This window comes from Ipomoea nil, unplaced genomic scaffold, assembly GCF_001879475.1.
Source record: "Ipomoea nil cultivar Tokyo-kokei standard unplaced genomic scaffold, Asagao_1.1 scaffold2926, whole genome shotgun sequence".
Classification (NCBI taxonomy): Eukaryota; Viridiplantae; Streptophyta; class Magnoliopsida; order Solanales; family Convolvulaceae; genus Ipomoea; species Ipomoea nil.
In genome coordinates this window covers 2,401,413-2,505,729 of record NW_017619354.1, presented here as the reverse complement: position 1 = coordinate 2,505,729, position 104,317 = coordinate 2,401,413, and the positions used below count along the sequence as shown (strand labels likewise).

The following is a 104,317-nucleotide window of genomic DNA, read 5'->3' as shown; positions in this document are numbered from 1 at the left end:
TAACTATGCCAACTTTGATTGGGATGGGGTTCGAACCTAAGACATTTTTTATTGAAATCAATGAGTAAGTTAATGGTGAACTAAAATAAATTAACGGAAAAGATAATATTTAACGGAAAAGTTAACGGATAATCATATTCATTAAGGATAAATTAGGAAATCTTAAGGAAAAATAAAAATCTGATCAATCTAAGCCATTCATTTGATTAAAAAATTTGACCGCCATTTTTTCTATCAATTATAGGCCTAACTCTCTTGGCTTCTTATTAGTATATATATATATATATAAATATATATATATATATATATATATATATATATATATATATACTAGTTTTTTACGCGCATTGCGCGATTGGGATAATGCCCAATATTTTTTTTTTAAATAAATATTTTAAAGTATATCAAGGCAAGATTAACGTGCATTGCGCAATTGGAATAATGCCCAATGTTTTTTTTTAATAAGTACTTTAAAGTATATCAAGGCAAGATTATATTGAAATTGTTCATGCATAGATAATTGAATGTTAAATTTGCATACTTAAATAGGCAATTCTAAGTTTACAAATGTAAGATAATATAGTCAAAATTGATTATAATTGTCAATAAAATAATTGTATAGGTATGTTTGAAACCAAATACGGGACATAAGGGACAACAAATAAAAATTATGGCATAAAATATTAAATATATACTAATATTGAAGAGCTAACTGTTGAATGCCAAACAAGGACATTGCGAGATAGTTTCCCACTTCAATTTGTTGTGTGATTTGAATACCCTTTTTGTCAATAAATCCCCAAGTAGTTAATATGATTGGCTTAATTATATTTTTTATTTTTTATTTTTTATTTTAAAAACAATTTGTTGTATGATTTGAATACACTCTTTGTCAACAATCCCCCAAGTAGTTAATATGATTGGCTTTATTAATTATATATTTTTTTAATTTTTTCATGGTATTAATATTATACTTGGTAAAAATATATATAGCATTATTTTGTATTATAACTTTGATATTGAATTAAAAAATAGTGCACAAAAAAAGATAATAGACAATGTAGTGAATATAATCAATTGATGAATTTGAATGTAAAGAATACTTACATTGGATAAATATAAAGACAATATAATTAATAAAATTATTTCTCTTAATTAACTTATTGATAATGAATAATTTTTTTTTAATAAAGACATAGTAGGGACAATGTAGCGAATATATAATCAATTGATGAATTTGAATGTAAAGAATTTTTATATTGGAGAAAAATAAAGACAATATAACTAATAAAATTATTTCTCTTATTTAATTTATTGATAATGAATAATTTTTTTTGAATAAAGACATTGTAGACACATAATTCTAAATTAAAGAAATGCATATGTATTATTTTTTTGTTGTAACTACTAAATTATTATTTTTAATTTAATAAGAGTAAAATAGGGTACTAATTATACCACCTTTGATTGGGATGAGGTTCGAACCTATGACCTTTATTATTGAAATCAATGAGTAAGTTAACGGTGAACTAACAGAAATTTACGAAAAAGATAATATTTAACGGAAAAGTTAACGGATAATCATATTCATTAAGGATAAATTAGAAAATCTTAAGAAAAAAATTAAAATCTGATTAATCTGAGCCATTCATTTGATTAAAAAATTTGACCACCATTTTTTCTACCCATTATAGGTCTAACTCTCTTGGGCTCTTATTAGTATACTAGTTTTTTACGCGCATTGCGCGGTTGGGAAAATGCCCAATATTTTTCTTAATTAAGTATTTTAAAGTATATTAAGGAAAGATTATATTGAAATTGGTTATGCATAGATAATTGAATGTTGAATTTGTGTATTTAAATTGGTAATTCTAAGTTTACAAATGCAAGATAATATAGTTTATAATTGTCAATAAAATAATTGTATGGGTATGGTTGAAATAAAATACGGGACATTAAGAGAGAACAAAAAAAAAATTAAAGCATAAAATTAAATATATACTAATATTGTTTGAGGAGATTCCGACAGTAGAATTTGTGGTTAGAGTTCTATTAAGACTTTAATATTAGAAGAGTAAATACCAAAAATGGTCCTTCGACTATAGCTAAATTCATAAATTGGTCCTCGACTTTCAATTTCAACCAATTAAGTCCTTAACTTTGCAATTTTGACACGATTTGGTCCTCCATCTATTTGACCGTTTGTTGACCGCGATCTTTGAGGATATATATGTAGTTTCACGTGCAAAGCTCAAGAGAACGCTCTTGGAGGTGACATCGTTGTTTCGGAGGGGGAAGTGTTTCTCCGCTTGCTGCTTGGGGATCACAAGCCGGTTCAGCTTAGAGAACGCTCTTGGAGGTGACAGCGTCGTTTCGGAGGGGGGAAGTGCTTCTCCGCTTGCTACTTGGGGATCCTGAGCCGATTCAGCTTGCCTACATTGCTTGGAGTCACGGCTTTCTCGAAGAGCCACTCCAGGGACTTCGGCGATCTATTTATCAAAAGCTATAATCTCTCCGGCATGGGGTGCAGCGCCGGCAGTGGATTCAAATGTAACAGAGCGGTCTAGAAATGCAACCGGAACCTTAAAAAACCAACGATGGATCATGAAATTACATATATATCCTAAAAAATGCAGTCAACAAACGGTCAAATAGACAAATGACCAAATTGTGTTAAAATTGCAAAGTTAAGGACTTAATTCGTTGATATAAAACTCGAGGACCAATTTGTGAATTTAACTATAGTCGAGGGACCATTTTGGGTATTTACTCATATTAGAATTAGATTAATGTTGTAGTTATAATTCTATATTAGACTTTAATATTAGAATTAGACTAACGGTGAATTAACGGTACTTAATGGAAAAGTTAACGGTTTGGATAATCATATAATTAAGGATAAATTAGAAAATCTCAAGGAAAAATTAAAATCTGAACTATTCATTTGATTTAATAATTTGACGGTCATTTTTTCTACCCAATGTTTATAATTAAATAAATATTTGAAAGTATATCAATCCAAGATTATACATGAGAAGTTCAACATAAGTAATTTAATGTTTAATTTGTTTATTTAAATATGTAATTCATAGTATATGAATACAATGTAATATAGGAGATTCATTATAATTGTTACTAATTTGTTTTTAAATAGTAACAAGTATTTTTGTTGCAAAGGGTTCTAATATATTTAATGAATGCACATATATACAAGATCAATGAATGAATCAATAGTACCAGTCCTTTAGGTGTTTTGCTAAGTGTTCATTTAGTTCAACTATTATTGTTGAATAAATTATTATAGATAAAGAAATTCATAATTTAAGGAATTTAGATGTAGTAAAAATTTAAAAATTTTAATTATAATGTAACCCAAATATATTGGACAATTGAAAATACGATGTAACCCAAAGATCAAAATACTAAAGAAAGTGTTTTGGTTATTCAACAGTTTGAAGCAACAATTTGTTCCAAATCACAGAAAATATAAACATTGCAATTTACAATATTTTCACTTAGCATTTTTAAGAATGATTTTCCTAAAACACATCAATATTTTTAAAAAAATTATTATTATTAAAACAATTATTATTATTATTATTATTATTATTATTATTATTATTATTATTATTATTGTTATACCCTTAGGTGCTAATTTTCTTAAATATCTTCTTACCAATCATTGATATAATTCGCTTGTCAAATCCGCTAATGCTAACCGCTAACTGCTGATTGTCAAACAAGGACATTATGAGGTAGTTTCTCACTTCAATTTGTTGTGTGATTTGAATACTCTCTTTGTCAACAAATCGAAAAAGTGAAACAATGTAGTGAATATAAAAAATATATATCACTATTTTGTATTATAACTTTGATATTTAATTAAAAAATAGTACACAAAAAAGATAATAGACAATGTAGTGAATATAATCAATTGATGAATTTGAATGTAAAGAATTTTTACATTGGAGAAAAATAAAGACAATATAACTAATGAAATTATTTTTCTTAATTAATTTATTGATAATGAATAATTTTTTTAATAAAGACATTGTAGGGACAATGTAGCGAATATAATCAATTGATGAATTTGAATTTTGAATGTAGAGAATTTTTATATTGGAGAAAAATAAAGACAATATAACTAATGAAATTATTTGTCTTATTTAATTTATTGTTAATGAATAATTTGTTGTGAATAAAGACATTGTAGACACATAATTCTAAATAGAGTACTAATTAATTATGCCAACTTTGATTGAGATGTGGTTCGAACCTAAGACCTTTCTTATTGAAATCAATGAGTAAGTTAATGGTGAACTAACAGAAACTAACGGAAAAGATAATATTTAACGGAAAAGTTAACGGATAATCATATTCATTAAGGATAAATTAGGAAATCTCAAGGAAAAATTAAAATCGGATCAATCGGAGCCATTCATTTGATTAAAAAATTTGACCGCCATTTTTTCTTCCCATTATAGGCCTAACTCTCTTGGGCTCTTATTAGTATAGTAGATAGTAGATATATATAGTAGATTATAGGTCTAACTCTCTTGGGCTCTTATTAGTATATATATATATATATATATATATATATATATATATATATATATATATATATATATATATATATATAGTAGATAATACTTTTTCTCAGTTTCATTTTATAAGTCTGAAAGTTTAGTATTTGTATATAAAATTTATATATTTAGACACTACATTAATTATAATAAATAATAGGTTCATTTTCAAAAAAATGTAAATTTTTAATTTTTAGCAAAACAGAAAATGATAATTTTTTGATATTTAGCCAAAATAAGAAAATTAAAATATTTTCCAAAAGGTAATCATTTTAAAAAAAATCATTTTATGTAAAACATTTTTCAAGTTTCCAAATTAACCACCAAGACTATGTGCAATCAGCCAATCGTTATGCCATGGAATCGTGTTCACCATTCATGGTGAACACGGTCCCAACGGTGTTAGTGCACCGTTATCTTTTTTTTTTTTTTTTCCTCCTTAATTAATCGCGTGACTTTTCTTCTTCATTTTCACATTTCGCGGTTTCACTTTAATTTGAGGTGAGCAATGATTTCGGACATTCATAAATTATGAATCCATGCCTGCACATTCACTTTGGAACCATGCCTACACATTCCTGTCCGAAACCATGGTTGCTTCTCTGTAGCGCAAGCTTCTTCAACATTCATAAATTATGAATTTTCTGTTGTGAGATTATGAATTTATAGTAAATTCATAATCTCATTACAGAAAATTCATAATTTAATAAATGTTTTTCTTTTATGCGATTATGAATTTCTTGTTATGAGATTATGAATTTACAGTACATTCATAATCTCATAATAGAAAATTCATAATCTGACCAAACGCGCGCCGTTAACACCACATCCGCGTTTTTTTTTTTTTTTTTTAAACGTAAAAACGGCGCCGTTTGGACTCGTGTTCACCATTCATGGTGAACACGTTTTCAGGGCATAATTTGCGGTCTAATGGTACATATCCGGATTAGATTTCATTTGGAAGGTTGTGAGTTTGAGCTTCAGTGAAGGCGTTATTGCCTCTTTGTGTTTTAGTATGAAGTATATGAACAGACATCAGCCTTTTAACTTAATTTGTGCTTCAACACTTGACATTAATCATAGATTTTCATGATGGCATGGATGACATGACAACGCTATAAAATCCCAATAATCATATTTTATAACTTGCACCAATCAATTGGGATCCATGCATCTTATAAAATATTGAAAGGATTAAAAAATTATTAATTTACCATCATAATACAAACATTCAAACCATTAAAAAAAGGAAAAATGACACTTTTTCCCCCTGAGTTATATACTTATAGCATTTTTTCCCCCTTAATTATTTAGGTAAGCACATTAGCCCTCTCAATTATTTAAAAAGTGGCGGTTTTTTCCCCTGATATATTAAATTGACATTTCTACCCTTAAAGTAAACATTTTATTTATTTTACTTCTCCAACAAATTATTGCGTATACGTAGGGATGACCACGGTTCGGTTTGAACTGAACCGGACACTAAAGCAATCGAATTAAAAGTTTCCGGTTACGATTCAGATCTAGAACCCAATATTTAGATGTCAATTTATTAAAATTATGTATCAAAAAAATTGAATCTTGAACCGTGAACCGGCGGTTCCGGATCCGGCTCGCGATTTTGAACCGTCTTTATTTTAAAATTTTATTTTTTATTTTAAAATAGTCTAAATTCAACAATAAATGTATTTTATTTTTTCTGTTCGGAACATGAACCGTCCGTTCCGGTTCACGATTTTAATAAACTCTAAATATTGGGTTTCAATTCTAAATTGTAATTGGAATATTTCAGTTTGGTTGCTATAGTGTTTGTTTGGTTTGAACCAAATTATGGTCATAATTTGTTGGGGAAAAAAATAAATGAAATATTTATTTTAAGGGTAAATATGTCCATTTAACATTTCAGGGGGAAAAACAGCCACTTCAATAATTCAGAGGGAAAAAATACTATAGGTATATAACTCAGGGGGAAAAAGTGTCATTTTCCCTTAAGAAAACTTACAAATTGCATTTATTTCTCCGTGAATCAAGTTTGACTACATTTAACTTTTATGAAATCGGGATGTTCATTACCCAATAAAAATTCAACAATTAGTGTAGGATCTGACGTGTCTTGTCATCAAAAGAGATTATGCATTTATTATTATAACTATAAATATTGAACATTTAGTCCTAGTGTAATTGCATCAATCAAAAGCTAGATGGTAAAATAATAAGGATACAAATAGAGTTAATTATCAAATGTTCCCTCAATTATGTTGATTTGATTAATTTGATAATCTTATTTCAATATTGTCTAATTAAATCATATAACTATTAAATTTTTTAATTATTTTGGTCATTAACATATTTTAAGGGATATAATGAAAACATCACTATTTGGCTTGGCTTGAATTACAGTTCGTTATCACTCCGTTGCAGACTCTCATTTTAAATTGTCTTTCCTAATGGTGTGGTTTGACTTCGGCATTGCATTGCCACTAGCCCACTACTTCCCTCAGGTCTTGTCCAATTGGGCTAAATTTTGATGGAGTCGTTGCATCTTCAGCCAATAAGATAATTGTTAATAATGGAAAGACCAAGAAGGCAAATGTGAACGTTGACTGACGACGAGGTAACCCAAGTCCATGAGAGTAAATTACCTGACCGACAATAAGGCAATATATAATCTTTGTCATTCACTGCACTTTGATATTAGGGTTTTGATAATTTTAGATGGCGATTAAAAATAAGTCAAAGTAAACTTTGAAAGGCTAAAAGCCATCAATTAAACGACCACCTCTTCGAGTATTGCAGCAAAAGTGAATATTCTAGCAGGAGATGACAACCAAATGCCTTCTTATTAACGATGGCGAGCAAAAATTTCTGATATGCGATGGTGAGGGGTAAGTTCCACTGTGATGGGCGATGTCGAGTTTGTGGCAATAGGTGTCATTGTATCTTGATGGTGTCATCCCGATCTGTCAATTGGAAAAGCATAGGGCGGCAACTGGGCATGGTATCTCTAACTCTCTAACATATATACTTTCTTATGTTTCTTTGTTTATGCTTGATTTGGGGGTTTAGTTTTCTATATTTTGATGTGTGTGAAAAAAAAAAAAAAAAAAAGGACCAAGTTAGGCAAATTGGCCAACTAGCACTACTAGAAATTATGGAATTTTCGACCACCTGAAAGTGATCTTAAATCAAGTCGAAAGCCTAGTTCCGACCACTTTTGGTATCCGGAAAAACCTTTTTTGCTATTTCCGACCACTTTTTGGACTTTTTGGTATCAACTTAATTTAAGATCATTTTCAGGTGGTCAGAAATTCCATAATTTCCAGTAGTGTAGTCGGCTCGATTTGTGACCCTTGCTGGCAATGGACTGCAAGGAGGTAAACTATCCTTATCATGTTATAAGTTCAAATGTATCATTTTACAATATTCTTATTTACCAAGTTTATCCATACTACTACCTTCCATTTTGACAATATGGTGTACATGTAAATACTAAGTTCCAAGTTTAGGTGTTCAATTTAGTGGAAGGTTAGTAAAGATATTCAGAGAATTATGCACGCGCTTGTATTAGTAGAAACTTTGTTAGGAGTACCCCACCCTTCACCATTGTCCATAAAGGTATTAAGGTTGTGAACATTGCTAGGTGTCCAATTTAATTAAAGAATTACAAATTAGTAATGAACATTAGGGCTTTTTATATTTTTAGGTGGGGGTTAAACTAAGTAAACTATTAGGGTTAAAAATAAGAAAAAAAAAATTGAATGGCTAAAATCCATCAATTAAACAATCACTTCTCCGAATTTTGTAGCAAAAGTCAATACTCTAACAAGCAATGTCTTGTAGCTTCCTTCTTATTGACGATGGCGAGTGGTGACCTTCGATATGCGATGGTGAGAAGGCGAATTCCACAGTGATTGGCTAATAGCGAGTAGTGGTGATGAGCGTCGTCGCATCTCGATGGTGTCGTCATGATCCGTCAATCAGAAAGGTGAATGGTGACAATTAGGCGATGGTATCTATAACTTTCTAACATATCTTTCGTAGGGTTTTTTTTAATGTTCAATTTGGTGATTTGGGGATTTTTTTTTTCCACTTTGAAATAACATGAAGAAGAAAAGTGGCGAAGTTAGACAAATTGACAAGCTAGTCTGCCTACGATAAAAGTGGCGACTAACACCCATATCAACTTACCCTAGGGGCACCTAGCACCTAGTCAACGGCTATGTTAAGTTTTACAGCATTGAAAAATATACAATATTAAACTATAATCTAAGAATAATTAGAAAATAGCATTAAAAGTTCAAATATATCATTTTACAATATTATGATTTACCAAGTTTATCCCTACTACTTCCATTATGGTAATATGTTGTACATGTAAGCACTAAGTTGCAAGTTTAAATGGTCAATTCAGTGGAAAGTTAGTAAAGATAATTAGATAATTTTGCATGTGCTTGTATTAGTAGAGAATTTGTTATGATTGCCCCTCCCTTCACCATTGTTCATAGAATCATTAAGGTTGTGAACAAGGGTTAAAATAGTAAAATATTAGGGTTAAAAACAAGTTAATATAAACTGTTAGAGGCTAAAATCAATTAATTAAACAATCACATCTCTAAGTTTTGCAGTAAAAGTCAATACTCCAACGAGTAATGTTTAGCAGCTTCCTCCGTATCGAAGATGACAAGCAGTGAATTTCGATCTGTGATGGTAAGAAGGCGACTTCCACGCTGGCTGGCTAATAGCGAGTTGCAGTGATGGGCGTCGTCACATCTCGATAGTGTTGTCTCTATCTGTCAATTGGAAAGGCGAATGGCGACAACTAGGCAATGGTATCTCTAACTCTCTAACATATCTTTCTTAGTTTTTTTTGTTTTATTTTTTTTATGCTCAATTTAGTGATTTGGGGATTTAGATTTTTTTTTTTTTTTTTTTTTTTTGTTCTTACTGTGCAAAAAACAAAAAGTGGCCAAGGTAGGCAAATTGACAAGCTAGTTCCCCCCCCCCCACCCCCACCCCCACCCCCAGATTAAAATGACGACTAGCGCCCATTTCAGATTGTCCTAGGGCCCTAGGGGTACATAGTAACTACTCGTCGGCTAGGTTGAGTTTTACAACATTAAAAAAAATACAATATTAAATTATAATCTAAAAATAATTAGAAAATTGCGTTACAAGTTCAAATGTACCATTTTATAATATTATGATTTACCAAAGTTTATCCTACTACTTTCATTCTACTAATATGTTGTACATCTAAATACAAAGTTTCAAGTTTAAATATTCAATTTAGTGGAATATTAGTAAATATAGTTAGATAATTTTGTACGTGTTTGTATTAGTAGAAAATTTGTTCGGCATGCCCCTCCTTTCTCCATTGTCCATAAAATTATTAAGGTTGTGACTATCACAAGGTGTCTAATTAACAAAAATTATAAATTAGTAATAAAAATTAGGGTTTTGATATTTTTAGGTGGGGGTTAAAATAGTAAAATATTAGAGTTAAAAATAACAAGTCAAAATAAACTTCGAGCTAAAATTCATTAATCAAACAATCACATCTTTCAGCAAAAGTGAATAGTCCAGCTGGCGATATCAAGCAGCTTCCTTCTTATCGACGATGACGGACGGTGACTTTCAATCTGTGATGGTGAGCGATGATTTCCATGGTGATTCGGCGATGGTGAGTTGCGGTGATGGGCGTCTTCACATCTCGATGGTGTCCCGATCCGTCAATCAGAAAGGCGAACGACGACAACTAAGTGATGGTATCTCTAACATATCTTTCTTATATTTCTTTCTTTATGTTCGATTTGGTGATTTGAGGGTTTAGTTTTTAATATTCTACTGCGCAAAAAATAAAAAATAAAAAATAAAAAATAAAAAAATTGTCATGTTAGGCAAATTGGTATGGTAGTCTGTCATCTCGATTAAAATGACAACAAGCACACATTTCAGCTTGGCTTAGGGGCGTCTGGCAAATAAGTCTAGTTTTACAACACTGAAAAATATACAATATTAAACTATTGTCTAAAAATATTTAAAAAACTGTGTTACAAGTTCAAATATATCATTTTACAATATTCTAATTTATCAAGTTTATCTCAACTACTTTCATCATAGTTATATGGTGGTGTACATGTAGATACTAAGTTGTAAGTTTTAGTGAAAGATTAGTAAAGATGATTTAGAAAATAATACGCATGCTTGTATAAGTAGAATTTTTTTTTTTTTTTAAAGTATCTTTCCCATCGCTAGTGTATAATGTATATATAAAAATACACAACTAAATCATGGTCCAAAGGTAATAGAAAACTCATGCAACAAGTTCAAATGTTCATTTTGGTGAAAGATTCAATATTGCAATTTATTAAGTTTATTCTCACTATTCTCATTATTTTCTTTCTAGTAATACGGTGCATATGTAATAATAACTAGTAAGTATGTTAGATTGTGGCTCAGAGAGATGAGTCCATCATTCTATCATTGGACTGTCTATGTAGATGTAATAGTAAGTATGTTGGGCTGCGATTCGGAGAGCTAAGTCTAGCATCTTATCATTGGACTATGACACTGATTGCTACGTAAATATAAGGAAATAAAGTTACGCATTCGCTACTAGTTATAGTTTTTAGCATAGTGATAAACGTTTGATTCAACAATTAGTATCATAGTCAGTGTCACGGGTTGGTGTTGGGAGGGAATTGTATGTGGTAAACATTTGATCATACAAAGTATGATAATAGAAATTTTTGTAGAGTATCCCTCAACTCCGTAGTGTCTATGAAATTCTAGAATATTAAATCATAGTTTAAAGATACTAGAAAATTCAATATTCAAATTGTTTGGATAGTTGGCTTGATAATCACAAGAGTTCAAGTTTGACTATTCGTGAGAGCTATCTAATTGTCTTATCGATTTAAACCGAACAACTATAGATAACTTAAACAATTGTGTATTGGTCTTCTCTATTTAAACCAATCATATATAGATAACTTAGGGTAATTTACCTCACTGACGAGGAACTCGCGATTTACCTCTTCTAATAGTTTTTTGTCAGGAGGTTTGGAGGATTTAAGATTAGTCTGGGACTTTAGGATAAGCCGGAAACCTAATGTACATAGTATTTAAAAAAAAAAAAAAAAGGAGATTCAATATATATGATTATGTAAATAGTACGGAGTAAATATTAGAATATGATTACGGGCTGATAATAAATGGTACGGTAATTGTGATGTTAACAGTTGCCAAGCCAGGGAGGCAAGGATTGCTATTCTTTCTCTCTTTCTCCTCATTTATCTCTCTCTCTAAAGACAGTAACATTACATTTATTTACATCATATACGCAGTCAATATATACACATATATACAGCTATACAGGCGTAGATAAATACATACACATACACAGCAGCAAATCTCATCAGTCATCAACGCCAACCCCTATATCTATATCCCCCGCCCTTCGAATCATCTCTTCTTCTAAATTCTCGATTTTCTTCGATCAAAATTCACCCTTAGATTCTCAATCCGATTCACAGGTAAATCAGATTGGACATCTGCTGTTTACTGGTTTTATGATTCGATCTGTAGTGTGTATGAATAAATCTGCTGCGCGGTTTTTCTCGATTGGCTGTTTGGATTTGATTGGAATTTGGAGGAGATGGTGAGAGGATTGGCGGTGCGATTGGATTGAAGGAGAAGAAATGCCGGGATTAACGCAGAGGAATGATCAGCACAGCGGGGCGGTTTCTTTTAATGGATCCGTTTCCGGCAATGGATTCTGGTCAAAGCATCGCGACGATGTCAGCTACAATCAGCTCCAGAAGGTACTGGATTTTAACCAATAAATGAATTTGTTATTGACTTGTTAATGGTTGTGTTGGGGCACTCGTGTATTCGTTTTTATTGGTGAATTTTGATTAGTGGAATGAATTGAATTTGGATGGTTTTATATCTGACTCACGAGATCGAATTAGGATGTATATCTGCCTGCTGCTTGCTTGTTCCATATTCAAACACTCGTGTATGCTCCTTTGCTTTAAGGAGTACTAGGATGTAAAGAACTTAAGTTGTTATTCAAACTTAGTTTGCAGAAATATATATCCTAGTTTTCAAATTCAAACTGGGGAAGACTGATGAGTGGAGCAATCCTGATTGATAAATTTGGCAGCATCTAAAGTATTTAATAGATCAAATTGTATTTTGATCATTACTATAGTAAGCAATGTGGTTATCAATAAAACAGTGAGTGTTTGTTTTGTGATGCATAGTTATTTTTGCTATGGACTATTTATTTAGTAATGGGGATTTTGTCTTGTAGTTTTGGAGTGAGCTTCCATCCAAAGCTCGACAGGAGCTTTTGAGGACTGATAAGCAAACGCTTTTTGAGCAAGCTCGTAAGAATATGTATTGCTCTAGGTGCAATGGGTTATTGCTGGAAGGTTTTTGGCAAATTGTCACGTATGGGAAGTCTTTGCAACAGGAGGGAGCAGGCATGCATCATGCTTGCAATGGAATAGGGACCTTGAAAAGTCAAGGTGAAGATGATGTACAAGATCCATCAGTCCATCCTTGGGGAGGCTTAACCACAACTCGAGATGGAGCCCTTACGCTACTCGACTCTTATATATTCACAAAATCTCTGAAAGGACTCCAAAATGTTAGTGCCATTTTAGTTATCTGCCAATTCCTTTTTCTTTTAGTGCTTTTGTTCTTATTTCACCTTTTGTCCCAAGCAGGTTTTCGACAGTGCACGTGCAAGAGAACGCGAGAGGGAATTGCTGTATCCTGATGCCTGCGGTGGAGGTGGTAGAGGTTGGATAAGTCAAGGAATGGTTGGTTATGGAAGAGGTCATGGAACGAGAGAAACATGTGCTCTTCACACTGCCAGACTTTCTGTTGACACATTGGTAGATTTTTGGTCAGCCCTTGGAGAAGAGACTCGCCAGTCTCTTCTAAGAATGAAGGAAGAGGACTTTATTGAAAGGCTTATGTACAGGTGTGTTTCAGCCGTCTTGTTTCTTTTCATTTTCTCTGTTATTTTGGATAATTTTATACTTATACATAAAAGATATTTCATTCTCTCTCAGCAAGTAAACTGTTTACTTGTACAAGTGTAATTTGGATCATGGTAAGCAAATCTCCAGTTGGTTTGGTGAACATAGGAGTTGATTGATTACTCATCACTGGCATGAGCCATTGTCCATTGTTGTTACATTTATGATACAAGCTAACTTGGAAGGCACTAATTATGTCTTCTCTTAATTCCTAGTTCCTATGCAAATATTGTGTCCCATGGAAAGTGAATTCTTAAGGTGGACATGTCAACTCATTTTGGTTTTTATCTAACCAGTTTAAGTTTTCTACTGTTATATTTGAAGATATTGCCAATGTTAATATTGTTTGATCTCAAACTTCTTTGGGAAAAAATAAATTCTGTCTATTATAAGCTGTGCTCAATGTTTATCACCAAGGAAATGGTTGATGCATACACTAGGGTTGTGCCCAATCCGTCCCACTACTAATCTAAGAATTTTCAGAATTTTATCTCCATCTCACTCAATCATGAATTTTTCTAAACTATTCACCTGTACAGTTGTGTTAACCTTAAGTTCTTTTAAATTGTTTATTTTCTATTCGTTTGATAGAAAACCTTCTCTACTTAAACACCCCCTCAAAAGAAAACGCTGAGGGGGATAGGTTTGTTAAGATCAATTTTCGGTGTCTTGTATTGCATCAACTATTTGAATTTTGAAATGAGAGATCATAGACTTTGTTGTTTAGATTCTTTTAGTTTCTGCACCGTGTATGCTATGGTATCTATTTTGAACATAAACCAAACTATGTTTTACCAACTAAGTTGAAGTAGGATTTATGAGCTTCTTTTTTAAGGTAGAAGTAATTGAACCTGTTGTCAATTCTGTGGTATAATTTGAGTAGACTCTGTACAAAACCTTTAGTAATTTCTTGCTCAAGTAAACTGGAAGTGTAGTTATTCTACTTTGTTTTGGTAACTTCTTTGTTTTGCCTGTATTGAGAACTTTGTTACTTGATGCAGATTTGATAGCAAGAGGTTTTGTAGAGATTGCAGAAGGAATGTTATACGTGAGTTCAAGGAGCTAAAGGAACTGAAGCGGATGAGGAGAGAACCTCGCTGCACCAGTTGGTTTTGTGTAGCAGATACAGCATTTCAATATGAGGTGCACTTTAAACCTTCTCCCCCCCAAATCCACCCACCCACCTTGGGGTATGGGGAAACAGGCATACTTAGCTTGAGATTCAAACCTCCTACATGCAAACAAAAAATGAGAAGAGTCTAGCCTAGTGCATATATTGTACCCTTTTCCATTTGATATGGGGGCATGATATCATTATATTTTCTCAATTCTCAGGTTTCCCGTGATACAATCCAAGTAGATTGGCATCACACTTTCATTGACACTTTTGGGACATATCATCATTTTGAATGGGCAGTTGGAACTGGAGAAGGAAAATCCGATATCTTGGAGTTTGAAAATGTTGGTTTGAGTGGAAGAGTTCAAGTGAATGGTCTAGACCTCAGTGGCTTGAGTGCGTGCTACATTACTCTTAGGGCATGGAAAATGGATGGCCGTTGCTCTGAGCTCTCTGTGAAGGCTCACTCTATGAAAGGGCAACAATGCATTCATTGTAGGCTTATGGTTGGAGATGGTTTTGTTACAATTACAAGAGGGGAAAACATCAGAAGGTTTTTTGAGCATGCTGAAGAGGCTGAGGAAGAAGAGGTAATCAAGTTTGTGATGCTCATTAACCATATTTCTGTGTAAGAAGTCTCTTTTGGATGTTTAGTCTTATGCTTTCTCATTAGGATGATGATTCCATGGATAAAGATGGAAGTGATCTCGATGGTGAATGTACCCGTCCTCAAAAACATGCAAAGAGTCCTGAACTTGCTCGGGAGTTTCTTCTTGATGCTGCAACTGTAATTTTCAAGGAACAGGCAAGTCATTTCTCCTCCAAATCTGCAAAACCTTCCTTTTCTTCTTTTTCTTACATTTCTTCGGTGGTTGACCTTGTTACCACTCAACCAGCCACATGAGATTTTTTTTTGTAGTGAAGGTGCTTAACTGTGTATGCGTGTACATTTGTCAACATATGCTAACACATGTTTTCTGCAGGTTGAAAAAGCTTTCAGAGAAGGAACAGCACGCCAAAATGCGCATAGTATATTTGTATGTCTTGCATTAAAATTACTGGAAGAAAAGGTTCATGTGGCATGCAAGGATATTATCACTTTAGAGAAACAGGTAACATAAATGTAATAGTTGCAACACTAACTTTTAATGTCTTCTCTGACAGTTTTTAGTGTTATCTTGATTTGTATGTCAGTGAGTAGCTATGAGCCATTCTTTACTTCATTTTTGTAGATGAAACTTCTTGAAGAAGAAGAGAAGGAAAAACGTGAAGAAGAAGAGCGCAAAGAGCGAAGGAGAATAAAGGAAAAGGAGAAAAAGCTTCGAAGGAAGGAAAGATTAAGAGAGAAGGAGAAGGATAGAGAGAAGAAAAGTTCTGACTTGAACCAAAATCATTCTGACATTGTAAAGGAGGAATTGACATCTTGCTTCGATGAAGAGTCCAAGGTTATTGAGAACAGGCATTCCGGCAGTGAGATGGAGGAAGCTACTGCATCAAGCCCTTTATGTCAAAACATTCGAAATGACTTACTTCTAAATGGGTATACTCCTTCAGATACGCAACATTATGCTGATGACTGTACAGATGGGGATATTACCAGTTTGAAAGATGATAGCGAGTCCTATCCACTTGATGATTTGAGATATTCTCACCAAAACATGAAATTTTGGAAAGACTTTCAAATGGATTCAGGCTTGAAATGGCCAGGTAGGCGGCTACTTGTTTCTGAGAATAGGGATATGGTTAGCAAACATGAAGCAAGACGCCATTGTGATGGCTTTGAATCTTCAAGGAGTTCTAATAGATTAAACAAGCAATTGAGAAGTAATACTGCAAAGTCCAGTGTTAGAAATGGTGCCCCCAAGTTCACTGAGAAGTTTCAGTGTGCCAACCATAGACAGAATGATAGATATGACTTCCATTCTTGTAGCTGTAACCAACATACTGATCACAGAGTGAAGGTAGAACCTTCCATGTCCAGAGGGACCTGGGAGGCTAAACCAGTAAGTAAGTCAGGTTCTGCATCAGATATCTCCAAGCAATATCATATTAGCAAGTATAGTCAGACGGAATACATGCGTGAGAGTTATGCAAGCCCTAAAAACAAAATTAGTACTTGGAGCAACCGTTCTAACAGGGATTTACCTACTACCAAGAAAGTGTGGGAGCCAATAGAATCACGAAAGTATCCACGGAGCAACTCATATTCAGATGTTACACTAAGATCATCTACATTTTGTACTGAAACTAGTGAAACTGATAAACATCTCAAATGTTCTGCTGCCAATAGCTCTGATGAAATGTCTGAGATTCCTGTTCTGATCAGACATGAAGAGACAGATGAACAAGATTTGAGAAAGTCTAGCACTGAAACAGAAAATAGTTGCCAAAGCGGTACCCATTTGGAAGTGAAGTCCCCAGACTGTCAGAAGGAAGTAGCCGATGTAGAAGTTGAATTGCAGATTAGGAATAAATCATCTATACAAGGGGCTTCTGATTTATCAATACACAGCTCTTCTAATTCTGATAATTGCTCATCCTGTCTCAGTGAGGGAGACAGCAATTCTTCCTCTGCAAATCTCCTTAACCCAGAATCTTCCTCTACATCAGATTCTGAAGACTCAAGTCAACATTCAGAAGAAAGACCATTGTGTCTTCAAAGTGGCTTCAGTGAATGTCATGATGTTGCACCTGGAGTAAAGCAAACTGCTGAAAGAAGGGCAGATGTTAACAATTCGGTTCCAGTTTCTTCAGGAGCTGACTTTTCGGTAAAAGTACCCTGTTCATCTACTTCAATTTCACAATGTGAAAAAACAAGTGTTACTTTGGGAATTCAACCACAAGCTGTACTTCCACCTGTTGGTAGTCAGAACATTCACTTCCCAATGTTTCAAGCTTCAACAATGGGCTACTATTATCAGAGTCCAGTTTCATGGGCTGCAGCACCTGCAACAAATGGTTTGATGCCATTTCCCCATCCCAGCCACTATGTATTAACGAGTCCTTTTGCTTATGGTCTAAGTGGAAGTGCACCAGTGATGCATTATGGTGGCTTACAGCACATGCCTCAACCACTGTTTAATCCTGGTCATTTAACTGTGCTCCAGTCAGTTGCTCAAACCAATGGTGGTGTTAATTCAAAAGAAAATAACAAGGTTTGCTGCAATCAAGGTGGGTTGAAAGGAGGGCAGGAGACGGTGGAAGCACCCATAAGTGGAACAACTGCAGAAAATGGGAAGTGTAACAAATCTAATGTGGAAAATGCAGGCTTCTCTCTTTTCGCCTTCTCTGATCCTACTTCTGTTAAAGAAGGGACGGTTGGAAATTTCACCTCAAAATTGACAACAGATAACAGAAATGGTGGTGATCATGGGTGCTGCAATAAGAAGGATCCCATCGAGGAATACAACCCATTTGCAAATGGCATCAAGTTTTCATTCTCTGATATAGTTAAATAACCTCAATGAGGTAGCTGCTGCTGTTTTTTCTTCGGCAGTCAGTCTCTGTTCTCCATTGAGTTATGGAAGCAAGCTTGAGTATTTGTAATGTGGCACACAATAATGCGTGCACCTCACAACATTTTAGCCTTTTACTTTTCGTGATTTAGTTGGGTCATGGGTGGATTATTTTTCATTGCTTTTTCGCTATTTGGACAGGAGAAAGGGTTGAGAGAACGTCATAAAGTTTATAAGGTTTTCTTGTGTGCTATCAGGTTTTCCATTGGAGATCATGGCTTGATTTTCCTAGTAAAATTCTATATTTTGCCCCTTATTTTTATAAAATTCTCAAGTTTCTGGTACTTAAATTAGATTCTTTTTTATCCTATAGTTCATCATAAATTAGACTTAAGATAATGCATGATGGATGCACCAATAATTTAAAAACCCTTGAATGGTAGGGTTGTAATGGGACATGATTCTTCCCTTCGATCATGTAGATCAAAACTTAAAATCATGTTGAAATGTGTACATTACTAGAAAACCTGTGGACCAAAACAAAAAATATGAATTAGTTAAATCATTAACCAAATAATGGAGTGGCATCGCAGTGGGTACTGGGTAGGAACAAGATCTCTCTCGGCCACCACTTTAGTTGTACCCATTTACTATCTTATTGGTTTTTTTTTATTTTAACTTAAGTTGTGAAAAGAAAAGTGGGATAGTGAAAAAGAAAAGAATGGTATGAACAAAATCTGGCATTATGAAGCTGATTTCATCATTGTATTGTATAGCAATTAGCATTAGCATGTAATAATATGTATACAAACTCGGGAAGTAATTCTGGGAACTAAAAAAAAAAAAAAAAAAGGCACGTTTGACATTTACATTTGGAAGAATGACGTTTGCTATTCAACTCTGGTGGTTAGTAGTCTTCAATAACTGGGCATGACAAAATCTGGGCTGCCTTCCTCAACAGGATGGATGAATTCAAAAAATGTAACTATGTAAGACAAGAAAATCAGTCAACCACATTTTTGCACCACTGAAAATCTAAAATTCCCAATCCCATGGGGACACATTAGTTAGTCCCACGCACTTCCCCCACTAGAACCGCCATATCCTCCCCCACTAGAACCGCCATAACCACCGCCGCCATATCCTCCCCCACTAGAACCGCCATATCCTCCCCCACTAGAACCGCCATATCCTCCCCCACTAGAACCGCCATAACCACCGCCGCCACTCCTGCCTCTTCCAAATGAGGAGGAATCCTCCCTTCTAAAGTCACGGCCACCAAAACGGCCCCCACCAGACCGCTTGCCTCTACCTCCGCTGTGTGAACGGGGAGCATTAGCATAGCCGGTCAACCAATTAGGTACCTCTTGCTTAGCTTCTTGCATCAGATTCGCCAATGCTTTGGCCAATGGTACATTAGTTTCATTAAAAAAGGCTGTTGCCAATCCTGTATTGCCAGCACGCCCTGTCCTTCCTATCCGGTGCACATAATCATCTATGTCGTTAGGGAGGTCAAAATTGATGACATGAGCAACATGAGGAATATCAAGACCACGCGATGCCACATCAGTTGCAACTAAAATGGGAGTACCCCCTGTCTTAAACGCCCTTAATGCATGCTCTCTTTCCTGCACACAACTTGTAATCATTCAGAGGCATCACAATCTTATCATGCAATATGAGAAACACACCGAACTCCACCCATTAATTTTATCTTTTCTTCTGCCATGCAACTCACACTTTATAGACAAGTACAAGTGAGCATGCAATTGTGCAAACACTAAGTTGATTACCACCATTTTATTCACTATAATAATTGTTAAAATTGAAAACAAAGAGAAAACATGACAAAGATTAAGAAATCAAAAACAGTGTGAAAGCTTGACACATGTTAAAAGATTAAGAGTTAGATCAAAACACAAGCACAAATCATTCCAGATGTCAAATGACTGCCTACCTGTTGTGTTCTATCACCGTGAATGGCAGTTGCAGGAAATTGATTTGAGCACAACCAACGTTCCAATGAATCCGCCCGCCTCTTTGTTTCCACAAATACCAAAGTTAGAGCTTTCTGCAAAATTTAAAGCAACAGTCACCAACTGGATAGCCACTCAATTAATTAAAAATCAATACAACTGAGAAGAAGAAAAAACAAAGTTTGTTTTTTATTTGATACTTAAGATCTCAAGTTAGTGGTGGGAAGAGGAATGTTAGTAAAAGTATACTATTGACAAAAGGTCACTCTACACCAAAATAACATATATACAGGGAAAAGATTTAGCAAGAGTATAAACAAATGAAAGTCAAAAGAACACCTCTCTTCTAAGATGAACTGTTTTTTTCCAGGAGAATCTCCAGTATTATTACTACAATTAGGGTTACACATCAAAAGCAAAATTACATAGTTGAACCAGTGAATTACAATTACCTTGCCATGAATTTCATTTGCCTTCTCTGCATGAAGAACATCCAGCAGATAGCTTCTCTTGTCATTGTCTTTAACAAATTCAACTCTCTGAACAATCAAATCGGTACTGGAACCAACCCTTCCAACAGCCAAAAATATGTAGTTCGAGAGAAAATCAGATGCAAGACTCTGCATTCCAACCAAAAATGGGAAAAATTATCAGATAGATCAAATTGAAAACAAAATTCCAGTCCCTAGAAGCAGTTCTTCAATCGAGTAATGCTCAGTGTAACTTAGAGACAGTAGACAAGAAAGATCTCAATTTGATATGTTAAGTTTTTTGGTCAATTTGGACACTGAACACGGTTATGACCAGACTAACATGCATTCCTTTCTATGCAGTATAGTGACTTCTAACCAATTCGTTTGGAAACCTTAATTTGAGGGAACAAAGTAGCTAATATCTATATCGACAATTCATGAGTTATGAGTTAAAAGGAAAGGCATGCCACTTAAAACAATAAACTAGATAAATACTCAGAAAGATAATTAAGAATGACTTCTCAAAAGGTAAACTAAAACAGCTTGTCACCGATTAGAAAACCTGGATCGACTTTGGAAATGTGGCACTGAACAGCATAGTCTGCCTTACACCAGATGGGGGCATATCCATTTCCTCCACTATTTTTCTGATTGGACGCTCAAATCCCAGATCCAGCATACGATCAGCCTCATCAAGTGCCAAATATCTTATCATCCGCAATGAGACCTTTCTTCTCTCAACCAAATCAACTAATCTTCCAGGAGTTGCCACAAGAATATCAACTCCTTTCTCTAGTTCCCAGAGCTGAAAATTTACAACATATAATAGAAATGATATCCCATGAGTAATCACAGAATATTTGAACATGAAAACAGACTGGCCAATCTTATGGAAGATTGTACAAATCAAAACCTCAAAATCACCATGTCAAAACAGAGGAGAAAACATAATTTGGATAATTACAATAAAAGTTCACATTAATTAACCATTTGAGGCATGAAATTAGAAACCATGACCATATTGAAAGAAACTGATTCTGACCTGTTCGACTATTGGAGCCCCACCATAAACAACTACAACTCTCACACCAGTTTGATAGGAGAACTTCTTAGCTTCCTCAAGAATCTGTGTGGTAAATCCAGCATGACAATCACAATTTCCAAACAAAACTGTGCAAGCAACAGGCAAATTGTATTAACAAGGCTTTACATTTTACAATAACCTACCCACCTGCATTGAAAGCTCTCTTGTCGGTGCAAGAATTAGAGCAAGTGGGTAAAGAGTCTGTACTCCACGCGGTCTCTGCGGATTATTCCCTCTCATGATTCCACTAATAATTGGGAAACAAAAAGCAGCTGTCTTTCCAGACCCAGTCTGAGCACAAGCCATCAGATCTCGTCCAGCTAGAGAAATGGGTATTGCATACCGTTGCACAGGAGTTGGTTTAACATATTTGCACCTCGTAATATTCAGGTTTAGGGTATTGCCCAAGTTTATCTCCGCAAATGTATTCACGGGAGGTGGCACATTTTCCCCACTTGTTTCTACAGGAATATCCTCATAAGCATCAAAATTAATACCAGTACCTTCCTGTGGATTGCCAGTTTCTGCACCACCATCAATATCATCATTACCAAAAGGGTTCACCTCCTGCTCTCTACCCCGGCCACCACCTCTGCTGCCCCAGCCACCACCTCTGCTGCCCCAGCCTCTCCCACCGCGATCACCACCACCGCGATCACCACCCCGGCCACCACCTTGCCTAGGACCACCCCACCTTGACCCCCTTCCTGGTCCACTATCACCTGACCTGTCACTACTAAATGTTGGGGCACTATGTGAGGGAGCTGGAGTTCTGGCTGCCGGTGCTCTGTTCCTAAGGTGAGGTAGTACATAAGAATGTCCGCCAGAACCACCCCTTCCACCACCACTAGTCCCAGCTTGATCATGTGGCTGATTCTTAGGTGGTACATAAGAATGTCTGCCAGAACCACCCCTTCCACCCCTAGTCCCAGCTTTATCACGTGGCACATTCTCATCTGGATCACCCCATGAACTCATTTTCTCAACACCCTTATCTCCAAAAACACTCGGTATTTTTCAAGAAACACTCAGGGTAGAAGCCCGTAATTGAGTCCCAGTTCAAGAATCTGATCTACAGAAAATGGAGAAGTGCATTCACTTAGAGATGAAGAACAAAATCGTCACCTAAATATAAAATGAATAAGATCAGCAGATATATCATATATGCCCAATTCACACACAAGAACATGTAACTTGAATTACTAAGAATATTATACTCTTCATAAACATGTCAACCATCCATCAAGAAACACAGGAAATTAAACTAAATGAATATACGGGAAGATCGATGTAGAAAAGTAGAGCTTACTTGTAATAAATCAAACACCAAGAAATGAGAAGAGTGAAGCACTGTGCAGGCATATATATATATATATATATATATATATATATATATATATATATATATATATATATATATATATATATATATATATATATATATATATATATATATATATATATATATATATACAGAGAGAGAAATGATGTATGGAGATAAGTCACCTTGGCGAAACCCTAAACTTAGAGAGAAGATAGGAAAGAGAGATACTTGTTGGATTGTAAGAAACAGTATTTTGCGGCAATGGTACAATACTACAACACCGCTTTCGGGCCTTAACCCCCCTCAACAGTAGGACTACTGTCTGAAACTCTTGAATATGAAAAATAAAATATAATAATAATAATAATAATTCATAATTGGTATAAAAAAAAATGTGCGTAACAAAGTGTCAGTTTTTAATAATAATTTTATCATTTTTATCCACGTTTAAACATTTGGAATATATTTTATTTATAAAGATATATATATATATATATATATATATATATATATATATATATATATATATGAGTTAATACCCAAAATAGTCCTCAACTATAGTGATTTTTCTCATTTTCGTCTTAAACAATTTTGGTGACATAATATAGTCCCAGACTTTTATATTTTTGCTCAATATAGTCCTCTGTTTGTTAATCCGTTAAATAAGTGTTAAATAGAGGGTCCATTATGTAATTTCAATACAATCTTTTGTAATTGGAATAAGGTTCAAATTGGCCACTGAACGTAACATGAAAATGTAATTAGGCCACTGAACGAAAAAAAAAGTGCAATTAGGCCACTGAACACTGTAAAAAAAAATCCACTTTTTTGAGGGTAACCTGCTACCAGGTGAAATTGTACATTTTTTGTGTGTTCAGTGGCCTAATTGCACTTTTTTTCCGTTCAGTGGCCTAATTGCATTTTCGTGTTACGTTCAGTGGCCAATTTGAACCTTATTCCTTTGTAATTTTCTTCCGTTTACTTTCAATACAATCTTCTGTAACCAGCTCTACAGCCTCTGCTTCCGGCCTTCCGCCATGGTTTCCAGCTGCCCAACTCTCCCGTCCAAAATCTTCTCCAGTTCTCTCCGCACGATTGCCAGCACCGCGTACTCCACAACGCTCATCGGGGGCAACACCGCGGTTCCCATTCTTAAACATCGCTCTTTTTCCGATCAAGAGTTCTAGAAACTGGACTGCTGCTCGATTTTTGTGTGCTGCCATTAATGGTGGGTTGAACAGAATTGTGGATTTTTTGTTTCCGGAGACAGACATAGAGGCAATAGAGTAATGTGCAAAGGCCAGAAAATCCCCCAAATGATCCTGTAAATGTAGAGGCCAATAAACACCTTTTAAGTCCTTTCGGGTCTTTGGTCGGCGCCGTCGATGGAGTTGGTATTGGGATTGGGATTGTACGATCACATGGCCGACAAGTATTGCCGTTGCCGGAACAGAGATTGAGACTGGGGATAAACGCCACACTCACTGCAATTACTCTGAACACATGGGCCGGGGAGAACCTGAGGCAAAAGCAGCTCATCATCGTCTTCTCCGGCCCAGCCAGGGCCCCAATAAATCACGGAGGAATCGCTAGTTTTCAGTCCATAGGCGAAATCCCAGACGTTATGCCATGGAACCGTGTTCACCATTCATGGTGAACACGGTTCTAACGGTGTTAGTACACCGTTATCTTTTTTTTTTTTTTTTTAATAATTAATTGCGTGACTTTTCTTCTTTATTTTCACATTTTGCGGTTTCACTTTAATTTGAGGTGAACAAAGATTTCGGACATTCATAAATTATGAATTCATGCCTGCACATTCACTTTGGAATCATGCCTACACATTCCCGTCCGAAATCACGGACATTCATAAATTATGAATCCATGGCTGCACATTCACTTTGGAACCATGCCTACACATTCACTTTGGAACCATGAGATTATGAATTTTCTGTTATGAGATTATGAATTTTCAGTTATGAGATTATGAATTTTCTGTTATGAGATTATGAATTTTCTGTTATGAGATTATGAATTTTCATTACATTCATAATTTCGGACATTCATAAATTATGAATTCATGCCTGCACATTCACTTTGGAACCATGCCTACATATTCCCGTCCGAAATCACGGACATTCATAAATTATGAATCCATGCCTGCACATTCACTTTGGAACCATGCCTACACATTCACTTTGGAACCATGAGATTATGAATTTTCTGTTATAAGATTATGAATTTTCTGTTATGAGATTATGAATTTTCAGTTGTGAGATTATGAATTTTCTGTTATGCGATTATGAATTTTCTGTTATGAGATTATGAACTTCCATAAAATTCATAATCTCATAACAGAAAATTCATAATTTGATCAAACGCGCGCCGTTAACTCCACATCCGCAAAAAAAAAATTTTGGCCTAAAAATGACGTCGTTTTGCCTTGTGTTCACCATTCTCGGTGAACACGATTCTATGGCATAATTTGCGCGAAATCCAACCTTGAAACTATGGATTCGAATGAGATTCCTTCCAGTTTTTAACTCCAAAACGCTTCGTTTCCGCCCCAGCAAATCACTGTGCGATTCAATCTCGTGATTTCACAGATGAAATAAAAACTAAAAAGAAAATAGTATTGAAATTACATAATTGACGCTCTATTTAACACCAACTTAACGGATTAACAAAAAGAGGACTATAGTGAGCAAACACACAAAAGTCTGGGACTATATTAGGTCACCAAAATCGTTTGAGACGAAATTGAGAAAAACCACTATAGTCGAAGATTATTTTGAATATTAACTCATATATATATTTATAAACTGAGTGGACAAAGGTTATATCTTTGTGAGCGCCTCACTTCAATGTGAACATAGGTTGCGTATCACTCCTAGTCTGGCTTCGACCCTTCTTTATGTCTTTTAAAAATTACATTAGTATATATATATATATATATATATATATATATATGATATTTTGATAAACTATATTATATAAAATAAGCATTCAAAAAAAAAATATATTATATAAAATAAAATTTTGGTTAATTGTATTTTAGTTTGGTAAAGTAAATTGTTTCACCAAAATGAAATTTTGAATTATTGTTTTTTAGAGTGAGGAGTGAAATAAGTTCTATGGTCAATAGCAACCAAATTGGTCGGGTTGTTTTAATGTTGATTCTCTTAAATGAGGTAATTGTAATGTATGGAGTTCACTCTTTTTAAATACTTTGTAATAGATAATTACAGAGTATAAGATAATGTGATGCCCAAAAACATAAATAGGTGAGTGAGACAAAACAAAAGAGTGATAAAAATTTCGCACATCCTCAAGATAAAGAAGATTAAAAGATTACGAGGGTGTTTGGTAAATAATTGTTAGTTGATAGCTGTTAGTGAATTTGATTAGTTGATAGCATTAGCTAATTGTAAAAAAGTGTTTGGTAAATTAGCTATTAGCTGATTACATATAAAATGACTTTATTAAAAAGCTGATCGAAAAAACTACTTGAGCAGCTTTTTGAATTTTAACATTTTGGAACAATAAGTTGTTACAAAAATTAATTCATCAAACACTCATATTGATTGTTTAACCAAATCAAACAGTTAATAGTGGTCAAATAAGTCAAAATTGGCTAATAGGTTAATTATTTTAACAAAGAGGCCATACATTGGGAAGATTGTTCCAACTACTTTTAAAACACCCATTTGACAATGCCACATTAGAATAGTTTGCTTCAACCCCCAATAAAATCACCACCACACTTTAGTAGTTGAATCAGTGACCTAAAAATGAACTGGCATTACAAAATACAACCGCCATAACAAGAAGGCAAGGCCATTGGTCAATTCTATCATTTCTATGAATACATTAACCTCTGAACATACACAGTAATTGATAAAGGAAATCACAATGGTCAATAACAAAATCCCTTCATAAAGGATTGCTAACACAAATCCAGAGGCTAAATCTTCCAAATTAAGTTCATCCCTTGAATTTCAAAACGGCAAGGTACAAACCCATCTCATCAACAAAGCTCATAATTTCAAATGAATTCTCAACAGCGGCATTCTGCAACGTTGTCATATCTGGCAAGTTCGACACTACTACATCGGGGTATTGCTTTCGCTGTTCTTCGAGCACTTTCCTGCCTTGGGGATGACTTATCACAATTCTCGCACCTACATAAGCATATTGTTAGAATGGCATTGCACATTTTTCTTCCTTATATGCCTTCTGTTCTTTTCGAATTTACTTCTGTAATGGATGGAGCATCTTAGTTCATAGATTCCTCTACCGGAAAACAAGGATTTTTCAGCAGCACCAGAAGTTGTTAACACAAGCACAATTGCAGCATTATCATTATTTACAAATCTTTCAAGAAAAAACTAATAAGTGTGCAAGTCTAGGTTTTCATTCTGGCAAAAACCAAATCATACGTTTTTTTGTTTCCTTGTAAAAGTATTATGGAGGAAGATTGAGGAATTATACCTGGCATACATCGCTTCCCGAGTGCTTCTAGAACTTGACTAAGCTCAAAGGGCATGGCAGGAAGGAAGTAGAGAAACACTACATCGAAAGGTGCCCACTTCTCCGGTACATATATTAGTTCCCCTTGCCAACATTTAACCATGTCATATGCCTCTTTGATGCACGCTAGCACAAAGAGAGAGTCATGAACTACAAGAATTTGTTTGCAAGGCGATGAATCAACCACTCTATCCACAAATTCTTCAGAACTGATTGAAATTAAAACTTTTGAATTCTCTGAAATCCCTCCAGCAGTTATAATTTTCTTAATCTTTTCTTCATGCTCCTCATCTGAATGTCCATTATTAGCATCAAGAAATGACCAGTCTTTCTCCATAACATCCTCAAAGCTAACTACAGAAACTGTTCCCTCATTTGAAGGAGTTGTAGCACTAGTACAGGTTTGAAAATTGCGACGAGCAACTGGAAGTTGAAGGGCGAGAGAGGGGGATTTATGATTTTTAAGGGAGTAAGGGCTAATACAACAATTAAATGGTTGTAAGCGGGTATTTGGAATAAGTGTATGAGCAGGTGATGTGACGGGATGGAAAGACGAGGAAACGGATATTGAATTCATGAGATAAACTTCTGCTTCTTTTAGATATATTTTGGAACGGATTAGCAGAGATTGATATGGCTGTTCACAGAGTGAATTCAACAACAATAGAGCAACATATTAAGATAGTCTCTTCTTTCATACTCCAAACAATTTTCAAATTAGTTTCAGTTCCCTGTCATTAACAATAGAAATTTCATAAGCGATTTGACACAGATTAAAAAAAACATAAACAAAAGAAACCACATCAATATATAACAGAGGGCACCACCCAGCACCCAATATATTCAAGGACGGGAACTAATCTCAATAGTGGTGTTAGATAAAGCCATAATCTGTGAGAAAAAGGCTATTAATCAATCTTATGCATGTTGAGGGAATTGCAGAAAATGCAGTCCGCAGCAGCAGCTGCCACCACAATCCGAAACAGCCGCCGCCGCTGCTACAGGCCGCAGCCCGTATCAGCACCAGCAGCCTCCGCCGTAGTCCGTAGCAGCAGCAGCAGCCCTCCGGCTCGCAACCTGCTACAAGCGTAACTATACCACTGCTAGACTGGAAGATACCTATCACTGTCGGTCGGTCGCCGCCTCGACGGAAGTTTTTGTCGCTGCCGCACGTCGCCGGTCGAAGTGTCGAAGGAATCGTCGGCTCGTTGCAAATCCCAGAGTCCAGCCGCAGGAGAACAAGAGATAAATGAGATGCCAAATTGGGGATTTTGGAAATTGATATATATACTTGGGTTGTATTGTAAATATAAAAATACATTAGGTATAAATTGTAATATAATAATCTAATATTGGATATATATATATATATATATATATATATATATATATGATTATATAGACAATATCAAATGAGAATATAAGGGGCCGTTTACTAACTGAAAATATTTGAAAAATGGAAAACAAAAAACATGTTTACTAACATAGTTTTTCATTTTGAAAATTGAAAATAATTTCTAGTAATTTCTGGAAAACTGAAACATACTTAAAAACTGTTTTCGAAATGGAAAACAAAATCATCTATCATCTATTTAGTTATATATGTCACTATAACCACATTACTATTGATGGGGTGTGGACCCCGGGCCTAAAGTCTGGGAAGAAGAGAAGAAGCCCAAAAATAAAGAGGGGCCCGAAAGGAAAGAAGGGCCGAGCCCAAAAGAAGGAGGGCCCAAGAGAGGCATGGACCGAGACAGGGAAGTCGGCCCGATCCTGAGGTCGGCGCGAGTGCTCTGTCGGTGCGAGGGCCAAGAGACCGTTGGAGTATTTAAGAAGATGTTTAAGAGCCCAGTCAAAGAGTCGTTGGGAGGCCCAGTAACGGCATCCCAACGGCCTTTAGAGATAAAATATAGTTAATGGGCCAATTATGGCCTTAAATGTATGTTTTAAGTCAAATCCGAGGGAGACCCACTATAAAAGGGCTCCTCAGAAATTGTAAAAGGGGCGAATTCATACCAAGAGAATAGAGACCCACATTCACAAAGAGTTCTTATTCCCTTATATTTTTGAAAGGTGAATCCACCAACCATGGTTGTGTTGGACCTCCCTGGGCCCAAAAATCCAAAAACCAACAACTATGATTACATTCATTATCATCTTATTTTACTTATCATTATATTCTATATTTTCTACTTACTTTACTTATTTAAACATAATTTATTTGCTTACACTTTACAGGGCGTTTGGTTGGAGGGAGGGAATTATGTGGGAAAGGAATTGTAATTTCATGGGAGTTGAATTACTGGGAATAAAGTGAGAATTTAAATTCTAGTGTTTGGTTGACAGGAATAAAATTACTGGTAATTTCATTTTCAATGTTTGGTATACATGGGAATTGAAAGGGAATAAGTAGTATAAAGTCAAAAAAGTCCATTATTGTTGTTAGACATTAATTTTAGGTTAAAAAATGAAGGGGTAATTTTGACTCATCACTATCTTTTTTTCCCAGGAATTAAAATACCAGGGGGGACATGGGATTTTAATTCCATGAAAATGGGGGAATTGCAATTCCATGGAATTGCAATTCCCTCCAACCAAACTACGGAATTTAATGGTCTTTGGAATTAGGTGGGAATTAAGTGGGAAGGGAATTTAAAATCCCTCCAACCAAACGCCCTGTTAAAGTTAAACATTATTTACATTATCAAAATTAAGAATTAAACTCTATATAATGTTTTAGATTTTGATGAACTCAATAGATTATTAGTTCGAATATTTTTAATTATGTTACATCATAATACAAGTTCGGTCTAGATATCGGATATTGAAATCTCACATATATTATAATTCAAAGTAAAAGTTATATATTCATATACATGTCATTCAAATGAATATATCCAAACAAAATATTTTAAATATTAGCTAAAAAATTATTAATATTATCTAAACTAAATTTTAGGTGAAAACTGAAAAATTAGAAAACAGAGAACAATTTTTTGTTAGTAAACAAGTTTTCTAAACAGTAAACTGAGAATGGAAAACAGAGAACGAAAACTAAAAAATTAGAAAACAGAAAACATAAAATAATTTTCTGTTAGTAAACGGACCCTGAATTTCTTGTAAAAAATGATGATTGATCTCATTCATCTATCATAATTTATCAATTGTTAAGGGTTTTAGTAAAAAATTTTAAAAAAATTGTCAATTTTATAATTATTTAAAAATTTAAAAGTGAGCTCATTTTATAATTATTGCAAACTTAAAAGTTCAGTAATAATAAGATCATAGCATTTGGTTTATAAATATTGAGGGTGTAGATGTGTTCGTCCGTTTTACAAGAAAAAGTGTTCTCACATGAACCCTCTCAAGTAAAAAAAGTAAGGTAAGATTTGAGTTGTTGATGTCTAAAAAAAAAGTATAAACTTTTTTCGCCCTAAATTAGTATGAATCAACATATCATATTGTCTGGGACAATCAATTTCTATTTTTGCAAAGAATCTTATTCAAATTTTTGACTTTTAAGTACACATTTTTGTACCTTCGAGTACATATTATTGTGTCTTTGAGTGCATATTGTTGTGCTTTCAATGTTTGAATATAATGCAAAAACACAATTATAGTAAATATTGTATGTTATGTCTTTCAGTTCACAATTTTGTGTCTTCCAGTGTTTAATGTTGTGTCATCATGTGCATATTCATGGTTAATGAAACAAATCCACATATAACATATTTATTATATTATTTTGCGAATGAAATGTGATACAAGATGTTATGGAATCCACTAAATGTTGTGCATTGGAGTGCATATTTTTATGTCTTTCAGTGCACATTGTTGTGCCTTCGATTGCACATTATTATGTCTTTGAGTGCACATTACTTTGCCTTCAAGTGCACATTATTTTTATTTAGAGTGAACATTATTCTGCCTTCGAGTTAATATTATTGTGAATTCGAGTGAATATTATTGTGACTTCGAGTGGATATTATTGTGCTTTCAATAATTTGAACATAATGTAAAAAAACACAACAAATTATCAAAATGGCATCACTTTTTTTTTTTTTAATTTTTATTTCCCTTCATTATGAACAATTGATCTTGGATTGTATCAATTGCTAAGATTTAACCTTTTTTTTTTTTTACCTGGGAGCTCCTCAGCTGATTTGTTATGTGTGTGTGTGTGTATATATATATATATATATATATATATATATATATAAACAAGTCAGACATGTAGGGTTAAAGGCCATACTCTGTACATAGGTCTTGCCCTATTTAGTTTGATAGGGTTTAAAATAGTCCTAAGCTTGGCATTTTTACTGAACGACAAATTTTTACTGTGGACCATGGTCCATGTAGCAACATGGATCATAAAGCAAAACAACTTCATATCACTTTTTTGCCAATAACGCCTTCACTAAGCCCCGAACTCACAACCTTCCAAATGAAAGTCCAACCTCAGTACCATTATACCATATAGTCCTGAAACTTCATATCATTTTAATTACACTACAATGTCATTTAACAATATTGTTATGATTTTTAGTTTCATTTCTCATGCACACTAGTTTTTTTATAGCAACATTAAAGTATCATTTTAATTTTACTACAGTTTCATTTGACAATATATGTTATTGCATGAGTTCTATTTTTTATTTTTATTTTTTTGTTTACACACACTAGTTTAGTTATAGTAACATTGAAGTGTACATTTGATTACACTTCATGTTTATTTGACAATATATATTATCGCATGCGTTATGTTTTTTAGTTTCATTTTACACATACACTAATTTCATTATAGCAACACTAAAGTACTATTTAAATTTTGCTACAATTTTATTTGATAATATACATTACTGCACGAACTCTACTATTATTTTTGTTTCATTTTAACAAAATTAAAGTATCGTTTTAACTCTACTACAATTTCATTTGATAATCATATTTGATCATTGTCTATATAACACATTGTATGGACAATGGTCTACTATATAATAGATGTTACTAAACATGACATGCATGCTCTAACTATGCCAGGTTATATAGGCTTATATGAAGGGGCTAACTTATTTTCATCCGGATAAAATGGTGAATTGGTGATGGACTAGGTTTGAGCCATTTAAACGCGCAATGAAAGCAAATGTTTAGCATCTGTGATTCATGTTCAACTGAGTTACCATGATTTACATTCTCCTATATGGTCTGTCGGGTCGGGGTGTAGGAGACCCTTAGGATTGGGGTTCAACATTCTCGAAAGAATTTATAAATAATCAAAAGATTGTGTTGAGAAGTGTCCGACAAATTACACTGAGAGCCATGGTCCATATTATAACATGTACTTTGTTGTCCCCCAAATAAAAAACATGTATTTTGTTACTTTGCACTTTCTAAATTAACACGTTCCTTGTAATAGAGTCAATCATATTTTTTAAAAAATAAAAAATAGACACGTGTCGTTTCGTTAAATACAATTGTCATAATGGACGTCAATGTGCCGAGCAAATGCATCTATAATTGTTGAACATTATATATATTGTGTATTAGATTTAGCCCTTTAATTTTTTTTTTTTTCCAATAGGAAGGGGAGTACATCCAGGATTAATAGCTAATCCTCACGGTGCTCGATCATGCTGTCCAACAGGCCTAGCTCATCTGCTCTTAAGGCTTTATGGATTGCTTAGGGGGTGGGCGAACCATCTAATAATTTGATCATGCTCGTAGGCTTGCTTAGCCAGTATATCAGACACCTTATTCTGCTCACGTGGTGCATGCACAAATGCCAAATCCCATTGCCTTGTCTTCGGCTCTATGCATTTTTCTACTAGGTTGTTAGCCCTTTAATTATTTTAACTCTTAATTTTTTAGAGTTAATTTTATTTTTGGTCATATTCTTTAAAGGGTTGTCCATTTTTAGTTAATAACAAAATTTGTTAAAATTTAATTAGCCTCACTTATGCAGTGCCACTTTTAATCTTCCATCAAATGTTTAAATAATAATTTTAAATGTTATTATTACTATATTATTTTTTGAAAGTAAAATGAAATTGAGAAAATAATAGTGGTTGTAAATACAATGATAATATAGTGTTCACTGCATTCTGTAGATAGTATTACAATAATATTTACTCCGTATTTAATTAATATTGCATGGGGTAGGTATTACAATAATATTTACTCCGTATTTAATAAATGTTGCATGTGTTATTTAGGTATGTATTAAAATACATGCATAATTTTTAAAAATGACCATGTTAAAAGCCCCCAATTACCACTATTTATTACACCCTAGCTAACTTGTCATTTTTTATTACATAGTTAAAGGTATTTATTAACTCATGATGGGATCAACTAATTTACTGAGATCCATGAATATAAATTATTTTATTTTTAATTCGGAAGTGAATAATAGAGAATTATAATTTAGAGAATTATGGTTTTTTCAAAAAAAAATAAATAAAAAAAATAGAGAATTATAATTTAGAGTTAATAAGCATGTTTAAGACTACCATATTGAATTGCGTAACTAAACAATTAAAATTACCATTTCCCTGGTCATAATAATAAATAAATAATGTAAATTAGACTGTCTCCATCTCTTACCAATTTCGCTCTTGCAAGTTGATATTGAAATTTGTATTTAAAATGTTTTGTTTGTCCATCGTGCACTGCAAGCTTTCAAGTAATGAAAGCTCGCAAACAAGTTGTACTTGTTTTTTTGTTTTTTTAAATTAGTATTTTATTATTATTTTTATTAAAAGTAAGTTAAAATGGTAAAGATGTGAAAGTGAGATCCACTTTTAAAAGTGAATCGCAATTACAAAAATATAAATGAAATAATACAAAAACTTACAAATTTAATGATACGTAAGTAAAATTTGAGGGGATGTATTCAATCAAGTCTTTTTATAAATTTTTAAAGACTTTTAATAACTTTAAAAGTTTGGTGCTATTCAATCTATTTTTAAAAGTCTATCGGTATTCGACCCACAGTTTTAAAAAGTCTTTCAAAGTTTATTGGTATTCAACAACTTATTAATGTTGACTCTATCAGAATATGATTTTTGTAGGTTTTTCATTTTCAAATATAAATAGTTTAAATTCTATTATTCAATCCAAAACTTTTTAACTTTCTCTAATTTTTTTTTTCTGTTTGAACCAAACAAACTTTTCATCTATTCATGTCAAATTTTGTGGCGTTTCAAAACTTTCATAAGTATTCATATATATTTTTATTTGTATTTTTTTATTTTCACACATCTATAAAAAAATCATATAAAAATTTTATAATATATATTGTTGTGAACAACAACTAGATTTTGTTGTTGGTTACAACAACATTAGTAGATGGAAATAGAGTTGAATGATGTTTAAGTGTGATTGCATTGGTGGGACGCTCTCTTATATCGCTATTACAGTTGTCAAAAAATTATTCCGGGCGACGATAAATAAACGAAGACTTCTTTATGCTTTCGAAAAAAAAAACCCCAATATTCCGCTACAACCATATGGCAACTAATTCATTACTCCGTATTGAAAATGAGATTGTTGCAATTGGGATCAATTCCCTATAGATTTATGATTCCAATAGGTTGATTTTTATCCATTTAAAAAAAAATATTTTGTAAGAAAATTATATTTATATAATAAAAATTTTTGTAAGAAAATTATAAATAACGTTGGAAGTTGCGAAATGCTTATAAGAGTGTATTGAATTTAGAGTTTTAATAATTTTGATTATAAGAAAATAAAGACAAATTCGGTGAAAGTCATTTAAAATCTATCTTTTAAGTCTATAAAAAAGTCTTAATTAAAAGAATATTACAGGATAATACTATTCCTAGGACCACGCTTTATGCATTGCATTAAATAAGAGATTTTGATGGACGGAAATTACTATAAAGTTTGGTTTATAGATTTCGTAAAATTGTATAAAGGAGTCTTCTTTAATCTTCACTGTAATGTTCTTGCATCTTGCTGGCGTGAGTAACGTGGTCAAACTTTGACAAACCAAAAGACGTTATGAGGTCGGAACCTATGAAGATTCCAAACTGTGTAAACGGACTTTTCTCCGCCAACCAAATCTTACGAGGATGAGGGTCCACATAAAACAACAACCCATCCCGGAAAAAATCTTGATTAAAATAAAAGGAAAATGATGAATAAGAAGAGAGGATCGCCGGCTACCCTTCTTCTTCTGATGGAGTCCAGCTCCCACTTTTGAATTTGGTTTCACTTCAATTATGTTGGTCTAACAGTATTCGGAGAAGCCCAATAGAATCTTTAAGGTCTTCTCCTCCCGGGTCAACTTGTCAATTTTGAATTCTTGAGAGAAGAAGAAATTTTCAGTCGTTGGTAATGGAGAGTGTTGCTGGGTGGCAATGGCAAGGGCTGTTTCTGGGAGGATTAGCTTCGTGGGTTGTGATTTCTTCAATTTTTAATGTGACCCAGAAGATTAGATCTCTCACTCAACCCTGGGTTTCTCGCCAAGTGGTCTCCGGCACCCCCATTTCTTTGCAGATCCAGGTTTTTGCTCCTAGTATTTTGTTCATGTATATGCGTGGAAATCCCATATCAATTCTGTTGGACATTATCTTCTGGTTATATTATTTGAATTATGGTTTTGATGATCTTCCTTTTTGTTTTTGGTGTTGTAGAAATACCAGCATGGGTATTTGGATGGCTTCTTTTCTGGGTTGTCTTGTAGCGTTTCTGTGCCTTTCTACACCGCGTTTCTTCCCTTTCTCTTCTGGGTACGCTATCTATCCCTCCCTCTGGGGAAGAGAATACAAGTAGAACTATTATCTAACAGTTTAAGAGTTTGATTGGTTCAACTTTTTTGTTGTTTTTTGTATTGCAGAGTGGGCATTCTAAATTGGCTCGGCAGATGACCCTTTTGATGGCTTTCTGTGATTATATGGGCAACTGTATAAAGGTACTTTCTTTCTTCACTTTCAACTTCACTCACATGAAACCAGCTTGGTTGGCGTGAGTGGCTGTGCATTCCCGATCGGGAGTTTGAACCAAATCAATTTGGCCAGCACTTTGCCCCTTAATTGGGCCGGCCTGGTGCGAACGAGATTAGTTTGAATATGATACGGGCTTCAAGGTGCCTCTTACAGTTAGGGCATGTTCAGGACACCTCGACCAAAAAAGCTTCACTCACATGATCATCTTCTTTGGGGTATTACTTGAGAGAGATTGGAAGTTCGAACCAAATCAATTTGGCAAGCACTTTGGCCCTTAATTGGGCCGGTCTGGTGCGAACGAGATTAGTTTGAGTATGGTACGGGCTTAAAGGTGCCTCTTACAGTTAGGGTCTGTTCAGGACACCTCGACCAAAAAAGCTTCACTCACATACATGATCATCTTTTTGGGGGTATAACTTCATTTACTGTTATGCTAATGTTTTATGATTGAATACATTATTGTTCTTTGCAGGATGTGGTGTCGGCCCCTAGACCTACTTCACCGCCTGTTAGGAGAATAACTGCCACGGAAGATGAGAAAGAAAATGCATTGGAATATGGAATGCCTTCTTCGCACACTCTTAATACTATCTGCTTGTCCGGGTATTGAGCTACCAAATTCCTTCATATTTTGCTCATTTATCTGTCTTCGTTGGTGTACCAAAAAGATCGTAGGATTTGCTAGATGTTCATATATTCTTGGTAAATGAATCCTGTGGCATAGTGCTTACCTTCTTGACCCTGGTCCTATAAACTTCTTAGACAATGCCATTTCTGTGTGGACTTAATGGAATATATAGTGCCATCCCTTAGTTTTGCTATGGGCGTCGTTTAATGTATTCCTATTCTTTCTTTGGAAACTCAGGTACCTTTTGCACTATGTCTTATCCCATACCAAGAACGAAGATCTTTCCACGGAGATAGCAGGAATTGCCCTTGTTTGCTTACTTGTGGGCCTGATTGGCTTAGGTAAGTCTCGTGTCTTTGATATGAATATATGATTCTTGCTTGCTACAATTCTTTAGAGTTCGAGCTGAAATTTGTTTCATTTTTAGGGAGAATATACCTTGGGATGCACAGCTTGATTGACATTATTGGAGGTCTAGCTTTTGGACTGGCAATCCTGGCATTTTGGCTCTCTGTTCACAATTACTTAGACGATTTCATAGTTTCAGGACAAAATGGTATGGATCCTATTCAATATTCATCATCCACTAATTTTAAGTTCATTCCTTCCTAATATGCTTTTCGTATTGCTACGTATGAATTTTGATGATTCCTTTACATTATTAAGAAGTTTTGCCTTTTTGCAGTTACATCCTTTTGGAGCGCACTAACCTTCTTGTTGCTCTTTGCCTATCCAACCCCGGAGCAGCCTACTCCAAGTTTCGAATATCATACAGCCTTCAACGGTGTTGCTTTGGGAATTGTAAGTATGTGCTCTTCAATTGTTTCAAAGTGAAGAGCTTTACTTTCCCGCTTTCTTGAGTTTTACGAGCACCTTATTAATAGTGTTCGAATCTACGAAAATTCTTTGCCAGGTATCTGGAATCCAGCAAACTTACCATCAGTTTCACCATGAAGATGTTCCAAAGGTCTTTACTGAGCTCTCGATCCCTGCATTTGTCAGTAGAATGCTAGTGGGAATACCAACAATACTCCTAGTGAAGTTCTGCAGCAAGGCTCTCGCGAAATGGATGCTACCCATGCTCGCCAACGCCCTGAGCCTCCCGGTAAGATCAACGAGCTATGTCCCGGGGCTAAGCAGCTCTGCCATCACCAAGAAGTCGGATGAAACAAAGCCTGCCTCGGGTTATCTGCAAAAATTGTTCTTTTTCTCCCAACAGGACTCGTTCGATGTGGATACAGGCATTCGACTCCTTCAGTACACCGGCCTCGGCTGGGCTGTCGTAGATCTTGTTCCATCTTTATTCACTTACCTAAGACTCTGATGCTTTTGTACTTTCATCATGTCATAGAAATCCAATGCATATTTTATTTGTGTGTAAATCATGAGGAATCTCGAAACGCTCCGAGAGGCACTGGTCCAAGAGGAATTGTCACTTGTGAAAATCAAATTCAGGTTATCTCGAAAATTGTTTCCACAAAGAAATTTATTTGTCATTTGAGTTACCCCTTTAGGTTGGTTAAAAGATACGTAGTACATATTACAGTAACTTGGTCACGAACTTGCTAATTTCTTTGTTTGTTGTTTCTCCATCGAAACAATGTTTATGAAAATGTGGGATTGAAAAATTCTTCAATAGTAAATATGATATTAAAAATAGTTACATTTTGTGACTCTAACAATTTTGAAATGATGAGTTTAGTTTTATTAAATTACAAAATATATTTTATCTATTCGAGATATTATTACAATTTGATATGAAAACAACTCTCAAAACATATGGTATGCAAATATCTTAAGAACACATATAAAGTGTAAATTTGAATAATACAATATATGAATACCGTTAGTTCAACATATTATATAACAAGTTAGTCCATTTAGAAGATTCAAAGGTATGTAAATCGTAATTTACATCCTCCCAAATGCTCTGTCGGGTCTGAGTGTAGGGGTAAGAGCCTTTAGAGTTGGGGATTCAACCTTTTAGAAAAAAAAAATGATTTTTAAAGTTACTTTATAGTAACACATGACATATGTTGTAAATATTTATAAATCAATTCGATTTCATATTTTTTTAAAATTATTTGAAAAAAATCAAGACTTTTGACCCTCAACAATTCTGTATTATTTTTAATATTAAAGAATTTAGTCCCTGGGCAAATTGTTATGAATTTAATCTCTCGTTTTGGTATCATTTATTTTTTAAAAAAAAAAATTATATAACGGAGTATTTTTGAAAGTTCACACTTCAACCCTCAATTTCCCTCCATAATATCCTTTTCAGTTTTCTGTAGTATACGTTTATTTTTATCATGTATATATATCGATTTCGCCCCAACCAGTTTTGTTTATCCTGTTCATTAGAATCTGATGACCGTAAAAAGGGAGCAAAACAAAATCAAAGGTGAATCAATCGCTATGTAGCTAGTATGATGTCACGAAATACTTTATCTGGTAAATTCCTATCCTACAATCCTCTCGTAGTTCATCGTCTAAATCGATTTCATGCCGAATTTTAGTTTTGAGATCGTAAGAGTGAGTCTATGTAAGGAATGATGGAATGAAGGTTCTGGTGATCAGTTCTGCTCGATGACATTTTTTTTTTTTTTGCTTAGAAATGGCTGCTTTACGATTGAAAACTTGCAATGCGTAAGGAAATGTGATCGTTGTTAAGGTTCTGCTAATTGCTAAGCCTTCTTATTTATGTTCATGATTTCTGGTTAGTTTGCTTGTAAGAAATGCATTCATTGTCACGATTCTGCTAAGCTGCACATTATATCATTAGCTCTGAGCCTGTGAGTCTTTTTTTTTTAATAGAGTTTGAACTTTGAGCTGAACATTCATGAAGTTCGAACTAAATATTTTGTATCCTAATGTTGATCTCCTTTGAACTAAATGTTGATTAGGTCTCCTATAGATATGTGAATTGGGCTCCTAGTATAGCAATTGCAGGTGAACTTGTTTTGTTCATGATGGTGTTCATTTCATGTGTATTTTTGATAGAGTTTGTTGACTATTGCTTAGCCAAGTTTTGACTTGTAATTTCATTTACAATTTTTTATCCTGGAAACTGGAAATTTTGCTTGTTTGCCATTTCCTCACATGGATTCTTGTAATGATATCTGAATTAACTCGTCTTTCATCATTCTGTCAAAAGGTGATATATACATCACATATTGTTATTTGAGCTTTGGAGATGAGCTTTTATACTTTTGCATTGTGCTAAGTAAACTAATGGTGATAATACAATCAGATAACCATATCGGAGTTGAAAATGGGTGGACCTGAGATGCTGGAATGGATTGTTCAATCATTTGTCATGCATAAAAGGTCTCGCTTGCCAGAATATACTTCGCTACAGGTAAGGTTAGTTTATCTGGTTTGTATCTTCAATTGAGATATTTGTGTTTTTTTAAAAAGATGGCTGGCACTTTGTTTCATTACAAGCAGCTTAAGGAAAAGTTTGTTCAAGGCAGTCATCCTTGTTTTGCACCATTAAAGGAAAGAAGTGGAATGCCATCCGGGAATCAATCTGAAAAGATTATCTCTGCAGATAGAGAGATACAAGAAAATAGTGCTAGGAAACCTCTTGCACCAATTGAAAACTTGTCAATTGGGAATCAATATGCAAATGATATTTGTATTGACACTAAAGAGACACATGAAGAGGGTGCTATAATTCCTCCTACACCAAATGAAAACTTGGTCTCTTCCAGCCAAGGTAATGGGCACAGTCAGTGCAAAATTTTACCTGCTAAGAACCTTCTACCTGCCAAGAGGAGCAAGCCTGCTTCTTCAGCTAATATTCAGGGAGGGAAGTGCACTGTTGAGCAAACTATGGCTGAGAATGCTTGTTATCCTTGTACTGAGGGCACCAAGAAACACAAACAGGATGTAATTTGTCTTGTTGATAAAATTGGTGAGCATATTGCACAAGACATTGAAAAAGAAGGGTACAGTTTTGAAAAGGAATCAACAGCTGGGGACTTACTAGCAATCGAACCTCCAAAGGATGATAACAACATGCATACTGCTCTAAAAAACCTCAGAAAGAGCTGTGACAATAGGCATGCTGTGCAACTTCATCATAGTGACACCGAAGTCCCTCATGGAACAAATGCTAAGGAGGATACCAACAGTTTTCAAATTATTTGTGTCAGTGCAGCCAGCGAAGAGACTGCTCATGATGTATTAAGAAATGAAAATGGATTTACGCAACATTTAATACAACTGGACTCTCTTTCCAATGAAGCTGAAGTAAAGTTGCAGCATTATCTTTCACAGGATTCATCAAATGGTGGACCCACTAATGAAGTCAGAGATAACATTGAGCATAATCCTGAAGCAGAGTCCTGTAGTGATAGTGATGGTTATCACGAAGAGAAGATTGAAATAGCTAAAAAGAAGAGTGCTTTCTTGAGCTCACAATGCACAAATAGTCCAGATTCATTTGCAACTGCTGACTCTAAAGAGCTAAATCTTTGTGTGAAGTGTAATAAAGATGGCAAACTGTTGGTCTGTAGTTCTGAAACCTGTCCAGTAATGGTCCATGATAGCTGTTTGGGCTCTGTTCCCATCCTAGATAAGGCAGGAGGATTTTACTGCCCTTTTTGCGCATATTCTCAGGCAATTTCTAAGTACCTGGAAGTTAAGAAGAAGGTGCCACATGCAAGGAATGATCTGAAGTCCTTTTTTGGATTGGGAATCAAACAATCACCTAAACACTTATCCCCAAGATCAGGCAAGTTGAGACAAAACCGGCCACAGCAAGATGATGAATCATCTGAAAATGATGTGACAATCAGCAAAAGTTCTTCGAACAAGGTCAGCTTCCAAATATTCTTATGCAGTTCAGAAAACCAGACTGATAGTATGATTCATTCGTACTAATTGCTTTTTTTTTTCCCTTTATTTAAATCATCAGGTTCTTTATATGGTGTCTAGAGCTCTTCCTTTTTTTCCATCTTTAGTATTTGATTTTCTCTTCCCTCCTGTTTTCTCTCCCATATCCTTTCTTCTTACTTTCTAAATATGTTCAAGATTGGTTTAGTTATGTGAACTGACACTGGGCGACCTCCAGCAAGCTAGTCAGCCTCTTTATTTTACACCCCTAATCAAGGCGAAAGAAGCTACATTGTACAGAAGACGAGGAGGAAACATTGAAGGTAAAATATTCCTCTCTAATATCATCTTTCGTTCAAAGGTTGAGATTTGTATTTTGTATAGTGGCTAAGCTCTTCCTTATCGACCATTGGGGCATGAATTGTAGTGTTGGGAACCTTCCTGAAAACAGAGATAAAGTTGGACATCCCTTACCCTGGTACTTTAGTGCAATGAATTTATGACGCAGGAGGGTCTGCAGAAAGCCAGAAATACTCAGCACTCACGATCAAAGTATTTCCTGGAAGAATATTTTGGAATTTGGAGGCTATTATGTTTTCCATTTAAGGTAGTACTGTAGACCTCAAAGATAAATGGAACAGCATTTGCAAAGGAAACGCAAAAGCGACATGAACAACTTGACCATTAGGTGTACCATTTCAAACCATCTTTGTTGGCGGTGCGTCTCTGAACCACAATTTTTTGTTACATTGAAACTTCTTGACCATTACGTGTACAGTTTCATATTTTCTTAGTTGACATTGCTATTTGAACTTATCTAAATGTGGATGAATCTTGATTTTCATGAACATAATTTTGAGCACGTTTATAAATAGTGGATTGAGTTAAAGCAAAAACAGCAGTACAGATCAAGATGACATAAAATGCCTCATGGTAGCAAACTACCAATTTGCAGGCAATCTTTTCTTCTTCTTTTTTAATTGAGTTAATGTCATATATGAGCTAGTGACAATTAAATATTACACTGAAACAACAAATGCTACACTTGAACATAGCTCAAAGGTAAAGAAAATTGAATCATTTGCTGATAAGATAGAAGTCCTAAAATTGTTAATCAGAAATACTCATTTGTTGAATCAGCTCAGAAATCTCCTTTATTTAATAAGTAAAGCATTGGAGGCGTTTAAGCAGCAATACGCCAATACCATCTAAAGTTTAGCTTGAAAGATAACAATAACTTACAAAGAAAATGAAAGGAAACTCATAAGAGCATAAGTAATGATCGGTCTCTGAATATGCATGAAGACCGCATGACTGATAGTACAACATTGTGGTGTCAAATTGATATTCCCAAGATGAATAAAAGTTTGGCTGACCGGCTTAAAGGATGCCACAACCTGTCCTCCATGATATTAGAATCAACTTTGGTGATAAAAAGTTTGAGCTTAAAATCACTTGTATATCAGGGCATTGCGTCCGGGTCCAACTCCAATGTAATGGACAGGTACACCAACAAGCTCCTCTATCCTTTCTACATATTGTCGTGCAGCTGAAGGAAGTTCAGAATACTTTCGGACAGAGGAAATGTCAGACTTCCAACCAGGCAAAACTTCGTATTCCACCTATAGCGCACAAAATTATAGCTACTTAGTGTACAAATTAAACCAGAAACGAAGAAAAACTGATAACACAACAGAAACCCCTTAATCTGGAATTATGTAGAGAGTGGGTACATGGAAAACTCAGATCATTTGTTTAGAATAATGATGAAAGGGCATTCACTTTGGAATACCAAAGTTCAGGCAAATACAAGACAAGGATTAAAAAAATAAAAATAAAAATAAAAACATGAGAAGAAAAGAAACAAAGAAAGAGAAGACACTTGCCTTAACTTGATCAAGGATTCTAAGATCTGCAGGGAATGATCTGATTGGTGAACCATCAAGTTGTTTGTAAGAAACACCAATCTCAATTTCTGGAAGTTCTGATAATACATCAAGTTTAGTGAGGTTCAGAGAGGAAAATCCATTTATCTGGCAGCAGTATTTCAAAGCAACTATGTCAAGCCAGCCACAGCGACGAGGGCGACCAGTTGTTGTTCCAAACTCTTGCCCAGCAAACCGAAGCAAGTCACCACCTTTACCCAAGATTTCTGTTGGGAAAGGACCTGAACCAACCCTTGTGGTGTATGCTTTAACCTGAAGAAGTCAATTCATCAAAATCCACGACCACTTGATAGATAACAAAGAACAACAGTTGTCATGACTCAAAGTGGCATACTATTGATTCATAAAGCTAGCTCCCTCGCAAGGGTATCACAAGTTATAAACGCTTACCAAAAAATCTTAAGTCATACATAGTATAGCATTATAAAGGACATCAATATGCTTTAAGCATCATAAAATGAATAGCTTGGAGTATCTAGCATGTTTGAACATGATGAGAATGGTATATTCTTTCATTTAAATGAATGATAGCATTAGTAAAGTTCACTTACCACTCCGATAAGGTCACCAACAACCCTAGGAGCAATGCCTAAACCTGTGCAGATTCCACCAGCAGAAGGACTTGAGGAAGTCACAAAGGGATATGTTCCAAAATCAATGTCCAACATAGTAGCCTGACCACCTTCCACTAAAATCTTCTTGCTCTGAGAAATAGTTTCACTCATGAAATCAACTGTATCAGTTATGAAAGGTTCCAACCTCTCAGCAAATTTTTTGTATCGTTCAACTTCATCCCTGAGCATGTCAGGACCATAGTTAAAATCAGGAAATCTCGAAGCTGCATCTGATAGTAAAAGATCAAGCTTTTGAGGGAAAGTATCCATGTGCCTCAGGTCACCTACTCTGATGCCATTTCTAATCACCTTACTTGAATAACAAGGCCCAATTCCTCTCCTTGTGGTGCCAATAAACGATTTAGCCAGTTCAGCCTCGCGGAGCCCATCCACTTCTTGATGAAAATCAAATAAAAGATGAGCCCGATCAGACACCAAGATCCTTCCTTTGCATGAGACTCCATTCGCTTCAAGGCCATCAATTTCCTTAAAAAGTCCTGGCAGGTGCACCACTACTCCATTACCAATGACACAAATAGTCTCCTCGTTAAGAATCCCAGAGGGAACAAGGTGAAGTGCAAACTTCTTCCCCTCTGAATTGTAGATGGTGTGCCCAGCATTAGCACCGCCCTGAAAGCAAGTAAATCCTAGTATTAAGAATATATATATATATAGTAGAGAATGCTTTGTTTCTTCGATTGAGGAAATCGAAAGCCGAGGTTGGTAAGGCCTAGGCAGAATTTCAGAACAACTAATTGCTTGACAACTAGATATTGATGTCAGCTAAAGCAACAAATTTTCTGCATTTTAACTTCCAATTTGAATTTAAACAACCAAAACAATATATTAATTCCACCGTACAGGGTTTATATAAACAAGTAACAGGTTCACAAATTTAACTTAAGCCATCAACTTCAAAAACTATAGAAGTACACAATCAATCAACCAGTAATGAGCTTTACACAATATTCAATAAATGCTTCATATTACACAGACAACCAATACATACCTGACAACGAGCGACGACGTCAAAATGCTTAGCTAAAACGTCAACGAGCTTGCCTTTACCTTCATCGCCCCACTGGCACCCCAGAACACCGGAGACCTGGCTAAGCGACTCAATCCGACTCAGTCTCGACTCGGTTGCTTCCCCGGACTCCACCACAGCCGACGTTTGCTTGGCAGAGCACACCGTGAGAGAAAAAGCAGGGGCCGCCATCTTCCTTAGCTGAAGCGGGAGAAACCTACAGCCTTGACCCCCACTCCGATACGGAGGAGGAATCGGCGGCGCGTAGATTGCGGACGAGTCAAGCCTGAGCGTTGAGGGATTCATGGTGGCGCTTAAAAGATTGAAACTCAAGGGAGAAGAAGAGAAGGCGGAGAGGGTTTTGCAGTATTAGGAATTTAGATATATAACTTAGTCACCTGGGACCAAAATACTTTTTTATGCCATTATAGAAAAACTTTTAAAGCCGCTGATTTCTGTAAAAATATTACTATTTCATTCTGAAAAATAATAAATATCTCACTCAATATGCCAATCACACTCCTCCAAAAATATCAAAATATTATCTTCGCATTGTTGTTGTTGAGTAATTCTCTTTTTTTGATGTGATATTAAATTCTCCACGACTCCACCATATGGTTTGGGTGTGCAATTGTGCATGTATCCGGTAAAAATCACTTATTCCGTCTAATTTAATCGATTTGGTTAACAACCAAATTAATTTGATTTGGTAATGGTTGTCTCAATCCTTCTATTGTTCTTATTATAAGGGAACAGTGTCAAATTGGCCCTCTAAGTTGAGAAGATAGTGCAATTGGATCTCTTAAGTGAAAAAAATTTCATTTAAGTCTCCTAAATCGGTAAAAATTGTTCAATTAAGTCTAATATGACTTGTTTATCAGGTTAAATCGATATGTTATTGACACGTGTCATTCTTATTTTATTTTTTAGAACAAATGCTTTTATTTATTACAAATTAAAAATATTATTTATTATAAATAAATTAATTAATTAAAATAATAATAATAATTACAAATTAAAAAAAAAAAAAAAAAAAAACTGCCACCAACTGTCTGGCGCCGGACAGCCGGTGGCTGTCTTCCTTCTTCACAGACAGCCGTGGCCGTCTTCCTTCGTCGGCCATGGCCGTCTTCCTTCGTCGGCCATAGTCGTCTTCCTTTGTCGGCCATGGCCGGCGTGAAGAAGGAAGATAGCCACCGGCTGTCCGGCGTGGACAGTCGGTGGCTTTTTAAAAAAATTATTATTATTATTATTTTAATTAATTAATTTATGATAATAATATTTTTAATTTTTAATAAATAAAAAACATTTGTTTTAAAAAATAAAATAAAAATGACACATGTCAACACCATATCAATTTAACCTGATAAACAAGTCATATTGGACTTAATTGAACAATGTTACCAGTTTAGGGGACTTGAATGGAGCTTCTTTTTTTTTTTAGGGGACCCAATTGCACTATCCACTCGACTTAGGGGGCCAATTTGACACTTTTCCCTATTTTAAGTGTGTAATAAATATTAGGAGTAAGGGTCAAATTGGCCACTAGACAAAACATGAAAATACAATTAAGTCACTGAACAAATAAAAAAAGTTAAGAATAAGGTTCAAATTGACCACTGAACGTAATCTGAAAATGCAATTAGACCACTGAACGAAAAAAAAAAAAAGTACAATTAAGCCACTGAACACTCCAAATGTATGCAATTTCACCTGATAGCAGGTTACCATCAATTTTAACAGGTTACTTACTTACGTGGGAGTTGAGTTGACATTTTTAATAAATTTTAATAATAAATTTAAAATAATAATAATAATAATAATAAAATGAAACCCCGTCATTTTTTTATTTAATTTTTTTAAATTTATTATTAAAATTTATTTAAAATGTCAACTCAACTGCCACGTAAGTAGGTAACCTACTAAAATTGATGGTAACCTGCTATCCAGTGAAATTGCATACATTTGGAGTGTTCAGTGGCCTAATTGCACGTTTTTGAAGTGTTCAGTGATCTAATTGCACTTCTTTTTTTTTTCGTTCGGTGACATAATTACATTTTTAGGTTACGTTCAGTGGCCAATTTGAACTTTATTCCAAAAAGTTATAATCAGGTCATTGAACAAGTAAAATATGTGCAATTTCACCTGCTAACCGGTAAACTCCAGCTCCCGCTGGTTGTCTAGTGACGTGGACTCCTATGTGGCACTTTTCTTTTTATCATTTCCTTTGATGAACCTCATATTTTTGCACTTGTTCTTCATATTTCGAATTTTTTCTTAGTGTCCATGTTATGGGTTTCTTCTCCGACGATCCTCCACGACTGTCTCTCATCTGAAGTCTACTAGGTCCTGGTGGTTCACGGTCGTGCTCATCGGATTCTACTTGCTGGCAGTCTACCGGCGGGATGTTGGTGCTTGCTGTTGGGTTCCTCTTACACTGTTTCATCATTCATTCACTTCTTCTCCGACCAGATTGGGGGAGGGGGGACTACTCATTCAACAATGGGTCTCTCTCCGGCGAGTTTGGTGTCAACCGCGGAAGCAGTCTGTTTGTCTTGGTGGACTGGTCAACAAAATCAGTTCGTAGAGCCTGTCTCATCAAAGAGCAGTTACGAGCAGCATGCACACTGAGAAGCCTGAAACTTATAAAGATGAGTTGTTGCACTTATTATGATCGGCTATTAGTTCACATTATTGTAAATGTTACCATTGTACAATACAAAAGTTGAGCTCATGTAACAAGTAAAAGGACACGATTTGAAACTTTGTATTAAGACTTTAGCAATACAAAATTACTTTACATAATTATTCCAGCAACATATTTACCGTCAGATGCAATGGCATTGTGGAACGTGTTTACACAAATCTCCACTTGTTGACTTTGACTAGTCCAACTACTCAAACTCAACCACCTGCACTTCACACTTGGCTCGAGAACACCACACAATCAACCGCCGGAACATGCACTACACACATTGCATGCATGCATGCATTGTGCTCTAACGCCATCTGCCACACCAAACAACTACATACTTCCAATGCAATCTGCAGTATGCCTGCCCCTCTATACATTGGCTTCTACTTGGGCACAACTATTCAATCATTAGACCTTATATTTTATCAATTCTAATCGTAATTAATCAAAATAACCTCTCAATAACGATTAAAATGATGGACTATGTCAATAACTCTTGAAAACCAACAAATATATATCACAACTCTCTATTCTATATATTTAATAAAATTAAAAGATTGAATTCCAAATTTAATTTTAAAATCACTGGGAATTGAATTTGGCTCGCTCCTTTTTTATTAACATTATTGAAAACACACAAATAGTACAATTCAAACTCTGGATAAAATGATGAACTTTAATTTGTACAATTCAAACTCTTGAAAAAGCGAAATGTATATATACTAATGCAAATCCAGGTCTTTTTTTCAATATGGGGCAACGGCTTCTCACCAGCTAGCCTTCTTACCTTCCCACCTCATTATAAATTAAATGTATAATATATCAAAATATCAAATTAAGCCTTTCATGCAAGAGGACTGAATCCATTTTAACCCGAATTGAACAAAATAAAAGTGAACCCCACTGAAAAGTATACAACAAATGTCAAGAACAAACGAATGAATAACCAAAAGCCTTCCACACGAGAATTTTTGTTGTGTCTTCTCTCTCTCTCAAAGTAATCATTGCTCTTCTACCTCTTCATATGAAGACACTGCTGACAAACGTGCATCTTGTGACATTGCCGGTTAAAATCTCGATGCTGCGCTTCCGCTTATGTATTTTCAGGTTGGTCTTCAATTCTAATGCGAAAGATTTGATCTTTTTTATGAAGTTTGAAGTTTGAAGAGAAAATGGGGAAAGGCTCGAGGTTCTTGATTGGGGTTGCACTGCTCTGTTGTTGGATAGTGGTGGCTAATGCAGACTACATGCTCTACAAAGATCGCCGCCAGCCAGTCGGCCGGAGAATCAAGGACCTAATGAGCAGGATGACACTCAAGGAAAAAATTGGCCAAATGGTGCAGATTGAGCGCCAGGTTGCCTCTGCTCAGGTCATGAAGAAATACTACTTAGGTAGGTCTGCATTTTTGCAGGAGATTACTTCCTTTTTTGTGGTTTTATGTTTGATTGAACATAATACATGTTTCCTAGAAATGCAATATGTTTTTGAGTGACAAGAGAAACCGCAGTTACTAGCTGAGGGTGTGCACTGGGTAATTCCAGTCTCGTGATTCTATCTAGCAAAGAATCACAAAAAGGTAAGCCAGGTTAGGTTGCTCACTGACTCAAACCAAAAGAGTTAGTAAGCCAATAGGCTTTTTCTGGGTGTATGTTTCTACCGTCGGACACAGTGACTAATTTCTTCACTGGATTTTAGACACTTCCTCTGGGTGGGACAACTTGTCTGGAGATTTAAGGCTGCTCTATACCCAAAGCCAAGGATCAAATTCTTGACCCTTTGGTTAAGGATGGATGAGTTCCTTCCACTCACCACACCCCCCAAGTTAGTAAGCCAATAGGCTGCTACTGCTTAGAGTTGAACTTGTAACCTTTTGGTTACTTAAGTCAATAGACTGACCAACTTGCAGGTTGGGTTGTCCTAAATGAAATATGTTTTGATTACAAATGTGGGTGTGTAAGATGTTTCTTTGGAGTAGGGAGTGGCCTACTTCCTAGTAATGCAATATGTTGTGAATACAAATGTGAGTGTGTGTGGCATTTGTTTGGAGTAGGGAGTGTGTTGAGTAGTGGAGGAAGTGTTCCAAAGCAAAATGCATCAGCTGAGGCCTGGGTGGACATGGTGAATGGTTTCCAAAAGGGTTCATTATCGACCCGGCTAGGTATACCAATGATATATGGGATTGATGCAGTTCATGGTAACAACAATGCTTACAATGCTACTATTTTTCCTCACAATGTTGGCCTTGGAGCAACCAGGCAAGTTGATGATGTTCATAATTCTGTTTTCATATGGTTTTCAAGAACCCAATTCATATATTCTTCTTAAATGTAACTGTTGATCAGGGATCCTGAGCTGGTTAGGGAGATAGGAGCTGCAACTGCCCTTGAAGTAAGGGCTACCGGGATTCAATATGTCTTTGCACCTTGCATCGCGGTAAACGAATTTATTTCAGCTAAAAAAAACTCTGGATCTTGTTCTTGACACTCTCTTTAGACTTTAGCTATAACCGCCCAATTGAGCAGGTTTGCAGAGATCCAAGATGGGGCCGTTGCTACGAAAGTTATAGTGAAGATCCCGAGATTGTGAGGGCAATGACTGAGATCATTCCAGGCTTACAAGGCGAGGCTCCGCCTAATTACCCACTCAGTTTTCCCTTTGTTTCTGGAAGGTATAGTAACTGTAGTTGTTTCCCTTAAGTTTCTTGGATCATCATTATCACTCTCTATATATTAGCAAGTTTACATAAACAGCTAGGTATCAATTTCTTGGTTTAGCTAATACTAGGACTAGAAATTTGTAGAAATCAAAGTTGAGGTAAAGAAAAACTCGATATGGTCTGTTAATTTTATCATATGCAGAGAAAAAGTTGCGGCTTGTGCCAAGCATTATGTGGGAGATGGTGGCACATTGAAGGGCATTGATGAGAATAATACATTGGTCGATACGCATGACCTTTTCAGCATCCATATGGCGGGTTACTATAATTCTATTATCAGGGGCGTGGCGACTGTCATGGCCTCGTATTCGAGCTTAAATGGAGTGAGAATGCATGCAAATCGTGATATGATCACTGGATTCCTAAAGAAGACACTACGTTTCAGAGTAAGTATTTTTATGATGTTTTCGGGGCTCAAAATGACCAATCGAATTGAAACTGTTTTGTGAACTCTTTCCAGGGGTTTGTTATCTCGGACTTTAAGGCTATTGACAACCTTACTCCTACTGTGCATGGAAACTACACATATTCCATTCTAACTTCTATCAATGCTGGAATTGATATGGTTAGTTGATTGCTTTCCAAGAACTTTATTCCAATAATGTTTCGTGGTAAAAGATAACATTTGGTGTAAATTGCCAGGTTATGGTTCCATACAACTACACGGAATTCATTGATGGCCTAACGTATTTGGTGAAGAATAAGTTTGTTCCAGTAAGCCGAATTGATGATGCAGTTAAAAGAATTCTTAGGGTGAAGTTCGTGATGGGGCTTTTCGAGGATCCATTGGGTGATTATAGCTTGGTGCATCATCTAGGAAGTCGGGTAACGATTTCTGGACGAACTAGAGAGGTATACAAAGCCAAATCATATGAAATACTGCATTTTTTTTTGCAGAAACATAGGAAACTGGCAAGAAAAGCTGTGAGGAAATCTCTTGTTTTGCTGAAGAATGGTGCAAATGCAGATGAGCCAGTTTTGCCGCTTCAAAAGAAGGCATCGAGAATATTGGTTGCTGGAACTCATGCAGACAATATAGGCTATCAGTGTGGTGGATGGACAATTGAATGGCAAGGGCTTAGTGGCAATATCACAATAGGTAAAGAATTCATCATACTTAGATCATTCCTGTCGGGCAGAGGCCTGAAGGGCCAAGTCGAACACCAGGTGGTTAGGGAAATTGTTGGCCAGAGGCCTAATCCAGCACCCTGCCTTTCGAAATGTGGCATTTATTGTACGTTATGCAGATATAAAGAAATAAAGTTTAATGAACAAATGAATCTTTTTACAAGTACTACAATCCTCACGGCTATAAAGAACACCGTTGACACGAAAACACAAGTCATGTTCGAGGAAAATCCCGACCCTGAATTTGTCAAGTCCCGCAAGTTCTCCCACGCCATTGTCGTGGTGGGAGAGAAAACATATGCAGAGGGGAGCGGAGACAGCTCGAACCTAACAATCCCCGAACCCGGACCAAGCATCATCGCCAACGTCTGCCCCCATACCAAATGCGTAGTCGTTCTCATTACAGGTCGTCCCGTTGTGATCCAGCCATATCTCCCCCAGATTGATGCACTGGTAGCTGCTTGGCTTCCTGGAACAGAAGGCCAAGGGGTTGCAGATGTTCTGTTTGGTGATTATGGTTTCAGTGGTAAGCTTCCTTTTACATGGTTCAAGACTGTTGATCAGCTCCCTATGAATGTTGGAGATCCACATTATGACCCACTTTTCCCATTTGGGCATGGCCTCATCACAAAACCTACAAAATGAGGCATCTTTGTGGTTGTGTTTTGAGATGAATAAGTTTGTTGTGTCAGTTAGTTTAGCAGATAACAAGACTGTTGTTTATTTTAATGAAAATGTTAGTTTGAAAATCATTGAATGTTTCTTTATTTTGACCTCATCTTTACAACTATGCCACAGCTATAGCCACTTGGACATTGTTATAATAATATGCCCTTGTTTTCTTAAGCATTATCTTAAAGGGAATTTGTAATTTTTTTTAAAGGGTAAATGATGAAAAGTGACATAGTTAGATGTTGAATCAGTTGAGTATCATGTTTGAATATAGTTATTGAAAAAAAAAAATTAGTAGTTATTCGATTATCAAAATAACGAAAAAAAATAAAAATGAAAGTGATGGGTAAATATATACAAGTAATACCCTCAGGAACCACAAATGAATTATTAATGTAATAGTATACTCGAGTTAATTCCAGCAATGGTCCTCCGACTATATTGATTTTTCAAAATTAGTCCCCGACTTTTAATTTAGACACTATAGGTCCTTTGACTTTCAATTTCTTTCCAATTGAGGTCCTTTCGTCAGAATATGGTTAATTGGAATTTAAACGAAAGGGTAAACTTGTCCTTTCACCTGCCTATGTATTATTTTCCGTATGTCTCCCTTCGTATTTCGTTGATATACTAAACATCTCAATAACGGAGGAACGCACACACGAGCAATCAGCAAATGGGGAATGACGAGGAATATCGCGTATACAAGGGACTTTAAATGAAGGGGCTTCGACTGAGATTATCTTCATATATATCGCGTATACAAGGAAGAAATATGAAGAATAATACATAGGCAGGTGAGAGGACGAGTTTACCGCTTCATTTAAAGTTCAATTAACTGTATTCTGACGAAAGGACCTCAATTGGAAAGAAATTGAAAGTCAAGGGACCTAAAGTGTCCAAATTAAAAGTCAAGGACTAATTTTGGAAAATCAACATAGTCGGAGGACCATTGTTGGAATTACCTCTATTATACTTTCAAAAGTAAGTGTCCCTTAGAGAATATTATATTACTGAAAGGTAAAGTGTCTCTTGAAGAATATTATATTCATAAAGGGTCATATCCTACACCTATATAAAGGGTCCTAGCTCATTTAGAGATTTGAAGATCCTTAGACATTTAGGTCAACAAGTACTATTCACTCATATGTTTCAATTTCTCCATTTAGAGAAGTTGGTTTATGAATTCTCCAAATTCTTTAAGAAAGGTGAAGAATGGGGATGGAATAAGAATTTAAAAGAGTAAATAAGTTTTAAGTTTTTCAATTTTTTTACCTTTTCAATTTTCTATTTGCTTGAAAAATTCTTCATTTATCCACTTTGGTAAACCACCCTTATATCTTAATTGACTTGGATTAGCTTATGAATAATGATCATATGACTGAAGGGTTAGAGTCCTTTATATAGATGTAAGATATAATTTTTAGGAATATAATATTCTCTAAGGAACACTTGACATTTGAAAGTATAATATTACTAATTATATTAATAATTCACTTGTGGTTTCTTTGAGTAGTCTTGGTGTGTCTTTACTAATAGAAAGAGTTCATACCAAGTATAGTCATTGACTAAGTGATTTTATTCAATTTAGTTCTAAATGGCTTTTTGTGCTCAATTTAGTCATCCACTTTAATTGTTTTACACAATTTAGTCATTTGTTAAAAATTCTGTTAATTGACGGTTAGAAATATGATCATAATAGTAATTTCTCATCATTTATTTCATTTGGGAAGATTAATTATTCTTCACATTATTAAACTCCACGTAAAAATGAAGGTCTTCAATTATCAATTTCAACCCTAAAATAAATAAATAAATAAAAATTTGCCAACCGTTTTTTTAATAACTTTTTTAGTTGAATTTGAGTACCCAATCCTTAAAGAAATAGCAGAAACGTAGTAGTTATGAGAAATTACAATTAGAACAATAGGATATTATTTTTAACAGTCAATAAATATCATTTTTAACAAAAAATTAAATTGTATAAAAATATTAAAATTGATAACTAAATTGAACATAAAAAGTTATTTAAAATTAAATTGAGTAGTGAAGTCAAAAGTCTTATTAAATTTCTAAATATGAAATTAACGCAAAATTGAAATTTGTCCGTAACTCTTTTGAGTTTCGAGTCCCTTTCCTTAAAAAAACACGTTAAAAAGTTGTGTTTGTTGTCCAATACACAGAAGACTTTTTATACAAGTTGACTGAAGTTTCAGAAGTGGCCGGATTCCGCCGGTCTCTCTGGTTTTTTCTGGAAGGCGTCTAGGCGGAATTCGAAATCCCCAATTGTGGCTCGTATCCGTGCGAATTCAGATAATATAACGACTTGGATTTTGCACGGATTTTTTCTCTCATCCCAGGTGGTTAGATTCGACATATATTTCAGAAGAATTGAATTATTTCTTCCCCGGATAGATTATGGGGACACCGGCATTTCCAAATCTAGGGAAGCACTGCTCCGTCGACGATTGCCGGCAGATCGATTTCTTGCCCTTCACCTGCGATTGCTGCCACAAGGTGCCTTTTGTCTCTCTCCCTCTATGAATGCGCGCACTTTTTTATTTATTTTATTGTTTTCGATTCGTTTTCTGGATTTTGTGAAAATTGGAGAAAGAAGAGGTGTGAATAAGAAGTTAAAGGTTAATCTTTTCGATGTTTGCTGTCATTATATGTTATAATCGTACTGGAGTTGCAGTACTATCTTGATTTCACCATCAAGAGAGCTTCTAAACCTACCAGGTGTATTTTACTTTTAAGGGATGTTCCTGTCTCTTGGGGATATAGGCTCTGGGCTGCTAGAAATTCTTTTGCTAGACTACTTTGAAATTAGATGCAAAACTTGGGTGTGTTTACGGGAGAAATGAAAACTAAAGTCCCTTTACTCATACAGTACAGGTCTCTGATTTTATGAAAACAGAGATTGGAGAATGGAAAACTATAGAAATGAAAACTGGAAAATTGACTATTGTGTTGAGGAGAATGAATGTTATTCCAAGGCGAAGATTCTGTAGGTTGCTTTTAAGGCTTTTGCATTGTGGGATTTCGATTCGGTTTGAAGCGTTCAGTTGTCTAAGATTAATCTTTTGATCATTGATGAGTTAGGATGGGAAAGTGTATGCTTAAGAGCTTTTATTTTGTGTCAACTGGGCTTTTCAATTGTGTTCTTGGCTTGATTACAATTACTAACCCTTTTTCCTTCTCTTCTAATTCGATATCTTGATTTGACAGGTTTTCTGCTTAGAGCATCGTAGCTACGCTAGACATCAGTGTCCAAAGGGCAACAAACATGATGTCACTGTCGTTATCTGCCCGCTGTGTGCTAAAGGTGTCCACTTAATACCCGATGAAGACCCAAATATAACTTGGCAGTCACATGTAAACACTGATTGTGATCCGTCAAACTATGAAAAAGCCACAAAAAAGAGGAAATGTCCTGTGCCCCGCTGCAAAGAGGTCCTGACGTTCTCGAACACAATTAAATGCCGGGATTGTGATATTGATCATTGTTTGAAGCACCGGTTTGGACCTGACCATAATTGCCCTGGACCTAAAAAGCCAGAACCTGCTTTCCAGTTTTTGGGGTTTTTGAGTCGAAAGGAGGAGCCAAAGAAGGCTCCTGCACCATCATCCTCGAGATGGACCACGAGTCTCCTCAATGCTGCAACTTCTGGTATAGCAAAACTAAGCAACGAATTCAATCAAGCCCTGCAGATTGGCGGAGATGGAGGGGGCCCCCAAAGCAGCGTAAGCAAACAACAGGTCGAGCAATGCCCAATGTGCAACCTAAGATTCTCTACGGGTACAGCTCTTGTGGAGCATGTGCAGAAGGTCCATGAAAAGAATGGTGTAATGAATGTGTCAATTGACGTCTGCCCGAGATGCAGTAAAGGTTTTCGTGATCCAGTTTCCCTCGTGGAACACGTCGAAAGGGACCATGGAGGTGCTTCAAAAGCCTAGTGTGGATTTTCGAACTATACATAATACCAAAATGCAAGAAATGTAACACACTTAAACACATTCTTTTCAATTATTTGTAGGTTTGGTCTTCAACAATGTATAAATTTCATCCCTGCCTGAGTTCTTTGGGTTTGATAGTGGTGTATTGGATTGTTCATCATTGTGATATTCAAAGATCTTTCTTCCAAAGTGGTCATCGAGTATTACCTGTAGTTTCACTATCAAGTTAAATTTTATACTTCAAATGAAACATATTCTTCAATTTAGTATCAAGGCAAGCAAAACGAGTGCTCTCATGACAACACAATATAACGCTTGGTGACATTGTGCCAACCGTGGCCCCGAGCCAGGTTGTTGTTGATGTCAAACATCATCGTATAATAACATCAAATGTGCATTCCACTCGAAAGGGAGAGACCAACTGCCCCTTTTGTAGGAATGTGTTGAAGGGGAGCCACATATGTCTATTCTGTTTGCTTGGCTAATAAGTCTGCCTTTATGGAATTTGTTTGTTTGTTGCCTATATTGGAGAGGTTTTCCTTCAAACTTGCCTATGTATAATAAACCACCAAAAGCCAATGCATCTTGGCTCAATGATTGACAGTATTGTATAAATATTATGGAATTTAACAATGATAACAAAAATTTCACTTTGTGATATTTTTCAATGGAAAAAAGTGTGATTTTAATTGTTCAATTCTTAGTGTATAGCTGTTTTAGCAAATCGTCGCAATTTTACTAACGGTTCGAACTGAAAAAGTATGTGCCTAGTCATAATTTCAAGAACCCCATGTTTTTTGAATGAAGAACCCCAAGTTATTTTAACATGTAACGCACATAAGCACATTTGTTTTCAACCGTAATAGAGCTTTTTTCAAACTATTAATAAACGGGCTAAAATAAAAACAATTTGACATAAATGAGGACAAAATTTGTTCATCCATAATAGTAGTGGCTAAACCGACTAAATGCTAACATTCTTGTTTACATTCATGTATATAGTCTATGACGTGATAATATAAATTGATGATTACAAATGCTGTGGGCCCTTAGGGTTGGGGTTCAGCCTTTGGAATAATAATGATTACAAATTCAGTCATGATTACAGATTGCCACAATAATACAATTTTATCTATCTTCCATTCTCCTAACTATAGACTATTTCCTCCATTTTTGTACACCTTCAATTATTGATATGGGCGGCGAGTCATGGTTGTAGTTAATTTGTCCATTCTTGGATCTAAAAAAGGAACAATTTTCAGATCATAAACAACCCTACTAATAATATAATAATAATAAAATAATACAAGTGAACAACCAAGAAAACAACATTGCTCCTACATCAGCATCCAGATCACAGTGTAAATTCCCAAGCCCCACCACAAATGGGCAAGCTGAAGTTTGATTCAAGCGTACGAAAACCTCTCATCGCTGGCTTCTTCACCAAATCACACTTAAGTCTCATCTGTCGGCAACTCCAATTCCCTACACCTCTCTCTCTCGCAAACACGCACTTCAGGTGTTTGTGTTTTTGACTCTGAGAAGAGGAATTAAGCTCAACTCAAGTCAATGATGAGGTGAAGGAAGCGGGACTCGGAAGTTTCAGCACCAAAGCCACAGCTGTTGTGTTGGGCCAGTACGGGAGGGAGTTTCATTGGTTTGGGGAGTAGGCTGAAATGTTGGTTCAAGATCGGAACTCTTCGCCTCCGGGATCTCCCCGGGTGTCGAAATTTAGCAGAGATAAAGCAGCATCATTGCCCAGAACTCGCTTTGTGGAGACCAAGAATCTTGATTTCTCCGTGTGGGCTTCGGAGAATCTATACAAAATTCTCACCATTGTCCTCCTCGTTGCTACCGTTGCTGGCCTTTTTTACCTCCGCAACGCTGCTGGGGACGCTTCTACCCTGCTCTGCATCCAGTCCGCCCAGACCCAATCCATTAAATCCGAGTTGCCTAAAATCAACTGGAATAACATCCCTGCAATCCGAGATAAGTCCTCCCCCTACGCGAATTTCCGATCCGAGAAGTGGATCGTTGTCTCCGTGTCAGATTACCCCTCCGATTCGCTTGAGAAGCTTGCTAAGTTAAAAGGATGGCAACTGTTGGCTGTCGGGAACTCAAAGACTCCCAAAGATTGGAGCCTCAAAGGTACAATTTACTTGTCTTTGGAAATGCAAGCTCAATTGGGGTTTAGAGTTGTGGATTTTCTCCCTTATGATTCCTATGTTAGAAAAACTGTGGGGTATTTGTTTGCTATACAGCATGGTGCTAAAAAGATATTTGATGTTGACGATCGCACTGATGTTGTTGATAATAATATTGGGAAACATTTTGATGTTGAATTGGTTGGGGAGGCTGCAAGGCAGGAGGTCATTTTGCAATATAGTCATGAGAATCCTAATAGGACTGTTGTGAACCCGTATATACATTTTGGACAAAGGTCAGTTTGGCCAAGAGGTTTGCCACTGGAGAATGTTGGTGAGATCGGGGATGAGGAGTTCTACACTGAGATTTTTGGTGGGAGACAGTTCATTCAACAGGGAATTTCAAATGGTTTACCTGATGTGGATTCCGTTTTCTATTTTACTAGGAAATCAGGACTGGAACCATTTGATATTAGGTTTGATGACCATGCCCCAAAAGTGGCACTACCGCAAGGTACAATGGTTCCTGTTAACTCTTTCAATACCATTTTTCATTCATCAGCATTTTGGGGTTTGATGTTGCCAGTTTCTGTCAGTAGCATGGCATCTGATGTGTTAAGAGGGTATTGGGCACAGAGAATCTTGTGGGAAATTGGGGGGTATGTTGTGGTATATCCACCCACAATTTACCGATATGATAGAATTGCGGCATACCCGTTTTCAGAAGAGAAAGATCTTCATGTGAATGTGGGTCGGTTAATTAAGTTCTTAGTATTGTGGAGATCAAATAAACATCAATTGTTTGAGAAGATTCTGGAGTTGAGTTATGCAATGGCTGAGGAAGGTTTTTGGACGGAGAGGGACTTGGAGTTGACTGCTGCTTGGCTTCAAGATTTGCATGCTATTGGTTACCTACAGCCTCGTCTAATGTCTCTTGAATTGGATCTGCCAAGGGCAAGTATTGGCCATGGTGATAGGAAAGAATTTGTTCCTCAAAAGTTGCCATCTGTGCATCTTGGAGTTGAGGAAATTGGGACGGTGAATTATGAAATTGGAAATTTGATTAAGTGGAGGAAGAATTTTGGCAATATTGTGCTAATTATGTTCTGCAGTGGACCAGTTGAACGTACTGCTTTGGAATGGAGATTGTTATATGGCAGGGTATTTAAGACAGTAATTATACTGTCTGAGCAGAAGAATTCAGATCTTGCTGTTGTAAAGGGTCAGCTGGATTACATTTATAGGTGAGTCATGAGTATTCTGTCTCTTTAATTGCTGAAACAATTTCTTTCTGGTTTTCTTGTTGTTTTGGATAGTTACAGAGTGGAGTTTGTCTAGGATATGACGACACCTTAAAAAAAACACATACATACACACACACACACATATGGAAGGGTGTTTGGTGGGGAGAAGGGGGGTTGGGTGAAGAAAGGTGGGGACAAGGAGAAAATCAAATTGTATAGGGGCTAAGTTTGGCAATGGCTGGATGTCTATGAATATTGACTGTAACAATCTGGGTAGTTATTATAGGTTTTTGTTTTAATTATGGCACTGTGATTTTTAAGTTTTAACATCTGTATAAATGATGTTTTTTTTTTTTTTGAAAGGTATAAATGATGTTTTTAATTACATGTATCAGGGGAATAACCTTTTTAATACTCCGTATAACAGTAGGCATGTTGATTTTTTCAATATGCATTAAGACACTTAAATTTACCCTTCACTTTGATAAATTTTATAGGGATTCTAGACCAGTGTCTAATTTATTTCTTTCTTCATTTTGATGGTGGTTTCTGGAAAATTGTTGATACAGCATTCAAACAATTTACTTCAATTCGTTATATTGAATTTTAAAGCTAACTTTATGTGTGAAATCTTTTTCATTTTTAATATCAACTTCTTTATACTGTTCTCCCATTGTGTTTTGCAGGTTTCTGCCCAAGTTGTTTGATAGATACACTAGTGCAGAAGGCTTTCTGTTTCTTCAGGATGACACTGTCCTTAACTATTGGAACTTGATGCAAGCAGACAAGTCTAAGCTCTGGATCACTAATGAGGTATATGCAACCGGCAATTTAATTGATCGGTTAAATGTGCTTATCTAGTTATCCCTGTTTGGTAAAATAGTTAGTCTATAGTCAATTTTGGCTTATTTGACCACTATTAATTGTTTGACTTGGTTAAAAAATCAATTCCAAAATGCTAAAATTCAAAAAGCTGCTCAAAGCAGCCTTTTCAATTAGCTTTTTGAGAAAAGAAATTATACCAAGCAGCTACTCGTATTAGCTAAAAGCTAATTTACCAAAACACTTTCTACAATCAGCTAATGTTATCAACTAGTTATACCCTCTAATTAACCCAATCAGCTAAGAGCTAACAGCCATCAGCTAATAGCCATCAGCTAACAGCCATTTACCAAACGGGGCAATAGTTATATAGATTTAGTGCATAGCTTTCAGATAGAAAGATATTAAGCTTATTTACTTTGCTGTCCATTAACTTCTCACTTTTTTTATATCCTATCATGCTACCCAACTGAGAATTATGTATAGAAATAACTTCTTTCTAATTCACTCAGGTATCGAAGTCTTGGACTTATACTTCAATTGCTGGTAGTTCTGATTGGATATCAAAGCAAGCAGGTTTGGTAAAGAAAGTAGTGGACACAATGCCAGTACACTTTCAAGTCAATTACAAAGAATCGGTGAAAAGTGACCAGAGCCTCACATTATGTGAATCTGAGGTATTCTATGTTCCTCGGCCCTTTGTAACCGATTTCATTGATCTCGTGAATCTAGTAGGCGAACTCGACATCCATCACAAGGTTGCAATACCCATGTTCTTTATGGCAATGGACTCGTTGAAAAACTTTGACCCGGTGTTTAATTCAATGGTATATAAGGAGAAGCAACCTAATAATTCAACATATTATTCTGCCGAAGCGCCTGCAGTTCACCCATGGAAAGTATCAAGTGAGCAAGAGTTCATCAAACTGGTCAAGGCTATGGCTGCGGGCGACCCCCTGCTAATGGAGTTGGTGTAATGGTAGATGTGAAGGAAGGGTTGATTATAATATAAAACTTGAGGGAATCAGAGAGTGAAGATAGAAAAACTAAAATGCAGATATCAATTGCTCTGCAATTCTTTGTAGAATTATTTTTGTAGGGGGAACTGCAGGTGTTGCTCTTGTAGATTTCTGCATTATTGTTTTGTAATAGATTCAATTTCAATTGTACACAGTGAACTGTGATAGAATATATGATTTTCACTGACTGTAAATCTTCACATTTACACAAATGAGAAATGAAATTGCTGGTGCAAATTCTTTTGAGGTTATAATATTTGATCTTTTTATCAGATTAGCAGCAGATGAACAAATTATTTACTGTAGTAAATAAGTAGGCCCATAGAATCCAAAATTCCAAATAGTGTAAATTAGGGAAGCAGGGTGAGCAGTGAGAATATCTCTCCATTCCAAAATTTTGTAAGGGGAGAGAGTGTAACACCCCGTGTTACGGCCCTTAATCCCGAATTAATTATTTAATTAATTCCATTAATAATAATTAAAAAGGATTTAATTTGATTAGAAATCCTTTTGATTAAAAAATTTGACCGCCATTTTTTCTACCCATTATAGGCCTAATTCTCTTGGGCTCTTATTAGTGTGTATATATATATATATATATATATATATATATATATATATATATTTAGGGTTTGTATACAATATAGTGAAAATTCAATTAATTGACTAAATTGATAAATTTTGATTAATTTTGTTTTTTTTATCAAAATATTTTAGTTTAGTTCACTCTCTAAGATTTTTAAAAGTTTTTATTAATGATGAATTTCATTCAAAAGTGTTAGTTTGTGTGTATATTCACTCTTTAATATGTTCTTATTAATTTGAAAATATGAACTCAGTTGAATTCAATTAATTCAACTTCGTTATTAATCATATTACCATTCATAATTGAGACTCTGACTATTCCGAATATTTTAAAGTTATTTTTTTTAAAAAAAATTAATTTTTTTAATAATTTAATTGTTATATTTTTAAGTAACACTAAACATGTTAAATAATTTTTTTTAATAAAATTATTTTCATTAAATATATTTCTTGAAAATGTTTTTAGAAAAAATTTAATTGATGGAAAAATATTAAACCCTTCTGGGTTTAATGCCTTTGGTGGCTTGGTGCTCATTAACTAAAGACTCCCATTTGTTTACTGGAGGGAGACTCTTTCCCTAACTCCGCTAGCAGGCCCCAAGCGCCACCTACCCCCGCCGCCGTCCGCGCATTTGAGAGTAGCAAGCTAATTTTTCTAAGGTAACCATTTATCCATATTCATTTGCTTATTCTCTTTTTTTTTTTTTTTTTTTTTTTTTTGATTAATTTTTCCATTGTTCTTTCTTCTTATCCGGATGTTCTCCATGGAACTAGTTGGTAGCAATATCTTTTTCTTTTTTTTTCTATTGTGTTTATTCAAAATTACTTCTATCGTTTCCCTTGATTGTTGAAGTTGAATGCAAAAGTTTGGCATGGTTCCGCAGTCGCAATCGTTGGGTTTACTTTTTTTTCCTGCTTATTAAAATGGGAATGGCTGTTTTTGGGTATTGATACCTAGTTCTTTGCTTTCTGCTTAATGGTGGGGACTATTTAGGGATACAGGAGAATGGATACAGCTAATGGGTCAGGGGATTTGTCGTCACAGATGGAGCTGGACGCATTTCGACGCCTTTTTCCTTTGCGCTTTCACGAGCGTTATCTGGGTGAATCTATTCGGCCCGATGGCCGAGCACTTGGAGAAGCTAGATATACAACAGTTGTGCTTGGTTGGCTAATTTCTCTTTTGATTCAAATGCTATTGTGTAATGTTCAATTCGGTTCTCTCTTTTAGGTTGCCTTTCGAATTGTGTCTGGTTTTTTATATGTAGGTAGTGTAGCATCTGCGGATGGATCTGCACTGGTGAAGATTGGTTCCACTGTAAGTACATTGTTTCTTTTAGTGTTTAAATTTATTATGTGCATTTATTATTCGTCTCGATCAAAGATTTTATTGCTCTGTTATCTTGCATTATGAATAGACAATGTTGGCTGCGATCAAGGTGGAAGTCATGACTCCAAGTGCGGATTCTCCAGATGAGGGATCCATAGGTTAGGTTTCTATCGTAATTACCATGTGTTGTTGTCTTGTCGATATAATTCTTATAAATTTCTCGACTTTTGATTTCAGCTGTTGAATTCCATATGCCTCCGATTTGTTCTTCTCTTGTTCGACCTGGCAGGCCCGCAGAGGCAGCTCCAGTCATTTCTAAACAACTATCTGACACCATAGCTAGGTGTGATATATAGCAATTCATTGCTTTTTAATAGCTTTACCTTTGAATTTCGTGATGTGTGATTTGGTATGACTAGTTATCTTCTTGTGAATCACTTTTTGCTTAACTTTTGAAGAAGAAGAAAAGAGGATGATCAAATGACTAAATTGCCCTCAAGATTTTATCCATTAAAATCTTTTTCGGCCACTTTTCGCCGACAATTTGGCCGGATAGACTGGAATTGAGAAAAATTGAATAGTTACAGTACTAAATTGACAGTTTTGAAACTGGTGGATTGAAATTAACAACATTCCAATAGTCATAGGACCAGTGAAAGTAACTCTATTCAGTATCTTCATGATATGATTACTCTATTATCTTATTGTGAGTTTTTAATGCAATAGTCACTCTTATGGGATATAATTGATAGAGATTTTAAATTAGTAACCACACTAATTTTGGCATTCTTCTAATTTTGTTCTTACACTTTTTGTAGCATATCATCTCACACATTTAATACCATTATTTGGATTATTAAGAAAAAAAGAGGGAAAGGAAATTTGCAAAGTATCAGCTTTTATTTGTACCAAAAAGATTTATGAAAGTCGCCTATTTCTCTTGTGAACTGAAAATGTTGTAAAAGAAAGATAGTCTAAAATAAAAAACAATTACTTAATATCAAATTGGTGAAACTCAGTTAAATACGGGCTGTTACTTGAGCATGATCTATGTCTACTTATTTATTATGTGTTCCTCAAAATGATATTGAAACTTTCAAATTTCACATTTCTTTACGCATTTACTTGTTTGTTTTCTATGCTTGCTATTTGGAACTCTTGCTTTTCTCATGGAAACGATGTACCGTGCTGACAAACTATAATGTTCCCAGTTCTGGCATGATTGACTTGAAAGAACTGTGCCTGGCCAGTGGGAAAGCTGCTTGGATGGCCTACCTGGTGAGGGATTTAATGATTTATTTTTCTTGTCTTCTTTTATTCTTGCCTCTGATATGTTTTTTGCAAGTAAAAATTTTTAGCACAAGCCAAAGTGTACTGTTCCTAAGATCTTCAACCAGGCCAGAGTGTTGCTAATTATGTTATCCTACACAATTTTATCTAATAATACGTAGCATATTAAATTGTCAATCAAAATTTTGCCAGTAAATGTAAAGCTTCGGATTACGATTTGCTTTTCAATTTCATGGTTGCCTATGTCGAACTGGTTTTAGTAAGTATTGCAGCAGAACGTGCATTGCTTCGTACTTCTGCCTCTGAATACTTAAAATCATTTTACAGGACATATACTGCTTGGATGCTGATGGTGCACTGTTTGATGCTGCATTACTCTCAGCGGTTGCTGCTTTTTCACATTGTGAGTGTTGCGATTTCACACTTCTTTCCTTGTTCATCCAATTTCTTCCAATCCCGATTGCATAGTTAGGCGTCGCCTAGGCGACGCCTTGGCGTCCTGTCGGTGGAGACAGGACGCCTGGAGGCTTCGCCTCGCCTGAAAATGGTGAGGCAAGCTCCGGCGTCGCCTTTGCATCCCAGACGACACCATAAACCCTACCCATTTTTAACTTTAACTTTTAAAAAAAAAATGGTATGAGAAGAAGAAAGCCAACCCAGTGACCCACAGCCACTGCCGTCGCCGTCCCACCGCCGTGGGTCGTCATTGGTGCTTCTTTCTTCTCCCACCGCCGTCGTCGATTGCCATTCTTGATTTTTTTTCTTCCTTTTCCTTCGTTCTTTCTTCTTGGCTTCTTCGTTTAGACTTATTTACTTTATATTTACTTTATTACTCCTAGAAAGTTGTAGCCTTGAGAAAAGGAATAGTTTTCTGCTTCTGTTTTGTAATGAAAGCTACTGCAGCTACAACTTCCTAGAATATAATAAATAAGGCTATAATAAATAAGGCTGCCTATTTCCACTGCCTATTTCCACATATATTATATATAATTCTTCCCAATATATATTCTCATATTATTATTATTATTATTATTATTATTATTATTATTATTATAACTAGTTATATCATTAGCTGATTGTATAAAAGTATTTGGTAAATTAGCTATTTACTGATTACATACAAAATGACTATCTCAAAAGCTGATTGAAAAAGTTACTTTAAGCAGTTTTTTAAATTTTAGCATTTTGAAGTAATAAGTTCTTATAAAAATATAATTAATTAAAGGGAAAATTGTAAAAAATGCCTCTCTATAATATGTCAATTATCAATGTCACCCTTGAATTATGAGTGGTGTAAATGTTGCCCCTCATTTATCAAAATGATGCACATATAGCCCCTCCCGTAACGGACTTGTGGTTCCCCACCGAATTACAATTAAAATTAAAATTACAATTAAAATTAATTGTATGGTTAAAATTAAAATTAATTGTATGGTTAATATAATTTCTAATTATGTACATATTCAAATAAACTTATAGAGAGAATTTACATAATTACATAATTACATTGATTTATTCTTAATTGTATTTCATCTATATTATAATTTTCACAATACGAATAATAACTAAGATAATTACATTTAGAAAGTAAATTTCAAATTTTGTATGAGTAAATTTAAACTCTAATTGAACACATTTTTTTATATGATTATATAATATATTCTTTATGCACATGTCATTCCATAAACCCAAATGTCATTCTATAAGTCCAAGTCTACTTTTTGTGGAGATAATTCAAATGTATTTTTTTTCTTTTAAAAGTCCTAAGTTTAGAAATCCAGAAAAACATTAAAGACCCATACGATATAGACATTTATATATATATATATATATATATATATATATATATATATATATATATATATTTAAAATTTTATTTATGGCTCAAATGATTTTCTTTTTTATTCTGAAGTCCAATAATTGACCCACGACCTGCAACATTTGCTTTCTTCATCCCTTCTCGCTTCTGCCATTTCTTTGAAGCATTTGAGAGGGAGAAAAATTATATGTAGAGGCTTGCATTAATTGCACTGTTTTAGATATCGAATAGGCTTTCATCGAAAATTTAATTAATATTGTAATCCCAAGAAGAACCATATATAACAAAAGCATATCAAATAAGCTTTCATTGTAAAGCCAGAGATTTAATTGATATTGCATCGTTTCATATTTTCTATTAATCGGGAATCGGAATCCTTAATCCTAATATCATAACATTTAATAACTCTATTAATTCAATAAATGTAATCCTTTGTTATGGGCGAGAAAAAAATAGCTATTTTATTTTTCAAATGTTGTGTGTGTGTGTGTGTTTTTTTTTTTTTTTTTTTTTAATCGTAAAGGATGTTGGGGCTATTTTATATTTATAGCTAGTAATAATAATAATGTTGGTAATTAATTGTAACATTAATCTTAATTATTTGGGGCTATTAATATGTTACTTCCCAACCATATAGCTTTATTATAGTTTAGATATATAAAATATGCTGGCAGTAATTGTTGTATAATATGAGAATATATATATATATATATTACCCATCGCCTAGGCGCCTAGGCGACAAGGCGGTCGGGGAGCGCCGCGACTTAAAAGGGCGCCGTGATAACTATGCCCGATTGTATATTTGATTGGCAAGTGTTATTTAGCTCACATTGTTTGAGTCTCAAATGGTCTTTATCATTCTTATCCTCTGGAAGGCTACTGAATTAAAGAGAGCTTTCTTTTGTTTCAGTGGAAATTCCTGTAGCTTCTTTGAATGATGATGGGAGAGTAGTTCTTGGCACTAAAAAGAAAAACAAAAATGAGGTTCCAGAGCCGGAAAACGAGCCTGTCACTAAAGAAGAGAAGAGAAAACTACATCTGAACAGCGTTCCATTCTCCTTGTCATGCGTACTTCACAAAAACTATATCCTAGCAGACCCTACAGCTGAGGAAGAGTCCGTAATGGAAACTGTTCTTAATGTGGTATTGGATTCGTCTTATCAACTCGTATCACTTTACAAGCCAGGTGGACCTGCCCTTGCCAGCACTTCAGTTATCCAGGTTGGCCCGCATCTTGATCTTTGTTTTCTATCATTCAGAGTATGTACAAATGTTGGCTGCTACTATTTTATTGAATTATGTTTTAAATCAAGAACCAGAAGCCCCAAAATTTGAAAACATCAACAAAATGTAGTGTATGCAAAAATACCAAAAAACTTTAGTAATATTAAGAAGCGGGGTTGCCTACTATCTTTTTTGGTCAGGCCATGAGGTGTCCTGAGCAGACCCTAACTGTAGGAGTCACCTTTAAGCCCGTACTATACTCCGACTAATCCCCATTCGCATCGGCCGGCCCAATTAAGGGGCAAAGTGCTGGCCAGATTGGTTTTTCCGGGTTTGAACTCCTGACCTCTCATCAAGAGAGTGCACGCTCACTCACGCCAGCCAAGCTGGTTGCCTACTATCTTACCATCTGACTACTACTCATCACAAAGCCTTGTCTTGACTTCAGGATTGCGTTGCATTGACAAAGCAGAGAGTCAATCAACTAAAGAATATACTGAGCGAAGCTATATCCGATATGGACGTGGACTGAAGGCACCGGTTTATCTGTCTTCTCAAAGTATCACTGCTTTGCCATACTATTGTTGGATCACGTTAGCTATCTTCTAGCTAGAACCGTCGTTAAGAGTGATTATCTCGATGTTGACTGCTCAGGCTGTGGGACAATGGGAGCATAAAGCATAATCTAGATTTGTTGTTTAGAGATATTACTTTGTTTTTAGTCTGTTCCCTTTATTTTTCTTCCAAGAGGTCAATACTAGAATATTTTGTAAGATTAGGAAATTTTGGTTGTACATGAAGAAATGGATTTTCTTTTACTTAATGCTGGAAGAAGTGAAAATTTTGTAATGGACAGTATTTCCTCACTACTTTTGTTGTGCTTCCCCAATTTATAGCATTTCGAATTCTGGGTTGAAACTTAATGTTGTAATGTTATTTTTTCAAAAAATTTTATAATGTATTTTGTGCTTTACAAGTTGTACTTGTTTATATGCACCTCTAGCAAAATACAGGCATTATAATTCATAAAAATTATAAAAACCTGACATAAAGTCATTAATCTAGTGGTAGGGTGGATGTTACTTCCACTAATATATTAGAGTTACGGCTTCTCAGGTTAGAGTTTGTGCCCTTGGGTTCTATAGATTAAAAAAAAAAAATTGTAGATTAACAAGAGCGTGGCGTGCATGTCGGACGCATTCTGGTGCTTTTTAATGCGGCAAGAGACATATTTTTTTTATTTTTTTTGGTGTCCCACTTTGAAGATAAAAAACTTTTTTTTTTGTGGGTCCCACTTTGAAGACAAAAAAATCAAGTTCTCGCACAACTGCAAAGGATCTATTTCCTTCTCTCTCCTCTTCCTCCTCCACATAAACATTACAATCCCTCCCCAAAACTCACTGTTGTGGTTGCCTTAAGTTGACATAGATTGGAGATTAGGTTCCGACGAAAGTGACAGCAACTCGGGATTTACCTTCTTTTTAGCAGGAATTTTAAGGACTTAAAATTAATCTAGTCTAAGCTGAAATTAAAAAAAAAAAAAAAAAAAATCCTTTTTGGGTGTTACGTTGTAGAATACGCAATGGATCGGAGTTATTTTTGATGCCAAAATGTGCAGTAGAAGGCATCTCTTGAAATCTCCGGGCAAACAGAATCAGCTGGCCGGTTACCTCTGAAAAAAGTTGCAGATTGCTGGCGTTGCTATAATGAAGAAAGATTCTGAGAATGCATATATAAACACCCTACATGCATATACTCATGCATCTCCCACAACTTGGTCATTCATTCTTCATTAATCACATACATAAAATGGGCAGGGAAATCAGAACAACAGCAGTAGTGTTGGGCATGATGGTGGTGGCCGCAGTTTTCTTCTACCCCGGCAGCTCGTCCTCGGACGACCACCATACTCATGGTGGCACGATGATTGGCAATGGAAACGAGGCAGCGGCGGCGGAAGCAGAGTATTTGTGGGCAGAATTGCGGAGGAGGAGACTGGAAAGATGCCCTTGTTATCCTTGCTGCGCAGAGCCATGCCCTTGTACTTTCCCTCCCCCTTCTCTATCCTAGCTAGCTTCTCAGTATGTGAAGTGGGAAGAAAGAGTTCGTTATTCCTATCCAGTAATAATAATGTTATACGTGTGGGTGTGTTATATGTACAAGGTTATAATAATATGGTATTGTGTTGTAAAATAAATAAATAAATAAATAAATAAATAAATATATATATATATATATATATATATATATATATATATACACACAAGATAATAAGGGTGTATGTTTGAAAATCAGGAATCAAAACCTTGAACCTCTTCTATGTTTTCTCAATGATTCCAAAGAACTTTGCTTGAAGTCTTAAATTTGTTTCTTAATTTGATAAACGGAAAATTTACTCCTTGTGCAATTGGTTCCGACCACGATCTAAAGTAAGCATTATGTCATGCCGTCATGATCATAATCTAAAGTAATTATTATTTCATGGACTTGTTTTTTAGACAAGAATTTCAAAGAAACTTAAGAAATAACTCAAAAGCTTTGTAAGGGACTTGGATTACTTAAATTCATTGATTCTTTGAGGTTTTTTTACAAATGAGTCTCATGAGGGGCATTTATTATTTTATGCACATTCCACTTCCTTAATGGATGGTGGATTGGTGGAGATCTATTTGATCTTACTATTAAGATTTGTTCTCTAGATTCCTCCAAGAATCCCAACACAACTAAGAGGATTCTATGAGATTCTAGAATATTCTAAGTATCTTTACATCATCTAGTGTTATGTACGTGCCACTAGATTATTCTACAAACTATTAGATGCTATGTACAAGTGCTAAAAAATTATAGAGTGGCATAGCAAATCTCATAAATGTGTAGCAAAGTGTCCCGCGCATTACAATTATATAGGCATAGGATGAGAATCAAGGCACCTTGAGGCTTCTTCGATCAAGAAAAATGAAAAGACCTTAAATCTTACTACTTCCTCCGACACCCATTTTGAATGAACATTCCATACGAATAGATGAATTGGATGATGTGACATTGGGATCCTCCGAGGGTGACCCTCCAAATGAATTGTTAGAAACAAGAAATATGGCCAATACCTTGATTTTAAAGTTATTAACATCAACTTGAATATAAATGCTAAATTCTGAGGTAAAAGTGAGCCGGGGTTGGGAAGAGAAGAGCGAAAGGCTTAGAGCTTTTTTATAAAATTGGCCTTTTTTTTAATTTTCTTGATAGTCTCCCCTCGCGCTGTTACTCTAGGATCAACCATTGTTTTTTCATTATTTGACTCCATTAGGTATTTGCAGGATTGACTATTGGTTTATATTTCTTGCTTTCAATGATGTCTTTAGTTGTTCTCTTCCTCCCCTCTCTCAGTTTTTTCAGGTTTGAGGCTTTTAACCACTAAATTAATTTGACAATTCTTGAAATTCTAGTTTATACCTCTCAGCACCTCCTATTTGGACATGTTTTACCAGGCTGTTATCCGTGCTCATCAGATCAATGAGTGAAAGAATATGAATTAAAAGTACATGTACTATAATTCAATATTTTATCATGTCGAATAATAAAAATATTGACCATTATACTTATATTTACAAAAATGTGCCTATTTTTATCTTTATAATAATCAGCATTATTGTTTTTTTTTTTTTTTTTTTGAAACACCAGCATTATTGCTTTTAAACATTATAAAATCTCTTATATTATTCATTTTGAAAATACTTTTAAAACTTTCAATTTCTTGCTGCCTTTTATGCATTGGATTTTGCTCTTATGTCGTTTTCAGTCTTATACGGCCTGCAACCGACCAAACCGTCCATTTCTCCGGACCACATTTCTTTGACTGACAATGAACACCATATTATTCAATTTAGGCAGGACGGAGCCTGAAATTCGGTTGAGAGGGTCAAGAAGTACGGACAAATTTATAAAAAAAAATTTGATAAAAGCGAAACATTAAAACAAAAGAGATAATTTTATAAAAAAATTACCTAAGAAATACAGTTGTAAATATCGTTGGATATGGGCGAAAAATAAAACACATCGAAACTTTATAAAAATATTCATAACAAAGTATGAAACATAATTAATTTGATAAAATAATTTGAAGATTGTTAGTAAAACTATGTTGATGCCAAAAGATTTGAAACCCTTGACTTTACTATTATCAAACATATACTCTACCAACTAATCTAACTCATTTCTTGTTAAAATTTAATAGTTTTTTTATACTAATACTAAAACCTGTACTATATCTACAATCTACATCTATACAAATCTAATAAGAACCAATAATGTTAGGCCCTTAACTGGAACAAAAAAATATTGGTAGTAATTATTTCTTAAAATGAATAGTTCATAACTTCATATTAGTTTGATTTTAATATTTTTTTAATGATTTTTTCTTTTTTTTTACCCTCTATTATATTATTTTCTTCACTTAAATAACCCTAAATTCTGTTACTATAAACTTTAGTAACGGAATATTCCGTTAACTATTCATTATTCTTAACTTACTCATTAATTTATATAAGAAACGTCTTAGGTTCGAACCTAATCCCAATTAGAGTTTGCATACTTGTTAAACATATATTATGAATATCTTAAATGTATTAAAAATATATAATATAAAATTTAACATAAACTTTGGTAAAATAATTAGCCCGACTAAATACATAGCATTCAAAGTTGAGCATCAAAGATCATAAATCAGGAACTTTAAAAATCATTTGATTTTATTGCATTAAAAAAAAGGTTAAGTTTTTTTTTTTTCGTTTAATTAATCTTCTTTTGATTATTTAGAACAAAACTTAATATTTCAATTATGTTTTTGCATTATTGAAATGATTTAGGTCATTATTGTGTTAATTTTTTTGTATTATTTTTTATAATGGTACAATTGTACATTACTTTACAAATATTATACTATTATTTTTTTATCAGACAAAATTGTTCTTACATCATTGTCAGACTTGCGCGACATAACTACAAAGTTGTTGATCATAAATACAATTACACATGGACTCTAAAACGGTAGGACCATTTTCCAAATAATTGACAATGTTGACATCCTACTATCTCTAAATGAACAAATTTATACATCAGAGTTGATCAATATGAAAACTTTTAAATAAATTCGTAAGTTAATTTTTAATATATAATTATAACAGTATCTATTGTAACTATATATTTTGAATTATTTATTATCATCCTCTATTGACAGCAATTGTAGCATTTGTCATTGACAAACTCTCAAAATAATTTGTCTCAACAACGAATGGAAATTAAAAAAATCAATGATTTCATTATTGTTAATGAAAAGTATGTACGCAACTTTATTATTCTTATTAAATTAAATAAATTAATAGTTACAACAAAAAATAATACATATGCATTTAATTAATTTAGAATTAGATTTCTATTATGTCTTTATTTTAAAAAAAAAATATTTATTATAAAAAAATTATATTATCTTTATTTTCTACCATTCAAAGATTCCTTACCTTCAAATTTATTAATTTATTATATTCACATTGTCCATTGTTATCTTCTTTTAAAATTATCTTGTAATTAAATATCAAAGTTATAATACAAAACATGTTATATATATTTATTTACCAAGTATTTTTTTTATACAAATATAGTAAATATTACTGTAATATTTTGTTCAATACTTTCACATGATAACCTACGACACACATCTCACAACACATGAAACATTTAGAGGAAAACTACCACTACCAAATATCAATAGGTTCTTGTAAAAGAGTTCATATTACAACTAAAATCTCAGTCATATACACACCAAGGCAAATCTAACTCAATTGCACATGACGCACTACCAATAAAAAATAAAAAAGAAAAAAAAGGGACATGTACTGAAGATGAAGACAATACAATGCTACCCAAAAGAAAATTAAGAAAAATTAAAGAATTATTTTAAACCAAAAGTAGTATTTATTTAAACTATCACTTTAAGACTAAGTATTTAGACTAGCATTATTACAAAGTTGCAAACATTTATTTTAGCGACAATTATAGTCAATCATTCATATATTATATTGCATTTATATACTTTAAATTACTAATTTAAATAAACAAATTCAACATCTATTAACCTATGCATAAATATTTCCTATATAATATTGCATTGATATACTTTGAAATACTTATTTAAAAATAATTATTAGGCATTACCTCATTATCGCAAAGCGCATAAAAAACAAAAAAAAAAAACTAGTATACATATATACATACAAATATTAAATATGGGGTGGGTGTGGGATGAGGCGGGTAGTTGCCCCCCTTTAACTCTGTCCCTAAATTTATGGATGACAAAAATTTGTGTAAGACTGTCACATGGATAATGATTTGTAAAACGGATCGGATTAAGATGAATTGTAATATTAAATTATAAATAAAATATTTATTACTTATAAGAAAAGGTATAGTATTTATGATCGCAAAAAGTAAAAAATAAAAATGGTGCGTTGTAGCTAGTTGGAGGGTGTCCTCCAAATTACTACAAATGATTTGGTAATAGTACAAAAACAACTTTCTTATTCTCAACCAAACCTCAGCAAACAAAAAAACGTGACTGTCACATAAAGCTTGTTCCAAGGAAATTTTACGTACATTGCAACTATAGATGATGAATTAAAAATGTTATTTTTCCTTATTAATAAGTACGAACTATATAAATACACTTTTTGAATTTCATAAACATATATAATTCTTTCTTCTTTTTTTTTTTTTTTTTCTTATTTCTATTTGTCTTCTTACCTTCCCTTACAAATTTTTAGATTGCAACTTTGTAAAATTTGATATTCAACCAACTTTGAATGCGGATATTAATATGAAATGTTACACAAGTAAATGTTATACGAGTTGAAAATGAAATTTAAAAACAAAATAATTTATGCTCGAGCAACGTACGTTACATACTGAATTTGTGAAAAATTTAATAATACATATTGAACTTGTGAAAAAATTAATAGTAAATGTGTAGTGTGTAATATTATATCTTAAGCTTATAAATATTACATATTGAGTCTGAGAATATATCTATCAATCGTATTAGAGAGGATTCCCTGGTTAATATATGTGCCGAGTTCAAGGCCGTTTCATTAAAAATAGGGATATTGTCTAATAGTTTAATTTAGACTTTCATTGTTTTTTATTTCGAGATATAACTTAAATATAATGGCAAATTATTGTATGGATCATAGTCCAAAAGGACGTCGTTGAATATTATGAGTAAGAATAATGTACATTTTTTGTTAGAATAATGTACATTATATGTCAAAATAACATACATTACGTGTTAGAATAATGAAATTTCTTGGGTAATATAATGTGTATTATATTTTAGAATAATGTAAATTATGCGTTAGAATAATGTACATTATGAGTTATAAAAATATATGTTGCAGCGGGTTGTGTGAAAAAAATACACAAAACGACGTCGTTTTTGGACCGTGGTCCACACAGCTGTGTGGACCACGGTTCACATAATAACTATTACTCTGTAAAATATAATAGAGTAAACTACAAAGACAAATACAATAATAGAGAGACAATAACATATGTCTGGAGATAGATTTTTTAATATTTAAATGTTGCTATAATGATAGAGATTTTCTATTTATAAAGGTAAAAACATTATCTCAAAATACATCTGAAAAAATAAGATAGAAGTCTAGAAGATTTAGAAAATCTCTATAATTGAGTTCAAATCTATTTGAACTTCAAGTCATTGTATTCGATGACAAAAAAAACAATGTAATTAAAAATTTCTGTCCAAATATAATGCATAAAAATTTAACAAAGAAAGAGTACATTTCAAAAGTTAATTTAAAATTGTAATTTTTTGTTCATATTTAAATACAAAATTATTCACCAAAATTTCGATGTCAATTCTTTCTACAGTTTTATTTTCAATTACAATTAAGACTAAGCTATGAATTTTTTTTAAAAAAATCCTAGTAAGAATAAAAAATAATAGATTATATCTAAAATATTTTTAAAAAAAACTAGGGCATGTGTGGTCGCCCTAACCAGACATGTCCAAGACCAGCCCTGGCTGAGTTCTAAATTGAAAAATATAATACAGAACAATGCTATTAGCTAGTTAAACCCCCTAACTCAATTTGCTAACCGCTGACAAACACCACATTATGTATTGAATTGGAATTTGTAATTGAAGATTTGAATTGATTAAATAATGTTATAATTAATATGATGTTTTAGGGTTGGGTAAACCAATTTTAATTTGTAAAAATTAATTAGATTAATAAAAAATTTGTAAGTTCGATCAAGCAAATTAGTACAAATTTAAGTAGATTAGTCCGATTGACATTCTTATTCTCGCTAGACAATTAGAAAAAACATATGCAGTGTTTTCTCTCTCACCTTCATCACCATTTTCTATCCGACTGGAGCTATATACCTGTTTGCGTATATATATATATATATATATATACCTACGTATAATATATATATCTTCTTCTCTTTCCATTTTCGCATATACTCTCTGCCCGGCAAAGGAATACCAGAACTTCTGCGCATTCAAATCTCGTAAAGGTTTCAAGAGAGAGAAATTTTGCCATATTTTCAATTATTCATTATTCATTTTTATTCTTAATTTGTCAGCTCTGTCAAACTCTCTCCCTTATTTTCCATGTCTAAAACCACAATTTTGAACATCAGCTAATCTTCTGGAGGGACGCGGAGATCTCAGAAGGTGAGCCGATCGACCATTTCGAAGATTGTTCAGATCTCTCGTGAATTGATTGATTGTTTGTTTCGATTTTATCGTGTTTGGAATGCTGCTGCCTTTTTTTTTTTTTTTTTTTTTTAATCCCGTGTCTGTTTGTTGTTTATGTGCTTATTGTGCGCATTCGTTAATGCCAATCTCGTTTTGCTCGTTGAGTTGAACGTGGGTCACGATCTCGTTCTGTTTTTATTTGTTTTGAGCTTTATTTCTGATTGTTGTTTCGGAAGATGATTGATTAATGAATTGTGGGTCCGCTAATTTGTGAATTTGATTAATGGACTCCATAGCCAATTTTTTGAGATTTGCATGCAGATTCTGAAGATAATGCTTTTCCCTGTGTCCCGATATGCAAGGTGGCTACCTAGACCATTGCGTTTTACCTAGTCATAGCATTGCATTAAATAAAGCAGTAGTTTTAGAGGTACATTTGGGGTTCGGGGGTGTTCAAATAAGGAGAAAAAAAAGAAGATATTTTGCTTATATTTAGCTCTACTTCTATCCGAGTAAAGATTGTAGGTAGAGGATGTTCTTCTGGTAGTATCTGTTTTGATGTTCCTTTAGCATTTATATGATTTTAATTTTGTGCATGATAAAGGCCCAGATAGGAACATTAGCAAGAATGATACATGCTCTATCTGCATTTCTGATTTATACCCATCACAAGTCTGCAAATAAGTTCAAGAGTATTTAAGCATAATGTACGCAAATAATGCATGAGGAAGATTCTTTGATATAGGCGGAAGATATACACTGCAAATATTAATGTTAACCATGGACGTTGTTTGAGGACTGCAAACAATTGGTTGAACTTCTGTAGTTTCTTGTGTAACTTTCCTGAAAGGTTGTATAGCGATGGGAAAGGAGCACCTTGATTCTTAAGTTTCCGATTGATAAGGCTCTTTTAGTTTCCCTTTTACCATAGTTGGTTCTTATTTTGCATGATAGACTAATAAACTTACAGGAAGTTATTAGTGTTCACTTACCATTATTATTATTATTATTATTATTATTATTATTATTATTATTATTACTATTATTATAATTATAATAATAATAATAATAATAATAATAATATTATTATTATTATTATTATTATTATTATTATTATTTTGTCTTTTCCATATTCCTTAATTTTTCATTCTTCCTTTTCTGCTTTGCAGTTCATTTTGTGGAACTTTTTTGATAGCTGAAGTTAGGAGCTTTGAAGGTCTAACTATCCTTTCTTGAAGGCACTTTAATTATTGTACACAATGTCTGGCTCTGTGAAAGGTTTGGAACCTGCATTTCAAGGAGCAGGACAAAAAGCGTATCCTTTTTTTGCTACAGTATCTTTATAAGTAAATTGATTATTTATGTTACACATGTGGATAGGAAATAGTGCAATGAACATGCGTTATGCCTTGTCTGCCTTTTATGAGCTATTTCTTTGTTAGAGATTTTTGCTCTGTTCTCCCTAACTGTATGCAGAGGGACTGAGATCTGGAGAATTGAGAATTTTCAACCAGTTCCTTTGCCAAAATCTGATCATGGTAAATTCTACTCGGGTGATTCTTACATCGTCTTGCAGGTGCATGCTAGTTTCGTTATTTATATATTTATTTTTTATCTGGCTGAACTTAGCTTTTAGGATAGAAGCAGTAACCGACTCCCTCTTAATGTTTGCAATTCTATTTGCAGATAACTGCTGGTAAAGGAGGTGCTTATTTGTATGACATACACTTTTGGATTGGAAAGGATACTAGCCAGGTATTGCATAACATTTCTTCTTATCAACAGCTCTATCAATTACCATTTTCATTTTCCTAAAATGTTGACAATTCTTTAGGATGAAGCGGGAACTGCTGCTATCAAAACTGTAGAGCTTGATGCAACTCTTGGAGGGCGAGCAGTACAACACAGAGAAATACAAGGTCATGAGTCTGATAAATTCTTGTCCTACTTTAAGCCATGTATTATACCGTTGGAAGGTGGTGTTGCAACTGGATTTAAGAAACCAGAGGAAGAAGAATTTGAAACGCGGTTATATATTTGTAAAGGAAAAAGAGTTGTTAGATTGAAGCAGGTAGGGAAACATACAACTAAATTCATGTCTCTTGCGTTGTTTTGATAAGATATGCTATGCTACAGTTCTACAACAGTAAAGAGAATGCTATTCAAATTGTCACAGGTCCCATTTGCTCGATCCACACTAAACCATGACGATGTGTTCATTCTGGATACAAAAGATAAGATATATCAGTTCAATGGTGAAAACTCCAATATTCAGGAAAGGGCCAAAGCATTAGAAGTAATTCAGTTTTTGAAGGACAAATATCATGAGGGGAAGTGTGGTGTTGCTATTATAGGTAAGTGTTTTAAGGCTAAGAAAAATATTATGCCCCTTTGTGCTTCTCTAAAATAATAGTTATGCATAATTCGCCAATGGTTATATGAAATTCTGAAATTGCGTTTTCCAGATGATGGAAATTTACAGGCAGAGCCAGATTCTGGTGAATTCTGGGTGCTTTTTGGTGGGTTTGCTCCAATTGGCAAGAAGGTTACTACCGAAGATGATATCGTTCCGGAGAGGACTCCTGCTAAGCTATTTAGGTGTGTTTATAGTTTTTAAGTATTTCAAATAGGAGCGTAATTTACATAAATTATGTGTTATTTATATATGGAGTATTTCCTTGAAATGGCTGATAGCTCTGATAAAGCAGGGAAACTTAAAGCATTGAGTTTACTCTTGTTTGAAGATGATATAAACATTTTATTAAAAATTTCAACTTTTCTATTATGATTTCTTGAGCTAAATGCCTAAATAGGTTCTAAATATGAAATTTAATTTATTAATACTAAATTAAGTATTACAAAAAGTTGAATTGTAAATAACTTGAGTCAAGTCTCATTAATCGAACTGGACACACAAAATGGGGCAGAGGGAATATATAATAGGGTATAAGGGAATTATTTTAATGTTTCCATTTTTCCTTGATGATTAGAGACATAAAAGTTGTCTTTTACAGATTTGAGATCTATCACTGAACAAGGTGATTTCTGCATACCACTTAATCCACATGTTTCTTTTAGTCCCAGTTTATTGGGCATACTTCCTTTTCTTAGGAAGCCAAAAGGATTTAAGTCATCATGATGAAATGTTCCATCTAGAAAATTCTAACACTAACTATTATTTCAATAGTTCCTTCCATGTGATATGTTAATCAAAATTTTCCATAAACTTACCTTTCTTCTAGAAATACTGAAATGGTAAACTAGCTTTGGGTTTAATAGTTTCTTCTATATATTAATTTAGCCAAAAACCTTCCATGAACTATCAATCAATTGAAGGAGTTTAGATTATGTCCCTTTCTGAACTGGATGAAGCTCTGATTATATGGTTAGAAACATTCTAAGCTGGCATAACTCTGAGCTTGAAATGGTGAGGTTCCAATTTTTTCTTTAGGTCAACTCTAAGTGTCCCAAAGCTTTAGTCTTGCTTTGTTTGTGAATAGGCATCCCTTGTTTGCTTTGCACTATTTGCCTGTGTTAACTGTTAAATACTCTTTACATGCTCACACAAGGTGCTAATGCCCTCTTCCTCTGTTTCAGCATTACTAATGGTCAGGTCAATCCTGTAGATGGCGAACTTTCCAAATCTATTTTGGAAAATAACAGGTGCTATTTATTGGATTGTGGTGCTGAGGTATTTGTTTGGGTTGGCCGTTTAACACAATTGGATGAGAAGAAAGCTGCTATTCAAACTTCAGAGGTAGAAATTTAGCTGTTAAATCCCCATGTTTAATCTGATAGTGGCTCTTATGCCTACATGCTGAATGGTATTCTCAGGAATTTGTTGGCAGTCAAAAGAGACCCAAGTCAACACATATCACTCAGCTCATTCAGGGTAACGAGACAAACTCCTTCAAGGCTAAGTTTGATTCTTGGCCATCAGGATCGTCAGCACCTGCCCCTGAGGAGGGAAGAGGAAAAGTTGCAGGTAGATTAAAGTGATTGATAAAATACAGAATTTTGTTTTCAAGGAACTAACTTTGAGTTTGTCCTTTCTTCATCCTTGTAGCTTTGCTGAAGCAACAAGGTGTTGGAATCAAGGCTGCAAGCAAGACTGTTACTGTAAACGAGGAAGTCCCCCCTTTGCTTGAAGGAGGTGGAAAATTAGAGGTGTTCTTATCTTTATGGTTCATACTGGTCAAGATGTGTTTATTTGGCTGTTTTTTATCTACTTGTTATGGAATGCTAACAGAGGTCTTTATCAGGTTTGGCGCATTAATGGAAGTGCAAAGACTCCAGTTCCCAAAGATGATGTCGGTAAATTCTACAGTGGAGATTGCTACATAGTCCTATATACCTACCCCTCAAATGATAAGAAAGAAGATTATTACTTGTGCTGGTGGATTGGGAAGGATAGTGTTGAGGTAACAAAAACTTATACATCAACTTTCATTTTTTTTTTTCTTGTGCAAATATAGTGTTTTCATGCTAATGACATTATTTATGAAGCTACTCTAGTAATTCCAATCTATCATAAATCAAGCTGACCAGGATAACTAAATTGATGTTTTAAAATTTCATTTCGACTATATTATTAGTATATTGCTTCTTTTATCTTGTTATTAGTAGAGGATGTATTCTGTTTCTTTGAGTTCTGTTTTTATGCATCCAGGAGGACCAGAAGATGGCTTCTCGGTTGGCTACCACAATGTGCAACTCACTGAAAGGGAGACCTGTACTGGTAATATTGGTTATTACTTGTGTTTTGATCCATATGGAATTGGATATTGTCAGATTGAATTTAACATGGATATCAATCAGGGCCGAATTTTCCAAGGGAAAGAGCCACCACAATTTGTTGCAATCTTCCAGCCAATGGTGGTCCTTAAGGTACTTCTCCTCCCTTCTTATTTTATGGTATCTTAATGCTAAACTCTAATCTAGAAGGCTTGAATTTTACCTCATATCCTTAAAAAAAAAAATAGGGTGGGTTAAGCTCCGGCTACAAGAACTACATTTCTGACAAAGGCTTAAATGATGAAACCTACACTGCTGATTCGGTTGCTCTTATTCGGATATCTGGAACTTCAGAACATAATAACAAAGCAGTTCAAGTTGATGCGGTATGCTTTTAATTTAAGCCTTTCAACTTTTCCATCTAGGCTACTCTGACTTGTAATTTTCAAGATATTCTTGAAGCAGTTGCTTTATCTGTTGATTCTTTAAAGATAACTTGATATTGAATATTATCTATCCTGTTCAACAAACCACTTTTCTTGTTGCTGAACTTCACATTACTATCTTGTATGGTTGAAACCATGTACACTGGCTCAAGATAAGAATCCTTTTTTTGCAGCCAAATAAATGAATAAAAAGAAAAAGAAAGTCAGTGAGGTTATGTTTAAAACAATGGATCTTTCAATAATTTGGTCCTTTCTTGGGTAGTGGTCTTTGAAAGCAATCTCCAAAGAGGTTTCTTTCTTTTACTCTGTTTTTCATAGTCTGGTTCTACACTGTTTTGCAAGTAATTATGAATTTCATATCCCCCACCTCCCCCCCCCCCCCCCCCCCCCCACCTCCCTCCCTCCCAAGGTTGGATGTTTCCCACTTACATGGCGTTTGGTTGGATGTAGTTTAGTTGTAATTGAATTGTAATTCAATGAAAGCCTCAATTACATTGTTTGGTTGGAGGGAATTGCAATTCCTTCCTTTTGTTGAATTGCAATTCATGGGGTACCCCAATGAATTGCAATTCAATGGATGTGGGAAAGGAAAAACTAGATGAAATGACACTACTATCCTTGATTATTATTACTATTATTATTACACAAGGGCATTTTAGTATTTACACCACTTCTTTCCTTCTCAATTCCAATAATTCTATTTCTCCCTACCAAACAATGTAATTTGAATTCCTACATTATTCATACCTTATTCTTTTCCCACCGAATTACAATTCCTTTCCTCCCTAATTCCTTCCTCCCAACCAAACACCCCCTAACATTCCATGGTGAGACAAACTCACAACTTAGAGTGTAAGCAAGGCGTGCTAACCACATGTTCTTTGTTGCACGGCTTATATTTCAAAGTTCTTTTGTTTTGTGTATTATCAGGTGGCAACTTCTCTGAACTCCAATGAGTGTTTTCTTGCTCAATCTGGCTCTTCAATGTTCACTTGGCATGGAAACCAGAGTACCTATGAGCAGCAGCAATTAGCATCAAAGATTGCTGAATTCTTGAAGGTATGCTTTATGGAGATTTTGTGATAAAAGATGTTCCTTCTTTTGACATACCCCCTTCCCTCTTTCCTATGGCCTAAAGCACCAATTTCACATATTGGAAAAAATAAAATAAATATTTATATAGAGGCATACTAAAATCTTATAGCTTTTGCACCATTTGTCTAATTTACTTTTTAACCATCACAATATCTTCAATTGTCATGACATGGGTAAACAAAGGAGCAATACATGCAACAAAGCCTATGAAGAAGGGACTCTAAGTTTCGGAAATAGAAAAGTAATAAAAAAGGAGAAATTGAATCATGTAGTTGTACTAGAAATTGAATGCAGTGGACTGACAACTCAATAAATTGACTGGATGAGTTAAATGTGCAATGGGATGGGCCACAAGCTATACAAAGTATGCTTCTGCACAATTTCAGTTTGCAATAGTTACCAAATTGGATAAATATTTCCTAATCAATTAACAATAATCAGAGAATAAAATATTTAAATTTCAAATTTTCAAAAATGAGTAAATCAAAGAAATGTTGATTGAGTTCCAGTTTCTTAACAATCAACAACTTTAAAATAACTATTTTCAACAATTATGAAATTAAAATAAATTCTAATAGCCTTCATATTATTAGAAAATTAGTTCAGGTGTTTCATTGAATGGTTGATGTATGCTAATAAAATGAAAGTTATTTACACGATTGTAGTCTCATGGCTTTTTGTTGCAAGTTAAAAAAATAAAAAAGGAAGAAGAGGAAGTCCAGAAAATGATACTTCATACATGGCAACATGGATCAATTATTCAATTTAAGGATTTTCTTTGCAATTTGGAACTGATTCGCTGAAAGCAGAAAAAATTTCAATGAAATGCATAACTTTACTACTTTAGTGATTTGTGCTTCATTGCTTCAGCTCAAAAAAGGCAAAAAGCTTGTGTTATCATAAAGTTGCCTCGCTTAAGCATATTAAGTGAGTTCATTTTTACTCAGTGCTTGCCCACTTTTTGCAAGTCAGTTCTCCATTGCTCTTTCATATTCAGCTGCCTTAATAGGGTTCATACATGTTTACCAACTGAATCTGTTTGATCAGTTAATCATAGGGGATTCATAGTTTTTTGTTGTGTTAATAAATTTTACTGCATAATGAAAATTAATGTGCTCTTATTTTCATAATGAACTCAGCCAGGAGTGGCTGCAAAACACACTAAAGAAGGAACTGAGAGCTCTGCTTTCTGGTTTGCTATTGGTGGTAAACAAAGTTATACCAGCAAGAAAGTAGCCCCAGAGGCTGTCCGTGATCCTCACTTATTCACGTATTCTATCAACAAAGGTACATTGTTTTCTTTGATGTAGTAAAAGTGCTTTTATTTTTACTGGTCTTGTGATTTGCCCTTTTATATATTCCATTCAAGAAGAATTTATGTTTCTGTACTAACATTTTCTTTAATAATGTTTTTTCCTCCACAGGAAAATTTGAGGTGAGTTCTGGAACTTGAGCTTAAAGTTCTTGAATTTCTTTCCTTGTATAAACATTTCATTCCTACGCCCTGCCCTCATTCTTCAAAGTTCAAACCAATCCTTGCCTGGGCCAGGTTGAAGAAGTATACAACTTCTCTCAAGACGATCTGTTGACTGAGGATGTCTTAGTACTAGACACGCGTGCAGAAGTGTTTGTTTGGGTTGGTCAATCAACTGATCCCAATGAAAAGCAAAATGCTTTTGAAATTGGGCAGGTAATTCACAAGTTACTACTGCTGTTGCATACTCATAAGTGTATTCATTCTTATTAGGCTTTAATGATCATTGGGTTTCATTGCAGAAATACATTGAGATGGCTACATGCTTAGAAGGATTATCTTCTAATGCTCCATTGTATAAAGTCACAGAAGGAAATGAGCCTTGCTTCTTTACGACATATTTTTCGTGGGATCCTGCAAAAGCTATTGTATGTTGCAAAGTCTATCTTATAATTTCAGTGTTACTTTTGATAATTCTCAGAATTCATGATTTGAATGATTCTTGAGGGAAAAATGTTCTTGGCATGCAAGTGTTGGTTTTTCACTCTGAAGCTGTAGACTTGGGCACATTTAGAGCTTTAAATGTACATGCTGAACAGGTTAAACTATGCATTATTTGGGAATATTAGTGAAAGCCAGAAACATAAAGCATCAGATGAGAGAAATTTTTAGATAGTCAGTCCAGAATAATGTAGTAGTGATAACTGATAAGATGCTAGAATTTCATACTGCAAAGGGGTTTGGTTCATGGGATTGGAAGATTGGACTAAAAGTAGGGACAAGAATAGTCTTTGGGAAGGTGGAAGTTTGGGATAACTAATCTCATTTTTTAACCAAACAATCCTCCAAGAATGTTAGCCAGATAGGATTCTACCAAATTGTTTTAATAAATCTTTAATATTTAAAAGAAGGGATTTTCCATTTTGACTATTCTTTGTTGATGAAAGGATTGGAAGCAAAATTTTCTGTTCAGTATTGATGGGAAAGAGTAAATCTAGTTTTAGGGTAGAAAACTGTTTGAGTAGAAAAGTTGTAAGTTCCAAATTTCCTATTTCATAGGTGCAATTCCATGATGCCATAGATCAGTGATATCTGATTTCTAACTCTTCACCATTGTCAATATTATTGACTGTCATGATGAGTAATTATTACATTATTTATTTGATGGATAAACTGTTTCTGGACATTGATGTGCCTGCCTCATCAAATGTCTTGTGGTGGTGACCTGTCCATTTTTCTCTAATACAACTTACTTTCAAGTTCCGTGTTATTTATTTTTATCTTTATGCAATTAGGCACTTGGAAACTCGTTCCAAAAGAAGGTCACGCTACTATTTGGAACAGGTCAGGGTGCAGAGGTAATTGGTAGATTTGAGTTGCATTCAATTTCTTCTGTAAATTCTCTTCTGTACTACCATATGTCCATATCAATTGAAGATAGATTCTCGGGGTGGATATCTAAAATAGACCCACTTGGTATATGAGGGAAAGGCAATAGAAAATTGATATAGTTATGCTTATTCAAATTTATAATGCAATATATAACTATCGCCCATTTTTTAAATTCCTTTATATAATAAGTAACTATAAATAACTATCACTACTATAATCTTATCTGAGTTCTCTTAAAGTGTGGACTCATCCAATTTGGTGAAGTCATAACAAGTTAAATACCAAATGGAAGGATGCTAAGGGTCTGGCGGACCTTTTTTTTTTTTTTTTTGGAATGGCACTTAGAACGTTAGCCTTCTGAAGTTTGTAATCACATTTTATTGCACATGTGAAGTCTGTATATTTATGCTGGTCACCTCTTATGAATTGCATGTATCCTGAATTTCTTTATTATTTTTCAGAATCATCCAAGATCCAATGGGACAAATCGTACAGGACCAACACAACGAGCTTCAGCCTTAGCTGCTTTGAACTCTGCATTTAGTTCATCTTCTGCATCAAAACCTGTTGCAACATCAAGGCCAGCAGCGAGAAGTCCGCGATCGAGTTCGCAAAGAGCAGCTGCAGTAGCAGCTTTATCTTCTGTTCTTACTGCTGAAAACAAACAGTCAACTGATACCTCTCCTACTCGCTCTCCCACTCCTCGCTCTCCTGCACGATCAAGTAAAAGTCCTCTAACACAAAGAGAAGCAAGTCCTACTGGTATCAAAATCTGAACTGTTTACTCTCTGTTTTTCTGCGTCCATTTTTGTGATTTTCTCCTCTATCAAATTGCTTGTGTTTATTTCCTAACTCATGAATGATTATATCTGCACAAATAGCATTACAGGTTTTGATCTTTTGATTATTTTCTATGTTAATAATGTTGATCTTTGCAAACTATTTCCAGCCTAAGAAATTTTTAATATTTTAGAAGTGCATATATCTAGCATTTGTTAAATTTGATCATTATATACTTGTGTATTTTATTTTCTGAATCAAAGACTTGGACAAGGTGACATGTTTTAAAATTGTTTGCAGCTGTAAATGAGAACGAAAAAACATATTCTCCGTTTGAAGATCCCAAAGGATCTCCTGTAGTTAAGGAAACAGAGGTGGTTAAACCTGTGGCGGTGGCCAATGGTGAGGGGTGTGAATTAAAGACACAGCAAGAACAGGATGACAATAACAGTGAAGGTAGTCCGACCATATTCAGTTATGAAAGGTTGAAGGTTAAATCTGCGAACCCTGTTACTGGGATTGATTTTAAACGGAGAGAGGTTTGTGGCTTAAACAGTAACAACTGCATCCAATATTTCATTCTGATTGTTAATGGTTATTTTCCATTGCTGTTTCTGATTGTTATGATTGATTTCCAGGCTTATCTATCTGATGGGGAATTTGAGGCTGTTCTTGGAATGAAGAAGGAAGCCTTCTATAAGATACCAAAATGGAAACAAGACATGCAGAAAAAGAAGGCTGATCTCTTCTAGATTCCACATCCAAAGCCAAGCAACTTCTCCCACTCTTCCCCTCTTTCAAGCTCATCTTTCGTTCTACAAGTTTTTCTTGCCAGAGCAACCACCTATCTTTTATAGGTACATAATGCCTGGATAGAATATCTAGCATTTCTACAATCTTCCTTTGAAATACCTTTAGCTTTTGGTAGTTTCAAATTTCTGCTATCTGCCTGCTTGAAGAGTGATTTTTTTACTCCCCTCTTTTAATACTGCCATTTTGCCGAGATCCAAAGATTGCAGTTACAATGACAGCAGCCAGGTCGATTCTTTGATTTGCGCAGTTTGTGATTTTTCGAAGTTAAGTTTCTTTCAATCATTTATTCGTTGATCAAAAAGGGTGTATATGTATTTTGCTTTGTACTCAGAATGATGAAATGCAGACAAATAGTGGTTTGGACTCGGACTTTCCACCCGACCATTTCCTTTTAATGCAATTTTTTATTAGCTGCATCTTTCTCCTCTTCCCCCCACATTCAGACATTCATGCGATTTGGCATTATATTTTCATCATTCACATTTGAAACCAATGTTTACAGTTTCATGCCAGCTGCTTTCTTCTCTTACCAATTGACAGGTGGTTGTTCTTAACCAAAAAAACAACAACAAATGTACACTTAGAATTTACATAATTTACTTAGAATAGGTAATATTAAGATTTAATAATGCTATTTTTAAAAAATATTAAGAGTTAATTATACTATTTTTGCCAGTTCAAAGTAATTTATTAGAGGTTTTTTTTTTTTTTTTTCAATATTTACGGAATTCAATTGACTTAAGCTATAAGAAATAATAGTTTATTTTGAAACACTATTTCAAATAGTGTTTCAAAATAAGGCTCATGACTATTTATTTTTTTTTTTCCTTTTTCTTTTTAAATTTTTATTAATGAATTAAAATGACATTATCTACCTTTCATTAAATAAAGTAATAATATCTTAATTATTTTTTTATCTTTTTACATTTATCAACTAATTTAATAATTAATTTTATCAAATATTTTAATTTCAATTAGTTAATTTATCAACAACTTTTTAACTTTCAACTAGAGGGAAAAGTAAATGAACTTTTGAACTATTTTAAAATTGCATTTATTTTTTTTAAAGGTTTTAAAATTTGCACTTAAATTTGACTAAAAGTTCAAATGTATATGTATAGCAAGTAATGATAAAAATTTGTATATCTTAATTCAAGATAATGTTTGCTTGATTGAATTTGAAGAGAAATATATGCTTTAAAAATTAAAATAGATGCCAAGTGGTTAGTGTCAAATACTCAAATTCTACAACTTTGCGTCCATAACCAAATTAATAAAAGCTCAGGGGTGTATGTTATAAATTCAAAAGATTGAAAGGCGTCCTCGTCCTTCCGATTCTACCCTTCTCCTCCATTAACGTTAGTTAAAACCCATCTCACAAAGAGGTTTATCTTTATCTCCATGGCTACCTTCCCCAACAGCTTAGACATTTTCAGGCTCGACTCAAAGGCATCACAGTGCAAACCTAAACTCACGCCATTTCAAACCGGACCTGGAACGTCTGTAATCTACTGCAGAAAGTCCAAGAATGAGGACGCATTCGTGGAGAAGAAGCAAGCTGCAGTGGACTACGACACAGGGACCCACAGTGTTTCCGTACGAATCGACGGGCTCAGGAAATCCGACTTGCCGAAACGGAACCTTTTGCGAGTCGACGGAGACCGGTTCCAGAAGGATTGGCCACTCTCTGAGGTGGTAGCCAATATCATGAAGCTCAATCACTGGGAAGATATTGATGGCCTCTTAAACCGGTGGGCCGGTCGATTTGCCCGAAAGAATTTTCCAGTTCTTATAAAGGTAATTCCAACCGAAAGTCTAATAATTTAATTTGAAACTTTGGAGGATTATAATTGCTCCGCATTTGTTCATTTAGTCTAATTGTGATATCAATTCAGTTCACTACTAAGAAAATTTTAAATGTAATATGTAGAAATGCTTTTATTGTTACTGCTATGATGATCTTTATTTGGCATTTGTCATTTATAAGCTTGAGTTATGATTATGAACTATCCTTTTGAATGAAGAGTAGTGTGATGGGAATCTCTCTGAGTTATCAATTCGAAATGGTATAGGAAATAACACAGCTCGGTTCAATAGAGCACAGTGTACATGTTTTCAATTGGATGAAGAACCAAAAGAACTATTGTGCACGCAGTGATATTTACAACATGATGATCAGGTTGCATGCAAGGCATAATCAGATTGACCAAGCTCGTGGCTTGTTTTTTGAAATGCAAAAATGGAGGTAAGCTGGTAGCTTTTTAATATTAAAAATCTTTTGTTCTTAGTTGTATTATTATCTCCACAAGAAATGAGGGGTCTGGGGTCATAAGCTTATTCATTATCAAGACTTTAGGTGGTTTTATTGTGTTTGAAGCTACTGCTGGTAAATTGTGAAGATATGCAATCTATTCTGTCATTCTTAAAAGTTAAAGTTCTTTGTTTTATTTTTTATTTTTATTTTTTTAATAACTGAATTTGAGGTGGGTGTGGGTTTTGGTGGCTTAGTTTCCGGTCTTCATAGTGTAAAATCCTTCTTTTTCTTTTCTCTCCATCTTTAGGTGCTGACAAAAGATATCCAAAATATCTGCAAGGTTGTTTGCAGAATGCATTTCTAGTGCAGAAGTGAAACCTGTCATCGTAAGGAAACTACTAGGTCATTGCTATCATTTATTGCAGTCAGATTGTTTGATTTACTATACTGGAAAATAATATTCATCATCAGATGCCATTTCAGTTTTGTTTTTTCACCCTGTTTATAAATTGTTAGAACATATTAAATTCATACTTATTGACTTTCACTGCTGATACTAATTTAAGCTGGCTGACTTTCAGTGCTGATACTAATTTATGCTCCCACCTTGTTCCTTTAGGTGTCAACCTGATGCGGAAACCTATAATGCTCTCATCAATGCACATGGTCGAGCTGGCCAGTGGCGTTGGGCGAAAAATATCATGGAAGACATGCTCCGTGCAGCGGTGTGTACTTTTCCTTATTAGACATTTTTGGTTTTGATGTGAACTTTTATTTATTTCTCATTATCTGATCTGCAATAATTTCTCTGCGTTGTGTTTTTTATTAGCTCTTAGATATAAAGCTAACCTTTAGGAAGATACTTTTATTTGAATTTCAATACAGTATTCATTTTTCTCTCTACCATGCTTTTGATATCTTGATCTCCATAGACATCCTTTTTGGTCTTAATTACAGATTCCCCCAAGTAGGTCAACCTACAACAACTTGATCAATGCATGTGGGTCTAGTGGAAATTGGAGAGAGGCTTTGAAAGTTTGCAAGAAAATGACAGAAAATGGGTGTGGACCTGATCTGGTAACTCATAATATTGTGCTTTCTGCCTATAAAACTGGGGCACAGTATTCAAAAGCACTATCCTATTTTGAGCTGATGAAAGGAACCAATATCCGTCCTGACACTACAACCCTTAATATTGTGATGCATTGCCTAGTGAAGCTTGGAAAATATGATAAAGCTGTTGAAATTTTTAATTCAATGCGAGAGAAAAAGGCTGAATGCCATCCTGATATTGTCACATTCACTACTATTATGCACATGTATTCTGTTTGTGGACAGATTGAAAACTCTGAAGCTGTTTTCAGTTTAATTTTAGCAGAAGGTGTGAGACCAAACATTGTCGCATATAACACACTACTAGGTGCTTATGCTAAACATGGTATGAGTCAAAAAGCTTTGTTAGTTTTTGATGAGATGAAATGTAGTGGAGTACACCCTAATGTTGTATCTTATACATCTTTACTCAATGCCTATGGACGATCACAGCAACCTGAGAAGGCAACGGAAATATTTGAAACAATGAAGAGAAAAAACTTGAAACCAAATTTAGTGACTTACAATGCACTAATTGATGCTTATGGTTCTAATGGTGATCTAGCTAAAGCAGTACAAGTGATGCGTGAAATGGAACAGAATGGTCTGCAAGCAAATGTTGTCACAATAGGTACTTTATTGGCTGCCTGTGGACGCTGTGGTCAAAAGGTGAAAATCGAATCCATTCTTTCAGCTGCTGAAATGCGTGGAATACAGTTGAACACAGTTGCCTATAACTCAGCTGTTGGAAGTTATATGAATATTGGAGAATATGAAAAAGCTTTGGATCTGTACCATTCAATGAGGAAAAAGAAAGTTATGCCAGATTCTGTTACATATAATGTGTTAATAAGTGGATGCTGCAAAATGTCAAAATATACTGAGGCACTAAAATTTCTTGATGAAATGATGGAAATGAAAATTCCTTTGTCAAGGGAAGTGTATTCATCTGCAATCTGTGCATACAGTAAACAGGCAAGTAACTGACATAATTTTGCTCATACGTTTTACAACCTTGTCTGGAATCTTACCTCACTTCCTACCTCTCAGGATGAACTTGCAAGGGCAGAATCTATGTTCTCCATGATGAAAATGGCTGGCTTTCAGCCTGATGTTATTGCATATACCACAATGTTACATGCTTACAGTGTCGCTGGTGAGTTATAGGCTACTGGCTACATAATAATTTGTTTTATATTGGCTGAAAGAATATATACATCATGAATATGTGTGAAATTGATTTTACAGGCAATTTGGAGAAGGTTTTTGAAGTATTTAAAGAAATGGAATCAAACAATGTGATCCCAGACTCCATTGCTTGTTCATCTCTTATGAGAGCCTTCAACAAAGGATGTCAACCAGCCAAAGTTTTTATTGTGGCAGAATTTATGAGAGAAAGGAAAATCCCTTTCATTGATGCTGTTTTCTTTGAAATGGTTTCTGCATGCAGCATGTGAGTCCTGCTTGTTCAGCACCCTTAATGCCCGCAGAAAGTTGATGCTAAAAATTATGCATTTCACTTTTGCATTTTCATTTGCATTCATGAAAAAATGAACTCATGCTGACTTATGATATCTGCTGTATGTTTGAGATACAAGTTGTCAAGTTCAAATGTTAGTTACAAAGAACTTCTTTAACACAAAGCAGTATCTACTTTGGTAAAAAAAAAAAACTAAGAATAAAAGTTAGGAAGCAGAAAGTGCTTACTATTAACCATTACAAACTGCTTCTCTTGGTCTGGCACTTCATACATAGCTCTTTAGATTTCTGTCATATAATTGCTACATTATATCGTTCTTTTTACAGGATGATGTTTCTTGATCTCTTTGATCTGCACTATGGAAAGATAGTTGTACATGCTAGCCACAACCCTAGAAATTCACCTGAATAAATTTGCGAGATAGGAATCTGTTTCTCAATTTTATTTGTTTTATTAGAAATGTGAATGTATGCATTATAAGTTCATCTCTTTAACTGATTCTAACTTTCATAACATGTTTGGGTATAAGTTGGCTGCTTTGACAAGAAATTGCTGGAGTTTTCCTTTTTCTTCTAATGGTTCTTAAAAGGTGTTCTTGTCATGAATTATGGTATATTATTTATTTTCCAAGAAACTAAAATGTTACTTTATATATCCAAAGATTACGAGATTGGAAGATGACGACTGAAATTATTAGTATGATGGAGGCTTCACTCCCTGGTATCTCAGTTGGAATTCTGAATCAGCTTCTCCAGTGCATTGGAAAATCCGGCAAGATTGAGACCATGATAAAGGTAATTCAGAAGTTCTCAAATGGTTATTTGGGTACTGAAAATTTCCAATACATTTGTTCCTGTGTATGCAGTTTTACTACAAAATAGTCACATCAGGTGCAGAAATCAACTTAACTACGTACTCAATTTTGTTGAAGAATCTTTTGAGTGCTGGAAATTGGAGGAAATACATTGAGGTATGGATATATATGGTGTCAGTGAGAACTCCTTAATTATGGTCTTGGCATCAATTAAGCAGGTAGATTTGCAAAATATATTGAAACCACATGTGCAACTAAACAGAATTTCTAGAGCATGCTATGGTGGAATTTGGGCAGCTAGAGAGCTGGATACCAGGATGACCAAACCCAAATATTAATATTCAGTTCTTGAAATCCAACCTAACTTGAAGTTGGATTTGCAAAATCCAATTTTCATGTTCTGATTTTGGAGTTTGGTTGAGCTATCCCAATTGTATAAAATTAAGGCAAAAGAACATTACAGAAAGGCAAAATATTAACATTCCTTTACATGCTACATATGAATAAGATCCAGGAGAAGAGTAAAATATTATAGCTAGAGGTAGATACTCAGAGAGTAAAGAACTGAGATCTATTCCTATACTAGTGGAATTAAGCTCAATAGAATTTCGATCAGGTAAAAGATTATACTCCCTAATGCAACCCGACCAAAGAGAGAATCTCCAACATGCCCAAAAACTTTGGAAGTTTGGATGCATTTTTCTGCTTGGGAGATTCACTTGACCCACTTTCCAAACCTTGCACAGGCACTAATGTTTTAACTTTTAAATCATGTAAGTATTTTGCTCCGAGAAGAAAGCTTGATTTAATTATTTGAAGAACAGTGGTCTTTCTTCACATTCTCTTTTATGTTGACTAGTTGAAATGGTTCATGAGATATTTCCATCTCTACACAAGGAGAAGAAAATATTTCAGACCTCCCATCTGGACATATCTCAGTCCTCAAAGAAATAGCAATATGTTGTCCCAGTAAATAGCGCAACAGTGTCTGTTCTTGCTGAGTTTATAAGACTCCAGAGCTTTGTTATTGCAGTATAGATGTTTGCTTCTATTATTCACAAACTCCTTTGACTTATCCAATTTCACAAATGTTCTCTTTCAAAAACTTGAGGAAAGTAATCCCTTGACAATATTTTGATGTAGGTGATGCAATGGATGTTGGATGGAGGAATCCAACCTTCAAAAGAAATGTATCAAAACATACTCTTCTTTGCTCAGAGAAGTGTTGGAACTGAGTATGCTGCTATAATAAAAGAACGAGTAGGTATGTAAGTATGTTCAGTTTTGATTCATTCATCTGCATATTACACAACTGTGAATTTGATTCTAAATATATTGCCAAATTATGTTTGAATTTTGTCAGTTCTATAAGTGGCAATTTGGCAGGATTTGTTTTATTAGAATGCCCTTGGGCCACAGAGTTTTCGAACATTGCAACTATAATTCTTTTAGTTTATATATATTATCATGAGTTTAAAAAAGTGAAGTCCTTTCTCCACTTATAATACATCATTCTTGAATTAATCCCTAGACTAGATTCACCCAACTTAAAATAACTGATTACCATTTTTACCATCTATTAGTGGAATGGGAAATTATTGCTTGTCTTAAAGTAATTGGGGATATGAATAATATCTGGTTGAAGCTTCAATTTCCAGTCTTGCTAGTAACATGTTTGTTTGTTTGACAGAAGCCATGAAAACAAAATATGGAGATCAGACAACCAGCCTGCCTGGATCTCTCCACACCGACACATTGAGAGAGTTGAAAATACTGGCATAGCAATTCTCAAATAGTTTCTCCTGGAGATATGTTTGGAGTCCAAAAGACCAAAAGATACTACTTCAATACTTAGCCTGTGCAGAATAGTGAGTTGCTAATTTAACAGGAAGTATGGCAGCAAGGCTGAATATGTGTTAGCGTGAGACCACAGACAGTTGTGTCATAGCTCCACAGAACGCGGGGCATACCACCATTTCTCAATAGAGCATGTTTAGCGGGCTGGCCTCATTGCGTTCATGCTTATACTGAACACTGCACTGCACCACCTTAAATTGCATTGATGAATATCTGCTGCATCGATGATGTTAAGTGATGCCCAACATGCAGAGTAAAATGCAGCTTCGCTAGCAATATTTTTCCAGTGTTGCTGACAGCCTTATTGCACTTGTTTAGTTGTTTATGTAAAGATGTGAACAAGTTCATTTATGAATCTGAACTACTTGGTTGGGTTGTCCACTTGCCCCTAAGTAACTGGAAGGAAAATAAATTTTTTATCTTAAAGAAACTGGAAGGAAATCTCGACCATACTTAATGCACAAAACCATCATGCAATGCAATCACTCTCCTGATTTAGCCCTTATATATATTATATAACACGTTTTATGCATGTTTGATAAGAGTTAAAGAAACAAAATGGTAGAATGTACCTTTCTGTGATGAATTTATTTCAATGAACAATATCCTGTGTGTCAAAAACCTTGGGGATGTTGGACAAACATCCGTGCTACACCCTACCTCCAATAAACTTAGTATATTTGAAATCTAAACAAAACTTTCTCAATGGGGTTACACAAATTTAAAACTGGGTTAGTGAAGCACAGAAAATGCAGGAGGCACATGTTTTACAACAATCTTGATGGATATAGGATTGGAAGAGGAGGAAACTTGACCTGGACATAATTAATACCAGTGGAAAAATCAATCTTATCCAGGTGACGTGTTCTCTGATTCCCTTATGTTCCAATGCCGTAGAAGAGGTCTTGTACCGTATTGAAGATAGGCACTTAAGTCATAACCTGCAGACTTCATACCATTTAAGACTACGTAGACAAGCTCTGCACTATCTTGAGAACGAAGAAGGGATCGGAGCAAATTGTTGCAGATTCGTGGCATCAGACGGATACCTTTCTCCACAGTGTAAAGGAAAACATTGACAGCCTGGTCCAAGTTTCTGTTCTTGCTGAGACTGTGAATCAACATCACACAGCTTGGGGCAGACACATTCAGACCGAACTCCTGGAGGATATAGAAAATCTTTACTGCCTCCTCTGGTCTAGCCGTCTGACACAACCCAACTAACCAAATGTTATAAGGGGCTGAATCAAAGTCCGCTAACTTTATTTCCATTTCCAGTAAAGTTCTGATAGCTTTTACCGTGTCCTCTCTCTCAAAATGTTTCTCAACCAATTCAATTGCTTCTTCACTCCGGACACCTTGGCTCCTCAAATACCTCAACCAGAGATTAAATGCTACTGCAATCTTCCCCCTACGACACGACCAAGTCATCAGTGATCTGTAAACACTGGAACCAGGTGCATGCCCATTCTTGCTGATATGGTCAAAGAGTTTAAGAGAATCATCTTCCCGCCCAACCCTTTGTAGTCCATCAATGAGTGTCCCGTAAGTAATTGAATCAGGGGAATGCCCCCTAATTTGAAGTTCCTCAAAGAGTTTAAAAGCACCATTAATCTTTCCAGCTTTGCACAAGGCATTTATCAGTATATTGTAAGTAATGATGTTAGGAACAGCCCCACTATCTGCAAGCTGCATAAGGAGCTGGTAAGCCTCAAGAATCAACCCTGACTCACATAACTTCTTAACCCTTGACTGGAGGCTTGCACTGTCATGAACCGGATCAATGCCTTGAGAAAGCCGAAGAAACAATGATGGCTTTTTTCCAATCTCCATTTTGTAAAACATGATACGAGCTTCGTCAAGCTCACCAGCCTTACATAGGCCATCTATAAGAGCATTAAAATTTTCAACCGAAGGAGAGCATCCTAGCTTCTCCATTTCATTGAAGATATCCGTTGCCTCCTTCACCATACCATTCCTGCACATACCACAAATAAGAAAAGTGGTAGTGTAAGTGTTTGGAAAACAACCGTTCTGTGAAATTTCTAGCCGAAGAGATCCTGCTTCATCTAGCAGACCCATATCACAGAACCCCTTAATCAGAGTATTGTAACATTGAGTATCTGGCAGTACACCTCTCCCTGTCATTTCCCTCAGCAAATCCAGCGCCTCCTTCACCCTACCTTCCTGAGATAACCCCTTAATCATGATAGTATATAAAACAACGTCAGGTGCAATATTATTTTCAAATAGCTTTTGAAACAAAGAATGAGCTTCACTAATCCTTTTAGTTCTAACCAAACCATCAATCAAGCAACTGTATCCCTCCAGCCCAACAACATAACCTTCACTTTTAAAAGACTTCAACAATGCAAGTGCTTCATCAACCCTACCTAACTTACAGAACCCATTGAGCAAAACGTTGTAAGTTACAAAATCTGCACTACACCCCCTAGTCTTCATCAAGTTAAACAGCCTACATGCATCATCTATTCTCTTGGCCTGACACAATCCCGAAAGAATAACGGTATATGTGATTCTATTTGGCAATATCCCTCTCCCACTCATTTCATCAAACAGCTTAAGTGCATCCAGTGTATTCCCACTCTTACATAACCCATCAATCAAAATGCTAAATGTAGAGCTATTCGGCAAACAATTCGACTTCAACATCATATTATACACAGCTAAAGCTAACAAAATTACACCTTTCTGAACCATGACGTGAAGGATGACATTGTACGTAAAAGGATTGGCTTTGCAGTCGAAATCTTTCATTCTACCGAAGCATTCCACCGCCATCTCAGCCTTATTTAGCTTCCAATACGCAGAGATCAGCACCGCAAAAGCGTCAGAACAAATTGGCATTGCAGAATTCTTTACTTCCTCGAGCGTCTTCCAATACAGATCAAAATGCCCGCCCTTGGCGAGCATATCGATAATCAAATTATGCGAATCCCAGCTGCGGAAAAGCTTTTTATTCGTTGTCCAGATGAAAAATCGAAAACCCAGCTCAGGCTTTCGTTGTTCCCGAATAACAGAGGCCACCGCTTGAGATGATAGAAAATGAGATACCTTGTCGAGAGCGGGCTCCATGGGGGTGACAGTGTCAATGATGTTGAGGACTTCGTTGGGCAAAAAATCAGGATGTGTAAGGCCACAATTGGGCTTCGCAGTTAGCAAGCGGAGTGGAGATAGGAGTTTCATCGTTTCGGTAGAAGGGGGCTTCCCGCCGGAGGAATGGAGTTACCATTATTGGTTCATGAGGAGGGGCGTTTGACGGTGGCGGCGGCGGCGGCGGCGGGGGTGATTGCGGTGGATGAGTTACTTAGGAGAGGAAATGTATTAGGAGAAACTTTTGACTTCACGAACGCAGCTGAGTTACTGTTACTGAACAACGTGGTATTTTGGTAATTCTCTCAATGCCCCAACCCGCTACCTAAATTTCATTGTTACCATAGAAAAATAATTATTCAGGATTTACTCCTTTCACTATTAGTATTTTGGAAAATGCTACATATACTCTTATATTGTACTTTCAACTTGTACTTTCACACACTAAATCTTAATATAGAGTGTATTAGGACCGACATGGAAGAAATAACTTATCAGAATCTGTCACATCAATAAGTAAAATTTAGAGAGTAAAATTAGGAAGTACATGTAGTAGAACTCTACTATTTTTTTTATTTTAATCATTAATTTTTTAAATTATCAAACTTAGAGCATCCACAATGGTGGAGTTATTTCACAATTTTTAAGGAGTTTTTGTAAGTGTGATTAAGAAAGATAATATAGGATGGGAGAGAAAAAGTGAAAAAAAAAATAATTTTGAAAAATAAATAAATAAATAAAAGATAGTGTGACAGCCCGCCTGACGCGCCCAGCCGAGCGCCATTGTGATAGCCACGCGAGGCTGTCACAATGCACCCTTTTTTTTTATGGGTCTCACTTTTCTGCATTATTCCCAACCCTTGATGATGTTTCTCTTGCTTCTCTCTGTGCTTAGTTGGCATATTTTTCTGACATTAACTCCAAAATAACACCTGATAATGTTGCTCTTAGAGCAACCCATTAGGGGGATTGTTCACGGTATTTGAGAAAAAAATGCCATAGTAGATGAGAGAGAAATATGTGAGAGAAGGGTTGAGTTGCTTTTGTTATTTTGGGAGTTTTGTCAGTTGATGGGCACATCTTATGAAATAAAGAATTGCAACTGACTACGTGAAGGCCAACTTGCGCCCAGCACTGCACGCGCCAGCTGAGCGCGTTCATTACAGCCTTAGGCTGTTTTTTTTTTTTTTTTTTCTCTATTTTTTATTTCCTATCCTTTTCTCTTTCCTAATCACAGCTACAAAAACTCATCAAAAACCACACCAAAATCCCCATTATTGAGGATGCCCTAGTTCTTGAGTACTAAATCGTTTTTCAATTGTAATTTACGGTAAGTTTTTAAGTTTTTTTTTTTTTTTTTTATGTGAACAGTTAAAATTGAGGGTGAAATTAAGGTCATTAGAATAAAAAAAGATTATGACTTTGTTTTTTGCGTATAAAAAAATAATTGGCGTAATGATCATGATTTTTTTTTTATTTTAATGTCAATGCTAATAATTCACACAGGTAAAAGCTAGTGTTAGATTACGAATAAAAATAATTAATATTCAAAGACTAAACGTAGGGAGCGTATTCAATCATGGCTTTAATAAAGTTTTAAAAACTTTTATGTACTTTAAAAGTTTGGAGATATTCAATTTAAACTTTTAGGAAGTCTTTAAAAGTCAGACAGTATTCAATCAAGATTTTTAAAGAGTATTTAAAAGTCGGGTGATATTCAATTAAGATTTTTAGAGTCTTTAAAAGTCATGCCGTATTAAAAAATATATAAATTTTTTGAAAACTTTTTAATTTTAGGACTTTTGTAGACTTTTACTTCTCAAATATAAATAGTTGAAATCCAACCACCAACCCCAATATTTCAAAATTTTCTTTCCACCAACTATGAACGTTCTCTCTCTATTTAAACTCTATTTTTCCCCCTATTTAAACTTTATAAACATATCTAAATTCAATAAAATTATTATTTTTTCTTCATTATCCTATATTTTCTTCATACATAAACTCTACTAATTTTTTTCTCTCCTAAACTTTACAATCTTCATCTAAAAATTTGAAATAATATTATTTTTACTTCATTATTGTTTGTTTATTTTGATTTTTTATTTTTTCTAATAAATTTTTATCCCTAACTTCTAAACTTTCTCTACGAACTTTTCTCCGTAACTTCTAAACTTTCTCTAATTCTCCATAAATACATGAACAAACCAAAATTTTCATCTATCATCGTCAAATTTTATTATATGTTTTATAATATTTATATAAATACTTATATATTTTTATTTTTATTCTTTTTATATTTATATTCGTGATATATATATATATATATATATATATATATATATATTAACAACATGTTACTATGAATAGCGAACTACTGTTCGATACAATAATTTGGAGCTGCATATAGTAGTACCTTGTTGTTGTTCGCAGTCTCAAATTACTACTCACTCTGTCTTATTTTATCTGTTTTACTTACTATTCATTGGTCAAATCAACTCTTTCTTCTTTGTTTATTTTTTTTTTTTTTACTTATTTTTAAATTTGAATTTTGTGTTTAATGTACTTTTAATTTGAATTATATGATATATTTTAACATGTTTTGTAAGAAAATTATAAATGATAAGAATCGAAATCATTGAAAGTTTGTAAGGATGTATTTAATTTAGAATTTCAATGACTTGTGTAGACTTTTTAAAATAAAAAGTTGATAAAATTTTATGAATGTTTTTTATATGAACTTTTATAGAGTCTTATAAAGTTTTAAAAAATTTTGAACGACTCTATGAAAGTCGATCAAAGTTTATTAAAATCTATCATTTTAAAATATTTTAAAAGTCTATAAAAGTCATGACTGAATACTCCCCCCTTATAGCATCCTCAGTATTGTGAGATTTTTGAGGAGTTTTTGCAGGTGTGATTAGGGAAAAAAAATGGGAGCGAGGAAATAAATTTAAAAAAAAAAAAGAAAAAAAAAACAAAATCAAAAGTTGAAAAAACAAAAGAAGTACACATTTACGCGCCCAGACCGCGCCCGCGCGAGAGTTGCGCGTCACGCATTGTGAGGCGCATCTCTCTCTTCACACAGTGGGACCCACAAACTTGCAAAAACTTGAGTCCCTGCAAGAGCAAGACGAGCAATCCACTCCCTCCCTCTCTTTCATGTGGCAAAAGTGTCTGAAAAAATCAAGAAAAATCCTCTTATTGGGGATGATTTGGAAAAAAAAATTATTTTTAATTCCACGACTTTTAAGGTTTTTTCACTTTTGGTGCAAAACTTTACAATTTTTAAAATTTTGGTGCATAACTTTGTTATTTTTATAAGTTTTGGTCCTTTCGACCAAATCGACAACGAAACGTTGCCAGATTTTATATTTTTAGCAGTAAAATTATCATCTCAATGAAAGATCTTCAAGTAAATGATATAATTAATAGAGGGTAAAATAAGAAAAATAAAAACAATACTAAAATTAAAATAATATGAACCATTCATTTCAACAAACAATTCCACCAACATTTTTTAGTTCCCCTACCTAATTCTGTGAGCTTTTATTATATTTGTAGATTTTACTTATATACTTATATTTTTTTTTTATGTCATCATTACTTTGTATTAGCTAGCTTCATCAATTGTGCTCAAAGCATATGAATTCACAAATTACAATAATTGAGTAAATATATTAGTTCAATTCATACATAAAATTACACCCGATTGAATACTCTAAGGGTCTGTTTGGAAATCCAGAAAATGACTTCTGGAAAATGAGTCATTTTTCAGAAGTCATTTTCCTTTCCTGTGTTTGGCTGCACAATGGAAAACTGTCTTTTGGTGTTTGGTTCATTTTCCAGAAAATGATGGAAAACTGTCTTTTGGTGTTTGGTTCATTTTCCAGAAAATGAATAGAATGGCACACTTATTTTTATTAAACATTTTAATTATTATATACCGAATAATATATTTTTATTTTTGTTTGTAGAATATAACAATTTTTATTACAAATTATATGCAACATAAATTTTGATTGTATTTAATTCTAATGTCATTACTCTCTATCTTTGTAGTACTAAAATTATTGTCACAATATGACAATTTGAGATCACAATTACTTGTTAGAAACATCATAAACGCATAAGTAATCAAGTGTTGAAAATTAAAATCCACAAAGTGTTAGGATTCAATATAACAAGTACTAAGATCTTTGTTGAAGGAGATGCGTGGGTAGGTCTTTGTTGAATGTTGAAGAAGCGGTGAAGGGAGAAGAACCAGTGAAGGGAGAAGACGCGTGTCGCGGATGTTGATTGAAAGATGGAAAATGACTTCCGCCAAAAAAAAGGGAAGTCATTTTCCTGATTTCAGCCCTTATTTTCCATTGACAAGAAGTCATTTTCCTTTGACTTTTTCATTTTCAGCCTTCCCAAACACCAAAAACTTGGAAAATGACTTCCAGAAGTCATTTTCCGGGTTTCCAAACAGACCCTAAACTTCAATAAATAATTATATCAACATTTAAATTACAAAATTCAATTATTATACTGTCACATTTTTTATTTTTAATATACTAAATATTAAATTTTGGTGTATCATATATTTATTTTTTGTATACTACCTAAAAATAAATATTTAGTATATTAAAAATGAACATTTATCAGTGATTCGCCTTAAACTATATTCCACAGTACAATTTGCCAAGAAAATCAGGATGATTGAATAATAAAATTATTTTTTCTTTTCTTTAAGATAAGAATAAGCTACATGGCATTCTCTCTCTCTCTCTCTCTCTTTGTTTGTTTTTTTTTTTTTTTTTTAATTGATGGTGTTCAAGTAAGAAAACACTACGAGACTAACAATGAGAAAAAGGAAAAAATCGACTTTTACTAAAAATAATATTAATGAATTTAAACCAGCATGGGTAGCTCAACTGGTCACAGAGGTGAAACTTTGGAAGAATTATCAGGGATTGAGTCTCACCAGCCACAGTGTGGGAACAACATCTCAAAGTGAGTGGGGATTCCTTGTGCGCAGTGAAGGTTGGGGTTCAGCCTTTTGGAAGAATATTAATGAATTTAAGGTTAATATTTTAGTAATTATATATATTGTATTCATCCTGTTTAAGTGGCCTGGCTTGAGTCAACTTGTATTAATAAGGTTAATATTTTAGTAATTATATATATTGTATTCATCCTGTTTAAGTGGCCTGGCTTGAGTCAACTTGTATTAATAAGGTTAATATTTTAGTAATTATATATATTGTATTCATCCTGTTTAAGTGGCCTGGCTTGAGTCAACTTGTATTAATAAGGTTAATATTTTAGTAATTATATATATTGTATTCATCCTGTTTAAGTGGCCTGGCTTGAGTCAACTTGTATTAATAATTGATGAAAAATGAAAATGACGATGATGTACCGGACCCAGCGACAACCATGAAACTTCCATGATGATAGTATACCTCAAAATAGCGTGTTTAGCCCGCAAAGCATGTTGTAATAGTTTGAACTTTGAAGGACATGCAACACCCAACTAAATTTTGTTTTTTGTTTTCTTGTTTTTATTATAACATTCTACATAAAAAAAAAATATATATTACTTATTATTTTTCCTTTACATTAGTTAACGATATAATATTAATGCTATTTAACACCGAAAATAATCTTCAAAAAAAAAAAAAAAACACCTAAAATAGTTAAGGAAGCTTAGTGAGTATGTACGTGAAACAACACAACAACGATGAGAGAACAATTATAAAAACATATAATTATATTGCACGGGGTAAATGTTTTCTGCATGTTCGTATATTAAGGTCAATACAAGTGAATTGAGTGTCTATATATTACAACACAAAGTTATTTCTACAAAGCTAAGTCATAATCGTTACTTGTGCGTATTGCTCAATAACTAATTTTCGAGTTTTGCGGACATGTTAACACC

General features: G+C 34.6%; 13 protein-coding genes across 25 annotated transcripts; 9 read left to right on the top strand and 4 right to left on the bottom strand.

Moving 5' to 3' along the window:
* Positions 1–9,287: 9,287 nt before the first annotated feature.
* Positions 9,288–18,524, top strand: LOC109162018. 4 transcript variants are annotated; one of them, XM_019310650.1, is made up of 9 exons: positions 9,288–9,412; positions 12,119–12,406; positions 12,901–13,239; positions 13,319–13,578; positions 14,638–14,779; positions 14,972–15,343; positions 15,427–15,558; positions 15,737–15,865; positions 15,986–18,524. In XM_019310650.1, the coding sequence occupies exons 2-9, from the start codon at positions 12,284–12,286 to the stop codon at positions 18,209–18,211; spliced, it is 3,723 nt and encodes a 1,240-aa protein (XP_019166195.1). In that variant the 5' UTR covers positions 9,288–9,412; positions 12,119–12,283; the 3' UTR covers positions 18,212–18,524. The 4 variants fall into 4 exon arrangements, with proteins under 4 accessions (XP_019166195.1, XP_019166198.1, XP_019166197.1 ...); XM_019310652.1 differs by lacking the exon at positions 9,288–9,412 and adding an exon at positions 10,287–10,348; XM_019310653.1 differs by lacking the exon at positions 12,119–12,406.
* A 615-nt stretch (positions 18,525–19,139) lies between these two features.
* On the bottom strand, positions 19,140–23,336 carry LOC109162175 (DEAD-box ATP-dependent RNA helicase 37-like). 3 transcript variants are annotated; one of them, XM_019310902.1, is made up of 8 exons: positions 23,248–23,336; positions 22,649–22,813; positions 21,889–22,558; positions 21,700–21,783; positions 21,220–21,462; positions 20,637–20,804; positions 20,166–20,279; positions 19,140–19,836 (listed from the first exon to the last, which is right to left on the bottom strand). In XM_019310902.1, the coding sequence occupies exons 2-8, from the start codon at positions 22,717–22,719 to the stop codon at positions 19,276–19,278; spliced, it is 1,911 nt and encodes a 636-aa protein (XP_019166447.1). In that variant the 5' UTR covers positions 22,720–22,813; positions 23,248–23,336; the 3' UTR covers positions 19,140–19,275. The 3 variants fall into 3 exon arrangements, with proteins under 3 accessions (XP_019166447.1, XP_019166448.1, XP_019166446.1); XM_019310903.1 differs by having other exon boundaries at positions 22,649–22,808; positions 23,248–23,329; XM_019310901.1 differs by lacking the exon at positions 23,248–23,336 and having other exon boundaries at positions 22,649–23,016.
* Positions 23,337–26,786: 3,450 nt separating this feature from the next.
* On the bottom strand, positions 26,787–28,855 carry LOC109161573. The gene is made up of 3 exons (XM_019310027.1): positions 28,715–28,855; positions 27,557–28,326; positions 26,787–27,246 (listed from the first exon to the last, which is right to left on the bottom strand). The coding sequence occupies exons 2-3, from the start codon at positions 28,170–28,172 to the stop codon at positions 27,050–27,052; spliced, it is 813 nt and encodes a 270-aa protein (XP_019165572.1). The 5' UTR covers positions 28,173–28,326; positions 28,715–28,855; the 3' UTR covers positions 26,787–27,049.
* A 6,864-nt stretch (positions 28,856–35,719) lies between these two features.
* Positions 35,720–38,574, top strand: LOC109161888 (lipid phosphate phosphatase delta-like). Its single transcript, XM_019310452.1, has 8 exons — positions 35,720–36,121; positions 36,253–36,348; positions 36,456–36,530; positions 37,037–37,167; positions 37,430–37,533; positions 37,620–37,748; positions 37,878–37,993; positions 38,106–38,574. Exons 1-8 carry the CDS (start codon positions 35,954–35,956, stop codon positions 38,514–38,516), a joined length of 1,230 nt encoding a protein of 409 aa, XP_019165997.1. The 5' UTR covers positions 35,720–35,953; the 3' UTR covers positions 38,517–38,574.
* Positions 38,575–40,446: 1,872 nt separating this feature from the next.
* LOC109161675 lies at positions 40,447–42,082 on the top strand. The gene is made up of 2 exons (XM_019310167.1): positions 40,447–40,553; positions 40,643–42,082. The coding sequence occupies exons 1-2, from the start codon at positions 40,467–40,469 to the stop codon at positions 42,080–42,082; spliced, it is 1,527 nt and encodes a 508-aa protein (XP_019165712.1). The 5' UTR covers positions 40,447–40,466.
* A 1,088-nt stretch (positions 42,083–43,170) lies between these two features.
* Positions 43,171–46,018, bottom strand: LOC109161887 (adenylosuccinate synthetase, chloroplastic-like). The gene is made up of 4 exons (XM_019310450.1): positions 45,604–46,018; positions 44,532–45,224; positions 43,921–44,232; positions 43,171–43,656 (listed from the first exon to the last, which is right to left on the bottom strand). Exons 1-4 carry the CDS (start codon positions 45,925–45,927, stop codon positions 43,486–43,488), a joined length of 1,500 nt encoding a protein of 499 aa, XP_019165995.1. The 5' UTR covers positions 45,928–46,018; the 3' UTR covers positions 43,171–43,485.
* A 3,370-nt stretch (positions 46,019–49,388) lies between these two features.
* LOC109161886 (beta-glucosidase BoGH3B-like) lies at positions 49,389–52,913 on the top strand. Of its 3 annotated transcripts, none has more exons than XM_019310448.1 (9): positions 49,389–49,708; positions 50,368–50,572; positions 50,660–50,750; positions 50,840–50,985; positions 51,176–51,419; positions 51,494–51,598; positions 51,733–51,858; positions 51,931–52,132; positions 52,568–52,913. In XM_019310448.1, the coding sequence occupies exons 1-9, from the start codon at positions 49,489–49,491 to the stop codon at positions 52,804–52,806; spliced, it is 1,578 nt and encodes a 525-aa protein (XP_019165993.1). In that variant the 5' UTR covers positions 49,389–49,488; the 3' UTR covers positions 52,807–52,913. The 3 variants fall into 3 exon arrangements, with proteins under 3 accessions (XP_019165993.1, XP_019165994.1, XP_019165992.1); XM_019310449.1 differs by having other exon boundaries at positions 51,676–51,858; positions 51,931–52,121; positions 52,311–52,913; XM_019310447.1 differs by having other exon boundaries at positions 51,676–51,858.
* A 2,090-nt stretch (positions 52,914–55,003) lies between these two features.
* Positions 55,004–56,981, top strand: LOC109161890 (zinc finger AN1 and C2H2 domain-containing stress-associated protein 13-like). Its single transcript, XM_019310456.1, has 2 exons — positions 55,004–55,350; positions 56,062–56,981. Exons 1-2 carry the CDS (start codon positions 55,252–55,254, stop codon positions 56,788–56,790), a joined length of 828 nt encoding a protein of 275 aa, XP_019166001.1. The 5' UTR covers positions 55,004–55,251; the 3' UTR covers positions 56,791–56,981.
* A 1,118-nt stretch (positions 56,982–58,099) lies between these two features.
* Positions 58,100–62,270, top strand: LOC109161884 (probable glycosyltransferase STELLO1). The gene is made up of 3 exons (XM_019310446.1): positions 58,100–60,178; positions 60,865–60,991; positions 61,513–62,270. The coding sequence occupies exons 1-3, from the start codon at positions 58,467–58,469 to the stop codon at positions 61,975–61,977; spliced, it is 2,304 nt and encodes a 767-aa protein (XP_019165991.1). The 5' UTR covers positions 58,100–58,466; the 3' UTR covers positions 61,978–62,270.
* Positions 62,271–63,130: 860 nt separating this feature from the next.
* LOC109161889 (exosome complex component RRP43) lies at positions 63,131–69,243 on the top strand. Of its 3 annotated transcripts, XM_019310455.1 has the most exons (10): positions 63,131–63,264; positions 63,599–63,770; positions 63,873–63,922; positions 64,023–64,092; positions 64,172–64,277; positions 65,146–65,212; positions 65,552–65,627; positions 67,954–68,264; positions 68,716–68,811; positions 68,856–69,243. In XM_019310455.1, exons 2-9 carry the CDS (start codon positions 63,611–63,613, stop codon positions 68,797–68,799), a joined length of 924 nt encoding a protein of 307 aa, XP_019166000.1. In that variant the 5' UTR covers positions 63,131–63,264; positions 63,599–63,610; the 3' UTR covers positions 68,800–68,811; positions 68,856–69,243. The 3 variants fall into 3 exon arrangements, with proteins under 3 accessions (XP_019166000.1, XP_019165999.1, XP_019165998.1); XM_019310454.1 differs by having other exon boundaries at positions 68,716–69,243; XM_019310453.1 differs by lacking the exons at positions 68,716–68,811; positions 68,856–69,243 and adding an exon at positions 68,324–68,412 and having other exon boundaries at positions 67,954–68,292.
* Positions 69,244–76,667: 7,424 nt separating this feature from the next.
* Positions 76,668–88,193, top strand: LOC109161957 (villin-2-like). Of its 3 annotated transcripts, XM_019310546.1 has the most exons (24): positions 76,668–76,859; positions 76,986–77,019; positions 78,213–78,358; positions 78,520–78,619; positions 78,730–78,798; positions 78,878–79,114; positions 79,220–79,397; positions 79,509–79,641; positions 80,641–80,800; positions 80,878–81,028; positions 81,110–81,210; positions 81,306–81,464; positions 81,713–81,781; positions 81,862–81,930; positions 82,026–82,163; positions 83,154–83,282; positions 84,458–84,605; positions 84,743–84,753; positions 84,868–85,008; positions 85,095–85,220; positions 86,088–86,150; positions 86,646–86,946; positions 87,265–87,503; positions 87,603–88,193. In XM_019310546.1, the coding sequence occupies exons 3-24, from the start codon at positions 78,303–78,305 to the stop codon at positions 87,714–87,716; spliced, it is 2,892 nt and encodes a 963-aa protein (XP_019166091.1). In that variant the 5' UTR covers positions 76,668–76,859; positions 76,986–77,019; positions 78,213–78,302; the 3' UTR covers positions 87,717–88,193. The 3 variants fall into 3 exon arrangements, with proteins under 3 accessions (XP_019166091.1, XP_019166090.1, XP_019166093.1); XM_019310545.1 differs by having other exon boundaries at positions 76,668–77,019; XM_019310548.1 differs by lacking the exons at positions 76,668–76,859; positions 76,986–77,019 and adding an exon at positions 77,334–77,405.
* A 944-nt stretch (positions 88,194–89,137) lies between these two features.
* Positions 89,138–95,704, top strand: LOC109161958 (pentatricopeptide repeat-containing protein At2g41720). Of its 2 annotated transcripts, none has more exons than XM_019310549.1 (10): positions 89,138–89,574; positions 89,850–90,022; positions 90,651–90,756; positions 90,989–92,098; positions 92,174–92,279; positions 92,372–92,576; positions 93,265–93,397; positions 93,469–93,573; positions 94,561–94,681; positions 95,108–95,704. In XM_019310549.1, exons 1-10 carry the CDS (start codon positions 89,179–89,181, stop codon positions 95,197–95,199), a joined length of 2,547 nt encoding a protein of 848 aa, XP_019166094.1. In that variant the 5' UTR covers positions 89,138–89,178; the 3' UTR covers positions 95,200–95,704. The 2 variants fall into 2 exon arrangements, with proteins under 2 accessions (XP_019166094.1, XP_019166095.1); XM_019310550.1 differs by having other exon boundaries at positions 89,459–89,574; positions 89,807–90,022.
* Positions 95,705–95,824: 120 nt separating this feature from the next.
* LOC109161959 (pentatricopeptide repeat-containing protein At1g79540) lies at positions 95,825–98,639 on the bottom strand. Its single transcript, XM_019310551.1, has one exon. It carries the CDS (start codon positions 98,479–98,481, stop codon positions 96,124–96,126), a length of 2,358 nt encoding a protein of 785 aa, XP_019166096.1. The 5' UTR covers positions 98,482–98,639; the 3' UTR covers positions 95,825–96,123.
* Between the last annotated feature and the right edge of the window lie 5,678 nt (positions 98,640–104,317).

Excerpts from the sequence above, each read along its gene's own strand:
- LOC109162018 (XM_019310650.1), top strand. The coding sequence starts at position 12,284 with ATGCCGGGATTAACGCAGAGGAATGATCAGCACAGCGGGGCGGTTTCT. Across the intron at positions 12,407-12,900 it reads GCTACAATCAGCTCCAGAAG|TTTTGGAGTGAGCTTCCATC; the intron begins GTACTGGATTTT and ends TTTGTCTTGTAG. Across the intron at positions 13,579-14,637 it reads ATTGAAAGGCTTATGTACAG|ATTTGATAGCAAGAGGTTTT; the intron begins GTGTGTTTCAGC and ends TACTTGATGCAG.
- LOC109162175 (XM_019310902.1), bottom strand. The coding sequence starts at position 22,719 with ATGAGTTCATGGGGTGATCCAGATGAGAATGTGCCACGTGATAAAGCT. Across the intron at positions 22,559-22,648 it reads ACTAGGGGTGGAAGGGGTGG|TTCTTATGTACTACCTCACC; the intron begins TTCTGGCAGACA and ends TTCTGGCGGACA. Across the intron at positions 21,463-21,699 it reads GGGCTCCAATAGTCGAACAG|CTCTGGGAACTAGAGAAAGG; the intron begins GTCAGAATCAGT and ends GTAAATTTTCAG.
- LOC109161573 (XM_019310027.1), bottom strand. The coding sequence starts at position 28,172 with ATGAATTCAATATCCGTTTCCTCGTCTTTCCATCCCGTCACATCACCT. Across the intron at positions 27,247-27,556 it reads CGGGAAGCGATGTATGCCAG|GTGCGAGAATTGTGATAAGT; the intron begins GTATAATTCCTC and ends ATGCTTATGTAG.
- LOC109161888 (XM_019310452.1), top strand. The coding sequence starts at position 35,954 with ATGGAGAGTGTTGCTGGGTGGCAATGGCAAGGGCTGTTTCTGGGAGGA. Across the intron at positions 36,122-36,252 it reads CCATTTCTTTGCAGATCCAG|AAATACCAGCATGGGTATTT; the intron begins GTTTTTGCTCCT and ends TTGGTGTTGTAG. Across the intron at positions 36,531-37,036 it reads ATATGGGCAACTGTATAAAG|GATGTGGTGTCGGCCCCTAG; the intron begins GTACTTTCTTTC and ends TGTTCTTTGCAG.
- LOC109161675 (XM_019310167.1), top strand. The coding sequence starts at position 40,467 with ATGGGTGGACCTGAGATGCTGGAATGGATTGTTCAATCATTTGTCATG. Across the intron at positions 40,554-40,642 it reads CAGAATATACTTCGCTACAG|CTTAAGGAAAAGTTTGTTCA; the intron begins GTAAGGTTAGTT and ends CATTACAAGCAG.
- LOC109161887 (XM_019310450.1), bottom strand. The coding sequence starts at position 45,927 with ATGAATCCCTCAACGCTCAGGCTTGACTCGTCCGCAATCTACGCGCCG. Across the intron at positions 44,233-44,531 it reads TTGGTGACCTTATCGGAGTG|GTTAAAGCATACACCACAAG; the intron begins GTAAGTGAACTT and ends TGACTTCTTCAG. Across the intron at positions 43,657-43,920 it reads GAATCCTTGATCAAGTTAAG|GTGGAATACGAAGTTTTGCC; the intron begins GCAAGTGTCTTC and ends TGTGCGCTATAG.
- LOC109161886 (XM_019310449.1), top strand. The coding sequence starts at position 49,489 with ATGGGGAAAGGCTCGAGGTTCTTGATTGGGGTTGCACTGCTCTGTTGT. Across the intron at positions 50,751-50,839 it reads TCTTTGCACCTTGCATCGCG|GTTTGCAGAGATCCAAGATG; the intron begins GTAAACGAATTT and ends CCAATTGAGCAG. Across the intron at positions 51,420-51,493 it reads AGAAGACACTACGTTTCAGA|GGGTTTGTTATCTCGGACTT; the intron begins GTAAGTATTTTT and ends AACTCTTTCCAG.
- LOC109161890 (XM_019310456.1), top strand. The coding sequence starts at position 55,252 with ATGGGGACACCGGCATTTCCAAATCTAGGGAAGCACTGCTCCGTCGAC. Across the intron at positions 55,351-56,061 it reads CCTGCGATTGCTGCCACAAG|GTTTTCTGCTTAGAGCATCG; the intron begins GTGCCTTTTGTC and ends TTGATTTGACAG.
- LOC109161884 (XM_019310446.1), top strand. The coding sequence starts at position 58,467 with ATGTTGGTTCAAGATCGGAACTCTTCGCCTCCGGGATCTCCCCGGGTG. Across the intron at positions 60,179-60,864 it reads CAGCTGGATTACATTTATAG|GTTTCTGCCCAAGTTGTTTG; the intron begins GTGAGTCATGAG and ends TGTGTTTTGCAG. Across the intron at positions 60,992-61,512 it reads AGCTCTGGATCACTAATGAG|GTATCGAAGTCTTGGACTTA; the intron begins GTATATGCAACC and ends TAATTCACTCAG.
- LOC109161889 (XM_019310453.1), top strand. The coding sequence starts at position 63,611 with ATGGATACAGCTAATGGGTCAGGGGATTTGTCGTCACAGATGGAGCTG. Across the intron at positions 64,093-64,171 it reads TCCAGATGAGGGATCCATAG|CTGTTGAATTCCATATGCCT; the intron begins GTTAGGTTTCTA and ends TTTTGATTTCAG. Across the intron at positions 65,213-65,551 it reads CTGCTTGGATGGCCTACCTG|GACATATACTGCTTGGATGC; the intron begins GTGAGGGATTTA and ends ATCATTTTACAG.
- LOC109161957 (XM_019310546.1), top strand. The coding sequence starts at position 78,303 with ATGTCTGGCTCTGTGAAAGGTTTGGAACCTGCATTTCAAGGAGCAGGA. Across the intron at positions 78,620-78,729 it reads ATTCTTACATCGTCTTGCAG|ATAACTGCTGGTAAAGGAGG; the intron begins GTGCATGCTAGT and ends TTCTATTTGCAG. Across the intron at positions 81,931-82,025 it reads AGCCAATGGTGGTCCTTAAG|GGTGGGTTAAGCTCCGGCTA; the intron begins GTACTTCTCCTC and ends AAAAAAAAATAG.
- LOC109161958 (XM_019310549.1), top strand. The coding sequence starts at position 89,179 with ATGGCTACCTTCCCCAACAGCTTAGACATTTTCAGGCTCGACTCAAAG. Across the intron at positions 90,757-90,988 it reads AAGACATGCTCCGTGCAGCG|ATTCCCCCAAGTAGGTCAAC; the intron begins GTGTGTACTTTT and ends TCTTAATTACAG. Across the intron at positions 92,099-92,173 it reads TCTGTGCATACAGTAAACAG|GATGAACTTGCAAGGGCAGA; the intron begins GCAAGTAACTGA and ends CCTACCTCTCAG.
- LOC109161959 (XM_019310551.1), bottom strand. The coding sequence starts at position 98,481 with ATGAAACTCCTATCTCCACTCCGCTTGCTAACTGCGAAGCCCAATTGT.